This window comes from Thunnus maccoyii, chromosome 18 (genome assembly GCF_910596095.1).
Source record: "Thunnus maccoyii chromosome 18, fThuMac1.1, whole genome shotgun sequence".
Lineage (NCBI taxonomy): Eukaryota > Metazoa > Chordata > Actinopteri > Scombriformes > Scombridae > Thunnus > Thunnus maccoyii.
In genome coordinates, this window is record NC_056550.1 from 13542947 (window position 1) to 13684999 (window position 142053).

Below are 142053 nucleotides of genomic sequence, written 5' to 3' on the forward strand. Positions count from 1 at the left end.
TCAGCATTCTGCTTTCTGCTCTGCTCACAAATAGCTCAACAACAGATTTGACACAGCGGATGTATATCACCTGACATGTTTGAGGGCCGCTGTCCAGCATATGACACAGTAATTGATACAAAGCTCACTGAAAGCATGTTGAGATTTGTCCCACAAGATAATTCATGGGTGTCATGAGAGGACATGGATGTGTTCTCCTCTAAAATGTTAACATGGACAACCAATTTTATGAGTGTCACTCCAATTTTAGTGTTCAGGCTAAAGTTACATCTATTCTGCAACCCTTACACTAATCCTAACCCCGATTGTCAAATTTCACCAAAACCATCTTTCAAAGTCACCCAGTATAAATCAGATTTGATCAGTTAATTAGTTAATTAAAACAAACTTGCCAGTGTTTCTTGAAGACTGACAGGATGTTGACAATTTTAGAGAAACACATTATATATGCAGTATGAGCATGCAAATATTTTACTGTTTAGTGCTATACTTGGCTTCCCACGTATAGACATTTAAAGAGGTTTGCAAGGGAAGTGGCACAAAAACTGAAGTGATTCATCTCTTTTCTGAGAATTAGATAAACATATGTCTTGTGAGGGGATGTGAGACGGATCGAGTGGTTTTTGCTTGCTGTAGACAGCTGACACAGCTGACACAGCTGAAACAGCTCTGTTAAGCTGAGAAGCGGTGGCTGTAAGTTTCCTGAACACCTCTGTGGACAAAAGAACACACTCTAAAGCCATTTCAAGTCATTTCAAATTGTTGGATAAGCATCAAAACAGTATGCTATAAAAAAAAAAAAAAACATACATGAATAAGAAAATTAGAATCATCAGGCCACTTTTAAGGACCTTAAATTCAAGGCTCACGGTAGGTCACTGCACTAAAATAGACCATCCTTAATCAGTTTCCTTTGTGTTCCACCTCAAATGTGGAATGAAGTGTATCACAACATCAGGAGATCTGCCTGCCAACAGCAGCCAGAAACCTCACCAGGCCGTACTGCAAAAATGAGAAAATGTCCAATGACTGCTGATTCAGAGGCCCAGTGGCTCTGTGTACCAGATGTATCGAACATGGTTGGCTGTAAGAAGCGACGATATAATGATTTAACTCTGTAGGATTAAAAAGTTATCTGAGGAATGCTGAGTAAAACATTAAACCCAAAAAAATCTGAAACATGGCTTCAGTTATCCAGCTAACTAAACTGTTATGTTGTGAGACAGGCCAGACTGCTATTAACATTTATAATCAATAATTTTGTGTTATTGTTTCCATTTTGCATTGCTATTAACGCAAAAACAGTCCAATCCAAGCCAATAAAAGTTTATAGTGTGTTTCTTTTCCCCATCATATGCACCATATCAGTAATATTACGGTGCTGCTGCTCACCCACCATAATAACACAAATGATGAATCTGTGGTCTGACATGGTGACAGATCTCTGTAGCAGAATCCAAGACATTTGTAGCATTCATGTTAATGTTCAACTGAGACGCTTTGACCCAGATTCACTACAGCTTTATAGGAAGGAGAACATATGCTGCATCAACGCCATCAAAATATCCGGAAACCGCACTATTAACTAACCTTTCACACATATCATAATGTTATATAAATGAACAAATGAATTTGATCATTGAGCCACATATGTGCACATCATGATTTGAACCAAGCCATAACACTGACACAAGACCTTTTATTATTATTTATCTATTTTAAGATCCTTTGAAAGGTTGTGTAGACTTTGTATAAGGAGGCTTGCCATTCAGAACAGCTGCTGTAACTGCTACAAGATGTGGATATCAGCAGCAGCAGCAGCAGCAGCAGCAGCAGCAGCAGCAGCAGCTGCAAGTCAGGCATGTAAGTAAGAGGAAAGAAATATTCAGTGAACACTAAACTCCACTTGGTTTTCAGGGGAAAGAAGTGCCTGCTTTGTTGGCTTAAAGCATCAGAATTGTGCCATTTGCACCAGCAGTTGATGATGAAAATATCTGTTTCCAAGAATCTGAATTTCTATTCATGTTCAATTTTGCCCAAACAATTTCTCTAAATGGAAACTATGTGGGTGTTATTATGTTGATGTCATTATCAAAAATGATTAAACAAAGTATAAGAAATACATGCTGTACATACAAATTCACCATAAATATAAAGATGAAAGTCTGATTTGACATTTGTCTCTGACCTATACCATTTTATGTTAGGCCATAACCACATCCTGTTACTAGAGCAAACATGTTACATTATGGCTTTAACCAAGAAATGTTTACTGATGTAAGCGAGATACACATACCACAGGCACTTGTAGGGAAAAAATCTTATCAAACAGATCAAGTTTGAAACCAGACACTTTTGGATTCAAAACCCTTTTCACTCAACCTCTGCCCACACTTCTAAAGGCACATAATGAATGTCACAGTTTCCGCTCTTCACCTCTGTTACGGAAAACAGCTTCCAACCAAATCTATAACAGCTCAAAAAACATAAGAAGTGAAGCAGCAGCCACATTTTAAGAACTGTTTCATAACTTTAACCCGTGGTAACATGTCTTTTGATGTGGCTTAAAGTAAACGAATCATATTCTTGGGTCTTATATTCACAGCACCTATGTTTGAGCAAAACTGTGTCAGATCATATCTTTCACTGTCTTCACAGTATTCATAAACCTCACATTCTGACGTTATCATTTGGTGTTTCCTGTCACAAGTTATGACAGGTATAGAAACTGCTGTGGCTGCACAATCAAGAGTTTTCCACACTGGTGCAAAACAGCAAAAACAGGTGGATAAAATGGAACAATTGCTGAGTTAAAAAAAACAGAACGTGTCTGACAGTATACTGTGATGTTGCGGTGTAGACGTTCTTGGCCTCTTGGTAGTAAATGTGCTTTAGTTATCTTCTTGTAAAAAGGGGTCTTCAATTTCCGCTCTGTGCGCTCAACGCTCACCTCAGAGTGCCATTTCCTATCTTCGCTAACTTTGACTTCTACACATACACGACTGTATGCTTGCGCCACTGTATCCCACCAACACTTAACCCATATACTCGCACGATATACCTGCCTTAAATGCTTTGGCTTGATGGTTGCTATTCGGTGTAGGAAACAAAAGTCACAGCTTGTGACCACAGATGTACCGCAGAAGTAAACATGTCTCCTGCATGCTGCTACTAGATGAGGTTTTCTTTCTGCAAACAATGTGACATTTTAATGTTGACTCATACGGCGTCTCTCAGTCCTGCGTTTGGATGCAACTTGTCTTGACTGTTTCTTGATTTACAGTGTTTGAAGATGAAGTGAATACATGCACAGGGCTTGACTTGCCACTGGTAATAAATTACTGTTCTGTTTTTCAAATGGCTGTTTCTTCTTGTGTGGTTCAACAGTAACTGTGACTTGTTGAAAAAAAAAAACAATTGTAAAGGATTTTGTGTACAATTTACTGAATTTCCCAGTGTAATAATAAAAATAATACTGTGTCAGATGTTATAGACTTGGCCCCGGAAAACCACAGTCGGTTGATTGATCTGATGTGGGATGTGGCTAAAGCCACATGAATATTTAAACCACAGTTTAATGAAAAATAATCATGAAAACAGTAGACTTTTATGTGTGTAGCTTGTTTGTTGCTTTGATATTATTACTTCTGCAGTAAGTGTAAGCACAAGACCCAAGTATGTTACTGACTCATGTCATCAACTGTTCACTTTCTCAGTTATCTACATAATCCAAATGCTGCCAAACTCACAAGTCTGAAGTCTGGGCTCAGAGAAAGATCTGAGTGACTTCCTTCTCAAAATTAGAAAGTAGAAAGTGATTGTTTATATGCTCACTCCCAAATCATGTTATCAACACACTGGTTTTGAATATTTAGATGTCAAGATCACTTGACACAGATTAATTGTTCTCCTTAGTCTGCCACCATCACTTTCAGGAAATATTACAAAAGAAAATAATCTAATTTCTGATTAACTTGGTATTTCCTTTCATTCATTTTAACTTGAATTAAATATTGTATGTTATAAAATCTAAAATCTTTTTAAACTTTATTTATTTAGTGGAGTTTCTCTGAGAGCAATGCTCTCTTTTTCAGGAACGTGCTAAACACATTCATACAGTTACACATTCACACCTGGAAGCTGTCCAGTATAACCACAGTCTGATCTGCTGGCCACTGGGCAGCTCCAGCTGGGGTTAAGAGCCTTGCTCAAGGGCACCTCAGTGATGGTAATGATGGAGGGACAAGTGCTGCTTCTCCGCCTTTCCCCACCCAGATTTATCCTGCTGGTCTGAGGGATTAAACCCTCCAGTCACAAGCTGACTTCTCTAAACTTTGGGCCACCACTGCCGACTGATAGCTCGGTCCATCAGTGAGCATCTTGGTATTCTGAAAATAATGTCACCAGTTAAGATATTTCACCACCCTCAAGAAAATGTTTAAGTACATTTTTTAGACATTGCTATAAATCCCACAAATTTATTGCTGACAAATTCATAATGTAATATACAAATACACATACATGCCTCATGTAGAGGGAAATTACGGTGGTATTACAAGTTACAAGACATAATATCTTGTATGACATTTGAATGAACCTCACCTTCATTAACACATTAAATCATCTTAAATCATGATAGAAACTTTGCACCAAACAATAAGAAGTTACTGGAATCAAAGAACATATTTACAATAGAAATACTTCGTATCAAAAGGTGCCCATGTTAGGGTATCGTTCACATTTTTTCTGCTACTTAAAGACGAGACAAACTGTTACATCTGCGCTTCTGTACCACCTTCAAATGGAGTTACGTCATGTATTTTTATACATTTTGCTGAGCCATTTGTGTATAATCATCAATGGCAGCTCAGGCGTTCTCCAAACTCCACAAAGCACTTGCATCACCTGTGCTTCACTGGTGCAGAGTTGCAGGTTGTTTGCATGCAGGCTGACATCTTCAGCGCCTGAGTGTTCCACGCATATCCTCATAAACATCATTGGTGGGGACGCGCCTTGGTTTCTTGGACTTGCTCTGGTAACAACAAATATTGTCATCAACGTGTTAGATGTGGAGCTGTTATACTGTACAATAAGTAATATGAATATTATCAATTGTATGTTTTTTGCAACAAAAAAACACATGTGAACTGTAACAAAACAGGGGAACAGAAAATCCAGATTCATCATTTTATCAGAACTATGAAATGCTGTGCTGTCATCTACCACTGTAAAACGAAAATGAGACTGACAATAAAACCTCAGCTTTAAAACACAAAGAACAAATCCTAATTTTATAAATTCTTTTTTTTTTTACTGTGTTTTCGTCAAATGAGTGCTGCTGAGCATAACAGGAACATGGAAACAACCCCAGAGATTCCATCAGGACTTGTGAGTCATTGCAAAACACAATCAAATTTTAAAAAAAAACAACACATGCAGACATGTACAAACACATATACACATACACACACTAAAAAATATGAGTACCTTGTGGATGAGCCATACAAAGAGGGACAAGACGATGCAGAGCAGCACAGCGGCAGTGATCACAACGGACCCCACGATCAGATTCTTATCCGCTTCTTCACACGTCTGCTTGTTGCTGTCTATTAACCAATGCACAGTGTTTACATCGGAGACTCAAGCTGTAAAGATTGAATTTGTTTTTCTATATTTCCTCTGCACCTTACTTGTTTTGGGGGAATGTTTCTTTTGTACATTGCTTTATAATTCCCTGATACAATCACGCTCAATCACCGAATGTGAAACCCTTTTATTTATCTTTTAATATTTATATATAATTTAAATTAAGCTATGGCAATGGAGTAAAAAACATAATCCATCCACTTCACCCATGCTTTCCATACACATTTGCAATGAAAAGATGAACACAATAAGGTAGCATAAGGTTCATCTTATTATATTTTTTTTTTGCACAATTTTAATTTTATTAGACCATTTTAGGGTTTTTAATAAAATAAGGCACATCCTTACATATGTGATAACTGCACTTTATTTAATACTACACTGTCTTAACTTTCTATCTGTTCTTATTGTGAATGGAAAGAATGACAATAAATTCTACTCTGAAGCTTGAATGACTTTATACATGTCAAGTTTAAATTTATGGCGTGGTTGTACTATGCTGTCATGACGTTCTTGTCTATGCTTGTTGATACATCTCTCTCTTTTTTTTCCAGTGGAATTCAGATGAAGTTGAATTATAAGAACTAAAAATATATAAATTGATGAGACTCACCTGTCACCACCAGGAGCACAGACCCTAAGCCTTTCGTGATTTCGGTTTTAGTGGACCCCGCGTCAAACATTTTGTACACACACCAGTATGGCCCTGTGTCATTCGAGGTCAGGTTCATGATGAGAATGCTCACGTTGGGCATTGCTCCGTTCACTTGAAGTCTGTCACTGAATTGTTTGTTAATGGTTTGTTTGTCATTGACTCTGACCAAAACTTCGAACTCCTCATTGAGACCCTTCTTCAAAGTCAGGCTATCATGGCCTGATTTAGGACATTTGCACTGGATAGTGACCTGTTCTTCAACATTTTTCCATATCACTCCACTGCTCTCTAGACAAACAGACACAAAAATTTCAGCTAACATTTGATAAAGCTTTAGGAACTCATCCTGCCTTAAATGAATTATTAAAACATATACTATAGCATTAGACATTGAATCAGTCTTACCTGTCGCTCCCAGTGCTGTAAAGATGAGACAAAAGCTGGTTATACACCTTAACCAGAGAGACGACATGCTGACAGTGGCTGTCATTCACTAGAATAGACTTCAATAGCAAATGTGTGTCTATGTTTTCACCCACATCGCCCAATCTGATCCTGAACAGGAACACGTGACCCACTTGAGAGAATGTGGGTCGGAAGGTGAGAGCAACAGACAAACGTTGCAAAAGTGAGACGAGAGGCTTCTTAAAAACGATGAAGATGAACATTAGACTATTTTTTCGTCTCTAAAGCAGTAGATGAGATATTACGTAAGTGTTTGATTTACTTTGCAGTCTATCTATAAAAGTTCATTGTTAGTAAGGCCGCTGCTTTAAAGTGACAGTACACTCTAGTGGCAGAAAAATAAACATTTTTCATGATAACAAGGGTGCAAGAAAAAAATAGTTAGATCCAGTCCTGAGGTTAAAAAAAAGAGGAACTTTCATTTTGGCTAGTTGTCACAAAAAAACTAAAAAGTGCAGACAGGCTGTGTATCGATAAACATAACCGTACGATACTCCAAGTAGAAATCTACAGACAGCAATGAGACAACACCAGCCAATGCTATGTTTCACATCTAGAAGAGGAGAAACCACTTCAATGCTTCTATATATCTTTAATTATGACATAAAACAATACTCAACAATACTAAAACAAAATTTCAAAGGGTCAGTTAAATTTGACAGAGAGAACAAAAAGTAGCACAGTCATCTCATTTCAGCTCACTTGAGATTTGATAAAGCTATATGAACCTATCATTCTGCACATAACCACAAGCACATTTTTTTGATTTGCATGTAAATAAACTTACCTGGATCACTTTGGGCTGTGCAGGAGAGACAAAAGACGGTTATAAGCTTTAAACAGATAGCAGACATGCTGACAGTGACTGTCCTCCAAGAATCACTTGACATCTAACGTCTGTGAGGGAAATTGCTGTATGTATATCTGAATGCTTAATAACACTAATAGAAACTAAGTTTGTACGTGTGAAAAGAATGTTCCTGTGTGAAAGAGGAACAATCTATTCATGCTGAACCATATCCTGCCATGTGTGCACGGGTATAACGAGGCATAGAGTATCACAACAACTCCTAGAAGCTGGTGTGAAAGAGATAAAGGCATATTCACCCGACTCTCCGGGGCTTGCTCCTCTGCAGCAGCTTGTATGTCTGTATCGAGTACGAGTGTGCCATGCTCTGAGTATTAAAGAAAGTGTGACAATACTGGGTTGAGAAATTATTTCTTTCCTTATTGAAGTCAAGTGCAAGAGGTGAATTTTTACAACACTCCTTTATGGGACGTGTAATAAAATAGTGATGCTTTCATATCAGGATTCTTGGCCACAGTCCGACCAACACGATACGGCCCGCCAGTGAAGAGAATCTCAGGCGCTACACTTCAGTGCTAAAATTCAAGTCCCTTCTCAAAACACACTTGTACAGACAGGTATTTTCATCTTCACAATCTGCAGCGTGCAGTTAACTTTATATCTATCGTGCAAGAATGTTTTGTTTTTGCTTGTTTTGTTTTTTTTTGTCTCCCTGTGTTCACCATGTTCATTTTAATGTTTTTAATATATTTGTTATGCTATGTTTCATTTATTATAATCACTCTTTGCTCTGTGAAGCACTTTGTAAGTATTGAAAAGTGCTATACTACATGAATACAATTATTATTATTGTGTGTGAGAGAATGAAACAGCTTACAAGTGAAATCCAACAATAGTAACACATGATGTAAAATATCTAATCGCCATGACAAAAAACTGATCAACAGAAGAAAAAAAAAAATTCTCAGAGGTCACACAGTTCATGCTGAAAGAGAACATGAACAGTAGACAACATCAGGCAAAGACTTGATTGCCGGGTGATATGTTTTTGAGAATTTTTTTCAGTACAGACTTCTAGCGTCAATTCACATACTGTACACACCAAAAGTAGGTCAAAAGTTTAATAGCAGGCAGCAGGCAGAGGGTGGAGTGCCACTGTTTTGCAGCCACAGTGTCCTCTAGTGGCGGGAGAGCAAACATGTCTGAGAAAAGACAACAAATTAGATCAGATTCTATCTATCCTGTGCTATGAAGACGTAAACACAAAATGTGAGATATAACAGGATTTGTGGATGTAATCATATAGAGATAGTACTGAGAAAAATATCAGCCTGTAAGAGGATATAAACCAAATCACTGGCTCAGTACATCCCCAGATAAGGCATGAAGCACCACTCAGGTATGAAAACAAATGTAAAGGGCCAGTTCACCCAAATTAACTAAAATTCAACATATCTTTGAGGAGTGTAGCTACACGTTATACCAACACCAAGAATGAAGACTCTGAAATCTTTTCATAAATAGCTCAGCTCAGGTTGAGAAAACCTGTAAAAGCCTATTTGCAATTTTTTCATGAAACCGTCTGAGCAGGTTTTAAGTTGAACCGTTACGGGCAAAGTAAATAAATAAAGTCAATCCTCTCCTCTTTCTAAATCAAAAGACTGAGCCCATATTAGGCAAAGTTTATGGCATACAGTGTCAATGTGGTCCCACTCTGAATAAGTCCTTGGAAAACCATTTCCTCAACTCTCCCTGTGGTTGTGAGAGCAGAGCACACAATGAAAACTATTAAATCACATGGTGTATATATACAGTATATGGTTTTATATAAATATAGAAGTGTATATCAAAACAAAATATCCTGCCATATATTCTTTTTGCACAGTAAACTCACAGTCCACCTACTGCTGACAAGGCTTATATAAGATAATGACCAAAGTAGGTTGAGGCTGAAATGACCTCAACAAGCTCCATTAACTTGTCAAGTTGTCCTGAGAGAATTGTAAAGTCAACATCAATAACATCAATACAGGCTTTCACATCCTTTGGAGATAAGTTAAAAAAAAAGACCCCCATCCCCTTCTGTCTCTGCCTCCCACTGGGACAGAATGGAAATGTTGCTATCCATCCCACCAGCTCCATCACTTCCCTTCCTCCAGTCTCATCCAGTTAAAGAGGTACACAGCAGATGCTGCATTTGGGGCTTTTTTTACACTCCCTTTGTCGCTACGGAAACAGCCCTGTCCATTTGCCAATCAGTGTTTCCTGTTTAAGGCTCCTGGTGGGTGGGTGGTGTTATATTTGTGATACAGCAAGATAATCACAAAGCTCTGGTCCAAGAGAGGACGGGATTACAACAGCAATAGAGCAGACAATAGAAATATTTTGTCGCTTGACGATTTAACCCTGCTGTTGTCTGAGCAACGTCTTTAATAATGTATTTCCTTGTCTAATTCTCCTTTAGGCCGCCCAGGGTAGCTGCTGAGTCAGTGCTGTATTATTGAATGGGAGTATTGATTGTTTTCCATGACACTCAGAAATGACTCACCTCATTTCCTCCGATTCGTTTCCAGGCTCACATATCAACTTCCTCTTTAGAGATCTCCCAGGACGCACATGGCCTCATCTGGAGTGCACATGGTATAATAATGTCTCTGTCAATAGATTGAAGTTGCAAATGAGCGAGGACGGTTAAACATTAATCACAGACATCAGTTAAATAACTTGGCATATGGCCGTGGGGGAGGAAAATGGTAATCTCCCCGTCTTTTAAGATTAGTAGGATGATCGGGGGGGATAGACAAGAGTCAGTTTCCAATGCAGTTTTACTGATTAGCTGTTGAGGACAAAGACCAAACTGCAGTGTACAGCCTAATAATGTTTTGGAGCAATACCGCATATTTCCAAAGGTCATATGTGCATCAGAAAAAGATTGAGGAAAGAACTTGGAATCCAGGCTGACTCCTGACTCTGTCTTAAGGTATAATGAAAGGCTCTGGACTTTCCCTGTGGGTACAGCACTTACTGAAAACAAGCCTTCATTGACTGCACTCCAACATCCTGGCACTTCTCCAGGGCAGGAAGTTCTTTTCCTGATCTTGAGTGACCTCTGCATGCCTTTCACGGCAGATGAGGGCTGAAACACACCGCCGTGCCACAGTACTCTTCACAGGCTGCTGCTGCTGCTGCTGCTGCTGCTGCTGTAAGATTTGACTCTGAGGGGACTCAAGTTGTAGCTCGGGAGGCAGAGAGAGAAAAGCAACCGAAACTACTCTTAACTTTTAGTTAGGTTTTCGTTATGAGTTATACCTACTGGCTGTATACAAATGGAGTATGCACAGTATACTGGAAAGATACTGTTTGTTTACAGACAGCATGAAGATTTGCAGAACAATTATTAACTCAGATAACCTGTCAAATTACTCACATTATTTATGGTGTTGTAACCACTGGAAGAATGATTCAATGGAGATAAGCTTTATCGCGGCTTAGCTTTATAGATATCATCCCACAAAGTGATCATCTGCTTTCAAGGCCCCTTCAGCCAGTAAGAGGCTTACAAAGAGTTATCAAGTCAACAATACACCACCACCATTCACATCAAAGTCCATCCAAGTGACTGAAGTTTACAACACACAAGTCTGACAGTGTTCAAGTGGTCTGTGAGTTCTCTCTTGTCGCATTTCACACCCACAGAGACTGTGAGGAAGCCAGTTTGAGAGAGCAGAAGTTCATCTTTCGTTGAGAGATCCGTCTTGTTTGAATATAGTTGTTGAACAGGTCTGGAAATGATTTAATGGTTGATTCCTGGCTCTGAATTGTAGCGTCTATTTCTACGATCACTGGAACGTCCATCTTAACTAGAACGACTTATGTGCTGGCTGTTAATATCACTCCTGACCGCTCAGACAGTTTTGCTATTTCATGTTCTATGCTGTTAAATAGTCATATCTTGATTATATAGAGTCATTGCTCTCTAAGTGTAACAGTCAAATTTATGCAACAGGGTGGGTAACATACATTAAATGCATCAATTGAAGGTTTTGTGTTTCAAAATGAGTGCAGGACAAACCTCAAATACAACAGTAATATGTTGTATTTGAAGAAAAAAACTAATTTATTAGTCACAACATTGGATAAATTGAAACCTCAAAATTTGGTCGGTTACATATTTGTCAAAAAGGATTTTAGACAATCTAACTACTTACAGCCATGATTCTCTACAGTATGTGTAGTTTTATTCAAGCAATATCTCCAAGATTAATACTCCAAACACCTTAACTGTCAAATCTGTAGAAACCTCTGCTCACCAAATATGTTCAATTATAAAAAGAGCCAACGCTGGATAAGTCTGAAATGTCAAACAAAAATCAAAACAAGAGCTGCTAAAGAAACACTGGTGTACTGTGTCCTCTTTGTATATTCCTAATGATGCTTAAGAAGTTAAAATGACTCAGACTAAGACAAGCATTTCCAAATAAAGCAATCCTCAAGGAGTACTATCAAAGGTAATGTTTCATAAGTAACATTACATCTCGCATGAATCACATCACATTTCGAATATGACTTTTTAAGCGTTATAGCAAAACGCAACAACCATCTTAAATCAGAAACGCTGCAGAGAGAGCCAAATATCTGCCGAATGATGTCATTTGAAGATAGTGCAGTTTCTCTTTTGACAGAATTGGCGGCAGCTTTGGTGATTACTTTGGCTGGGCACACTTCCAGTCGCAGAGCCTGTCTCTGCTCTCAACGGCCGCAGTGTTCAGGCTCCATTTCACTGTACATAAATAACAGTCAGCTCTATGTGTTGAGCCATTTACGCACATGGAAACCGAGGAGAATCAACAGTGCTGTTGATTTTATGTCTCTCTACTGCGATATTGAAAGCTTGATCCGATATTTCTGTACGATTACTACACAAAAAACAAAAAGTCAGCCACAGAAATTCATATCAATCTTTATTGTATTTAGAAATTCACGCATCAAATCTTTATTATTTTTTCCTTTACCATTTACAACAGGGAAGAATGAGAGACAAGCTAAACGTCATGCCTTTCCCAGCAGGCGCGATGCACTACAGGATGGGCTGAAATGCGAGGGGGGCGGGGGGAGGGGGAGAGAGAGATACATAAAGTGCTTTTGTCAACAGTTTTCTTCTTTTAATAGAAAAAAGGATCAAAACAAAAGGTTTGAGGGTGGAAGGAGAGGGCGAGGGGAGGGGCGAGGGGGGGGGGTCCATGGACGTGACGGCATGAGTGCATGTGAAGTACATAGGTGAAGGAGGGAAGAAGGTGACAGGTGGATGAGGAGGAAGAGAGGGTATTTATTTTTTTTAAAAAATAAAAAAGCGTTCGAATGAAAAAAAAAAAAAAAGAAAAAAAACAATAAGTGGTCTCAACCCAGGATAAGGCTGGACTTGCCACCGGGTGGGTTTCTTCGGTTGCCCGAGGCAGCGTTGGCACCTCCCGACGGGGTGGAGGACTGTGATGTCTCCTTCTGCTCTGGCTCGTCATGCTCCTCCTCCTGATTGTCAGGATACTCTGCAGATGCAACAAAGAGACAACGTGTTGATCCAAAGCATAAAACAGGGGCTGATGTTTAAGTGAATGCAAAAAAAAAAGAGAAATCTAAAAAAAAACATTGACATTTTACAGTAAAAGACATGTTTTTTGGTAAAACTATGCTTGGAAGTGAAAACATATAAGTGAATTATCATAGAAGGCAATAAAATGTGCTCAACAGTACTTAATGTTATCCAGTTCTGTGCTAAAAATCGCAGTGCTAAAGCATTAGCCTCTCATTGTCCATTAGTGCCTGAATTGCTGCAGAACGTGCAAACTGAAGAGGACTTCAACTTTAATGTTACAAATACAGGACAAATGTTTTTCCGCTGATTTTAAATTATTTGCAGAACGGACACTCAGCTCCTAAATATTCTCTGCTTGACATCAGAGGGAGTGGAGGGTCTGCTGTGACAACTGCAGTAAGTATAGGTTTATAAAGACTTGCGTCACAGATTTCAGGGGCTGCACAGAGCAGCCAGACGGTCGCATATTTCAGCTCTGTGTATCTGAGCAAAACAAAACACTCCCGTCTATACGGACTCAATCCTGGCTGCCCAACGCTCTGTGAAAACTGACTGATGTCCTTCATATTTTTTTTTTTTATGCACAAAAACATTAATACACATATATAAACACAATTCAAAGTGCACACACATTCCAACCATTTTCAAAAGCGGGACAAATAAGAGCGCTTTGATTTCTAAATATTCGTTGAGATGTGCAGTCAAACCCTCCATTATCCGAGGAGCCAGCCACTCTCTTACAAACCTGCACCTGGAGGTTAATAAAAAGCTTTTCATACTAAGTGAAGCCTGCCATTAAAGAACAGCTGCTTACTACAGACCATCATGCCACCATGACAGGAGAAAAACCACATCAAAGAGATCATGTGATGTTGACTTACAAAGGGGAACACATGTGTACTGCGCTGTAAAAAGAAAAAGTTATGGTATGCCGGCAGCATATGGGACAAGATCGGTCACCGCACTCTGATTTCGTAGAAGCAGGAAGACTGGAATTACCTGATCTGTTATAGCGTACCATGGAGCTATTCACTGTGCTCACTGTATAATCTAAGTCATGCACTGCTGTTTAAACAGAGGAGGAGTGTGACAGAAACTTGAAAGCCTCTTTATAAACAGCTGAAGAGTTCAGGACACTTACCATCATTTCCTGGTTCTTCGCCATTCTGGCCATTCTCCCCCTACAACGAAAACATGAGACGAGAATAATCAAATATCACTGAACCAAAGTGACTTTTTCACCCAAATATAAAACTTTTTTTCCCTGTATTCCTATGACCTGAACGAGAAGAGTTTAGATAATATGTGTTTCTGGTGGGTAGGTCATGTCTATTTTACCAAATTGACCATTACGTTCTTTGATAGATCACTAATTTCCTGTTTCAGTGTTTCTTTACACTGTGTCTAAATTGTTCAATTAGAAAATTCGAGCCATGTCAAGCAGTGAGGACTGGCTCATTCCCAGAATAAAAATTAAACCTCTGCAGGGATTACATGTCAGCAGAGAATTTCTATCAAACAACATGCTGGGTCCGTTTCAAATAGCTGGATAAAGTCCATCCATCCCCCAGTGAAATTTCCACTGAACTGTTTAGAATTATACATAATCTATGGCTGTGTGCCTTTCAGCCCCGAACTAGTCTGTGGCTCTGTTTTGGAAACAGCCTCTGTCAGATTAAATGAGAGGTACCTCTCGTCTCTGGTTCCAGACCATGGCTGCCCCAGAGTTGTGGATGGTGGTCAGTTCCGGTTGAGGGTTCTTAGGGAAGAGAAGAGGCTGCTGGCACCTCCTTAGTGGGGCAGATGGTTCTCCGCACAGGGTCCCTGCGGCTGTCCCAGCTGGGAAGATAAGAGACAGACAGACAGAGTGACAAACTTGTTAGAAAAGCTTTAAAGAATAGCAGTCATTAGAGCTGCAACGTTTAGTCGATTAATCCATTAGTTGGCAACTATTAAATTAATCGCCAACTATTTTGATAATCGATTAATCATTTTGAGTCATTTAAAAAAAAAGAAAGAAAATTATTTGGTTCCAGCTTGTAAAATGTGGAGTTTTCTGGTTTCTTTAGTCCTCTCATAATAAACTGAATATCTTAATGTTGCGGACTGTTGGTCTGAACAAAACTACATATTTTAGTTTGTGTCTTGGGCTTTGGGAAATGGTGATCAACATTTATCACCATTTTCTGACATTTTATAGACCAAACAACTAATTGATTAATCATGAAAATAATCAATAGATTAATCAATAATGAAAATAATCATTAGTTGCAGCCCTAGTAGTCATATCTATATTATTTTTTTCCTTTTAGGCCAAAAGACTATAATGACGCTAGACAGGAAACAGAAGAGCCGAATGACAAAACATGAGTCAGGCTTCAAAGCAGCAGAGTCATACCACATGGACACTAATCCAATTAGCCACAAAGCCACCACCAGATCCGAATGTTTCTAACCCATGCTCACCACAAGATTCATCTTCTCAGATTTGACAAAACACCAGCTTTATGAGGGAATTTGACTGCAATAACATGAAGCAAAATCACTGAAAACCAACAGGAAACATCACCAAATCCGATTGGGCGACTGCAACAGACCCAGAAACGCGATGGAACGGTTCCAGGCAGACAACCTGGATGCCAAAACTCACATAACCCTGTAGCGCTTGCATTCTCCTTTAGCAGAAAGGGCATTAAACGGAGTGTTTGGCCCACTGTGGGGATGCAGTCTGTGCTAACGAAAGCCACATAAGGTAACAGCTCTAGCCAAGAGTGCCGGGGAGGGGACAGACTGTCTTTGTCATGAGGGAATAATGGCTGCTAAAGAAACACAGGAGTGGCCACTGTTGTTAATGGAGTGAAGTGAATCAGCACTGTTGAGAGCCTCTATCACTCAACAAACGTTCCTTCATTACTGGCTCCACATTCCCGGGTCTGATCAATTCTCTGGACAGTGAGCAACAAATAGCAAATGGAAGAGGATTAAACTAGATGGATGGGCCGGACTGCGATGCATTATGTTATCATCACTACAAAACATAACCTTCTACTTAATCTCATAGATCTCCTGGGTCCATGATATAAATGTATATCACTGACCTAACCCATCAACAAGCTTGGGAGACAGGAACAGCAATCATGCTGCTGCTGGTAGTCTTGGCTTCCTCTCTGATTACAGAGGGGTTCCTCATGTGGCTAGAAGCTGAACAAACCAACAGCTCTGGTGTCTGAAAACCCTTAAAATCCTGACAAAAAAACCTGCCAAAGTCCCAGGCTGAATAACAATATGCTTATGTTTCAACATAAATGTACTATTAGCACGCTTCAATAGAAATAACACTGAAACAACACACTCAGCGCTCTCATTAGAAGGTCTTAGATATCCTAACCAACTATTAGAAAAATTTGCTTGACACATTAAAGTACTACCCTCTGAAGAACACATTTTTTCCAGTCAGTTCACCCAAATTTACAAAAAAGCATTTTCTCCCTTAGCCATGGTAATTTTGGGTTTAGCTGTCCAGGGTTTGAGATATCTATTCCTGAGGTTTCTGCTGCCACCCGAATACTATTTACGTGAGTATTAATTTCACTGATAATGAAAAACATGCAATAACAACATGTTTTTTCCAGAAATAAATGTCCTGGGTTACTCTGGATCATCCACAGACCTTTGCGTGAAAAGTTTTCATCGGAACTACTTTAAAAAGAGGAAACTGTTGTGTGGATTATTCAAAGTAAACAGGACATTAGTCGGGAGATATTTGAATGTCCACACACAAACACACAACATAAGCTGACTTGTGCAGTCTATGGGGAGACTTGTCCTATTTTTGTCAGACCAGTGCAGGCCTACAATGATCATGAAAACCAGCCGTTAGGGCTTCTTGGTGGCTGAGTGGTCTCAGATGTGAACTACTTTAAGGTATCCTGTGAAGTTTCTGACCTCTAGTAGGGCTACGGAGCAGTTATTTATTAGTGGGTCTCCGTTTTGTTTGTGTCGTGCTTGCACACACACACGTGATGCATTACATAGCGCTGCCAATGGTTTCACACTATTCCAATAATCTACAGGTGGCGTAATGCGCCAGCACAGGCAGGGAGGAAGACTGCAAGCTAGTAAATATGGATGTAAACAATGCAAGATTTAAAAAAATGTTGTAAATGTTTTATGAGGAAGGATAAAGGAAGGAAAACATGTTTGTTAGACCTCAAGGATACACACAAGAAAAACTCAAAAGGCCACTGTTAAATGCCACGTCTCTACTTCAATCCATGGTAGGACCTTAAGTGCATGTTCCCACCTCTCTCTGTGTTTCCTGTGCCTCTAATTTTGGAAAAAAAAAATGCACAAAGCAGTGTTCCAAACTCTGTTAGTTTATACAAAGTTGCAAGAGACCGTCTTATTATAACAAGTCTCTACTACACTATAATATATTATATTGTAAGACAGTATTCGCAACCAAGCGGACATTGTTCCAGACACTCAAGACGTATAAAAGGCATATCTGACCCATTTAAAAAGGATCTACGAAGGGCAGCATGCCAAAGCAAACAAATCTGTTCATCTACACTATGAGTTCATAACAAGGCCAGACAACAGATCACACAATGCTTATTTCACCTGTTATAGTAATAAAGCCTTGCTCATCGAGGCAGTAACAAATATCCTCATCCCACTTGTATCCGTTAGAGTGGGACAACTAAAAGAAGGCTCCCATGAACTTGACCTAGACCCCAGTGGAACAATGCGAGCAGGAAAAGGCTTTGCAGTCAGCAGCTGCCGGCTGTAGATGTCAGGGGCCGAAAGTAAAGAGTTCAGACTGAAGTTTTCATTTTGTACATACCAAGAAAATTTGATACACCATGCAAATGGTTTTCTACTAAGTGGCTAGTGTGAAAACATGTGATTGCTGGCTTGTGAGTTACTTTACAGCCTTGAGCTGAAATGGAATTCTACTGCAGCAGAAGTTGAATTTTTCCTCTTTACGCACTTTATCAAATCTTTGAGCCTTAACCAAACACTGACAAGCTGGGTAAAAGAAAAACTCCATTTCCTTTATTACAGGCAGTAAAGCATACTGCATACCGAGGAGTGAATTATGTTTGGCTAAAGCCTTACCTGAATTATTCTAAACAATCATGTGAGACTACATTCATTTTTCATTTAAGCCTCTGTGGCTGTATCTACAGGTCTCTTATCCCCTGCTGCTCTCCTCCTGTGCTCAAATACAACTTCCCTCATGTCTATACAAGGCCACACGTTTAACCAATTGACACATTTTTAACTGACCTATTTCTTTCCATTGAGGGCTGATCCTCGTTCCCATTTAACAAAGCCTAGCTTCAAATTACCCTTATCCCAGTACTCCAGGGCCTTTTGGCTACTGCACTGATGGGATGTGCTTTCTGACAACCTAAATGGAAAAAATAATAAAAAACACTCCCGTTTGTATCTTTTCTTCGCTCAAGAATTCTTCGAAGAATTAATATCATGGTGCTTTTTGCTTACTTAAGGCTTCTGGTAGTTCAGTCTACTTTTGCAAGATTGAACTTGCCAACACGTAAGACCTTATACTGTATGCCCATCCCTAGTGCAAAACTCAAACCACTGTCAACGCTTCCTTGTAAATCAAAAGCCAGATCAAAGCTATAGTTTTGATCCCTTTGGTTCTGAGGATGAGATAGATTGAATTACTGGGTGGATTGTTCCTCCGATGAGCATGGGGGTCGTCAGGTTCTGCAAAGATGCTAGAGGCCATCTTGTTCTTGCGCTGGGGCGTTGTATTGTCATCTGTGCCGAAGGTGAAGCTGGTTTCTCCGCCTGGCGGTCGTAGTACCCTGAGGAGCAACAAATGAAGGATTATAATGTAAATTGATTGACATCCTGTCCACCATGGTCCCATCCCCCCTCTCTTTAGGTCAAACTAAAATACAAGGCCTCCATGTCACACACCACCAATCAGTTGCACAGTGCAAAATAGAAAAAAAAAAAAAAAAAAATCAATAGCCAAATAAACATGAGGACGCCTCAAGCTACTTACAGCCTATACCCCACCCAACCCCTTTCATACACATGCCATACACATAAAAACACACAAGCTACCAGCAAGGTCTCTGCTCTTTAAGCCCCGGCTGTCAGCCTGACAGACAGACAGTCACAATCTCTGCCCTGCAGCTGACTCCAGTCGCATATAATCACTGTTAGCTGGCTAGCTGTTACCTCTCCTCAGCACAGATTCCTTTGCAATGACACATGCGGGGTTGGTGTTGGTTCCTGGTAGCATTGTTATTCCATTATTAAATTAGCAAATTGAATACAACGCCACTTTTTAGGTCAATGTTACACAACAGAGGTGAAAAGTCTGAGCGCCGCAGCTAATATAGGTCACCTAATAAATAGACTGTTCCAGAACAATATAGAGAGCCTGCATGCAAACTAAATGCATGGTAAACAAACCCCACTTTTCCACCAACATTCCTTCCACCACAAGCCGAACAAAAGGAAAACAATAATGAGTAGGGAAACGCTTTTTTCCTTGCTGTGCTGAAGGACAGTCGGGGTGGAGGACAGAAACTGATGTGTTTGCGGAGCCCCTGCTGGACCCCTCCCTCTTTATTCCAGCAAACTGTCCTCTCGTCAGAGTCCCAGAAGCCACCAGCTGACACACTGAGCAGCTGTCCGAGGGCCAGGCCAGGCAGATGGAAGCCAAAAAACAACTCGGCTCTCGAGGCGGAACTAAAAAGAAAGCAACTAGAGGAGAAAAATCCACACAGCGTGGACTAGACTGGCGTGTTTTTTCCTCAATCAATTGTTGTATACACACTCGTGTCCGTCTAACTTGGCTGTGACAGTAATGCCTAAACCAGACTTCACCTCCCGGCCAGAGAGGATGAGCTCATGCTTTCCACATGGATTGCGACGGGGGAAAGGCTTTTAGCTGCCTGGCAGCAGACCCCACCCTAGAATGAAACTGCAAATAATATCAATATAAAATGACATTATCGGTTAGAAGCTGGAGGGGGGTGGGGGGTGGGGGGGGCAGCTTCAGGCAGGTGGAGCCTGGGCAGATATAGCTGAGCTCCAGAGCTAAAGATGGCATGTCTGATAAGGCAGGGCAGGAGGCTTTTGATGGCCTACTAAGATTTTTAGCCTAATTCTGCTCAAGTTGTTGCTGGATTGCTGCTGTACGGATCCCTTTGCTCGACCAGCAGCAGAAATGACTAGCAGCTCGTAAAAGGGGCTTTAAGGAGCAAGAGCAAAGAGCTAAGGAAAGATTTACAGGCTTAGCTAGCTCAGAGCCCCCACCCAAGCCCCCGCATCATCCGAAAACAGCTTGCGACTTCAAAATGCATGATGACTGACCGAGATTTGACACGCTCACTCAGCAAAGACTGATACATAGCACTAGTTTCACTCTAAATCTGGTTTATATGACCTTAAATCCTCCGCTAGTATTGAGGCAGCAATAATTTTTAAGGGATTTTCTTTGCATTGTTTTCACTGCAAAAAGGGGGAGGAATGCATCCAGACGAGACGCATTACTTACTGGAAACCTATGACTGCGTGCTTGAAGGATGAGTAGTCCTCTATATGATGTTATCCCATTAAAACAAGAAAAAAAAGAGCAGATATTGAAGGTTAGGCGTAGAAAATGGAGTAGACATCTATCTAAACCACAAAATGGACATTATCTGAGTTTCCCTAAACTTTCATTAGCCCCGAACCAACAATGAACCAAATGGCTGATAATGACATATGCAGACACAAGTCTAGTCTGGGAGTCTTCCTGCAATCAATCGCATATCTGGACTCTAGATCATGATCTGTTCCTCTTGGTCCTCTATTGAGAAAAAATGCTACACATTCCATATTTAATAGATAAGGTCTGACATTAGAGAGCAGCACATTTAGAAATCATCGCAGGAGAGGAGCTGTGACCTGGACTACGAAAAGTTATTTTGTAGTCGGCCAAAGCCAGTTGATAGCTAACGTTTGATAGCTTTATCCATTTCTCAAAAAAAAAACAAGCAAAAAAATGGAAGAAGATCCGTCCAGGCACTTATTTTCTCTCTTTAACTCGCATGCCTAATCATTCAACAAAGCCCAGACCGGCTAACCTAACTTAATATAGCTAAAGGCTATATGGTGCATCACCCAATAAGATTAAGTTAATTAGCAAGACTATGTGACAGTAGCTAAATCCAGAAAAATCCCTCGCTCGCCACCAGCGGGCTAACAGCAGATAGCAGAAAAGAGGCGTTTGCTAGCTGAGAGGCTTGCCCGCATCCCACTTCTTTTGTTCCTCCGTGAAAGGCTTTCAGCTCCTTTTACCTGGAACTGCTTTTAGCGCCAGGTTCCACTCCTTGGAAGGTTGTTGTCGTCGTCATCTTTATGGAGGATTTCGGTGTCTTTGCGGTAAGAAATAGTCAATGAAAAACTAGTTAAAAAAGACAATCTACTCCTTCCCCGCAGAGATGCGACGGGACGTTGACTCCACCCGACACTGACAAACTTAACGAACACCAGATCCGCTGGTTCTGCGGTGCCAGCCCACGAGACCCATCCCACCAGCGTTCGGCCCGCTCTGATTGGACAGAACATCATAGAACTGCTCTCTCATTGGACAGAACCTCAGAGATCGTCTCTTGTTGTTGGTGGCAGCAGCTCTCTGCTTCATGTCAGTGATCAGACAGAACAGTCCACATCCCCGAGGACTATTTTCTGCAAATCCATGAGCACTGATAAAACTGTGGTGCAAGGGGTGAACAAAAACGTGGATAAACTTTGACCTCCAGCCAGTGAAGATCTTGAGACTAACTCTCCAGACATGTTTTAAGATGTATATAAATGTATATAAAATACTCTACTTTGAATAATAATGTGTGTCTCATATGGTTCAGTTACCTTGTCCCCCTCCATTAAAAATATGTTTCCCGTCTTGTTCCTACAGTTAAATTGGCCTACAAGCCTGATTTGTGACAGTTTGGAAGCCAATCATAGTTCAATATTCAACTTATACATGTGTGATGTGGAAACTTGAAGCCTCCAGTAAACATACACTAAGAATGGACTTTACAGTGAAGTAGGAGACGTGTCCAGCAATTCAGTCTCTGAAATGCAATATATTTACATATTCATAGTTTTGGGGATTTTTAATGAAGAAGGAGTAGATACCATTTTAAGGATTTTAAAGTTTGTGGAAAAACCACATCAGACACACTTCACAAGCAGACTAATGGTTTAACACATGTCTGGAGGGGATCTTTTTATATGGCATCCACACCTTCTCCCTCATCATTCTGCAGTGAAGCTTAAAAATCCAACTGTAGGAACAAGAAGAAAAACATATTTTTGAGCAGAGGGGGACTTTAAGTCTTAACAAATAAATAGGCAGCAAAATGACTATTTTGCTTGTGCCCTTGTCATACTTTTACATATCTGTTATTTCTGCCAAAGAAAAAGGCAAAAGTCACACTGGAGAGCGAGACAAAAATCAGTGAAAGTTTGGAAAAAGACAATAGCTTTATTTTAACAGGCACCTTAATAGACAATACAGATGTTTATTTGAATGAAACATCTCTTCAGGCTTCCCAAAATTTGAAGCTTTGCCTAGTTAAATGGTTAATCAAAACATTTCTCTACACATTCACTACTATATAAAAATGTATAAAATCAAATATTTTTTTTTCAGAAGATCCAAAACCAGAAGACAATTGCAATTCCCAAACTGGTTATACTGTTCACTAATAGCCTGTCCCAAAATAGTACACTCGCTGGACACAGAACAAGCCCAGGCCAACAACATTTGATCAATAAAGTCAGTTTTATTAACTCTATCACCAGTCCTGTTTTTCCGCAACCTTATACAAGCCCCTCAAATTGGGAAGGGAAGTCCTTAACATTTACTACAATATAGCATGAATAAACAAAACCTGAACATAGAGCGATCTGGATGTGGTTTATGTACAAAAACAGAAAAGTAACAAGAGAAAGAATGAAAATACTATACAGCAGTTATGTGCAGCAGAGAAATGACAATTTCTTCTGCATGGAATTCTGTTGAGACAATAGGACGAGTCGCAAAGAAGCAGCCGCTGTGTATCACAGGCTGGGAAGGTTGGTTGTGTTGAGGAGGAAAGTGGTGATACATGTGGATGATTAAATCAGGCCTCCCGTCTGTTGTTGAAACACATCAATTGTATCTTCGTCTTCCATTTCCAACTGGAAAGAGGGAAAAAAAAAAGATTAAAAGATGCGCCACATGACTTTCAATAAGCCAGAAGTTCTGCAGAATCTTTTTGTTATATTTTATAGCCAGTTGATCTGCATTTTGTCTATTTATGTATACTTATATTTAAGATAATTTTTGGCTTTATCAAACAAAAAGTGTGACAGAAAAACAGAAATAAACAACAAATATAGATATATTAAACATAGAGAGAGCACATGTACCTTAAAACTGTCAGTATGCTTTATACAAAGTCAAATTTGACATTTGCATAGGCAAAATGACAACGTTGACATTGTATTTGGCTGTGATAAGCACAGTTGTATCCCCTCTAGCTATGAATCGCAGCAAGTACTACATATTGACATCTATCTAAAGTGTAAGTTCGAGGTCTTGCCAACTAAAATTCTGTTTGGTGTGTTATGACAGGCATCTATATACTATACGCTTCCTCTGCAACAAGACGTGGGGCCGGTTTCAAAAAGATATTTCAGATTGGTCTGTATTGTTGGGCCTGTCTTCATTTGCTCTTAGATTAGTCTTATGCAAGTTACACAGTCTCACAAAAATAAGGACTGAAAAGTTGGCCTCCTTACCCTCATGCTAACTCAAGACTTAAGAGCCATGTTTCCATGTGACACCTGCTGAACAGTGGCACCAATTTATAAAAAAAAAAAAAAAAAAGAAAAAAAAAAGAAAAGAGGAAAACGTGGCACATAATTTTTGTGGTTTGCTAACAATGCTGTGGAGCAATGAGAAGGGAAAGAGGTTGTTTTTTTTGGAGAGAAATACACAGCAGTGAGGTCACCATCAGTCACGTTCTTTTGTTCAAGGAAGTTATCCAGAGCCTGACTGACAAGTCCTGCCACATGAAGAAGCCACAGCATCTCAGCTCTGCCAAAAGGTGTGTGGCATTGAGATTTGGTGATACTGGGAAGTTTTTTGTATTGTTTTACAGCATTTTCCCTGTGAAATGTCCGTGTATAATTTTGGTGTCAAGTTTGAAAAAAAAGTATACCTAGAATTCTTGAAAAACTAGTCCTACTGTATTTAAGACAGTCAAGAACTAGATAACTCTGTGAAATGCCTATCAGAAGTCTGACTATTAGATCTAAGCTATAGTCAAAGTCCTTCTTTGTGAAACCAGCCTCAGATGTGGGCCGTGTTTCAGCCTTCTGACATTCCTACCACACACATGCTCATTGTGGGACGATCTTCTGTATATTTAACTTTTTGACTGTATAATCTGTGAGTGTCTGTGTTTACTACAATTGCATTTATCAAGACTTGGTGAAGCATTGGATAGACTGTGCGTGCACCACAATTACTTCATTTACAACATGTATTTAACATGGTCTAGGAGAAAAAAAAAAAGGGAATATCAGAAATCTCAAGTACTAAAATAATCTTCCCCATCAAAGGACATAAATATAGAATGCATGAAATGTGCATACCCTGCTTGATAAGGATGCTACAACTGCATCAGCACAAGTGATGGGACATGTGGAAGCGTATGAGGTATGTGAAGAAACAGGGTGCCGTGTGAAAGTATTTTTTTTTTTTAAGCGCACTGCTCTTTTCAGTAACTTCGCAGCTAAACCCGTCGTTTCAAGACTTCAGACTTACCTGTGATGGTGTGTCTGTCTCATTTATCGGCTGTCCATCAAATCTGAACCTTATTTGCCTCATCGACAGTCCCTGGAGAGAGGAAACGCAGAAAAAACCTTTGTAGTAAATCTGAAGCCTGAACCTACTCATTTGTCTACACAAAGACCTCCATTATCCCTATCTCTTGCAATAAATCATTACACAAGCTGTTCTGACAAGGAGACTTTTACCAATACTTTGAACATTTAAAACAGCCTAACAGGGGAACTTAAGAACGTCGCATACAAAGAAATCAAGAGAGTAAGAACGGTGTGAAGAGGAGGCTTGCGGCTATAGTGAAAACTGCCACATCATGTGAGAACTTTTCACATGATGTCAGTAGCTGTGACCGCTACATAATGTTTGAAACCGAGAATCCACAACATTAGCGTATTTTCCTAATGTTAAATTTGATGCAAATTTACTTTCTTTCAGTGATGGACTGTATAATGATTTCACCATCAGAAACACAGATTCACTGTGAGGCAAATGTATAACACGACTAGAAAGTTTAAACACATACCAGAACAATAAAATAACGATAATATTTTGGATAATAAAGATTATAAATGAACAAAACAAATTAGACAAGGCACAAATAAGACCACTAGTTGCAAAAATGCTTTTTTTTTAATGAGTTAATACTGTAGTGGAGATTTGCTGTATTCTATAGTTATCTGCTGTCAGATACAGCAAAGCAAAGCAATGTTTATTATATGAATACTACTCTAAAAGCCAAGGAAAGAAGACTATTTTAAAGCATGCACTGTCTTGTTTAAGGTACGTCTGCTGAAGTTTAAGGGTCACAGAAAAATAATGAGCTATACTGTCTCTTGCAGTGAAAGACGAATAAAAGGAAATGGAAAACATCTGGTTCTCGCTGCAGTTTTGAAAACGTGAATAGACAATATTGTCATTTGGTTTCCATTGTTCCAGAGAGCTGAGCCCTTATTTGACTTTCAGATAAAGAAGAACGTCAGATTGAAATTACAATGAAAGACGTGAGATCACATCTGGCAATGAAAGCAACTTTTAGATACAGATATTTCAAAATGTAAAAGTTATCAAACCTCAGGATTGTATTTGAAGTCATGCAATCAAGATTACGGTACAATTTTAAGAATCGAACTGGCAGTCATCCCAGTCTTAACTCATTAGAATAAGTCAACATTCCTGCATCCAATTATATCAAGCAGCCTGGCGATTGATAACTTCAGGGGTGATTTAGCTCCGCTGACATAAAAGATTAACTATCTTTCGTCATTAACATGTGAAATCAAAGACAGATGAGTAGATAAGGTGGTTTTGGAGATGAGAAAGAGGTAAATGTGTTCAGCTGTTGAGGGAAGATGTGCTCTAACTGTGTAGCCGTAACTGCGAGCAGGAAGGGAAGAACCCTGGAGCACAGCTGGATCACAGCCAATAAACAATACGTTTTCATGAAAAAAAAATGACCGTTATAAATGGCTCTTTAATGAGCATCATCTGACTCTTATCTATTTTGTAACCTTTATTTATTCAGGGAAGGTTCAGTGAGAGGAAGCCTCTGTTTTGCAGGAACGCCCTGATCACTTTTACACAGTTACACACATTTACACCTGGAAACTGACCAGTACAACCACAGTCTGACCTGCCGGCCACTGAGCAGCTCCACTGGAGCAGATGGGGTTAAGGGCCTTGCTCAAGGGCACCTCAGAGGTGGTAATGAAGAAGGGCAAATGCTGCTTTTACACTTACTTATCCTGCCAGTTTGGGGATTGACTGATGACCTTCTAGTGACAAGCTCGCTTCTCTAACTGCAATGACTTTGACCATTTTGATTTCTTAATGCAATGCATGTACTGGATACAACTACAGTAGAAGTTATGCAAGTCAACCCTGGTTTCACCAATCGTTCTGAAACATGATCTCACCGTTAAGTAAATATCTCCAATCAACTAAAGTCTTCATGTCACATAAAAATAAACACTTATTGACCACATAATTTATGTGACAAGTGGGGCTTTTAAATTGGCCAGACAATAACTACTTGTTTGCTTGTGGTTAACGTTGCATTATTTAGAATGAAATGACTGGTCACTAACTGCATGAGTGTGAAAAAACTATAATATGTACTTTCATCGTAGCCTTTTTTTGTCTTCAAATGAGAATAAACATGTATACTTCAAAGTTGTTGCTCTGAACCATCAAGTAATTCCAATAATTATTTCCATATGATGTGCAGCATAACTTAGCAACATAGCTCTTGTAAGCCTCTCTCCACACTGTGTATGCAGTTGGAAAGTGACTACTCCAGTAAATGTGGTTCTTTGATCAATATTAAGGCCTAAAAGGTCTCTGCATTGCCAAAAACATTCCACTCTAATAGGATTTTTTTATTTTTTTATTTTTAAATGGCAGACATTTTAACATGTCTTGGCAGGAAAAGCTAAGCTGTAATTAATAGATGAAGTCCATTTGCTCTTGATTCAGCCCTTTCTGGGTATGTGTAATCAATAACTTTAATAATGGCTACATTTCATTCAGGTGTGCCAGTTCCACTTTCACAAAAGCAGTCTGTGAGCATTGCTTACACGCAGATTGCAAATGGTGCCAGAGCCCTGTTTCACATAAGATTATAACTCGCAAATTGCAGAAAAATGCGCAACGAGCAATGCGAGAGTCTGACTGTCCTCTCATGCATGGGTCACAAGTATGACGTTTTCTTCTGATTTGTTAGAGGTATCCAAATAAACACAAGAGAGAATTAGCTCATGCTGCAGATTTGGTGAAACAAGCCTGTGGCTGACTGGCATGGCTTACTTGGACCCTTAAACGAAGTGCGCCATTATTAATGTTATTAGTTGTGCGCTGCATGCGGTGACCACTTACGAGAGCAACAGGAGCTTTCTTAAGAATTTACAAGAGGAACTGACGGCATGAGTTTATAGATATTGATCCTTTATATTGACCTAAAATCCAATAACAGAGTGGATGTATTACATGCAGGAGGTTTGACTAATAGGCCTTTTTGACATGTCACAGTAGAAAAAGCACAAGTTGAAATAATAAAAAATTAATGACAGCTGAATTCCATTTTTTGTCTTTAGTTTCAGGGTGCTGGTATTATGGTCGCTGGCTCACTGTCACACTGTTATGACTTATTGGCACAGTTGAATAAAATGGAGCCGCCATCGTTAATGTTATTAATAGCATGTGTACTTTTCCTACTATGACAAGTCAAAATAACTGCTGTGAAAAAGGCCTGTAGCGGAGGTGATACATCTTTTCATCCAGTCCAAAAATCTAATCTCAATACTTGGGTGCTATTTTAAGGAAAATTCAAGGACACTCAGAGTTTTTTCAGTCTAGAATACGACCTTGCTCCTACTATTTGAGATTCAGTGGTAGTTGATACACTCACCTTCAAAAAATACTGATCAACAGCTTCATATCAAAGACAGAGTAAAGTGGAAGATGTTTTAGTCTTGTGATAGCTTTTTTTTTTCATTGTTCATGTTTTTCTTAGGGGCTGAATCTAAGCTAGATATCACAACAAGCACACAACTGAGGGGGAACATCAAAACTAGCAGGAGTACACACAAGAGAGCAGTCAATGGCTCTTACACATGCTACAGAAAAATGCATGATATTGTTATTTGTTACACTTGTGTTTGACAGGTAAAAAAAAAAAAAAAGGTCTATTCAACTGTAGTTACACTCCACAAGTGCACTTCAATAGCTCTGCAGCCCCCCCCGAGTTCAGGAAATGAACTTGTATCATCATCTTGTTCACAGTCAGTGACGGTTGCTTTGTGCTGATATTGCGTCTTTCCCACCTGTCTCTCGCAGTAGGCCTTCATGAGTTTGATGAGCGGCGTGTGTCTTTTGATCTTGAACTGCACTACAGATCCATCCTGACCTGCTACCTTCAGGTTTATGTGTTCATTGTTTTCTGTCTTCACTGCTTCCTGAGGGATAGAGGCAGAAAGAACAAAAAAATGTTAGAACTTAGCTGAATAATCAGTTAGTTGATCAACAGCTCCTGAAATTTTAAAACAGTCATTATGGGCTATTGTTACTCATGATGGGAAACTCATTATTGTTGACATTTTATAGAATAAATGACTAATTGATTAATTAAAAAGAGGAAGCCACAGTGAACTGGTTACACAAGAGCAACAGATAACAGATGCTTACTTCTGTTTGGGTGAAGTAGAAGGTCAGTAAAGCAGTATGGTTATGAATATTGTGAAACAATAGAGTTTCTGTCCATGTAATACTTGTGGTTGTATTAGAAGCTGTTGAGGAAAATGCTGCAAATAAATAAATAAATAAGCAGGAGCAGCTTCATGGGAAATATTATTTGTGCATTTTGTACTGAAGTAATGAATTAACTGGGTGAGGCAAAAACAGACCCATGAGGTTTAGCTATTTGTATAGTTTCTAAAATGAATTTGCAGAAAATGTATTTTAGTAAATCTAAAATCTTTCCGGATGCACATTTCTCCTTTTGTTACTATTCACAAATTCTAATCAGTACAAGTTGGCAACACCCTGATAACAACACAGATGACCAAGATAAAAGGAAAATACTCTGATTTGCTCACAAGTTTTCCTCTGCTGAGTGCACAGATGAACACATACACACATATATTGGTGAATTGACATGTGAAGCCTGTGCGAAGTGAGATTAGTAGGTTAGCCATCTATCTTTGGACTTAGCTCAGGTTTTCCAGTATCAGGAAGCTGGCTCACTTTTAAAAGACCAGTGTGTAGGATTTAGTGGCATCCAGCAGGATACCCCCTCTCCTCTCCCTCCCCTTTTCAGCGTCTAGGAGAACCTACAGTAGCCGTGAAACTTGCGAAAAACGCAAAAGGCCCTCTCTAGAGTAGCCAGTATTTGGTTTGTCTGTTCTGGCCTACTGTAGAAACATGGTGGTGCAACATGGTGGGCTCCATGGAAGAGGACCCACTCCCTATTTAGATATAAAGGGCTCATTCTAAGGTGACGAAAACACAACAATCCTTCAATTCAGGTGATTATACACTAATTAAAACATACTTATGAATATTATATTCAATTTACACACTGCACCTTTAACTGAAATCACCATAGCAACTTATGCTGAACAGTTAACCTGCTCCAGAGCATAACCTGTCAACATCCCCACCAATCAGATCACTGGAAAAAAAGGAGTCATCATTCTTATAGGATCCCAATATGGACAAAAGTTCTGAATTTACAAGGACAAGTAAGAAAGAGCAATATATATTTATAGGTCAATAGAAACATTTTATTGTTGTTTCTATTTCCACTCTGGTTTTAAAACAGAGCTTCTAACAAACAGAGAGATCGTTTACGACACTAAACACATAATGATGATTTTAGCTGCATTTTAATTGTGCAAAGTTTATTTTATCCCCGTAGTGACAGCTGACAGTGTGGATGATTTTACACTCTGGTTCAATCACTGCAGCTCATAATAACGTGAGACAACTGTGTGATGATAACTGGAGATAATCTAATCTATGAGATAGATCTCATCAGTCATTAACTACTTGTCAACTCTTTGCTTCGGTAGCAGAAACAGTCTGACATTACGTTTTGACATATTGAGAATGATTTCTACATCATCCAACTAAACAGCAAATAATCACTCTATAGTTTAGTCATATATAATAATTCCTACATGTATTTTAAGCCGTAGTCTACTTTTCATATTTGGAAATTGTTGCTTCTGTTTCTACATCTTATTCTGTTCGTTTACATTTCACTTTGACTATCATGGCTTTTTGCAGTCACTAAAACAGAAGTTTTCTGCAGGTACTTGGTATCACCGTTTCATATCATATCATATTCAGTACTTCATTCATGGTTCTGATGATGTCGCTCGTAATTAACATCCCCGCCTCTTTCACATGAACGCGCTCGTAGCTGGATAGGAAAAGTTGACTGAGCTAGTTGATAACTAGCCTTGTGAGACTGGTCATCCAGGACGGTCAATGTTAGGCTTAGTGAAGCCAGCTCACCCACAGAGAGCCAGACTAAGTTGAACCTGCTTAGCGTTACAGGCCCCAGCTGTGTGTGATCGAGCAAAAAGCGATCTGCGCGCCTGCGGAGGCGCGTTCACAAACCTTCCGGTCTATCAAAGTAGGTATAACGTTAGCTGGGAGTTGAATTGTAGCTTGCAACTTAGAAAATATAAAACAGAAATTTTGGAAATGTACGTTTTTTTCTATGAGCCCCAATGCCACAGATCCGGTGGAATAACCAGGTATTTTTAAACAGTGTAGTAACGCTCACCTTTGGTTTTTCATCTGCCATGGTCACTCTTTTGGCGCTTCTCTACACTGCCACACAAAGAATACGAGTACGCGCACGTACTCGTTCCCGTTTAAATGATTCGTATGAACGTGCGCGGCCACGTGCCCGTGCGCGTCCACTGCGCCGCGGCTTTGAATGGCTACAGGTAGTCACGTGGATGAAAACAGCAATCTGCGCATGAGCGAGAGTCTAAATGCGCGTTACAGAGGCACTCAGCAGCGCGTGCACGCGCATAACGATGTTGTGCTCTTTGTTGTCAGATTTATTGATGAACTGTATGTAATCAAACAAAATGCGCCCGATCACCGTGCTCACCTCTCATAAACGTTACCTGCTTCAGTCATACAGTACATACACTGGATGTACAGTAACTGCACTTTTTATTTCTCTTTTTTTAAACAATTTTAATCCCAGCAGCCATGTTGTTTTTCTGTCTGTTGATGGAGATGCTCTAAAACTACACAAAATTAATACTTTTACACATAAAAAGTGCCTGTATTTGCATAAATCAAATGGATCAAACGGTTATTAATAGATTCTAGGTAAAAAAAAAAGATGTTTTTGTGTGCCTGGATAACAGAAGAACAATTCATATATTTTGTGAATTAATCATTTCCGTCTTGCATGTGAAGGGGACCTGGTTACGTATTATGTATTATGTATGTATTATACATATGTATTATGCATTTTTGGTTATTTATATCAAACCACAGGATGAACCAGGCACAGTAGATGAAACAGGCAGGAGGAAGGGCAGCCCTTCATGACGTCACGACCCATGCGTCGTGTGGGCTTCTGTCTGAATGAGGCGCGTAAGCATCACGCCTGTAGTTTATGGAGTAAAGTGTTTATAGCTAACTAATTTGTCTTCTTATATTTCACTGTTGGTGATATTGTTTCCTAATGGAGGAGGTAGACGTCGAGCCAGCAGTTACCGTAAGTATCACCGCTGTAGTGTCTTTAGTTTCTGTCTTTTCACACACTGAACAGCGTCGCTAACAAGCTAAATGCCGCAACAACCGTTTTCAAATAACTAATATAAGTTGAATAATGATATTAACACTCCTGTAAGGTGTGTCAGAAACGTATGGATAATAACAAGAGTGTATATGTCTTAAAACATGTCACAATAGATACAATGCAAGAAGATAGTTACAAAATACTATAACTCAATTGTTGTCTGATTAATTTAGTAGTTTACTTAAATCATGTGCAGGGTGCATATTAAATGTAAATTAATAAGAAGTTGGAGATTTGGCTTGACAGTATAAAATCCCGTGAATGTGAAAGTTACCAAAAAATAACCTATCTATCCTATTACACAAAAATATTATACTGAACTGATCTCTCTAGAATTTGCGATAAAGTTACTTTGGAAAAAAACCCCCCAAGAGGAATCCTGTGTTCAAACCCACAAAATACCCACTTAGAGTCAGCATTAATTTTAGTCTTTCTTAACCTGTTTTACTGGACAAATTCAGTATAATTATCCTCTTTTTTTGCAGTATATTCCTGCAGCCAGTGATGGGAAGCATTTGGGATTTGCGTGGGGTCCACGTGATATCCTTGTATACGAGACCCTTTACAAGCCATCAGGTATGTGTAGATATTAATACAAGCCCTCTTCTACGTTTTCACTCTCTCTCACCTAATTTTACACTCTTCTCTCCCTATGTCTTGTGTTTTCAGGTGCTTCACAATCAAGTTGTCCAGTCATCCATGGGGTCAGGAAAGACGAGGACATAGATTCCCCCATTTTACGCAAACTCTTCAATGAGTCACATCACATCTTTGTTGGCCTGCAGACCATTAAAGATGACCTCCCCAGCAAGAACAAGAAACCCCAGTAAGGCCACCTAACAGATGAGTCCTCTCCTTCTGTGCATGCCACCATATATTGCTTCAGTGACACAAACCTTTGTTAGAAAAGGCAGATGAAACACTAAAGTGATAAATGATTACATATCATGATTTTGCCAAACTTGTCTCTGTCTTGCTTCTTAGATTTGTCAGCATCAGCAAAAACTACAGATCTGTGATTCGAGCCTGTATGGAGGAGGTTCGGCAAGTTGCAGGTCAGAATTTTGAAGTAGTGTAGTGGTGGTATTTTAATTTTCTGCTTAACCGGGAAAATGAAATTTACCTTTCTTTTTCCTGCAGTTTCTTCAAAAGATGCTGATGTGGCCAGCCAGTTTGGAAATCAGGTTTGTATTACTATGTGTATCTGTGCCATAACATGTAGAGAGATTATATCTTATTTGAAGAGTAGACTAATGCACATACAGGAGTCCATATGTGTATTAGTGTCTGAGCAGGGCTAGGCAATAATTCTCTGTGGAAGTATAATTTATGAGAATGATAACTTTTAATTTAAAAACTGACACTGAGACAGTGAGTGAAGGGGCACTCAATGCTGAGGTACTAATGAAGAGGAATAAGTATTTATTTTTTGATTTAACCTCAGCCTTTGTTTTTATTGTGACAGGTGTCCATTCTGTTGGCCATAGAACTGATCTGGAATCTGTGTGAAGTGCTGTTCATTGAGGCTGCTCCTGGTTAGACTTTTCACTTTGTACTTGCAGATAATCTCCTTCTTTCTCTCTGGAATACAAGATTTTGAAAGCACCCAAACAAACAAGTCAGTGATGTGTGTGTGTGTGTGTGTGTGTGTTTGTGTGTGTGTGTGTGTGTGTGTGTGTGTGTGTGTGTGTGTGTGTGTGTGTGTGTTTGTGTCCTCAGCGGGTTCCCTGTTGCTCCACCTCCTGGACTGGGTAAGGTTACATAAGGCTGTGGACGAGAAGACCACAGAAGTGCTGCAGAGTGAGAGCCCTGCTGAGCACCACGCCTACTGGGATGTGGTAGGTGCAGCACATGTACACATCTGTTTTTCAAATGTGTTCACACAGTTCTGCCTTTTAATCTATAGTGCAAGGAGTGGTGATATCTTTCCCAAAACCACCAGACAGGCTGATCCACATCTCACTCTTCATTAGTATTTTGTCTAACAGAAAGAGTGTCGTGCAAAACCTCAGTTATCACATGTTTTTGCTGTGCAGGTCCTGGGTTATGTGCTGCAGGGCAGGTTGGAAGAAGCCAGACAGATGCTGGTGAAGCAGGCCACCCTACAGCCTGCCTCCAGGAACATGTACAAGCTGATGGACACTCTGCTCAGCAAGATGCCCTTCTACGATGTAAGATCATTTCAGTAGTTTATCTGATTGTGTAGCTTTATACTGCTTTGGCAAGATGATGTTTGCAATTTACTTTATAGTCTTGATAGCCAGAATTATTTCACACATGGTTTGATCTCAGTTGTAAATGGAATTCCGTTTATTCGTAAAGTATGAAAGATACACTCAAAATTTTAATTGGCTGACTTATTAAAAGCCAGTCGTGCACACTGCACACCTGCTTGCATACACTTGTTGTAATTAAATGCCCGACTGCACTTAGTTTCAACACAAGAAGCTGCTCTTAAATTCTTGAAATACAAGCCTAAAGAAGATCTCCACAATTGATAACGTGTGTAAGCGAGCAGTCAGTCCTTTGGTTAGAGCAAACATAAAAAAAAAAATCGGAAACATTTTGTAACTGTATCACACTTTTCATGTGCTGCTACTGGCAAAACTCCATGTAATCTTCTGTATTTTGCTCATGCTGTGGATGAATAGAGGCTGGGCCATACAACCTTTCTGACACACCACTTCCTCCCTGACTCATTCTTCCCTTTGCTGATATTATACAAACTGTGAAGGACAAACATACTATTTATATTAATCCAGTATAATACAAGGGTTGTTTTTGCATATTTATAATAAATATGGGCTCATAAACCAACCTATGGTGTCTTTCACTTCTGAACCTTCTGTGATAATCCTTCAGCCTGGTGGCACCCAGACGCTGACAGAGTTTGATGTGAAGTGGAGACACTGGCATGAGGAAGTGAACCGCTGCCTTCAGGACAATTCTTTTGCCAGCAATCAACACCTGGAGCTCATCTGCAAGGTCAGTGACTCTGTTTCCTCAGTAGTCCTAGCTGGTGCCCATCAACGGTATATGTAAAATATATCTATTGTACACTGTATATGCTATGGTTGGAGTGTACTGTGCTGCTGTGCAAACGGAGGCCACCAACACTCTTTAAATCTTTTCCCATCTGCTTTTTTTAAATTTAATTTTAGATCCTAGTAGGTGATGAAGACACTTTGCTGGAGCACAGGGAACTGCTGGGCACCTGGTACCACTTCCTGGTCACTAGACTGCTCTTCTGCCACCCTACAGTCAAACCCGTAGAGCTTCATTACTATGCACAGGTACACTGCTTCTGCACCACTCAACATTCATATCGACCTCGACTACATTCCTGTTGTTTAATGTCCATATGTTTGCATGTACTTGCTCTGCAGTCGTGCATGACCATGTTCGTGGACTCGAGGGGCGTCCCAGAGCCGCTGGACAGCATCTTATTGGCTGCTTTTGAGTTTGACATTCACCAGGTCATCAAGGACTGCAGGTAGGGTTACATCCATCTGTTCATGTGTGTGTGTGTATATGTACAATACACAGAAGCCACATACCTGCTTATGAATTTGAACAATATTTACTAATTTCTCCATCATGTGTCCCTGCAGCATTGCTCTCAACAACTGGTGGTTTGTGGCCCATTTGACAGATCTCTTGGATCACTGCAAACTCCTCCAGTCTCACAATCTACAGTAAGGACTCATTTTGGCTGCGTTTGTACTTGTCTACACTTTTAATCTGGAGATAACAAGATTGCACATGTTGTTCATCTAATATTTACCATATCATTCTGGTTTGTGTGTGTGTGTGTGTGTGTTCAGCTTTGGCACCAACTTGAGAGAGTTTCTGCTGTTAGAATACGCTTCTGGTCTCTTCACTCATCACAGGTATGGTTATCTAAGGTGCAATATGACAATTATACTTATGGTATGAAAATTCTGTTAAGCTGCATAATTACTTTGTTCATTTATAGGATTAGAACAACAGCATCATGATATTGTAACTGGCCTCATCTTATAGGATATTTTTGCGTGTGTTTTGTATTAAGTCTGTGGCAGTTGGCTGTGGACTACTTTGACCACTGCCCAGAGTTGGGCCGCGTCTACCTGGAGCTGCAGATCGAGCGTGTTCCTTTAGATACAGAGCGCAAAGCCCTCAAGGTGCTCAGGATCTGCGAGCAAAGGCAAATGTCAGAACAAGGTAGCACTTCTCTTTCTCAGCCCCTCTCTCATTTTTCTGTCCACTCGTCTTGCACGAACACAGACACAAAGGTGGATTAATCTGTTTTTCCAATGCAGCAGAAACCTGAACCTGTTTAATTTCTTGTCTTTATCCAGTGCGGAGTATCTGTAAGATCATGGCTATGCGGGCTCTGAGGAACAACAGACTAGGCTCTGCTCTCTCCTGGAGCATCAGGGCCAAAGATGCCGCCTTTGCCACCCTCATTTCAGAGAAGTAAGTTTCCTAACAGGGCACATACCCTTCAAGGTGTCTCTCCAACTGTCTGTGCTGAAACCTTTTACTAGAATAATCCTCAAAGAACCCAGGCATTGAAGAAGGCATTGATTATTGTTATTATTATTTATGCAGGGCTTTTTTGGTAACTTTTTCCCTCATAAATGTATTTTTTAACTTTCTGCCATATCAATGAGTGCTTTGTCTTTATCGCCTCAACAATCTTTCCAGCATGGAAGAGCAACCGATTTTGCAGGCATTTTTTGAAAACAAGGGCACACTCTTGTATCCTCCTCAAACTTAGAATCAAGATGAATCTGATATTCCTTGATTTGATCACATCTAAAGACAACAAAAAGCTTCTCCTTGTTCCCCTGCTTGTATTCTGGGGAGGCATTTTACATAACAGCGGGGGAAAAAGCAGCTTGAAGGATTACATGTGGTTGATTCAAAACAAATCAAACATTGTAGTCTATTTGAGATCTTGGATGAAGTACCATTTAACAAGCTTCTTGTAAAAGCACTGTTGTTGTCAGGCTGCCACTTTCCAAGTGGTTTTAAAAGCGTGTGTGTGTGTGTGTGTGTGTGTGTCAGGTTCTTACAGGATTACTGCGCCAGAGGGACCTTCTCTGATCTGGACCTGATAGACAACTTGGGCTCGGCCATGCTGCTCAGCGACAGGCTCACGTTCCTCGGTATAAACAAGGAACACACACAGACATATACCGTAGCATAAGTAGCACTGCTCAACTTGTGACTCAGCCAGTGCAGAGCTCTCACAAGTTCAATCCACACATCAGGTGAGGGCACATTCAGTCAGGGCCCTGGACAGCTTCCCTTATAGTCTCTCTCAGGCTGTCACATGAGACTGAGACACTGAGACGTGTACACACAGAGATCTAAATAAAGCTGTGTACTGCTTAATGCAACAGCATGTGACAGCGTGCTTTGATGCAATCAGTAAATCAGCGAAAAGACATAAACCATTTATAAAAAGCTTCTAAAGTTTAGATACTAGTAGAAAGAAATTGCTTTACTTTTAAATAGATCTCTCTATTTTTTTTATGCAGAAAGTATGAATTTAAGTGTTTGCAAGATGTTTCATTGCTGAAAAATACACATACATAGAGTCTCCACATAATCTGAGCACTGACTGTTCATCCTGCCTGCTGTGTAATATGCTGTTTGATGAGTATCAGTGATGTCTGAAGCACTGTGGGAGGTAGCAAAAACAAAAAACATCTGATTAGTTGTGAATAAAAATAAGAACTATTTCACTTTTCTGTATGTGATTACATCTACATCAGCATTAGATCACTAGTAATCACAAAGTATAAACATGGGCGACTATATATAGTCAGTCGGCAGCAGTCTAGTGTTGCAGTCTGAAAACTCTCTTTCCATTCCTAGGGAAGTACCGTGAGTTCCACAAGTTGTACGGAGAGAAGTGTTTCAGGGAGGCGGCTAAGCTGCTGCTCTCCCTCATGACGGCCAAGATCGCCCCCCGAAGCTTCTGGATGACTCTGCTGACTGACGCCCTTCCCCTGCTGGAGCAGAAAGAGGTGAGTCACAAGAAACAGGGCAAATATATAACTTAGTTATATCAGGTAAGTTACATTAAAATATCAAACTGATATTAATGTTTAGTTGTTTGTATGATAAAACTGGCATATTCAACCATGAACTAATGACAGGCTGCAGCTAATAATTATTTTAATCATTGATTAATCAGCCGATTCTTTTCTCAATTAATCAATTGGTCTATAAAACATCAGAAAACAGTGAAAAATGTCCATTACAATACCTTTTTTTTTTTTAAATTGAAGTTTTCAATTGTCTTGTTTTGTCCAACCAACAATCCAAAACCGAGATAATCAGTTTACAGTCATAGAAAGAAAACCAGCAAATATTGACATTCAAGAAGATGGAACCAGATAATATTTGATAAATGATTAATTGATAATATCGAAATAGTTGCAGATAATTTTTCTGTTAAAATCAAATAATCATTGAATAGTTGCAGCTTTATACTAAATTATAGTTCAGCCCTGACCGACAAAATTGATTTTTTTTTTTGACAGGCATTTATTGTTTATGGAGTAAACATGAGTTTTAATAGTGTAGTAGTTTAAATAAAACAGCTTATGGTTCTAGTCTGATATATATACATGAAAATCTGTCCTCTGCAGCAGATGATTTACAGCTAATTCACCCATTGATCTGTTTCCTTCATTCCTATGAGGGAATTGTCTTGCAGTGAACTTTGTAACGTTGGACGGACGCTCTCTTTACTGCAGTGCATGTCTGTGAATGAATAATAAACATGTCCAATCATGATCACGCATTTTCAATTACTGGTCTCGAGACTAACTCATTGAGTCTGTCATGCTTTTCCTTTGCGTTGTTTTTGTCAAAACTAATTTTAAAAACTAAGTATACTTTAGTTTGCACGGTGTCATTCATGTTGTCCTAAATAAAAATAAACTACAGTATGCAGTATTGAAAAGGTGCAAATTTAATTTTTCCATGAAGTTTGCAGTCCACATTATTATGTTAGATAAGGGGACATGGAAAGCATGAAGAGGAACTGCAATGCTCCTAAAAAGAAAAAAAAAACATTTTCACCATCCAATCAGTGTCTGCTATGCAGGTGGTCCGTTTTCACTAAAAGGTGGCTCTGTTTGTTGACTTTTTAGGTGATCTTCTCCGCAGAGCAAACCCATGAGCTAATGTTCTGTTTAGAGGAGCTCACCTCCTCACTGAACTCCACAGCTCCTGGCACAGACAGGCCCATGCAGGTACGCATCTCCTCACACAGCCTTAAAGCTGCTCAGATGATAGTACTGTCGTCTTTTATGAAAGATACACAGGCTCAAATACCGGTCCTATAAAGTGTACCTCTTATTCTACAGCCGCAATATTAAAGATCTCTTATTAGACTGTATTTGTCATTTCAGGAGGAAGATATAGAGGTGACCAAAGTGGAGCTCTTGAGACTCGCTCTGGCCAGGAATCTGGCTATGGCTATAGTCAAAGAGGGCACAGTGGAAACATGAATGCTGAAAGCTCTTTTGCATTTTTGTACTGTATATAAAACTCAAGTGATCAAAATGTGTGCTTTGATAATAAAACACTTTTCATGATGTAAACTTGACTTTTAGTAATCCTGTATATGAAGAATTTAATTGACATCCATTGAAAGAAATATTTATTTCTTCATGCAGCAAACAAATGGCACATCATACAGTATGTACAGACCTAACACTCTCCCAAAATCTGCACGTCACATGTTCACATAACTTGTCATACAACAAACGATAGGTACATTACATACTATGTACATTTAACACACACTTCTGTACATCCCCTATGACGATGAGTTGAGGACTACTGGAGAAGGGACCAAAAGGAGGATCGGGTGAACTGATTTATGCAAAGTTATTCACTGCACAGTTCCACTCCACATATCCCACTGCTGCACACTGGAAAGAAATCTGCCTGATGACTGATTTCTCTTTCAAGCTACCAAATTTAAATCCAGATTTTTCAAGTCACATTTTCTAGGTTCAGTGATGCACTGAAATACTAAAAAAGAAAATAAATATGACAAATGTATTCCCAATACTTACAGTGGTAGAAGAATAAACCTCTTTAAATACAGAACGAAAAAATATGGGTACCTAACGACTATAACTAAAAACATAACTGAAATGCTGATGATCTGGAAAAATCACTTTTCATTACGTTCAAAAGAAAAAAAAACTAATCACATGAAATAAAACCAGTGTTGGACTCAGTAGACTCAAGTAATAATGACATATCAATAATAAGAAATTACTGTTTACCTTTACCGAAAGTGCTGTTTGTTGCCTTACCAGCACAATATTCAACATTGTTGGTCCACTAATCTAAAACAGGGCCACATTAGCTAGTATAATTTACTTAACCATGACAAAAATCCTGCTGGCTAAAATAGTCACGCAGTATATTCATGAAACAGTCAACTATCTTCCTGCAGCAATGAATACGTGACAGTACTCTTTATTTAACAGATAAAGTTTCCACTTCAACTCCATCTTAAGAAATCTTTCCAAATCCAAATATTTCTAAATCTCTGGAAATAATTCAAGTATGTTGTCCTGGGTAAAAAGCTCAACCAGAGGAATAAATAAAAGAAGTTCATCTCTTTTAAAATATTTTGTTATGTTGCAACGCATCATGCCAGTTTGAGACCAGTCTTTAGTTTGTTAGCTGTCTGCGGAAAAGTATACAAGCACTGTATAAATAAAGTTTTTAGTGTCTGCTGTTAGCATCTCACTGCCAGTAACAACAATGACCAAAACAAAAGGAACCATAAGGAATGTGAAGCTGAAAGATCAAGTTATTGTTACTTTAACAATGCAGCTGAATTTCTCCACCTTCCCTGCAAACTCTCTCTGGGATGTATGTGACCCCACACACACACACACACCCCTTCATGGAGCACGAACCAGTCTGTCCCTGCTGAGTGGTGACAGGCCTGCACGCTGCTATAGGTGACCCCACATCTCTGGTGGGGGGAACTGGTCAACCTCTCCGACCTCGTTGCACGGACGAACTCCTAACGTGAAAGCCAGTTTGTAGCGCAGGCGCACCTTCTCCTGCAAAGACGCACGCACACAAATCATTCAGCTTTTCTCTACCAGATTGAAAGTTCTTACTGAAACTTGCTCATAAATATTATGGTGTGTGTGTTGTTTAAAATCTTTAAATGTTTGGATGTCACCTGCCTTTAATGGATTGGCCAGCAACATGATCTGGGTAATGGAGGCTGGAGGTAGGACAGGATTAAATGGTGCCAGTTCTGTTCCTGATGGAGTCTGCAGCTTCACCTTCATGGACTGGTGGAAGAATAACGGAGAAGTCACTGTTACTATTTTTATGTCTTTATTAACAAACTCACAGAAGACAGATGGAGACATGCACCATAGTAAATAGTTGAAGCTTGGGCAATGACAACATAGCTAATAGAAGACACATGAATGAACAGAGGAAAGTCTACCTTGGGCACAGCAGCTTGCAGTACCACATTGTGAACAGGCAGTGGCGCTGTGTTGAGCATGGACACCACCATTACCAACACGTCAGGCCTGCCGGGGGGACAGTCAGATGCAAAGTTGAGCAGCACTCTAACACCGTCCTTATCGTAGGCCGTCACAGGCAACACTTTACCTGAGGACAGAAAGAGCGCAGCCAATCAGGAACAGGCAGATATAAGAGAACTATCCAACGAGCTGCTGAGTTTCATCTTAAGTCTCCCTCCCTCTCTTTCTCATCTCCTTACTTGGTCTGATGGCCTCCAGAGGGACGTGCACATTGCTCAGGGAGATGTCTGTTGCTCTGGCCGGGCTGCCCTGGAGGGGAGGATGGCAGGGGGACAGAGAGCGGAACAGCGGGCTGCCTGGGGCCGAGCCGAGGCTCTGGGTCTTGGCGTGGGATAGAGCAGGGGAGCTGGGCATTGTACCCTGGAGAAGAGAGGCTGAGGAGGGAGAGCCCTGCCCAGGCATGAGGGGAGGTGCCGCTACAGGCATCCCAAAGCTGCTTCCCCTCGTCATTTGGCTGGACAAACTGAAAATCACATTTAAGAGACTTTTAAGTACTGCAGACTGGTCAAATAAGAGCACCAACATTGATAGAAAATAATCACCAAAGAACATTTTGCACACAAAATAAACCTCAAGACCTTTTAAAATGTCTACAGACAGAACAATTGGTGGAAAGCACTGATTTTCTGTTAAATAGTGAAGATAAAAAATACTGTAGTTAACTTTGTACCTCTTGTGATCTGAAAAGCCCATCATGGCAAGGTCTTGCAGGTTCTGGAGACTGTGTATGGTGACGGCTGGTTCAGCTGGGGGGAGCACTGGACCTGAAAGAGGTACACTCCCAAACATATCCACGCTTGATGCTGGGGCCTGCAGAGGAGATGAGGAGACAAAAAAAAAAAAAATCACCCTCTCTCATTAGACTTTGACTAACAATCTGCTGTTTGGCACAAAAGAATTTCAGATGTACCTGCAAGGAACTCCACTGACTGGATACTTCACTCAACTTGGGTTTTGATTGGCTGCTCAGAGAGGTAGGGGGGTCATTCAGTCCTGAAAGAATGTAGAACCACAGGCATTTGTATTGTCACAAAGGAGAAAATATTCTATGTTTAACACAGTTTTGGGTGCTGCAGTGAGGATATACTACCTAGAGACAGCAGCTCATCATCAAGGAGAGAGAGCGCAGTGGAGGCCTTGTCGAGGGGGGGGTGACTCGGGCTGCTGCCCTGACTGCCGTGGGATCCACCCAGGCGTTTAGGTGGAGGAGGCAGGACAGGGATGGGGGAAGCCGTGAGATTGGTAGAGATGGGATTTGAGCACAGCGAGGGAAGGGCGGCAGGTTGAGGAGGGCTCGGAGTGTCGAGGCCGGCGAGGTCGATCAGTGTGTCTGTGGTGTCTGTCGAGTGCGTATGACAAAGAGGAAGATGAACTGCAGAAGGTGAATTAGGCAGGAGCATAAAAGCAATCAGGTTTTTATATAAAAGTGCAAAAACATGTGCGTATAGAAAGTCTCTCACCGCTCTCAGCTGTGGATTGAGGCTCTTCACTGTCACCGTTGATCGTCTGCCCTTCAACAATCTTCTTATAGGAGTTGATAACCTTGGAGAGGTCATCGTTGGCCTGAAGGATGTCACCTGAGGAGTCACAGATTATACACAGTGTCAATCAAAATGTGAACACAGAGCTTCTCCAGATAAGAGAAAAAAAAAAAAACAGCCACCAAACCTAAACTGGTGTCATTGTCCTCGGCCTCAGTGGCCATTTTGAAAGCAGCACGCCTCAGCTTGTCACACCGCTCGTAGAGTTCCTGAAGAGAAAAACAAAGGAGGCGCTGTGCAGTTTAAATACTGCAGGGACACAAGCTGATGTGTACTGGTGTTGTCTGATTTTCAGTAGTTTTCAGTAGTAAACATTACATTATCCAAACAATATTCCATAAGCATTAAAATTTTGCACAATAAAATGACTAAAAAATGATAAAGTTGTACATAAGACAACTGATTGCTCTCATTTGTGTGTGTGTGTGTGTGTGTGTGTGTGTGTGTGCGCACAGACACGCACCTTAATGATCTCCTTGTCTGAGTCAGAGGAGCTGTCTTTATTGTAGTGGGAGAGCATCTCAGTCAGCAACTTGACATTGATGTTCACCTCCTCCAGTGTGTTTATACGCTTCGTGACCTTCTGCACTCGTGCCTCATCCTGGCAAAAACAACAGGACACAACACGCTTTATACACACACAGTAATATCCATGTCATGTATGAAAAATATTGTAGCGATATCACCACGGCACACTTAGCCAGAACAATTTTTAACCCAGTTCAACAGTTTTCATGATTAAAGTTAATTTCAGCTGTTCCCATAGTAACAAGCATGTCTGACATCTCTCACCTCTTTCACCATGTTTTTGATTAATCTGTTGGCTTCCTGGAGGTCTTCTGGATTTTTGCTCCGTAGAAGCTCAGCAAGCAGCTACACACACATAAAAACACACTTAAACATCTGTTTACTTTTGTAAAAGTGGAAATGCATCTTTTACTAATATCTAGAGAGACCGTGTTTCATTTAGAGCAAATGATTCTGATAAAATTATGAAGGAAATTCAGAAATCACAACATTGCAGAGCAGATTTTGTATTCCTTTCCATCCCTCACCTTGCCCATGTCCTCATTGTCAAACACTGGGTGTTTGGGTCGTGTCGGAGGAGAGGGGATCAGAGTCCTGTCCAGCGGTAACTCTGGGTCACGTGTCACGAGCCCTGGTGAGGAAAGTGAGAACAGGATTAATAAGATGTCTTCTCACATGCATTGTGTAAAATCATGCAATATGAATGATGGAGTGAAAAGTAAGAGAAATTGATGTAATCTGTCCACATCTCAACACACCCTGTCTTCTAAGTGTCTGGTAGGCTTCACTGATCTTGGCTTCGTTGGGAAAAGCAACAGTCCAGCTGTACAGCATTTCTACAATCTTCATCTTCACCTTCTCAGGCGCACTGTCGCCCAGGTACTGGAAACAAGAGGTGATCAAAAGGAGGATTGATAGTAGAACATAAAATCAGCTTTATGAGCATAAAGTCTAAACCCTTTTAGAGGCAGCTCACCTTTGGAGACACAACTTTGATCAGCTCGTTCAAAAATCTGTATTTTCCGACTTCGTTATGAAACCTTCTCCCGCAGTTCTTCATACATGCCTCCAATACCTGTGCAAAAATCAATCAATCAATCAATCAATCAATCAATCAATCCAGTAATGCCAAGGCAGTTGAGAAAACAAAAAATGTACTTGTTGACATCTATGTAGGCGGAGCCTTTCTTACAGTCAGAGCCTGAAGCGCTTCCCATTCTTGTGGTGAGTGGATTTTGTGGACGAGCAATGTTACAGCTATCTGAGGACTACAAGAAGAAAATCCCATATGAGAAACTTTTTTTTTTCTGGGATGATGATATTTTCCAATAAATAAATTAATAAATAAATAAAAAAGTTTTGCAAATATTGCACAGACATACCCCTCCAGTTCCTTGTTGATCTGATCACAGAAGCCTATGATGTACTCCCAGTCCTCCTGTCTGTTTGTTGGATGGGTGGCTTTATCTGTCACACAGAGACATTTGCACTAATTTAACCGGCGTGTTTGAAGAGCAATATGCTGTCCTAGTACATTTGAATGCACATATCGTACTACTGTGAACACAGCTTCCTGTGACTCTAGTGGTCAACATGACAAAGCAGTAATTTTTATCATTCTTCCGCTTTTGTAATTACTGATATAGCGTTTATTTTGTTGGCAGCACTGCCCAATTATCATATCATTCATATAGCAGGTTGTAATGAGTGGCAGCTTCATATCTGTGCACAGTCCCAGCAAACACTGAGCTGTCACTGTTAAAAGTGACCCAGACAGTGTTTAACTTTATTAACAACACAGTAATATCACAATACAAACAACAGTACATACAAAAATAAATAAATATAACTTTAAAAAGTGAATAAGCAATATTGAAAATCAGCTTAAATCATCCGGCAATGTTGTCCACAATGTTTTTCAAGAGATGAGATGTCTTCAAAGCTTTTTTTACGTTTAAATACTCTGCAGACAGAATCATAGAAAGTCTGAAGTTCAACATAAAACAACAAACTGAAGAAATCTGGCTTTGTGAATATAATGTTTGAGACACAGCATTTTTTTTAATCAAGTTATCAACTTCATTGTTGTTCTTAGACTCTACATTCAAAAATAGGACCATACTTCCTGTACAGACCTTATGAGTCTCCCAGATAATCAGGAAGTTTGAGTCCAGAAGTTACTTGAAAGAATGCCGACATAAATTAAATGAGAAAAGGACTCAGCCTCCTTTTTGCAGAAGGAAAATAAAGGGGAAACATTTAAAAGTCTAAAATTGTGACTGAATTCATTGCAGGGATAAGAATTTCTTTAACTTTATTGGGGACAAAAATCTGTTAAATTAAGTCCAAACATTCCTGCTAACGTTAGGAAACATCACTTTCGAACGATGAAAGGAGTTGAGACACTGACTTTGAACAGAAGTAAAAACACTTGTGATATTACATCCTTTCCACCAAGCCACAGACTAGGAAACAGCCCTGAGAAAGGTTCATTTAACAACGACGCTTTAACGAGAGAGAGCAATTTCGTTGATACACTTTTAAGATTGCTGGGACCGAGAAATGTCTAATCCTCCCTATTAAAGACCCACACAGTGTTTATGAAAGCTCTCCACCCACCCTACTAATGATGCAGACACTGCTAGCACCCCAACACTCTCTACTAGCTGTGAAACAGCAGATATCAGCGCGCTGACAGCTTCCCCACGGCCGGGTTTAACGCCCCTACAGTCTGAAGCGATGTATTTAGCTAATTAACCACATTATTTCATTCATAAAATCGGATTTATCACTCACTGAGCCATGATTCAAGCGACTCCCCTTCCTGGTACGCCATAGCACTAAAAACATCGCGTGATGTCATCAGTGTATGCGCGAGACTACAAATGTATTCCTTGGATTTATTTTCTAAATATCACACAATGTATACCATTTAAAACAAATGTATTTCACCACGGTATTGAAATTAAAACCTGCCGAATGATAGGCTGCTTTTATTTTTTTAAGGCATCTGCAGGAGATACTAACCTGTACCTCCCGGGGTCCTAACTGACGCTCACATTTCCAAGATGTCTGCCTCCCTCTCAGGATTATTAAAACCTTGGACACCGAGGTAATTATCACATTTATAGACGCAAGCAATTATCAGTTGGTGTCAGCACTCTGTTTGATATATTTGTACCGCAGGCGGATATTTGTCTTTATTAGAAAACGAAAATAGAAACGTAACTGACGCGGCTGCGCAGCGAACAATGTCATGACTGATATTTCTGAACCATCAGTAACAAGGGACACTCTTCTGGTTTAGTGTCCCCAATGTGATTTTTCAAAAAAATGGATGGAGTAGACTTTTTACTATGTTGTGAGTTTGATTGTAGCTCATTACTAGTTAAACTTTCTACTTTCCATCAGCGAGTTCTTCTCTATTGGAAATTAATATATAAATATAACTTTACACCACATAACACACCAGTGTGGAATAAGTATGTATATAGAGGAGCAGGAAGGGATTTGGGCTGCTGCTCATTTATGGATGATAATGGACATTCGTTACAGCATGAGGAGTTCTGTGAGAAATTCCAACTCCAATGTACTGTTAAATAGGGCTGGACAATATATCAATATTATATCGTCTTAGATTTTTGATATATAGTGATATGGCATAAGTGTTGTCTTTTCCTGGTTTTAAAAGCTGCATTACAGTAAAAGTGTCATTTTCTAAACTAAGCAGACTGTTCTAGTTGTATCCACATTATTGATGATTATCAAAAATCTCATTGTGTAAATATTTTGTGAAACACCAATAGTCATCCCTATAATATTGTCTCAATATTGATATTGAGGTATTCGGTCAGGTTAAGAGATTATTTTGGGAAAGAGGAAGTAAAATCTAAGTAAGCAACGATGTCTATATTTCTTGACTGAATACTGTATCCTCTCAATATTCCTCTTCTTCATACTGGTAATCTTACCAGTATGTTGTGAAGCATTTTTAAAGAACTCTGTTGGTTCAACAGTTCTATAATGAATAAAATAAATGAGAAAAAGAGAAAATTGCCAATCACGTTTCCACAGCTCAGGGTGATGTTCTCAAAAGTCTTGTTTTGTCCGACCAAAGATACTCAGATACACTTGCCATTAAATGGAAAAAAGCAGGAAATCTTCACGTTTGTGACACTGTTTACCATTATTACTTAGCATGTGACTTAAAGAATTAATTAGAGCTGCAATGATGAGTTGATCTACAGAAAATTAATCAGCAACTTCTGATAATTGTTTAATTGTTTGTCATTATTAAGTAAAAAACCCAAACAATCTCTTGTTTAAGGTTCTCAAATGTGAAAATCAACTGCTTTTCTTTGTCATAGTGTTTTAGTAAATTGATTTTTTTTCTGTTTTTAAATTGCTGGTTGGACAAAACAAGACATTAGAGGACATCACTTAATACTCTAGTAAATTGTAACAGGCATTTTCTAAACTGTCTTCTGATGTGATATAGGCCAAACAATTCATTGAGAAAATAATGGGCAGATTAATTAATTATGAAAAGAATCATTAGTTGCAGCTACAATCAAAGATCAGAAGTGTTGGCTATTAATTTTCTGTTGATACTAATCATTTCAGCACTCATCCACACAAAACTATCAAAAACGTTTAGTGTGCTATTGATAATATCACTAAATATATTTTAAAAAACACATTCAAATCAAGTCAGACAAGTGCCGGATTTGAAACGGCCCTCCACTCCTCACAAGCATACACACAGAAACTTTGTTCTCTGGTGTGTTTGCAGGGTGTTCCTGGTGAGATGGAGCAGATACAACCCGTACTATCTGGAGCCAGAGGTCAGCAAGGAGGCCTACAGCAAACCAGAGACGGAGCTCAGCGCTGAGGAGAAGGAGCAGCGGGAGCTCAAAGCGCTCCGACCCATCAAGGCAGCGACTAGCGGCGTCACCAGCTCTGTGTTCAGCGATCCAGTCCTCAGGTAGAACAAACTTAACATCAGTCAGTCGCGGCGTCTTGTTTAAGTCAAAGCTGTGCGTGTCTGATGATCATTTTTGTCTTTTCTTCTCAGTAAATTCGTCAACATGATGATGAAACATGGAGACAAGGTTTTGGCCAGAGAGATCATGATAGAGGTGAGGAAGCACATCGCTTGAAGAACTCATTCATTCTTGACCTAATTATAAAATACTAAATACTGCTATTTCTCTTTTCCCCAGACGTTGGAGAACATAAAGAGGAAACAGGTGGAGAAATACCACAAAGCTCCACAAGGGAAGAAAGAGGAGATCGAGTGTAACCCCTTCACCATCTTCCACCAGGCTCTGGAGAACTGTAAGCCTGTTGTCGGACTGGCCAGCATACAGAAAGGCGGAAAGTTCTACCAGGTCAGTGACGAGGCAGAAAAACGCTCTTTTGTTGAATTTATGCCAACAAAGCATAAACATAAAGTAATCTAATCACATTCTGATTGGTCTTCAACCTCCACCTTAGGTGCCCATTCCTCTTACGGACAACCGGCGTCGCTTCCTCGCTATGAAGTGGATGATCACAGAGTGCAGGGACAACAAACACCGGCGCATGCACATGTATGAAAAACTTTCCCAGGAACTGCTGGCGGCCTCGATCAAGGAGGGCAACGTCATCAAGAAGAAGCACGAGCTGCACAAGATGGCGGAATCCAACAGAGCCTACGCCCACTACCGCTGGTGGTAGAGCTGCTGCGGGTGTCGTGAGCGTAAAGAGCGAAAGAAACACTTCAGGACTCTTAACTGAGGACTGACCGACTGGAGTCACGGAGGAGTCAGTGACACATTGTAAATAATGAATGCCGTGTTACCACATAAGGTCACTTTTTGTATCGTGTACAATAAACAGTGATGCTGCCACACAATAAACACATAAAACTGAATTAAGGAAAAAAAACTTCCAAGATTTATTAGAACAAATACATCTGCATTAAATGTACAACCCAACCATAAAAAAGTGGTATTGAGTAATGTAAAAATGTTGCAACGGTGTAATAAAACAAACATCGTTTAGTGTCTAAAGCACTCAAACTTCCTAATTTAACTCTTTAGGATCCATTTAATACATCTCTAAACCTATTTTACCCTCATTTTTGTTTACGCTTGGTCTGAATGTGATGACAGATACCAGAGCTTAAACGTAAAATCTTCTACCGCTGCTCTAGAAAAGAGGATTGTGGGACAAAGTGTCTTCGTTAAATTATTTTCCTTTTTTTTTTTTTAAACATTCTTAACTGGACTGATCAGTGGTTGATTTGTCATTTGTCTTATTTACATATTACACATGCAGGAGATGTAATAATTTAAACAGCGTAACATTTAGAGCTGAAATCATTGAGCCATTAGTCAGTTGACAGAAAATAAATCTGCAACTATTTTTGAGAATCCATTAGTCTTAAGTGATATTAAACTTAATATCTCTGAGTTTCGAACTGTTAGTCAGACAAAATAAGCTATTTGAAGTCCTATATTTCCTATATCCGAGTCACCTTGGATACAGGAAATTGCAATGGACGTTAACCAAGAAATGATTTGGCAGATTAGTTAAAAAATAATAGTTAGTTGCAGCTCTAATAACATACTGTATGTCCTATACTTGTGTGTCTGATTCCCAGGCACAGCTTTGGTTGGAGACCTTAAAGCCGTCACTGATTACAATCAACAAAAAGGTATCAACAGACTCCAACATTAAACTGAGTTCAGTTACGTAGTGTTACTCGCGCTGATGAGACCTGAATTTAAGTCTACTTGACAAGGAATGAATGAAAAATACTCAGCTTCATATTCATAACTGACCTGCGTTTACGTGAAAGGAGGAAAAATCCCTCCTCTAGCACCTTGAACGCCGAGCAACAGCTTCGGCTTTGTCGAGTCACTTTTATTACACGCGGCTGTTCTTGTTGTATTGGCACGACTTGTTTTACAAACTTGTGAATCCAGATGTTACTGAAAATAACTCGACGTCTGAATTCGTTTGAATTTGTCAGTAGAAACAGTTTAAATATGAACTGTAACCGATCTTTTGGTCTTTTATTTAAAGGCTGAACGCTGTATTCCGTAACAAAAAAAAAAAAAAGAAAAAAAAAAAGGAGAAAATATATGTATAAAAGAAAAATCCCTGAATTTAAACCACAAAACCGGCCTCACGTAACAAGTGGTTAAGAAACAGTAACACAGGATTCCTACTGGACAGATTAGGCAGAAAATTCCTCTGAACTGCAATTCAAACCTTTTGTAAAATCTTTAAATTCTACTTTAAAATATTTTACTAAATAATTCAAATACAGATTCTCAGTTAATTAAAATATTGGTCACAACAATAAAAAAAAAGGTAAAGCAAATACCAAATCATCCTGCGTCTGACTGGAATGTCAAACTCCTTTTGGATTTGGTAAAAAAATAAGTTGGACTTTTGAAATGTTTTTCTCAAAACAGGAATGCCAGCAAGATAAAAAAAAAAACAAAAAAAAAACATAAAAAATAACTACAGCTTCTCTAGCTGTCATCAAAATTAAAAGTTCCTTCTAAACAAAGTGTACCAGGATGTGGCTAAACCTCGTTAACTGAACTTCAACTTCTTATGAACTATTGCACATTCCACATCCACGGCACCATGTCTTTTAGTAATATTTTCAAACCGAGGGAACAATCCAGCAAAAATGAAAAGTCTTTATGAACCGCCGGAGCCTTTCAAACCCCTCCGCTGATTACCTGGAGGATGTTGCTGTCCTGTCATGAGATTGCTGGTTTTTAATAATCAGTGGTGACTGAGGAGAGGTGTCCAGCCAGCTGCTCGGCACCCGCCGTCCTAGTCAGCGATCTCGCTGTAGTAGTACTTGTGTGCGGTGCTGCTGAGCAACCAGCCTCCGGCCCTGAACTCCAGGATCTCCAGCAGCAGCAGACGGGCCATGGAGGAGAGGCCCTCCTGGAGCAGGAAGCCGTCCCGCAGCAGGAAGAACAGCTCGTCCATCCGCTGGCTGTTCACTTTTTCCAGCTGCTCTCCGATGCGATGCAGCTGCAGCACCAGGCAGTCCACCTGCAGAGGGAGAAGCAGAAGACGTCAGCTCGTTACAGTAAAAATCAACCCCTCCAAAAAAAAACTAACTATGTGAAATCTGGCATCTTTTAATGTATTCTAGGCTTGAAATTTGACCATTTTTGACATGATGTGGCATTTAAAAAGATGTAAAATTATGTATTTTACCAAATCAAGTAAATTTAACGAGAATAAATAACCACAGGCTCTTCCTCACCTCCTCCTCGTTCATGAGAGCATCAGGCTGAGCCAGCCTCATCAGACAGTCATACACAGGATGGACCAGAGCCACCATTGGCATATTGTTCACCTGAGTGTCAAGACATGGGGAAAGCAAATTTTTTTGTTCCTTTCACATCTTTGCATCCCTTTCACACAAGTGGAAAATGAGCACAGCACATAAAAAACGACAATGGCTATTATCAAGGATGAAACCTGAGCTCCAGGCTCATTTTCCCACCACTGACAGCAACAAGAGAGGCACATACACAGTGTTCATGTCTGTGAGAAGTTTCAGGAAATTTAAATCTGCTACTTAATTATCAATATGATAACATGATTGTGTTACTGTATACATGTTTTTCTTCAGACTGTCTCTGGCTCTTACTTTGAGGTAGTCGTAGATGTTACAGATGAAAGTGACGTAGCAGACCCACTCCTGCAGCGAACGCCCCCTTGTCTCCTCACGGTCCTTGAACTCCTGTTGGAGCCGGTTCAGCAAGTTCCTCCTGAACACGTTCCCGTTGCTCTGCTTGGCCTCAGCCTGAATGAGGTGAACATAGAAATGAGGTCAGAAAGAGGGTAGAGTGTGGACAAAAAGTCAGGAAACATAAGAGGTGCTGGTAAGCTGGCTTTAAGAGCCTCCTGTTGCTCGAGTGTAAACCAGCGATTAGGCTTTGATAAGGGAGGGAAGGTTAAAGAGTCTCAATGATGTTTAAGCATCACTTTAGTTTCTTTAATCCGTCTGTCTCAATTATGCTCAGTGTCTTAATCAGGGCAATACCCTAAACAAACACCTACAGTACCAGTCAAAAGTTTGTACACACCGACTCATTCAAGGGTTTTTCTTATTTATTTTTTTACTATTTTCTACATTGTAAAACAACACTGAAGACATCAGAACTCTAAAATAACACATAAGGAATCATGTAGTATATTTTTTTTAACTTTTAATTGTTATAGTGTTTTATAATTCAAGTTCAAATAAATACAAACAACATACAGAACAGGATATGTTTCATATTTTAAGATTCCTCAAAGTACTGTCATACTGTCAGGTGGAATCTAAAATATGAAACATATTTTGGTTTGTTTGACACTTGTTTGTTTGCTACATAATTCCATTTATGTTAAATGGCTTCAGTATTGTTGTACAATGTAGAAACTAGTAAAAAATGAAGAAAAAAAGTCCTTTGACTATTACTGTATGTACAACATCTACTGATATACTGTGATGGACAAGCAGCAGTAAGGACCTGCACGATGGTGTAGCAGATGCGTCCAGCTTCTTTGCTGAACACCTGGTCTTTCAAAGACTGATCCACGATGATGTTGGATACCTTATCCAGGTTCACTGAACTTGGATCTGAAAGACAGAAAAATGCATTTAACAAAAGATGATTTAAGATCACTCTCATGGTGGATGCACAGTGATCATATCTTATTTAAATTTCAAAGTTTTGTAGATTATTTGAAAGGTTTTGCAACACTGACGTTATGCTGAAATCCCTCATAGTAAAAGGGCAACAACCTGACCTTTCAAGGCTGTTTTCAGCAGCATCTGTGTATCCTGGTCAAACGACTGGATCTTGTAATCCTCAGTGGAGTTTTCCATTATAGGTGGAAGCACCCAAAACACACCTGAGAGCTGTCACACTGTGAGGTACAGACAACACTTTATAACATTATTTTACAGGTGTATTTTTTTTCCCCAAAATGCAAGCTTTTTAAACACATTATGATTCCACTTCAACTCTGGGCACAAACTACATTACAGACAGACACCACGGGAGAATTTGTGAGACAACAATAACCACAAAATCCTGTACTGTCATCAAACTGGCTCATTCACAGAGGGATAGGAGGGATTACACGGGCCAACTCGGGTCAAAAAGGGTCACACAATACCTCAAATCGACACATTTAATTCACAACGCAAGAACAAAGTGTGGATTGAATCGGTATGATATCAACTTCTAGGCTGAGATGTATCGTTAGGTCACATGTGCATCACAAGTTACAGGTTACATCTACTCAACATAACGTTAGCTAAACGTAAACTTGACTAACGTTATTTTGGTTTATTGCAGGGTTTAAAAAAATTTATGTAAAATGTAGCGTTAACATTGCTTTGTCGTGTTGTTGTCGACACACGTAAAAAACTAAACCTGACCGTTAATATTGAACTAACCTACCGTTAGCTAGCTTGATGCTCAGTTGCAGTAACCTGGCGTTAACGTTAAGAGCAATTAACGTCAAGTTTTATAACTACACCAAACGTTCCGCCCGCCCGAAAGAAGAGAAAAGCGGCTTAACGTTACATATCGAGTAAGTAGAAAAAATATGATTTAACCAATTACTTACATTTCGTGAACAATGTGCGAAAGTTTACCTATTTCAGATCAGTTTTCGCATCTAAGCTGATCCCAGATGAGTAGATGTAATCAGACGTTACTGGACACAACCTTTCAAAGATGAAGTGTCATGGCAAGATAAATCCCCCCTCCCCTAAAGGACCAGTGTGTAAGATTTAGGAGGGTGAATTGGTAGAAATATTGGCAGAAACTGAATATAATGTTCACAAGTATGTTTTAATTAGTGTATAATTACCTGAAAATAAGAATTGTTGTGTTTTCGTTAGCTTAGAATGAGCCCTTTATATCTACATAGGGAGCGGGTCCTCTTCCACAGAGCCCGCCATGTTGCACCCCCAAGTTTCTACAGTAGCCCATAACAAACAAACTAAAGACTGGCTCTAAAGAGGGTCTTATTTTTCACGAGTTTCGCGGCCACCATAGGTTCTCCTACACAGTGCTTTATACACAACAATGTTCTGTAATCAAAGAACTTCCATTAAAATTGAATATATTGATGATTTTTTCCCACATTTTTTCCATTGGATTTTGAAACAAATTTTCCCTTATATGGGATTACATATAGAGTGGTGTCACTGTAGTATTACTTAGAGACAAATTGAAGAAGGAGAGGTTGTTCCTAATACCCTGAAATTCCTCTGGGAATTGGTAGCAAATTGCTTTGGGCAGACAGGCAAATATACTTTCAAATTATTGTTTTGCCAAAAAAGCATTATTGTTATTGTATTGTAACAAATTTCGGATGTATATATGTATATTAATTTTTGCACAGTACTACTCTTCCTGCGTCAAGGCAGAGTGAGGCAGGGACTCATCTCGCCTCGACATTTATCCTTTGAGTCTGACCCGGAAGTATTATCAGTAATTCATGGCGTGTGCTCGGAACATGAAGTTCTCGTCCTGTTAATGCTGGCTTGTGTACATGTCGGAGTTCAGTACCGTAGCTGTAGCTGTATTTATGAAAGACCTTTACAGCAAGGTAAGTGTCACCTGTTGTAGCTCTGAACGTCGGTGCAAAGTAAACAGCTGCTGTTGTTGTTGTTAGCTTAGCTCAGCTTGTGCCAAGGTCCCCCGGCTTGTCCTCTACATGTTGCAGTATCTGGTCTTCATAAAATCTCATGCCTGTTTGTATTAGTATTATATTATAAAACAGCTCTGACTATTTGTTTTTGTCTAGATATTGATACAATAATAATGTGGAAATATTTTGGGTTTATTACAGCATAAAAATGCGGCCCAGATGCACCACAAAGTCCTGCAGCAACAGACTCTTAAAAACATGAATGTATGAATGAAGTTGTTATTACTGTGTCATGCAGACAACTACTGAGCTTACAAGTCCATAATTGATTATGGACCAGATACAGAACTGTGCTTTTACATGTTCAAATAAAAAGTCAAAACATCAAGAAAACTAATTAGATTTTTTTTCACACCTTCATGTTTACAGCAAAATTCACAAACTTCTGACGAAACACGCACTATATAACAATAGTTTAAAAACAAATAACTAGTTAACTTAAGCCACTTCTTGAAGTACTAGTACTTTACTAGTGTATCTTTGTTCCTTTTTATTTATTTATTTATTGCTACTGTATATTTCTGCTTCACTACATTTCTGAGGCAAATATTCAACCTTTTTTTTTAATCCACTGCTTTCCCAAGGCAACTATTTACTTTGAAGATTAAGATTTGATATAACACTCTGCAATGGGGCAATCTGCATGGTCAATACATTTTGTTGCTAATACTTCTTACTTCTGTTAAGTAAAACATTTTAAATGCAGGATTTGTATTTGTAATGGAGTGCCTTTACATTGTTGGATTGCTACTTTTACTGAAGTAAAGGATCTGACTACTTCTTCCCCCACTGCTGTATTATACCAGAGAAATTAGAACAAATACTAATTAAATAATCCATCTTCACTTAAACTTAAACACGTCAAAATTGAACAACCAGTCCACTCTTGATCATCTGTACACCAGAATATTTTAAGGATTTGTCAAGCTATTTTATAGAAAACTGACACTCTCAAATCATCGCAGTATGATACAAAAGAAAAACTCACACAAACACTTTCTACTTCTCCTAAAACCCACAGCTCATACATTTTGTTTCCTCCTGAATATTTTTGTTGATAAGCGATATGTAACATATGATTCAGGATGATACTTTTGTTTAATATGCATAGGCATATATGTCCTTAAAGTTATTTTCTCTTCAAATGTAAATATAAAGCTCAGCATACATTACAGCACAAATTATTAATAGTTTCTGTCTGCAGTATTGAGAGGAACCTGACGCTTTGGAGACATGGTGGGTTACGACCCCGGAGCTCAGGGATCAGCGCTCTCCTCACAGGAAGCAGCCCTTGCTGGGTCAGCTGCTGGGATGGTCACCCGAGCCCTCGTCAGCCCCTTTGATGTCATTAAAATCAGATTTCAGGTAATGATTAGCCATTGTGCTTATTGTGTGCAAATGTCTGATCTCTTAAATTGTTTACTTGTGGCAGCTGTGCTTCCAACTGCCAAAACGTAGATGTACCAGAAAAATGTTGATATAAACAAGCAGTCACGGTCTACTTTACTACTAGTTTTCTTTGCAGGAGTTGTTACTTGCATCACAACTGTAATAATCAAGACATATGTACCGCTGTGTGTCTCAACCTTGTATGTTCATCAGTATTTCTTTCTCCTCCCGCAGCTGCAGATTGAGTGCGTGTCTTCACAGAGGCGGGAGGGAAGATACTGGGGGTTATTTCAGGCAGCTCGTCGCATCCATGCAGAGGAGGGGCTCTTTGCTTTCTGGAAGGGACACATCCCTGCACAGCTCCTCTCCGTGTGTTTCGGGGCTGTCCAGGTGAAGTCTGTGTCTATCTTAGTCTATCTTAGTGAAGCATTTGACTTGTGTTCGCCTAACTGTGAATGTGTGCTTTGCAGTTTGCCAGTTTTGAGTGTCTGACTGAGGTGGTCCACAAGATGACGCCATATGAGAGCCAGACGGCAGGAGTACACTTTGTGTGTGGCGGGGTGGCTGCCTGCTCTGCTACAGTGGTCTGCCAGCCTCTGGACACACTGCGCACGCGCTTTGCAGCTCAGGGAGAACCTAAGGTGGGACACACCAGCTAACAAAACTGTCACAAAGTCATCTTTGGTTGTAGTGAAGAGTCTCTTACATCAACTCATAGTCATATTTTTTCTAGTATTTAAAAAATAAAATAAAATCTCAAAGTTGGAAACTCAGGAGTGAGTAAATAAAAAGTTTTGTGCACAGTTTTTTTTAATTGATTAACCTCCCCATAGACTGAGACATTCAGGTTTTTATAAGACTGTTATGTGCATGTATATTCAGCCTTTATTGACAGCAGATAGTAGAGACAGAAAGGGAACATGGAGGGACAGATGGGATGGTATACAACAAATCTTCCTGGCCAGAATCAAGTCAGAGACTCACTAAACTCCCAGAGGATGAAGTTTTACCACCCATATAAGGAAATATGCTAAAACATCCAATCAAATCTTTTGTCTTAAAAAAGCCTCAAAGGTGATATTTTTTGGTCTGGTCCAATGTTCTTTTTTTTTGTTGTTGTATTGATCAAGTATTTTTTTGTTCTGATACTTATCCTTCTTCACTTCAGGTGTACAGGAACCTTCGAAATGCTGTGTTTACAATGTGCCGCTCAGAGGGAGTCTTGACGTTTTACCGTGGCCTGTCTCCTACACTGGTGGCAGTGTTTCCTTATGCTGGACTGCAGTTCTTTTTCTACAATGTCTTTAAAAAGATGTTGGATCCACCTTCCAAAACCGGAAACTCAGGAGGTCAGTGAGTGGAGATCAAAGTCGTCGTCCCACCTGTATTATTTATTACACCACATGACATTTACACACACACACACACACACACACACACACACACACACACACACACACACACACACACACACAGCAGTTTGCCTGAGTCTTGTGACTTTTTATGTCCTCTGTCCAAGGAAACCTGAGAAGCCTGGTATGTGGCAGTGGAGCTGGAATGATAAGCAAAACAATCACGTACCCCTTTGACCTCTTCAAGAAGAGACTGCAGGTTGGGGGCTTTGAGGAAGCCAGAGCTCGCTTTGGACAGGTAAGTTTTCCTGTGCGTGTTTTACATTGTTGGAACTCATATTTTGCGTCTGATGTTTATCTCCCGTTTCTCATGTACAGGTGCGGAGTTACAGAGGCCTGGTGGACTGCGCTGTTCAAATAGCCAAAGAGGAGGGTGTCCGAGGCTTCTTTAAAGGCCTCTCTCCCAGCCTCGTGAAGGCTGCACTGTCAACAGGCTTCACTTTCTTTTGGTATGAATTCTTCCTTAATGCCATGCGTAACCTCAAGGAGAGACAGAGAGAGAATAGTTTCACCAAAGATGCAGAGGACAGTTAACGAGGGAACAGCGGCACAATCACGCACACAGGAAGTGAAGTCATGCCTTGTTCTTTGCTTGCACTTGGACATTTATCAACCGGGTCGATTTACACATAAGGATGGAAAAACAAAACCTAACTTTATTTGTTGTTGTGGTGTCATTATACCTCAGTTGTACAAACACTTATTTTTCAACAAATGTATTTAATATTTTATCCTGTGTTTTTAAGGTTTATATATTCTTGCTTTTAAAAGAAATATGGCATAATAACATTTTGTGGTCAAACTGAACTTTGCACATTTTAAGCTCCAACTTTTGTTAAGGAAACAAGGCGTAACTTTGTCGTTGTTGACTCACATTTTTGACATTTAGTCATTAATCTGGAGTAGAGAATTGAGTAAAATTTGCTTTGGGATTATGTGGTGGTATTGTTTATAGATAAAAAACATGAGCCACATGAGTGTAATATTTATTGTATTATGTTTTGTGATGGGGAAAGAAGCATTCTGTAGAGTGTAGGCCAAACACACTGTTCATTAAGAGTATAGAGTTAGTTTGTGACACTTAGTTAAACTCTTAAAAGTCATGTGTTGTTTGCCAACATCTCTGTCAAGCACTGAAACCTTCAGGTCATCATTTTTTAAAATAAAATGTTCAAAATTTTTGTAAAACTTGAGTCCTGTGTGGTCCATTGACAAGAGGTTACATGAATGTGTGTGAATCGGAAAGAGCAGCCAATGGATTTATGCTGTCAAATGTAAACCAGTGTGTTTTTAAAGCAGAAACAAGTGTTTCGGCATTCAGAACATTATCGACTGTGATAACTAAAACTGAACTATAGTGTCCTCCACAGGTGCAGACTTGAGTCATAAGTTGGACGGTTGAACACACGTCTGATTTAAAATGGTGTATAGGTATTGTTATAGTGTTTAATTAGGTTAGTAATGCTTTATGACTCATTTAGGACTTGAAACCTAAAGTTTAGGATGTGACTTGAGTTGAAACGTGTCCATCTTGACCTGGGACTGCACTCACAAAAGTTTCCAGAACAATTGTTTGTTCCTACTTCATGGAACCAACTGTAGTGTAAAAATACCAGTTTTATAGTATGAATAAAAAAAAACCAATTGACCACGGAAATGAATAGTCATTAGGGCTGCAACTGATGGTTATTTTCATTATTGACGATTATAAAATGCTTTATAAAAGTCTTATTATCTTTGAGCTCAGACATGAGCAGTTAGAAATCAAAGTGCATTAATGGAATTATACCTGAAGAAGGTCTTTGACCAGAACGTATATATATTAACGAATCTTTACTGAGCGAGTGAAGACAGTGTGCAGATGTCCCTTCTTCCTTGAAGTACGTGTCTACTCCACGTACCTGTCACAAAGATGATTCAGGTGTGCAAGAGATTTTTTGATGAAAAATCAAAGTGCAAAAATGTACAATGTTCAAAAAGTTATTTTAAATATACTATAAATGAAAGCACAGAGCATTAATTGAGGTCAGAAAAATAACAGGGTTTCATCGTTAGCATTTATAGATACATCTAGTCTGCTGATATTTGAAGTCATGTTATGAGTGAAGTCGTAGGAAATATTTCATATGTCCCACAAGTGCTTCATCATCTCTAAATTTTAATAAATCCTTTTGCTTCTGAATTGTCTTAGATAATAAGTTTACTTGCTTTAAGTGGTTCTGTTTAATTCCATTTAAACAAATGGTCTTTTAGCAAAGACTCCTCACACAATTACAGCTACAACAGTATTTTATTTCATTTAATCTACTGAATACAAAACCCACTAACAGCATGACTGAAAATGAATACAGCTGAAATGATTATAGGAGCAAAACGACATATAAACCAGTTTGTAAAAACTCATTTAAAACACAACATCAAGTATGAGGCAGATAAAACAGAGAACAGCTCCTGCAGTCAAAATCATGCAATTACATAAGTCATTTGAAGACATTATGGCTGACAGAACTCACTATAATAAACAAACACTTACAGAAGATAGCGAGAATCCTGTCTTTTAAAATACATAACAGCAAGTTCATAGCGGCCTCGTCACTGGATATGATATTCTTTTAGAAGTACTGACATTTCACTGGTTATTCAATGTTCATACAGTATTTACAAGAATACACAATCACCTTACACCTTACTGTGAAAACCATAATACTCAACTGATACAGTGGCCAACATGAATCTGTCAAAAAGTCCCAACCACATAAATAGATACCATAAACCACAAGCTCCAGTTAACAAAGCCAGAGAGATCCCGATGCTAAAGGTAAAGCAAAAACTCAAGTTCTGTACATTTAAAGTTTATGTGCAGTGATTGAATCTCATCATATCTTATCAACACACCCTGAGCTCGGATAAAAAGCAAGGTGATGCTCTGAGGGGTGAAACATTTTCAGGAATGTACGCTACACTCAGTCTGGCTAATTGGACTCCGTAGTTCTTACTGTCTGATGCGTGGTGCTGGCTGGCTGTTATCTGAGGAAAAGGTGATAATGAAGAGTCTCCAGTTGCTTTTATTAGACTCTCAATGGGATGAGCTATTACCTTTACACCTGCAGGACTTTTTGCTTTGGAGATCAGGCTGCCTGCCTGTACCTGTAAAGGCAGTCTGAGAGCTGTTGGCTTTGCTGTAACACTGGCGAGTCTGCTGAGAGAGAGGGGTGGGAGGAAGGGAGGGAGGGAGGGGGAGGCTGGGATCACCAGGACAGTGAAAAGTCTCATTCACTTCAGCTGGCTGAGGGGGCAATGTGGGATGTGCTGGGCAGGCATCCTCCACTGATCCACAGGTCGAGGGCGTTCACCAGTGGGACAGCCCTGCTTTCATTCTGGCTGTGGACTGGAGTTCCAGGAGAAGAAGCTGGGCAGTTTGAAGAGTGAATCCCTGCGGCCCGGATCCGGCAGGGTCAAGGTTTCCGGAGCTGACTTCTTCCTGGGACGCTCCTTCGGCACTGCCAGGAACTCTGGGGCCTCGGTGGAGAGGGGAGTGGACGGGGCGCTGTTGGGCCCACTGCGGGTACTGGATGGCAGGGGCGTCGCTGTGATGGCGATGGCTGGGGGGAAGGTGCCGATCTTCAGGTTGGTGGCTTCCTGTGTGGCACGCTCGTACTCTCTCACTTCCTCCATGGTCATGTCTGTTGGGATGGATGCATTGCAGGATTAGAAAGAGAGATAGGACTCTCCTGATTTGTGAGGATGAAGGTAAGTTCATAATTGAATTCTACAGAAGATGTTGGCTTATGGTTATGTGGGTTCTATGTCAAGACAACAAGAGAAAGGAATATAGCTATACGATATACAAAATAGCAAACTGTGAACATGCAGCAATGTCTATTAAGTTTAATAAGATGCCCTATAAGTATTAAATCACCTGAACTTACTGTTTGGTTTGGCTTATATAAGAAGCTTCCAAACATACTATGATATTTACTAATTAAAAAAACATTAAAGAATGTCTCCAGTGTCTTTTATTGGCCTGTAAAAATAGCCTCTTTTGAAATATTTGTGCTAAATATATCTAAATCTATCTGTTTAATATTGCAGTGATGGTTAGCTTTGCCCACTACACACTCAGTCTCTGATGTTACATTGATTATTCTGACATCTCTATCAGAAGCTACATAAGTCCTGGGATTCTTCAAAAAGAAAGCTGCATAGCACCAAGTCAGGAATATACTGATCAGAGAGGGTTCATGCCAAGTGGTTCAAATCCAACACCTATCAGAAGGGAGAGCATCGTTTTATATGTGCACTTGTGAGTACGTGCATGGTTACATCTGTGCATCTGTTATTACAGCAGTTTGTGCAAAGCAGATAATGAAACATTTATGACAGGTTGCTTGGAGCACAGTGCTTAGAGAGTAAGTTAAATAATAACGCCTCAGAAAAAATGTGAACTCTTCGGAGCCTCCATAGTCCTGAAGAACAAGATAATAACTTGTGTGGACAAGATTAAAAAATATCCTCTTTTGGGACTTTGGGGGCTCCGTAGAAATTAATCATTAAATAGTGGAGATGAAAAGAGAGCCTACAGCAGAAAACAGTGAAGTTTCTATAAACATGGAAACCACATCTATAGTATGTGGCTTTAATACCACCAGAGGATAGAAGCTGAAATCAGACAGCTTCATTCATTTCACTAAGTGTCATGAAATACAAAAAACACTTCTTTGTACAGTTTGAGCGCTGAGTTTTTGTCATTTGGCGTTTTAGGATAAAGTGCTAAACAAGAGGGTTCTCTGTCCATACAGAGACCTTTTTTTCATTTTTATGTATGTTTCAATGTTCCAAGCCAAAAGCAATAGTATACAATATTCACAGTATGTACAGGAATGTGAAAGTGATGAAAAAGATGGGTAAACCAGCTGTTATCTGTTCCTGAGATAATAGAAATACATCAAATATGAATTTTTTTTCAGTGTTTGCAACCTAAAAATTAGCCACACTAGCCCTTTAAAAGACATCCTTATCAGCTGTATCAGTTTGATAATACTTGCTATGAGCTATACTTTGGATTTGAGTCACACAGATTGTACTACATCAAGTAAACTATGTTCCACATGAGGGTAAACAGACTTTAGTTTTTCCACAACATCAAACAGCAATCTTGAGGCGAATCGACAGCTATAAAACTAACCCAAAGACACTTACCTATCCACTCATCCACCCAGGCAAAGGCCTGCTTGTGTCCTAACAGCAGGACATCTCGAATCACCTGAACAGAATTGGAAAAAAAAAGAAAAGAGAAAAGAGGCGAGATCACAGAGGAAGAAAGTCAGAGAGGGGTGCAGGCAGGGAGGGAGTTCAAGGAGAGAAGATGTGAATCAGATTGAGTTCATTCTGAAGGCCGCTGAGAGTTTCAAAACATTTTAAGTGCAAAAGGTTTCCGTTCACCCCCTGAGGAATGTGATTAATATGAGTCACTCCTGGCGTTACCAGGTGAGTAATGACCATGCCTGCCTGTGTGTGTGTGTGTGTGTGTGCCTCAGGCAAGAAGAAGAGGACAGGGACAGTTCACCCGAGGGACAGATGCTGTAGAGGGCTAGGCAAAATGGATTTGGGAAATACAAGATAAGAAGTTTAAACTGTGCAGCCAAGGTAAAGTGAGATGGTGCAGGGCAATCTGCAGGAAGTGAACAGGGTAGATATTGTAGAGGGTGATAATGGAACATCTGATTTGGCCGACTGGTTGTGTATCATATGATTTCAGAGCAGAAAATGAAACGCTTCGGGCGCTGACAGCAATCTATACGGGTCAAAAAGTTTGGCTGTGTAAGAGTTTATTTCTGTAGAACTTGTCTCAACAAAAAAAAATTCATCCAAGAACTTTTTTCGTCCTGACCTTGTGTACGAACTGCTCCACGCGTGTTTGCAGGCCCCAGACTTCAAACTTGACTGTCACTAGTTTGTAGGAGCACATGATGGGGTCTTGGGTGTTGATCCATCCTTCCTGTAGGAGGCCTCGGTTAGTCTTCTTTGACTTGAAATGCCGCAAGTCCTACAAGACCATGAGACAGCAGGTTCAGAAAATAAGATGTTTTTTCATCTGGAAAATCTCATCACATTATTGAGCATGTGGGAAAGGAAAGCCAAAAAATGTCTTAAAGAATTGGTTAAGACCTTATTAAAATGCTTTTTTCCCCCATACTTTACCTCTCTTCTCTCTCTCTCTCTCTCTCTCTCTCTCTCTCTCTCTCTCTCTCTCTCTCTCTCTCACACACACACACACACACACACACACTAATTTCTCCCTCCCTGCCTGAGACAGGATCACCTACCACCTTCATTATCAGCTACATGCAGAGTACAGCCAAGCTGCACAACAGGAGGTCCCTAATCACAGACTTTACATACATTAATCACTTCTCCCTATAGACTAATTATACAGTAGTGCTCATTTGTCTTTAGGGTTATATGTCTGACTGTGACAGAGTGTGTGCAGGGGTGATACACAACTCTCTCCATCCCTGCGGGGAAATATTTACAGTGGAGGTGGAGGAGGCCTGTTGCATTTGTCTGCACATAAAAACTGCTATAAAGTTTCTTGGCAGACAAAAAGGAAAAAGATGAAACAATCTAATGAGAGCTACCTCTGTTTTGAAATATTGTGTCAATTTATATTTCACCTTAAACTTTTCCAGATTTGATGAAGCGTTTCCTGAACAATTTCCTGAACAATTTCCTCAACAATTAAATGACAATGAAACCGCAAAATACAGCTATGGGCGTAGAAAGAAATATATGCACTGAAGTTTTGAAACTAAAATTAAGTGAGTGACATCGCTACAGATGCCTGGGGCTGTCAAATTAAAATTTAATGGACTGGTTTGACATCTTGGGAAATATACTTAAATGATTTCCTGCTAAGAGATGAGAAGATTGTACACTTTTGTACAGTTAATATGATGTTACAGTCCGAAGCTGGTTAGCTTAGCTTAGCACAGACTAAGACTGGAAACAAGGGGGAAACAGCTAGCTTTGCTCGCTCTTCAAAGGTAACGAAGTCTGCCTACTAGCAACTCCAAAGTTCACCAATGAACACATTATATGTTCACACATTGTGGTTTTATGGGGGATGATGTGCCAGACTATTTCTTGGCTGGGTGCACTAACTTCCTGGAGCAACCAGCGGAGACCCAGCAATGACAAGACTCCAGGAGGTTACTGCACACAGCCAAGAAATAGTCTGGCACATAACCCCATGGATGTATTAAGCGAGCTGGATATGGTGCAGCCACTCAGCCTTGCTGCCAATTTCCCCGAGTACCCACTCGTATTGCAGCAAATAAATTCCCTTGCAGCCCAAAAAGCTATTTCCCCATAGACCCCCATTATAAATGAGACGTCTGCAACACTGTTGACAGAACACCTCAGAGTGCAACAAGGTTAATTATTACTCTGTATTATTAATTTTTAATCCACAAAGGTTTTGTATCATAAAACTTTCTAGAAAAGTGATTTTAAAGTTTTAAAGTTTTTTGGCTAATGCATCAGGCGAGCAATTTTCATTTGACTGAATGGGCGCCTATCTGTCTATGGTATCTAGTTCCTATAATACATCTATGCGTAATCCCCTTTAAAATTACAACATATTGTTTCAAACAAACCAGATTAAAAGTTTTAATAAGTGAGTTTTACAGGTGCTGGTAGACAGGTTCATTTGAGAGCCAGGCTAGCTGTCCACCCTGTTTCCGATCTTTGTGCTAACCTAAGCTAAGTGGCTGCTGGATGTAGCTTCATATTGAACGGACAGATATGAGAGTAGTATCGATCTTCTTATCTAACTCTCAGCATGAAAGCAAATAAGCTGATTTCACATAATGTCATACTATTCCATCCATAGATAACATCCATATATAATGAACCAGGAAAGAGTATGAAACGAGTAGCTATGTTATCATTCTCTTTTATTTAAATTCCGAAAAATATGTGATGACGTCTGTGTGCAGGCAAAAACACACACTTGCTATTAGTGCATTGATCATGTGACCACACTGGTAACTGTGGTTCATTCATTCACGACACCGGCCTCTGTGGTGCATTGTCAGGTGTGATTGCAGTGTATGTAAAACCCATCTGTCTTTTCAAATCAAATGATATTTACATACAGCCATCTGACATCCACGTTTAGCCCTGGATGGCATCTCTGTGCTATTCTTAGTTCTGAGTGGACAAAAGCAGAAGACCATAAAGCCCAGTGGGAGGTGTTTATATGTGTGTGTGAGTAAGTGGGAGTGTCAATAATAAAACACCACCGCAGTGCTGTCATGACCCCTCTTGATTATTAATAGCTCAGCTCTTTATGACCATCACGCCCTGATAGACGGGCGCGCACATGCATACAAATGTCAAATCACCACAGCAAGTGTCCATCATCTCCCCCCCACACATAAAAATGATTTTCCCTCCCTTCCATCATGGCCAGCTGGTGGTCAAAAGTGAGCTGGTGCTGCCAGAGAGAAATAACACACTATTGTGTTTACTCTGCTCACAGAGTACATGCCATCTCTTCTCTTTATTTCTCATTTCTCCCCTTGTTCTTCTTTGCATCTACATCCTCTCGCCTCTATTCTCTCCTTTTACAATCTCATCTGTCTTTCCTTCTTTCTTTATCTCTGCCATGTGTGCATGTGCATGCATGTGCATTTATTCGTTCACACAGTGTATCCTAATATCAGTAGCTTGACCCTCCTCACCTCTGACTCCTTGTAGTGGCGCTCAGGGATCTCATCATAGGCGATGTCCACGAAACACACCTCTGTTTCTTCATCTTTAGGCTCGCTGCCAAAGATCTGAGGAACAAACAGAGTTCAATATGTGAGGACAGCTAAATCAATAATGCACTTTAAGGGGTGACAAATGTTGTGGGATATATGTGGTGCACCTTCACACACACTGGAAGTGTTAAAAATGGTCTGAAAGGTGATTCAGTTTGGAAGAAAAAAAAATTCACAGGAAAGCAAAGGTTCAACGAGGTTAAGGGCACTGACTCCTACTGATCTTAAATGTACACAGCACAGATGACATGATGAGCACCCTCTTTACTTCTGGTTTTAATCTCAAACAATACACTTAACAAACTGTGAGGATAAATGTGACTCACACACTTAGTGACACACTGTGTGGTCAGTGATTTCTTCCTGTGTGACTCACACTAACGACAAAGCAATGTTGGATATGGTTATATGTTCTTTTCAGAACGCTTTCACAGCTCCTGCATCACAGAGAGTTGATGATACTTCCTACATACTTTAGACTGTATTTGTACAGTCATAGCGGAAGGAAGAAAGGACAGCGAGAGAGATGGAAAGGTTTTTAAAACAAATAGGAGAAGAGGAGAGAGATAGAAAAGAGAAATAATAGCAGCGACTGCACAAATGGTGAAGGTGACGGGGGGAAGTGTAAACTCTTCTGCGCTCGCTTCTACAACACCCTCACTTGTTACGCTCAGTTTCAGATGTGAAATTATGACCATCTGTGAAACCATCGCAATGAATTTGCAGCACCCGTGACCCACCACTGAGTGGAGCTGCGACCTCTTTGTTTTCTGCAGTATTGCATAACCTTCAGACTGTTAAGGAGAGGCGGAGAGCAAGCAAAGTGCTTTCAACAATGATGAGAGACTCAACAAAACCAAAAGTTTGTCATGATGCTGTAAGAGAAAATCAACATTTACTTTTGTCTTATGTAATAGTTTCCTTCAAATCTTGTTTCATATTATTATCATTAGAAATATCCATGTGTTTCTGCTATACTTAATTGAATTGGCAATAATGGTTTAAAACTACCAATCCAATAACTTTCATTAAAATGAACTAAACTGGAGAAATGGTTCTGTGATCTTTGTGACTTTAAGCTGTTAATGGAAGTGTCACAGAACCGAGGCAGGTGGTGAAGAGTTTATGATTTCTACTTTCAACTGTAGCTCATCGACACAACTTTCTATAATGATCTCCTTTTCAAGAAACATTAATATTTCAATGGAAAAACATCATCAAAAGATATACAGTAGGCTTGTGGTCTTGAGTGAGATATCAATAAATGCAAATTAGTTTGAGCAAAATTAATTATTTCACTGAAAGACTTGATCACGCAACACAGTGTAATGACTGCTAATCCTCTTCACTTAATAAAAAACACTGACAGAATTATGGGCAAAATTTTACAATTAGATGAAGGCACAGTGATGCAATAACCCTTTGACAATGAGAATTCACCAGCGCTGATTTAGAGGCTTTGAAGAAAGAAGAAGGTTGTGAAGAAAAAAAAAGACGAAGCAGTAAAACAGACAGGTGTGTGAAGGTACAAGAGAGAAGATGGTGTGAAACACCTGAAAAAAGAAAACCCGAAATCTGTTGAAAAGCCATGCTGAGATCCCCTCTTTCTTTGTCAGATCTACCCACACAATACCCTCCCGACCACACGCCACTCCCAGCTCTACTCACATTATCATTGCTCCCTTTGTTGTCTTCGTATTTGGTCTCTATGTGGATGGAAAACTTGGGCAGGAAGGAGCACTGGAGGGGACAAAAAAAAAAGACAAGAGATTCAGAAATTCATATGCACAGTGGTGACTTTGTCCCGGGATAATTACACACATCACATAGTTAGATTGCTGTCACCTGATCCACAGGATTAGATGAGAGACTAATTGTGTGTCTCTACGTCTGTGTTTTATCACCCAAACCAGATGAGCAATAATGATTATTCTCTCACTGTGTAGATTTACAATGGCATTGCTCATGAGCAGCACCACACACACACGCACACACACACACACACACACACTTTATTGCCTTTGGCCATGTTGACATCGGCTCTTAAACACAGCAGCTTGATTAGATTAAAGCTTAACACTTCCCATTATTATACAACCAAAGAGTGGAATACTGGTTACATAAGCTGTTGATATACAAGCCAGTGTGTGTGTGTGTGTGTGTGTGTGTGTGTGTGTGTGTGTGTGTGTGTGTTATGTGTGTGTGACACAGCAGGACAGACGCAACACCACAGATCAATTTTGCCCTGCAGCACAGGAAAGAATAAACTATAGGGCTTGATGCTGGGAGCTCATGGTGAATGCATAGGTGTGTGAGTTTGTGTGTGTGTGTGTGTGTGTGTGTGTGTGTGTGTAAGAAAAAGACAGAGAGAGAGAGAGAGAGAGAGAGAGAGAGTATATGCCTTTTCTCACTGTAATTACTGTGCACAGTGCAGTAAAGCTTTGCTGCCTAGTTGAGCTTACTGGCCTTGAGAGTCTTAGAAGGAGACAGTGAGAAAAGTGTAATGTACATGTGAGAAACACATAAACCTTCATCCTAGAGGAGATAACGTCATTCACAGAAGACTGATTAAGCTTTATTGGACATCATCATTGACTCCTCGTTATTCATTTCCTCATCATAGTCCTTATTGTCCAGGAATCTTCACCAGTATCACAATGTGCGGCGTTTTCATGGGCTAATGCACCAACACAATTCAGGCATTGTGTGTGATGTGTTTATGCATTGGTTGCTTCCCCACGATTTGTTTTTATGGTCTTACTTTGTCAGTTCCTTTAATCTGTTATCATTTACGTCTGCTTTTTAAACAAAAAATCTAGGTCATGATCATTTGCACTAACATTCATTATCCTCATCTTTTGCCTCGCCACCACCCACCTCAGGCTAATCATAACAAAACCTTCCCAAGCTGAATCAGTCCCATGAGGCAGCGTGATGACACAAGCACCATCAACACCGACTATTAATACTTGTTTAACTTACAAGCCTCCCTCTGTCTTGTTGGAGGGTTAGGGAGCTCTTACTGAAATGAGAATACACTGGAGGAGCTGTTTTGTAAACCCGCGGTGTATTTTTCCAAGAAAGAGAACACATATTCTCCTTTTCAGCAACATTTATACTCTTACAGTTCTTGAGTTAGGAAAAATGACTTCCACATGAGCTGCCATGACCTTCCTCACACATCCAGATGTCCAAAGTAGCTCAGGGGAGACGATCAGCCTGCCGCTGTTTATCTGTGTTTCATTGATGTTTCCTTGCTGCCTTTGACATAAGGTGGGCAGGCCAGTCTCCCAAATGTCCCAGAGAAAATCATTAGTGCTTTTTCTCAGCAACAGTCGATTAACCAGTTGTACCAGTGAGAGCTGTGGGGTCTCTTAATGTTTTCTAAGGTAAATTTCCTTAATTACTTGATTTTGACTAGTGGACTGGTGCAGCAGAGATGCATTTTTCGTATTAAATCAACCTCTATTGTCATGAGCTCTGGGATGGTGATTGAAGCAATTACTTTTCAGATATAACATGTATGTTTCCTTCACAGGGTGCCTAAGCTTATCCTTATAGGAAGGGTGAGGAGTTCAGATATCTGGAGGGAGCTTAGAGTAGGACCTGTGCTCCTTCGTCGATCAGGATTCTGATTAAGATTCATCCTGGGCACCTCCCTGTGGAGGTATTCCAGGCATATCCAACTGGGAGGTGACCCCGGGGCAGACCCACAACATAATGGTGGGATTACATATTATTCCTGGCCTGGGAATACCTCATAATTACCCAGGAAGACACAGAGGAAGCAGCCAAGGAGAAGGACATCTGGGTTACATTGCTTAGTCTGCTGCCAGACAGCTCGGACTTGGACGATGAGTAGAAAATGAATGAAGGGATAGTTGATGCCAATTACTGTCTGCTATTGACTGTTGAGGTAATATGCCCAGTTTTCCTCTCCATTTTTACTTGCATGCACAGTGTTTGTTTTGATGCTGTAAGTTCAGTGTTATTCTCATTTTTCATAATCATGTATAACATAAAATAATCACAAAGACAAAAGGAGAGAAAACAAACAAACATAGCTGTAAAAAAATTAAATATAAAACATGCTGGTTGGATTTCATCAAGGTTCCAGATCACACTGGGTTTTTCCACTGATGTGAAATTACTTGTGTCTCAAAGATGGGATGTTTGTATTTAAATGTCACTGCATAAAAAATGCCAAAATCTGAGACAAGATGTTGTTTCTATTTGCATTAAGCTTCAGGGGCTGTGAGCAAAATCTGATGAATGAAGGTCAGAATAATATCACAAACACGTGCAGAAGTCTGTCTCCTGCTCTCTCACTTACACACACACACACACACACACAAACACACACATTAGGTGGAAATCACAGTATAACTCATGATACGATACTTTCAGAATATGTTATCCCTGACAATAATGGTTGGTACTATAATGGTTTTGCGTTACATGATAAATATGTTGAAAATATGTCTCATCTTCATTTCAAGCGACCATGAATTCATGTTAGAGGAAACTGGATTGTATCAGAAAAAAAACCCATACACATTTTCCATCCCGTGCCAGCATAATCTCTCACCTAACCCTTTAGCTTCCAACCCACTGATTTACATGTCAGCTGTTGGATCAAGTGCGCTGTATGTGTGATTTTGTGTGTGCATGCATGGCTGCAGACACATTAAAATTACTCACCGTGTACTCTGACCACATTCCCAGCAGAGGCCATCAGTGGAATGGACAGAAATGGGAAGTGTGTGAAGACAGGTAGAAGAGAACAAAGACATGAAACGGTATGAGACAGATCAGAGGAGAATAGAGGAGAAAAAAATAATTTAGTTCAGAGTGGAAAAAGGAACATTAAGCCTCAGCAATATCACTTCAGTTCCATTTGAAAAAACATAAGAAGAGTCAATTTTGTTATGACATGAGGTCCTGTTTTTTTTTTTTTTTTTTTTTAATCTGTGACACTGATTTTTTTGTATGTGCATGATCCTACTGAAGGCATATTTAGTCACATGTTTGTCACATGGACATACTATTCGTACAGATGAGTTGCACGTCCCTGTGCAGCTGCTCCTATGTTGTTTAGCTTACTGCAGTGCTCACAGTTATTGAAAGTTCAACATTACTATGTGGCAATGTGATATCTGCAGACTGCTGATGGTTTATGTCCTCACAGTATTTTTTGTAGCATTTAAAGCATCTGAACCTGCTGAATGCTTGTTTAACTTTCAAAAGTTGTGACAGACTATAATGCTGAAACACTTTACAGGAATACCACAACACAACAGCTTCAAAATAACTGTCTGGCACGTTCACAAATACTAACACTATCTTTGTGTCAGGTTAGTCTGAAGGATATTGCAACCTGGTGTAAACAGATGATAAAAACAACACAGTGTCAGGTGTGCTGAATGTGCCACAATAACATATGACATCATAATATGCCTTTGAAAAACAAGTGCAGTTGTATTTTATGTAACACATCATACAAACTTTTGATACAGAGATTGGTGTATTACAATAAAAATGCAAATAAGATGATGCTATTTTCTTGTGTTCATGTCATACTTCCACTGATTCCTTATAATTTTGGTGAATATAAATATATCATACTGGATGGTTTATAAACTTAATGTTTAGCCTTACACACCTTAATTACAACCTGTCTGCCATCTCTCCATCACACATCCCTCCCTCCCCTCTACTCATTGTGGATTGTGTTGGACAGAATATTGCTTCTCTATCCTTTTGCCCTCCCAGTCATCCCATATAATGGCTGCCAGCAGGTGAACCGGATCATGTTTGTGGAAGGCCGCGGAAAACCGGTGTGTGTGTGTGTGTGTGTATGTGTTGTACAAATCAGCAGAGGGTAACGTTATAAAAGAGGGAGACTAATTTTTGTTAGATAATATAATGAACAGTAGGTAATAATGTGTGTATTGCATGAATGTGCACACTTTTTGAATGTACATTATAGATTCAAGTGCAGGGATGTGTAATTAAGGCATTACCTGTGATAGTGTACGGGTAATAGTTCCAAGCCTTCTCTGTGACATAGAAAATTTTAGGGACCACTGCTCTGGCCCAACTGGGCAGCTTGCTGAAACACATAAAAAGAAGTGAAGGGATTAGTGAACTGAAGGAGAAGATGAGACAAATAGCTTATGTGCTGTTCAGTCAGAGAGTGCTCCTCTTTTAAAGTTTCTCCAATCTTTTCCTTGGCACTATCATCCAGAAAGCATCCAGCTGTGTGGAGCCATAATGGAGGCCATACAAGGCAGCCATGATGGCCCCCTGGGAAAGTTGATTATACTGATTACACCCTGCAACCTGCAGTAGAATTTCTCCAGAGCTTGCACCATGATAGATGTAGAGAGGGACACAGAGGGTGGAAAAGTACAGAGGACTAGCTATTACTCAGCACAAATGTACTCTAAATGCTGATAGTTGAAGCCGAGCAGCCAGGCACCTCATTGGGCATACAATCAAAATGCAAAAGATCACTGGGGGAAGGGGAACAACAGCTTGGTTAGCTGGAGGGGAAATTGCCAAGCCGCAGATTTTGGAAATACAAAAACTCACAGGTGAATAGAGCAGATTTCTTTTTAAAACTTGGACACTTTTAACAATAGGACACCAAATCTTGATTGGAGACTTTCTCATTATTGAGTCCCATCAGAAACAGTTCACTGCAGCCAAAATCACAGTTGGTCCAGATTTCTGCCTGACTGAATATCAGCCAATCAAGCAAGGCCAATAGCACCACAATTGCACACACAGCTATCATTAAATTTCTGCCAAATTAAATTTTCAGGATAATTCTCGGTTAAACCATCCGTGGATTAATTTAACTCCCACGTTATCACCCTCTTCCCCTCTTATTCCATATGGAGATTACACTGGTTTGTCACTAAGAGTCTGTAGGGGCTACTAGGACATGAGACGGACGGTTCCTTCTGGTCTCCCTCCAGTGGGCTGTCAAACAGCCAGGGGAGTGTCCAGACACAGCAGACTGGTCACATGTCCCTACACTGCCTTATCTACAAGTCCGACACCCACCCACCCACACACACCCACACACACACTTATTACACACACATGCACAGACTGCAGCTATAACATGGTAACAGGTGGCTTGTGGGCGGAGAGAGGCAGGCGCGGTGTCCGACAGTGACTGCTCAAATTATCCATCACTTGCACTGACTTTATTTTTCTCTGCCCACACAAACAGCAACACTCAGACAAGCACATACACACACACAAAACGGCACTAAACCTTCCTCTGTCAATGACACTTCACATTTCCCAAAGGCCCACTTACTTGTCACTTCTGACCACAAAACCTCACCCTCTCTGCATCTCACTCTGCTATTCTCCATGCTGCTGTCTTTTCATCTCTGTCTCATTGTCTTACTTTTGAGTATTTTGAGTGCCACAGTGGTCTCTAACAGTACTTTATTTTGCTCAATGCGGACTTATCACACCAACAGAAGACATGGAAGTGAAATTGTACAAAAAATACTGTAAAGCAACTGTCCAGGACACAGTTAAAATCATTAAAGAACTGGATAAGTGAGCACCCAAGTGCCCATTATTATAAGGATAAGTTATTTTGCTCTATACCTCTATAACACAATCAGTCTTCCTACTATGCAACACTACAATCTCCTGTCGCTGAAATGAGCTACTATGAAAGACAATGCCTGCCTCCACCGATGTTAACTGTTGAAACCTTCATCCATTTAGGTCCTGCCTAAACATCAATACAGTACATCACACCTGGATCTAGTTGTTCATATCTGCAAGTGCTTGAGCAAGATGTGGAATCCATACCAGCTCAACTGCACTGCTCTGCAGCTGACCCTGTGGTCCGATCTCTTTATGGAAATCAATAGTTTTAAATTACATTACTTTGAGAGGAGTTGGCTATATTGATGGATTTGTCCCACTGCCAAGTGTTTGGTGTGGATTTATTGGAATTATTGGAGTGTGTGATGATAGGCCTGCAGTATATGACTGACCAGGAGCGAACTGAATCATTGCTGTTGAAGGAAGCCATGCACAGATTAATGCACCAAGAACAGCTAAGATAAGAAAACCCAACAAATTCTAGCTGAGAAAGAGAGAACCAATCAAACATACTATAAAGTCTGTCAGTGATGTCTATATACGTACACTCAGTATTAACCTCTTTTCACAATCCCTGTTGCCGTTGTGTCAAATCCTTGAATTTCTTCTCCAACTCAACCGTTCTGTTTGTGTACAAGTCATCCTTTGCGATCGTTAGAGATTCAATGAGGGAAATCAATGAGGTGAACCCAGGCTTTCACCTGGATTCACCTCATCAGAGTACTCAATGAAAAGCGTCTAATATTTTGTACAAATGTACATAACATGTTTTTTTCTCACTGTAATTTTTTTTCTGTGCAGCAGTGTGTCACGAGGGTCACATTCACAGCAAATTCACAAAAGAGGGTGAGGAGACCACACTTGACTTGTTTTTGCATGCAGTAGCTAATTCAATTGTAATCTACATAACAGAAAATCAAATACTCAATTTCACGCTTATCAAATTCACCAAAACACAGGTCCCGCTGGAAACGAGCTTGGAAAGAGTCGAAAAGAAACACTTTGCTACATTTTTTCCCTTTCTTATTCCTGAAACACAACAGCTTGCAAAACCTATGATGTCATAAGTTATATGTGACTATTTTTACACAGCTACAGATGCATGACATGAACGCATCATTAGACATCGAACCAACAGCTAATCTATGTCTTATCACCAAGGACTGCTGCAAGAATGAGAGTGCCAGTGACAGCTATGCAATGTAAAAAAAACAGTCACAACATCTTGTCCTTGTCAAATATCTCCTGACAGCTTTATCAGCAGCAGCCTAATGAATTGTGATAGAATGCAGAGGTTTATTAGCGAGAGATTAAATATTAGTAGAACTTAAAGTCAAGATATGTGATGTGTGTGTGGAGCTGGACAATCAAACACATTTTTCTCCTTTGGGGATCAATGGACTGTTAAAGAAGTTAGTTATATACCTTGTAAATCATTTATTTAATTTAAGTGAACATATGTTACATGGCATGACACTCACTTGTTTAGATAGATTCGCTTCTCAGTTAACTGGCCTGCTCCATGCTCGGGGTCCTCATACGGCTCATTCTGGACCACCTCCACCCCCTCCCCACGTTCACTCTGTTCATGACTGTGTTTACTGATCATATACAGCTGGCCGATCCGGTACTGAAAGACAGACAGGAGACAAACAAACAAACAGAAATATTTGATATCCGATCGATTGTTTTATTAAGTTTAGTGAGACAATTACAGCATGGGTGAAGGAGGTCATCCTGACATATGAACGTTGTTATAGCAGCAAATTGTCCCTGTAGGTACGCATCTTGGGTACAGTTCTGATGGAGCTGCTCTGAATGGAAACAATATGTTCTTGCTTGGAGTCCAACAGTTGACTCAACAGTATAATTTTATAACAGCTGTAAAGATAAACACAGAAGGGAAAATACCAGGATTACTGTTCTTGCCGTATGTTCAGGACACCTGGGGACAGTCACCATAGTGAAAGAAAGCTGGGGGATTAGGAGCTCTGCAGCATAGTGACAAAGGCTTCATATTAGATCAGGAGCAAGCAGCACAACAATAGTAATAGCAGCAGTAGCCAGTTAGGTGACCCTATCCCACGGCCCCTTGTGACACATCAGTCAACACCTAAAATCTTTCACTCATCACTGACTGGCCCACTTGGCTCAATGACAATGTCATTTTTGGTCGCCTTCACAGGCTGGAATGAGGTGTCAAACGTCAACTATTTTCCATACATTTGGAAAACGACAAGTGTTGGAGCAAGGGTGCTCCAGGATGGAGATTTCCGACTGCTTGTATGCCTATTTCCGACCTGGAGAAATAGATACTGCCCTGATGGTGACTTATGCCACTCTGCTGGAATGCCAAGGGGTCATGTAGGACTCAACTGCAACACACACACGTACACACACACAAAGCTCCAACCAAGGATAGCTGTGTTAAGCTAATGGAAAAAAGACAAGGACTGCCTGGGATGTTGACTTGTGACTCTACATCCAGCCACAAAAAGCAAGGAATGGAGAGAAGAGAAATCTGATAGTGTAGTGGAAAAAAAAAAAGCAGAGCCAGCGTATACCAGTAAACAAGCGAAGGGTGTAACTTCTTATATCACAATGCCAAATTTTTCCATCTGCTGACCACAAGAGAAAAATAAAGGGCTAAGACAGAGTATTCCCAGCTGGAATTTTGATGGCAGAGCTTTTCTGACTGAACAGCTGTTGGAGTGTGGCATCATTTTTCCGTTGCAATGACACAGTAACGGGCCAGGCATTCACTCTCACCTCGCTCATTTGTGTCAATTTCAGATGCAGCAGGCAGTTGTCTCAGATAAAAAATCTCTACACAGTGGAGCATTTAGCAGCTAAAGAGCCACATATTTCCCTCAGGAGTGAATAAAGAACCTTAAAGGAGAGTGAATATGGTGGTCACAAACACAACTCCAAATGAATGCAAATGTTGCTCTGTATCTACTGGATGTGTAAATATGCCAACATGTTCACCATATCAACTTCATAAGGTGAAAATATGTCAGTTTGTTGTTTGCAGCTTGTTGTGTTGCCCCCATAATTAATGCAGGTGGGTCATGTTGGGTTGAATATCAGGTAGCAGCATTTGACAGTGATGTTTGGCAGTGTTTTCCAAATCATCTGTTACACTGTAATACAATTTAATATGTATGAGGATATGTTTAAGGGTTGTCTTTGAAATCACATGCCAAACACATATTGTATAAATAGCATCAACAGAGAGGAATAGCAGTTACGAGGTCCAACTAACCATCTGTGGTGTACCAAGGACATGGAAGTATGGTGGTTTCACAGAAAACTAATAAGACCCATCTTTCACACAGTGTTTGCAAAAATGAGAAACGTTATTTCAAAGTTTTTTCTACCCCTTGTATAACTACTGCATTACAATATTGTTTGTTGAATATATCAGGCATCTGGATTTGATACTGCAAGTGTCATTAGGGTGGGAAAGATGGAGGGTGGGGAGAGTTCATGACATTCAGACAGGTATGTCTGGTATCAATAATTACATTTCTAGAGATTCCTGTTTGGGGAGACAGCACAAAAACAAAGATGAGAGACAGTTGACAGGACACATTAAATCTCCCTTGTGGATAAAAAGCATTAAATGGTAAAGGGACTGCACTTGTATGGCACCTTTTTACCTTAACAGACAAAGCACTTTACAATTTTTACTTCTCATTCACGCATTCACAAACACACAAACACTCACACACTGATGGCAGTGGAGCAGCCATGCAGGGCGTTGGCCTGACTATCGGGAGCAACTTGGGGTTCAGTGTCTTGCTCAAGGACACTTCGACACATTGACAGGAGGAGCTGGGGATCAAACTGCCAACCCTGTGGCTGGTGGACAACCCCCTCTAGGTTTCAAGGCAGAGTATCCACTCTGATCACACTGGTGGCTAGCAACAGCGTGTTAACATTAAGGACCATCTTTTCCTTTTCTCCCTCGGCTCATTCAGGCTTCTCATATATTGTGAAAACACACCAGCCATTGTGCTGTTTTTCCTGCCTCAACATTATATTCAGCCCCTGTCTGCTGTCTACACCTGAGAGCTGCGGATGATGAATGAGAGACTGTTTTCATCGTTGTCTTTGGAAATCTCGCTCTAATGACTAGCGGGGAGAAGTGGCCCTTGCTCAGGTTAGAGTGGCCATGAATAATTCTTGACATCTCTCTCTTTTTCTGTCTCTCTAAAGACAGTAGAGCCATTGGACACGATCAATGGCTGAAAGGCAGAAAGAAGAAGAGATGCTATCTTGTGAGCTCAGGTGCAGTTTTTTCAGTAACAGTTTAGATTAAAGCCTGCAAATTACAGTATAAATATTCTAAAAACATGGGGTACTGATGAAATACCTCTTGGGTACCTACAAAGAAGATACAAGGAAAGAAGTAAAATAAAGGGGTAAAAAAATTCATTTACAGGGGCCCCAGAATTTAATTACACTGTAAGTATTTTTGTTACGAGGTGGTACATGTTAAATAATTACAGTGTACTGACTGGGGACCAACAGGTTTAGCCTATATGTCCTTCCACAATAGCTATGTCATCTATGTCAACCACAGTTCATGTGTGGCACTTTCACTTAGTACAAAACTACACACAAACTTTAATACCAAATATGATATATTGACTTAAAAAAGCCACAGACTTCCTCAGTAGTCTGTTGCTTAAAGACGTTGTATTCTGGGTGTGTGGATGCTAGCTATGTTGCCTCTTGTGGCTGTGTCAGTGTGAAATCACTCTCTATTACTATATAGTACACTATATTTACCCTCCACCACTTTCTCTGAGTGTCAGAATTGTGTGTGTGAATTTATCCACTATGTCGTGCCCTCAAAAATTCAAAATGGAGCAAAAAAAAGAAACACTTTTCTGCTAACAATCCCACAATGCAATGTGGAACATTTTACAATGTGAAAATTACTGTTGTGCGTCGCCACAGCTAAATAGCAAAAATGCAAAATGATGATGATGAAGAAGTGATTTTGGACACAGCCAGCGAGTACCATCCTTGTGAGCCTAGACTGGTGAATCTGTCATGCACGCTTTTCAAAACAATTTGGTGAAAACATTTAGAAAAGTGACATTTCTAACTACCTTGACATTTACCTTTTTACTCACTCACTTTTCTTCATTTCGTTCTGGCTTATTTCTCTTTACTCTCACTCCACCTCCACTTTCCTCTCTAATTTCAAACCTTGTCCTTTGTGAACTCCTCTTCTCACTCTCCACCATCATTTTTCTATCAGCTCATTGTGTTCTTATTTGCCAAGTACACTTCAGTAACTTTCAGCACTCAGCCATCTTCCTCTGCCTTATCCTCTGTACACAACTCAGTGTTCCATCACTGGATAACTTGAAATTGACTCAAAGTCATCATACATGAAGCAACTCTAAATGCCACAAGACCAAATGAGCAGTTACTCCTATTACAGAAGTTTTAAAGCTTAAGACCAATTTCAAAAGAATGAGACTGGTGGGGTGAGCTGAAATCTTGATTTTGGTCGGTCTAAATTGGGAAGGAAATGGAAAATTTACCAAGGGGATGATAACAAATTAACAATTTGACAATTAAACAGCGTGACAGTGTGAGAAGGTGATGGTAGCAATGGTTATATTCAAATGTAGCTCTCCACAGGACTTCACAAAACACATCCTGATCTTCAGGAAATGAGAGTGATTTTCCCAGTAAACACCAAAGAAAACAACTAACATGCATTCACGAAACATGCCATTTGCAACTATTAATAAGCATCTGAGTCACCATGACGTCATCATGGCTTCACATGCAATTAGGAAATGTAAAATTCTATTTAAAGTTGAAGGCACTGAGCCTATACTGTGATCAAACACTCTGTGTCTTGTTCTGCCTCTCCAGCTCTCTGTTCTGTCACAACAGCAGGCGGTGAGGATCTGTGGTCATTGTGCTACAGCCAAGAAGTGTGTCAGTGTGAATGTAAGATAAGAATTCTTTACACGCACACACACATTTGCATACCTAAGACAATACTGGGCATAATGCTAACATGTAATTAAAATTCAACCTCAGACAGACTAATTACTGCTTTGAACTCTCTGTGCTCTTGGATAAATGACTGTACTCCTTTCGAGGTAAATAGCCTCTGTGTTCTGATGTCCATTTTGGGGCTGTGTGTGTGTGTGTGTGTGTGTATGTGTGTGAATGAGACAGAGGGAAAGATCTATATTTGTGTGCATATGACAAATAGATTGTATTCAGTCTAACACACTAATCACTCAAAGGGGTTCAATAAAGTCTCCTATTATTACAATTATTGGCGAAGTTCATTCTACAATCACTGTGACATCATTTAATTCTTTAAATTGATTTACAATATGCATTATTAGTACCTGGATTTTAACATACAATATGTATAAAACACAAAAGCTCCAGTTAAAAGCATTTCTGTGTCATATCTTTATGTAATCCAACCATATTGTTTTATCTCATCGCCCCATATGGTCGAAGAATTACATTAACATCAGAGGGCGCACACAGATATAAACACCCTGCCTCTAAACAGATGCACAGACTGCCAAAACAGTAGCCAAATGAACATTTCCAAAATGTAAATGGAGACATTTTAATTTACACTGGCACAGGTTGATCATAATTTATCAAACCATCTGCTAGCAAACACAATCCAAAACCACAAACACATAATTGGAATGAGCAAAATGGCAGCAGCAAATGAACCTCTGGGCCCTGTGTCTGAGCATACAACTGATGAGGCATGAAAAAAGGACTCAGGAGTTTTGAGAAATACGAGGGGGAAAAAAGATCCTAAAGTAAGCCATTTCAACGCCTTACTGCCTGACCTCATAAATCAGCTCGATTTGAAACCAGACAACAGAGATGTGAAGGGAAGCATACAGAGCTGATTAAAGCACAGAACTTCAGTGCAGCTTCAGTTCTGCATCAACTGATGTTTCAGCTGAGCCATGGTGCAACACCGTAGGACACACTTGTGGGCCTAGTTTCATATATGAAACTGAAAAAATTAATATGTCCATATTTAGGACATGAGTAGGCCTTCATGAGGAAGCTGAGGAAGTGACACCTTACCCACCACCTCACACTGAAAGAAAGGACCATCAGATGACCAGTGCAACATGTATTTCTGGTTTTCCATATAACTGGAGGTTATTAAAGCAAGTAGCCAACTACAGTACATTAGGAGTGACAACCACTGATCTGTGGTCTGATGCATAGCTGGTGGGTCACTTCACATAATTTCAAATGAAATGTTTGGAGATTTTCAGTAAGGCACAGTTCCTCTGTCAACAATAACCTTTCAACTATGTATTTTTTTAAAATTTCGAATTAACACACACGCACGTTCTTATGAGGACCTTGACATTAAGTCCTTAAGCCATGTCTCTAACCCTAATGACTACATTTAAGCTGAGTACATTGTCCCAACCTAAAAGTATTTTTTTCACAAGGATAAAGTAGAAGAACACACATACACATTGTGCTGTTTCAGCAGAAACTGGAGCATGTGGGCATGCTGTTGAGAGCAAGCACATGTGACTGACTGCATTTGCTCCGTTCATGCTGATTCAGCAAAATGTGAAGGTAAGTGTTAAGTCCCCGCAGTAGTTTGATAAATTCACATGCCATAGCAGTGGTGGTCACATACAGTATGCACTGTGGGAGAATGCTAATGATGGCAGCTGGCACGGGGAAGCAATGTGTTGTGGTTGCACAACACTAGTGTCTGCCACACAAGCAGCCTTTTCCTTTTCATGGTCTAACTCAAGTACTCAGTCATTCAGTACAGAAGTCAAGAGCAATGGAGACTGATAAGGTCTGAGAACGAGATTACCTAGTGTCAGTGCCTTTTCTTCAGGAAGAACAGGACGTTCAGATTCTACCCAAGAGGCTCAGAGTACACCTTTTGCATTTTCAGACGTGCTTGGTTGCTCATGTAAGTCAACCAAGACTGAAAGGTATTTTCAAAGCTCTCTGTAGAGTCAACAATCTGTTCATTATGCAGCCGTTGTTTTGCTATACAACTTGAGAAAAATGCTATATAAAGTCAATTTAAACTGCAAAGAAGCTCTGAAGTCTGAAAAAAAATTCAGTATCCATGGAGCAGACCACATATTGCACAGTCAAAACTGTAGTTTAATACATTTTTTGTGCTTCTAAAAAGGGACAAACATCACTGAGTGGAAATCACTTGCTCTATACTTGTGGTGACAAATAAAATGTAGTGTCCAACCACTGTTATGAATGGACTGAAGTGTATCTTACACCAGCTTTAATACAAACAGAATGGTCTTCTTAAAGCCACTTGCCCAGAGTAAAAGAGCGTGTTACATAAACATAACTTATTAATAATGATCGCTGCAGGTGGGAAAGAGCATTCTCCTGTCTTTCTCCTCTCTCTACCTCTTTCTCACTGTTTCTCTCCTCCCGTCCTCTCATCCTGCATCTCTGCAGTGTCTGAGGTCACTGAACCATAGATTACATAACGTCAAGATCACTCACTACAGATCTTTCCACCATGCATCATCTTTACTCCCTGCCTTGCAGCACGCTGGGTGGTCTACTGTGTTTATGTGCTTGCATGTAGCGGGAAAGAAAAAGGGCGAGGAGAGAACGACGTGAAAGAGCGGAGGACGGATTGAAGTAGAGTGTAAAATAGAGGTAGAGATGATGAGGGAAAAAGGGCAGTGCTGCAGAAGAAAGATGTTCAGGAGACTGACAGACTGTTGGGTCATTACATAAGAGGACTGGATCAAGGACAGCTGCCTTTCTCTTGCCCTCCTCACTACTCCTGCTCTCCCTCCCCTTTATACTCTACTTCATACATTTCTACTACCATCATTCATTTAGCTTGCATTGCTAACTCTTTCCCTCTTCCCAGTTTTTCCTCATTGCATCTCCTCTCTGTCTTTCCATTTCTTGTCTCCATGAGCCAGGTTGGAGAGCATCATTATATAGCTATGCCTTTGATACTACAGTATAATGACTGAAACAACCCTTTTACGAGAACACAACTCCCTATTTCAAACCTCATAATAGTATCTTTGACAATATGTCAGAACTTGAGAAACTGTTAGACTTTTTTTTTCTTAAACTCGCATGTTGACTAACTTGCAGGAAAATCAAATGAAGTCAAGTAGTGTTGGGCTGAAGTCATTTGATATTAAACTGCTGACACCCTGTAAAGGCTGGTTCGCTTATTTACTGAGTGATGAAAAGTGCACAGAGTGTTCTAGTGATAAGTAGAGGCTGGAAGATGGTATTGATTTTTGTGTGATGTGAGAATAGGGTGAGATTCCCACATCCAAGCAAGTCTAAAGCTACTGAGGTAGAATGGAAAGAGAGAATAGTGAAAGAGACAAGCAAAGACAGAGAACTTGAATGCATGAATACTGCATATACTGAAAGACTTTAGTTCTCACACACACACACACACACTTGGAACTGTTGATGTTCAAGTGTCTGCAATATGATGAACGTTTTGTAAGTCACCTCACGTATTGAATGGGACAATTTAATTGAGAACAAATGTAAACATAGAATTTACTTTGCCATCCAGACTCTGTTTAATACAACTCTCTGCAAAGCTTAATTTAAAGTCAGTAAAAAGCAGGAGCAGGAGAAGATCAATCAACTCCCCTGTGGAGAACAAAGAAGACGCAGAGCCCACAGGTCAGGTGGATGCTAAGGTGTGACATGAAGAAGCAGCAATGCTGATTTTTGAGCTTAATATCTATCACATTTTTAACCTAATTTTTGTCCTCACAGAACTAAGCCTTGAGCAAGAGCCAGGAGATTTTTTTCATAGGCCTCGCTCAGTTGGTTGATAAACAAGTCTGTGTTACATACGGCTTTTGTCCCCCCCGTTTCACTCAACTTGAATTTCAGGTTGCTCGGGGAAAACCGTCTCATTTATTATGCATAGTGAGAGCACAGTGTACTTCTTACAGCTCTGCTCAGATAGAGACAGATGGGAAAAAGAGAGCAAGAAAAGCAGAGAAATGAAGAAAGAATCAAAGAGAGAAAGGAATGACCACAAGCGTTATCTTGGTTTGTTCTTGCAAACTATCATATCCTCCATCTACTTTCTTTCTCATATTCACTGATGAGAAAGGCATGGTGAAGGATCAACATTAATTAAGAAGCAATTGCAGAAAGAGAAGATCAAGGAAGTTGGCAAGAGGATGAACAAAGAAAATCTTCAGAAGTTATGCCATAAAGCTGTCACACAGGGATAGTCTCACACAAAAGAGGGGAAGTTTGATTAAGCTTATGTGCCAGGAAACTCTGTACCAGCTGTGGCAGGTGCAATGAGGGCAGGGAGGCTTAGGTGAGCATAGGGTAGTAGGACAGTGCTGGAGAAGAAAACAAAAGATGGTTGTGAAGCTAATAAATTAACAGATATAAGGATTTTCTGTTCTTGAGAAAAACAGGGTCAGGGATGAGCTGAGAAAGTGTGGGATAAAAGAAACTCACCAGCCGGAGCTGTGAAGTGTGGTAAGAATCAAAACCGCAATCATCAGTGTAGCAGAAGTGAAGATATATAAACAAACATCCTCACTGTATTACTGCATTACACCATGCAGTTATGCTTAGACAAAGAAGGTACTGTACTGTAATGATACCAACCAGGGATTTATATTGGGTAACAATAACTGTACCAAGGTACATTATTTTCTCTCATAAACATCCCTCAAGAAAATAAAACACCTCATTGTTTTGTACAAAACAATGAGGAAATACACATACTCGCTATCTTTTCAATCAAACAGCTGTGTCCCCAAAAACTTCCGCATCATTTTACTACCTATCCTTTGTTTGGGTCTTTCAGTTGAACTTTTCTTTATTATGAAAATATTAATTGATTGATATATTTAAAATAAAAACAAGTCTTAATTAAGCAGGACTATCTTTCTCAGTCTCATCACTTATTCATTTTCTTCAAAAGTAAATTTTGTCACAAATGTGGATATTTTAAATACAGAAATTTGGTGCCAGTCCATCAGGTAGATGTTGACATATGTCACTGGATAAGTAAGAACTTAGGATAAGATATACACACAGCTGCAATCAACTTAAATACAATATGTAGTTTTAACCTGCTGGTGGTGCTAGGGGTAAAGTCAGGGGATCAACTATCATTGGGATTCCTTCTCTGGGCATCATAAGGTTTTCTGTACCAAATTTCATGACAATCTATTAGGGCTGGGTGATATGGACAAAATCAAATATAACAATATTTTTGACCAAATAACTCAATATTGATATTGCGACAATATTGTAGGGATGACTATTGTTACTTTCACAAAATATTTACACAATGAGATTTTTATAAATAATCATCAGTAATGTGGATGTAATGACTACATGGTTACAGGCAAATAATAGAGGAACTAGAACAGTCTGGTAAGTTCAGAAAATCACATGACTTTACAGTAATGCAGTCTTTGATACCAGGGAAAGACAACACTTATGCCATATCACGATATTACGATATCCAAAATCTAAGATGATATCTAGTCTTATATCACAATATCAATATAATATCCATATATTGTCCAGCCCTACAATCTGTCTAGTGGCTATTGAAATATTTCAGTCTGGACCAAAGTGGTGGATCGATATCGCCATTCCTACATCTATGTTACAAAAAATCATCATATCATCAGACACCAGGTCATTTTAAAAGGAATTCATTTACACAAAGAGATTTCATTTAATGCTTTAATTTATGATAGTATTCATACAGATGAAAAAGCTGACATGAATGTATTTCAGTTACATTATTGAATGTTTACATGGATAAATACAATCAACCTCCATAGCGTTTGGATCGTAGCTAGCCAAAGTCCTGACATCAAGTCTGGGCTAGCTGCTGTTCCACCAGCCTCTGTGACTCAAAGCAATTGATAAATGAAGGATTCTATCTAAGATATACGAGTATAACTACAGCACAAGCTATTAGACTCTGAACCCTTGATGATTTATTTGTAAGCATTCGAAAAATACACATTTACAGAGCCCTCCAGGGGTCATGTGGGAGAAAAAAAAGATGTGGAAAACTACTCTGACATGAAGCTCATAGCATATGCTTAGGCAGAAAAATCAGGTCATTGGAGCCCCCAGTTTCCCTGAGTATCAACAATACAACCATTCAAATAACAGATTGGTCAATGTAAACATCTATCTCCAACCATTACTAATGTTGTTGCCAGGTCCTTTCACAGTCTGGTTGCCAGACTGCGATGCAAACTGAGATTACACCACCCACCACCCAAGCCTTTCCACATACTCTGTTATACAATTTAAGTTCTTGCTGCCGCTAACAGGCAATATATTTCTACTAACTGCTGTTCACTGGCCAGTGGCCTTCAGGCATCAGCTGAAACACATCACACACCACCCCAGCCATCAACCAATAGTGACTTGAGCCTGAACTGTCCACCATCATTTTTCAGAGCATCATATTCAGACCATCATGGTTGGTATGCTCTAACAGCTGTGATGTTGGTCCAGCTGCAAGGACATCTTCCACAGGAATCAACACTCTTCCTGTTAAAAATGAATATAAGAACAAGTATTTATTGCAGTGGCAAATATATAACAAGGTGACAACTAATAATACCATAAAACATCTTATTACCTTGACAGCAAGTGAGGTGTGCTACAGACTTTTTCTTATAATAGATGAATCCAGTGCTCATGAGGACAAAACCAAGTATCAGCAAAAATGTTCCCACAATTATTTTAATGTGTTCTGATGCAGGAAGAGAGGGGTCTAAAATAATAAAAAAGAGAAAAAGATGCTTTCATTTACATTTTCTGACCTTACATACAGTTGCATCAGTTATAGTTATGTATATTCTTACCCCAGACCTGAAGCATTGGTTCAGACAGACTGAGATGTTCGACCATGCAGGTAATTTTTTCTCCTGGATTCGGGGTGTACTTCAGGTAGGAATGAATCTGGTAGTACCAATCCCCATCTGACATCGCTTCAGAAAAACTGACGGCTGAGGTCACTTCCTGCCCGTTCCGCAACCACGTCAATTGGATTTGTCTCGGATAAAACTTATAGGCACTGCAGACAAGCATTGGAGGGTGTTTCACTGAATTAAGCTTGACGGTGGGGATAGTTGTAAGATTTCCTGAAAAAAAAAAACAATTTGATGTTTTATACTTTCATTAAAAAAAAATGGAACAAAAAAATTATATGGCAACATATCTTGTAAGTTGCTCTCTTGTGAAATAAATAAACCGATGCCAATTACAATTCTTTAAATGATAAATTTGCAGGCAATAAATTGATTGCTTTGTGTTACACATATCACTATTTTGACTTAACAGCATCATCACCTGATGACTGCTGGTGTGGTGCTAAACAAATTGATTTTTTAAAGAAAGAAGACTGATTGTATATTTAAGAGAAGCAGACTCTGCTCATTGTTCTACACTGTTTCATATCAAATGCTTGACACTGTATAAAAATTGACACCACTTCTTCCAATGACATTAAAATATTCTATAGTGTGTTTATGATTTATCACATTTAGAAAATATATTTGACCTCTCTGAGTTTTTCTTCTTTTGTTAAAGTTAACACGATGTTTCACATAATTATCTTGTTATAAAATGTCATTCCAATCTGAAATATATATGTGCACAACAAACTGCTTTCTTTGTACTTTTGATGTAGAATAATGAAGTGAGGAAATACTTACCATTTGTTTGTTTGACAAAGTTTATGTTGTCTGTGCAGAGCAGCTCCTTCTCAAATACTCTTCTTATTGCATTTGCGGGATCTGCATTCCAAGTTTTTGCCACTGAAATTGCAAATTCTGTGTACCCTTTCCAATTTCCTCTTGTGCTGTTGTACTCTATCAATACTTTTTTGTTGAAACGATTCACAAGGTTATACTCTATCTCTTCCAAGCCTGGACCTTTGAAACTACAACATGCAGAATATTGCAAAAAAAAATCATCTGAAAAAACTGTAATAAAAGAAGAAAAAAAGAAAATGCCAATTAATGAGTACAATAACAACTAAAACTTGACACTTCACTGATTCTTTCAAAAAGAAAATTGATGTCACTTACCCAGACTGAGAAGAGAGAAAAGCACGCAAAAAAGCAATTTATGAATGTGCATTTTTTAACATGAATAATAACCAACAAAAGCGTCTTCACCACACAGCATTAATTAGTGTACTGGTGCAAGGAAATTAATGCTGGTGCACTGAACGAAGACTGGGACCGCCCTTTTGCTGTGTCAAAAGTTAACTCCCAGCTGTAACAGGACTGCAGTTGTGGGTGATGTTTAAAAGTCAGGTTTAATTGATTTATGAAGGAAATCAATAATGCAAACACAAACACACCACATGCAAAATAAATACAGTTTGATCCACTGACAGTCAGATGTTTTTATTGTAAACGTTCTGGCATAAAACCATATCAATTACACAATTGACCAATATGATAAAACCTGGTCAAGTTTTAAGAATTGCAGGTAAAGCTGAATTATTATGGTTAGTATTAATCTGAAATCTACATATTTCTTCTTCTATTTCATATCAAGCAGCGTAACAGAATATACAAACAAACCCTTAACCCTTAAGTATGCCATAATATGAAAAATGTGATAACATAGATGTTTAAAGTTTTAGTGATTGCATGTCTTATCTTAGTCTAATGTACTGTAAGTCATATGTAGTATGTAAAAAAGAAAAAAAAGTAAATGTAATAAAAAGTAATGTTTCCATTGCTTAATTTGAGAATGTAAATTGCAGGTGTGCAAGTCAGTTTGGTTCAGACTGTTTTCCTTTGACAAAAAAAAAAGTCCCTGTAGCAACTCCAAGAAGTGCAAAACTCAAGGAAAATCCAAAGTAGACAACAGGACCAATGCTGGTCTCTCTTGCTTCAACCTCTGTGGAGGAGAGGAGAAAACATGAATTAAATCTTTTACAAGAGGTTTTCACAGTCAATCTCTACTAAATACTCTCAATCTTAAAATTTAAAAAAAAAAAAGTATTTTGAAAATTAACATTGGGCTTTTTGTTCTCACCCCAAAACTTGGTCTGAGGTTCCTCCAGTGCCTCGTGTTCCACAGTGCAGCCGTAGATGTCTCCTTCATCTGGGACAAAGTCCAAGGTGGACAAAACATGAAACGTCCCATCAGGATTGGGTATGCATTTGATAAAAGGATCTTCCACTGTTAATTCTATATCATTCTTGGTCCATTTTATGTTGATGGCCGGAGGGAAGAAATGGTTGATGAAGCAGATGAGAGTATTGTCTTCGTCCTTTATCACTTCATCTCTGGAGTAGATGATGATTTCTGGTGCCTCTGAGGGTTTAATTAACACATTATCTTTTACATACAGTACTTTTTTAAAGAGCAGTTGATTGTCAAAACTAAATAAAATGTGATCTTCCTTTTGAGTTGTCAATGTTACATACCTCTGTTCTTTGATATAGCCGATGTGTCAGATGTCCATGTTTTTAAACATGCTTTACAATCGTTTCTGTAGTATACTGCATATTCGTAAGCATGGGAAACATGGAAAGCAAGAGGGATTCTGCTGTCCCAAACGAGATCTCCTTTCTTGAAGTCTGCATAGTAGACTTCGTCACCATCCAGTGTCAAACAGACTTGAGTATCACTTGAGTCAAAGCATCCATAACTGTGACAAAGTTTATGACTTCCTAAGAAAAGTAACAATCCATACATCAATCCAGTTACAACTGTCTATATTACTATTATATACATTACTAATTTAGTCATGCTAAGATTTACAAACAAAATTTCCCCTCATTCTTAAAGGGTGTTTTCAAGTTACGGTGTTTCAGATTTATAATCCAGCTCACTCTTACACCAACCAAAACAAAACAACAGTCTTCCAGTATTACAATCTTTTGATAAAACGGTGAAAAGATTTAAGTTAAAGTTTGATATTAGCTTAACAACTGCAATGGAACAAAAAAAAAATTAACACAAACAAAACTATACTTACTTTGTGCACAGGTGCAAATTATTCCTGTGATAATAAGTATTATTTTAAAGTACATGGTAGCTGCAGTATGTGTTTGTTAGTGTGCTGCCGTGGTTCTCTGTGATTTGATTCTAGTTCTAGTTCAGTCAGAGCTTCCTCATACATCCTACCAACCTACATACCTGTATCTGTTTGTAATTGGGCAGAAATATAAAAATAAGCTTTTACTGTAAAAATGTTGACAATACATTTAATTAATGCAATGAAAACATTCAAAGACACCACAACTACTAGTACTCAAAATGGTTAAAAATAGGGTAAAGTTACTTTTGGGTTGATTTCCAGCTTTATGTTTCCTTTTTCCTCCTTCTTAAATATATTTTCGCATTCTCATACTTTCAAACCACAGTTCATTTATTCAACAGGCTAAATAAACACAGCAGTTTCCATCTTGAAAACTGTGTCTGTTTGTTTTGATATATTGGTAAATAAAGAAATCATACAGAACTTAATTTCATTGCTTTAATTAACATATCATGAGAACATTGTGTTTCTAACTTAACCTATTTAACAAAAAATATATCTGCTTGATTAAAGCTGTACAGATGAATCAGGATTCAGTTAGAATGAGCTGCATAATAAGAAGGAAATTATTATGATGAAAAATTATTATTAATACTGCTGTTGTTGTTAAGTACATTTCTATTATATCTCTATCTACCTCTGGTGAGACACTGATTATTTTAAGATTTTTATTTTTTTCTTTGTGTACATCAAGGCAGTTTTTTTGTTCCTCGAGATGGTGTGAATAATTGTGTTTATCATGTAACTGTTATCATGTAGCCTAAGTTAAACTTTATGAACGTGACTTTACATATTTCACTCACCGGGGTTGTAAAACAAGAAACATACAATTTAACACAACACAACAATATACTCAGTTACAACATATGCGGATGTGCGAATATATATATTACATATAATGTACATATTTCCTTTAACAGCTGCAGCACAATTCATCATTTAAGTTGCCATTTGCAAAGTGAGAAGCCAGGGTCTAAGAATTGAAAATGAGACCTTGCAGTTGATCAGGGCTTAAAGGGCCAACAATAGTGTTCAATCAAAGTTAAGTAAATTAAAGTTGTGCAAGTTATTCAGTTTAATTCATATCTGAAAAGAATGTACTGGACAAAGGTTTATGTTAGTGTGAAACAATATCTTGTAAATAAAGATTTAAAGATTTCATTCAATGCAAAAACTTGCTTTATTTTGTTCATACAGTGAAAAAGTTGACACACAGCAATGAATATAGGCAGCTTAAGTTTAATATGTATACAACTGATCTGACCAACCACCATTATGCTTTAATGGAAAAGTTTGACATTTTGAGAAATACGCTTTTATTAAACCTTTATTTATTAGGAAGTTTCACTGAGAGCCCAACTTTCTTTTGTTGTATGACCTAACCACATTCACACCTGAAAGTTGCCCAGTACAACCACAGTCTGACCTGCTGGCCACTGAGCAGATCTACTGGAGCAGTGGGCTTTTCTCAAGAGCACTTCAGTGGTGATAATGAGGGGAGGGGCAAGCACTGCTTTCACATGTTTCCTGCTTATCCTGCCGGTCCAGGAATGGAACCAGTGACCTTACAGTCTTACAGCCTGCTCCTCAAACCTTGTGCTAAGTTAAGTTAGATGGCTGCTGGCAGTACCTTGATTTTTCCTGTAAGTTGTATTAATCTTTTCATCCAACTCTCTGCAAGAAAGCAAATAAGCGTATTTCCCCAAAATATTTAAGTTTAGGATGGCCTAATAACAGGACATTGGCCAGATCAAACATTACCAAGCAAAACTACAATGAAATGAAGTTCATGTAGATACACACAGAAACATCAAGTCATTAGCACCAACCAGATCTGATCTCTCAATGACACATTCATTTTAAAAGAGCCTTTGATTTTAACTACTACTTCCTTACATGTTATTGCTAATGCTGTTGCTAGCTGTTTTCAGTGGTTAGTGGACACCATTACAATGCAAGCAGAAATAAAACCACCACCCCAGCCTTTACACATGCAATACTATATATGTTATTCAATTTAAGGTATTGCAGCTGCTATCATATCTGTGTACTATCTATTATAGTAGTAAGGCATCTAGTCAAATTATGACTAGAATGACTGAACTAAAACTTGAGATACAGAGAATTGTGACGGTCCATTATCATTTTTTAGAGCGTCATATTCAGATCGTCATGGATACCAACAATTCTGGTGTATGTTCAGACTGCTGAGATGCTCCAGCTTCGGGGAGGTCTGCCACATCAATCAATATTTGCCCTATCAAAATGAGGATAAGAACAATTATTTATCACCATGGCAAATGTACAAAATGATAGCAAAGGCCATCAATATTGCAGTCAATTGACTTTAAAACTATTATTTTTCTCTCAATGTCTTCACCTTGGCAGAAAGTGATGTATGCAGCAAACTTTTTCTTGTAGTAGATGAATCCAGAGGTAATAAAGGCAAAACCAAGCATCAGACCGCACACTCCCAGAATTATTTGAATTTGTTGTGATACAGGAAGGGAGGGGTCTAAAATAAGAGAGAAAAAGATGTTTTTATTTGAACATCTTACATTTTCTTACCTTAAGTACAATTTGCATCATAGTGGCACACTTACCCCAGACCTGAAGCATTGGTTCAGAGAGGCTGAAGTGTTCGACCATGCAGGTAATTTTTTCTCCTCGTGTCGGGGTATACTCCAGGTAGGAATGAATCTGGTAGTAAAAATCTCCATCAGGCATCACTTCAGAAAAACTAACAGCTGAGGTCACTTCCTGCCCGTCCCGCAACCACGTCAATCGGATTTGTTTTGGATAAAAGTCATAGGCACTGCACACAAGCATTGAATGGTGTTTATCACTAGGCTGCTTCACCGAATTCAGCTTGATCTTTGGTCCGCTTATAACAGCACTATCTGAAAGAAAAAAAATATTCTTCACCTTAAGATTTTAATTATATCAAGCCCTGTCGATATTTTGGATATTTATTCTTTCAGCAACAGCCAGTCAATGTAACAGAACAACAGAGCCTTGTCTGGCAATTTAGGGGTGTGGATTATGCTAATCACCACATCTCATGAACACGCACCTACGCATGAACAGGTGGCATTCAATAGGCTGAAACAAGTGATTTACAATAAGTTCAGGCAGTTAAGCGAGTTTGTTGAATCCAACTTAAAATCCAACTTGTTGTTGCATGAGGCCCATTGTTACAGCATGTGTCACAGATAATTATGCTGTGAAATAATACATATTTCACAATAATCTGTAATGTTATACAATAGTATTCATGGGCAAAATATCATGGTAGTATCAAGGTATTGTGAGTTATACTTAAAATTCCCAATTGTAATATACATATCCACAACACATCAAAATCCATTTAGCACATAAGAGTTAAAGTAATCTGAAGAAAAAATGCTCTTACCTATGTGATGGACAAAGTCTACATTGTTTGTACACAGTATGTTCTTTTCCAAGGCTCTCTGTATTGCATCATGGGGATCACTGTTCTTGTGTTTTGCCTCTTCAATTGAATCAGCTGTGAATCCTGTCCAGTTGCCTGTTGTGCTGTTATACTGCATCATTAATTTCTTGTTAAAGTAATTTGTAAGAATAAACTCTATATCTTTTATGTCCGGACCCTTGAATTTACAACATCCTCTGTACTGTAAATAATCTTCATCTGGGAAAACTGTAACATAGGAGAGAAACGTATTATGTCATATTAACTACTATAATAATCACTACAACCTGACATTTCACTGATGCATTTAAGTAGAAGAGTGATGCAACTTACCTGGACAGAAAAGAGAGAAACCCACACAAAAAAGAAAATTATGAATGTACATGTTCTAACATGAGAAGGAAACTACACCAACATAGTTTCTCTGATGCGGAGCATTTATGTGTTCACAGATACACGGAAGTAGTTAATGGTACACTGGTATGTCAACAAAGTCAGAGGATACACCCACCATATGCTGAGTTAAAACTCCCCCTGTATGTTCATTATTTTCATTGGCTGTGTTAGCTGCTACCTTCCTCATATCTATAAAGTCATGTAAATGTTGTTAGGCAAGGCAAAAAAGACAAGGAGAAGAGTCAGTAAGGCTTGTTGAACCATTTTATATGAGTAAGGCACCATAAAGATAACAATGAACACGTACCAATTAAAACTCCTTGAATTGCATGTCTATTCAGTTCAGTGAAAATAAAGTCCATTACAGTGGATAGTTGGGATGACTTTATTGTGATTTTTTTTTTCATAAAACCCAGGGGTGCGAGACATTGTCCCTGGACACACCTTCCATTCACTTTCGACTGGTGCTGTATTCTGGCAGTTCATTAAGTCTATCCCACATTAATCCCCCTGAAATATTGCTGTAAAAGATAACTCTTTTTCGTCCTGTCTTTCCCTGTTTGTCATTATTCATAATATGCAGTCAGTTTACAATCTAATGATGGTCTAACTGATGATGGTCATAAATTATTTCCTCATGAGCTCTTCATGACCCCAGAGAACATATATATACATGTAAGAAGAGTTTAAGTGCTAGAGTGCTGGAATTGGAAAAATCGAAAGAATTTGATTTCCCCTCATCAGTCCATGTAGTGCTGATGATGCAGGATGTCAGTCGCCAAAACTGTCCAATCAATGTATAAATTAATGTTTACATTATATTGTAAAGGGTCAGTGTGAACACAAACTGGCCCACAACTAAAAGACAACAATGTATTCTTTTTTCCGTTGGTCTGGACCAAATAAACCAAACTACAGGTGTGAAAGCGCCCTGAGATACTCCAACACACTGGACTTGTTGGACATGTAAGAAACAACCAAAGTCACGTTATACTTTTCCATGCCTGCTTGTTGGTGTTACGGATTAGATTTTTTCTAAAACATACTCATTAATGCAAATCTCTCTAGCTATAGTCTATAATTAATAGCAGTCAAACTGTGGCATAAAATCAAGGCAATTAAATGATCACTGTGAATGTAATCAAAAAGTAATTAAGAATTAGCTTTTAATGATTTGATCAAGATAAGTTAATACTGTATATTCTGTAGACTCAAGAATATAAGAATAGGGGTCTTGTAGGACTTTATAGGATATGCTAGTTGATGTGGATGAGAAATTGTTGATCTTCATTATAAGGTGGTTATTCAAAAAAAGGTTGGGTTTTTTCCCCTTTAATTGATAGTGGACAGCTGAGAAGTGACAGGACACAATAGAACCGAGAAAGGAGAATGACATGCAACAAAGGACCTGGCTGGAAACAAACCAGGGACATTTTGATCATGGAATGCTTTAAGCACTAGCCCACTAGGATACTCTGATAATGTTTTCCTTTAACAAAAAAGAATGTTCCTGCAGCAAACCCAAGAAGTCCAAGACTCAGGCCAAGTCCACAGAAGACAGCTGGACCAATAGTCGTCTCATTTATCTCAACCTCTGTGAAGGACAAGAGAAAACAGGCTCTTACTGTCAACCTCAATTGATATCAGAATTGATTGACTCCTATATTTATATATCAGACCAGTAAAGAAAATATTAAGATACTAACAAGAAACTTCTTTGTTCTCACCCCAAAACTTGGTCTGAGGTTCCTCCAGTGCCTTGTGTTCCACAGTGCAGCCGTAGATGTCTCCTTCATCTGGGACAAAGTCCAAGGTGGAAAAAACATGAAACGTCCCATCAGGATTTGGTATGCTTTTGATAAAAAGGTCTTTGACTGTTACTTCTATATCATTCTTGGTCCACTTTATGTTGATGGTGGGAGGGAAGAAATGGTTGATGAAGCAGATGAGAGTATTCTCCTCATCCTTTATCACTTCATCTTTTGGGTAAATGATGGCCTCTGGTGCTTCTGAGGGTTAAATTAATACATAATCCAGTTAATGTATCTTTGTAAAAAGTACAGTAGATAGTGAACCTAAAATCAACATGTTGAATATCACTTACGTTTAGTCTTTGTTGTAGCTGACTTGTCTTGTTTCCATTTGTACATGTCACGTCTGCATATAGATTGGTAATATACTGCATATTTGTAGGCGTACGGAACATGGAAAGTTGTTGGGATTTTGCTCTCCCAATGCAATACCCCTCTCTTAAAGTCTGCATGGTAGACTTCCTCACCGTCCAGTGTCAGACACAGTTGAGTATTACTTGAGTCAAAGCATCCATGGGCGTGACAAAGTTCATGAATTCCTGGGAAAATGTAACAATCCATATATAAATCCACCAACAACAGTTTATACTGTTATATACTTTACTACAGGGGAATTTGTAAATTAGTCATTTTGGTTAAAAGTTTCTTTTATTTTCATTTCTTGTGCCACCTAGCTTAACATCAACTAAAACCAACAGGTCCAGGTATCATCGGATAATACCCAATTCATTTGTAATTCAAAAACCAAAAAATGGTAAATTTGTTATTTGTTTCAAAACAAAAAACAAAAAAACGTTTTTGGTATCAGAATCAAATAACGAAAAACCAATCAAACCCGGCCCGTTTTTGGTTTTTGCCGATTCGTTTTATCGTTATTCCTTTTTGGATTGAATATCAAACAGGTCTGCGGACATCAAGCCAATTCATTTTTGCGTTTGAAACCAAAAACGGAAGTCACGTGATTTTCTCTTTTTTTCATTTTAAACCAAAAACGAAAAACGAAATCACGTGATCTATTGCTTTTTTGTTTCCCAACGAAAATCCAGAAAACCAAATTCAAAAGACCGTGCAATTTTGGTTTAGAAATCAAGTATTTTATATTTATAGCTTTGTCAGTTTTGTACAATGGCGGAAGCGGCTACAGTAGCCTACCCATGATCCTCAGCGACCGTTACTATGGTGAAGACGCCAGCGACAGCCGCGTGCGTTTTTGGTGATTCTGACACCAAAAACGTTTTTTTGTTTTGAAACAAATAACAGATTTACCATTTTTTGGTTTTTGAATTACAAATGAATTATGAATTATCCGATGATACCTGGACCCTGGTCCTCAACGGTAGCCTTTGAATATAATGATCTTTCAATGCAAAAGGAACAGTAATAGGGAAATAGCCTTACTTACGTTGTGCATAGATGCCAACAGCTCCCATGAAAACAAGTACAGTTTTGAAGTACATATCTTTCAGTCCGTACTTGCTTGCCGTATCTCTCTTGTTGTCTGTGGTTATCGACTTTAAACAAAGACGAGACTTCTTGAGGTTGGCTGTGTTAGATGCTACCTTCCTCATACCAATAAAATTGTGTAAATGTTGATAGGCAAAAAAAAAAAAGGCAACAAGGAAAAAGGGAAGTTGGGGGAGGAGAGTCTAGTAAGGCCTGTTGAACCACTTTAACTGATGACAATGAACACATCCCAATTAAAACTTCTTGATTTTTATATATATTCAGCTCAATGATAATAAATCCCATTACGGTGGATAGTTGGGATCACTTAACTCACTTAACAAATCAAGATTACAGTTGCCACAACTACCACTGTACAATGCAGAAGTTCCCCAACTGTGTAACAAAAAGTTATTGTATGATAAAACGTGAAACTGTGTTTGTTTTCTTCCTTATGCTCTGACCTCTATTCGTATCCTCATATTTTCACAATCTCCTTGCACGTTAGGTTGATAAGTTAGAGCAGTTTCTTCTTTTAGAACTGGGGAAATCCCAGTCAAGATCAGATTTCATATATTTACATGTTTGTATATTTCCCTGTTTGTCTGTTTTTATTTTTTTATACTCTTAAAAATATATCAATAATCCAAAATTGTACTTAATTGTATCATTACACATACTTATTCAATCCATTACAATTTAGAAAACATATGTTTGATCTTTGTATTCTAATTTTTTCAATTTTTACAGAATTAATCAGATGACGATGTGTTATTACTATGTAGTGTTCTTGTAGTTAGTTTTATTAACAACACACAATTTTTATTCAAAGATTTACACATTTAAACTTGTATGTGTATTAAAAGTGATCTTAAAAAAAAATTCAACTATTTTTTTCCCAAATATAAGAGAATAATCACGACAGGTAATTTTGATTATTTTAGCCGAGGTCATGCAGCCCTCTTTCAAATTGGACCATATAGGACTAATTGAAACACCAACATATGGCTAATTGGGCCTCAGAATGTGCAACATGATGCATGGTAATGTCAGAAGAAGGGTACTCATGGAGAATGAAACACAAGACTAGACACACACACACACACACACACACACACACACACATATATACATACAACTGCAGGATGTTAAAATGCAAACAATAATTACAAGTGAATCTTCATCAGCGTCACTCAGTATTTAAGTATGTAATCAGGTAGAAATTGGTCGCTTGATGAATTAAAGCTCTGATTGGAGAGGAGGGTAGAGAACAACACACTGAGCCTTTATTTGTATGGATCTGGATTAAGCGGTTGCTGGATTTGCATTAATTAGCTGAGGCAGTGTGTGCGTGTGTCTTTATATAATGGTGATACAGCGCACATTATTGCACTTGCATTGGAATCTGTACCATGGTACTTTTTTGAGGCTTAGTAAAATATTCTCTTTTAAAGATAAATTGTAATTCACATTGTGACCAAATGTGGAATTATGATGTTTTTATTTCCCACATCAGCACATAAGTGGGTGAATGAATAAATGTCTTGTCAAGTACCACAGAAGTACAATACACTAAAAGTGCCAAGCACTCAATGCAAGTTTGCACAATGAACTGAATTTGATGTTATAGGACATTTCATCTGATAATTATTTTTCAGTAGTAAATACTTTGATGAATATCCTCATTCAGGCTGATAACATTCAGAAAAAAACATCTGGCCCGTTGTCCACTTGATGGCAATGTTGTCCTTGTGTGATGATATGTTTCTAAAAGATATTTGACACTGAGTTTCAGTCTCTCAGAGGGAGAAAGCATGTTTTTAGGAGTGGATTTCTGATGGCGTCTACTGTTTGTGTCAGTGTATCATTTCTATGTGTTCAAATACAGAAAAGGCAAAAACACACTGACAGACACACACACACACACACACACACGTACATAAACACACAAATACACAGACCATCTGGATGAGGTGAACTTTCTGGCTACACTGCCACATTTTCAACAGTTGTTGACCAGATTTTCATGTCTTTCAAAACACATTAAAAATCATTAAAAGTACATGAATATTTTAATCAAAATACTTAAATGTGAGTTGACAATTAATATCACTAACTGTGTGTCCTTTAGCAAACCCTCTTCCTCTATTGTTTCTCAGGAAACTGCTGGCTGTGTGGGTCAGCTGGGTTCAAATCTACACACACACACACACACATGCACACACAAACCTTGACACACACATGCACACAGCACACATACAGAAAGCCACTTCATCATCAAAGAGATTTCTAATTAGTTGTGAGCTGCTGATGTTCCTATAGCAACCAGGGACACTTGTACCTGTTATTCTAGTATGCACACTGTGTATCTGCGCATACACCCACATACTGTAGATAGGATTGGACATATGTGTGTGTCATGGTCAATATGTTAAACCCCTGAGATGCTGTATCTAGTCAGGCTTCACAGTTTATCAAGAAAAGGGTCATTTTGCTGTGAAGCAGCCCTTTGACACACTGTGGCTTTGATACAGAATCTATAGAGCGACTTGTGAGAAGGTTAATGATACATACAGAGACTGCTATAGGTTACACATGTTAATTGGGTCTCGGTGGTGACCACTTTGGGAGGTGATTGGGTTTATGCCAGTGGAGTATGGAGTGAACGTCTTCTAGTTAACCTTTGAATGTGAACCCTTTCAAAGGATCAGTTGACAATTACGTGGCTCATTGAGTAAATATCTTGCTTTGATTTGCCAAAGAAAACATTTTGATTGGAGGCACACACCTTTGTACCACATCTCAGGATAAGAGTGCTACAATAATTAAGTGTCCGTATGATTTCACATAAATCAACATGTGGTTTTTTGTGAGTATACAAACTTTGATATTTCTAAGACATGTAAACTACGCAGATTTGTTTCCTGATGTAATGTAAGGTTGAAAGCAAGGTTGAAAATGGCAAACTTGTGATCAAAACGTGATCAGTTGCATAAACATACAAACGGATGAAGACTGATCAATGTCTCTCTCTATTATCATATAATATTTATATACAATCGATCACCAAACAGTGTGCACAATGCATCCTGACATATTGTGATCACATTACAGAGCGGCGTGCCCAGCTGCTCCCCTTCCCATGCTGCATCTCTCCTGCCACCTGTCCCATAACTCTACTGACTCACTCACTATGTGTCAGTGCAGCTTCTATTCTCAGTAGCCATTGTCTCTTCTTGTTTAGACAGGACGTTGACAGTAAGTAAGGTTTAGGGTGACAGGAAGAGAGGAGGTGGGGTAAAGGGAGAAATGGAAGGACAGGTGATTAAGAGTTTCCTGGTCTGATGTTGTAAATGCTGTTCTCATTATAAACTGGTGGGAGTGCAGCCTGCTCTGTAGCACACACAAACACATGCGTGCATTTTCACGCCGGTGTTGTATCCACCAAACATCACGTCCAAACTGGACTCACAAAGGTCATTACAAGTCTGACATGCTTAAATTCAATCCATCAGTGCTCCAACAAATGAAAAAGAATAGAGACAGTATGTGTGATGATTTGATCTCCTTTGTCCATCATCACAAACTCAGATATCTTTGATACTAGAAAGCTTAATTTCCAATGTTAAAGTCCTTCACTGACAAGTTGAAGCACCCAAATGTACACTGGGTTGGTTTCTCTTTTAATAAGCCTTGGAGCAGCTTTGGCATCCCAAACATTTCTGATAAGATGAAAACACTGATGATGTTTTAGCCTCGGTGGACCCTTACATAACAAACTCTCAGGTGCTCCTAACCGAGATGGTGGAACTACACGTCACTGTATGTCTTTATTCCCAGATATGGCATATACAACAAATAAAAGTACGGAGCTTAAAAAGAATCTTGTATAATGAGCGTTGCAAATTTTTCATTAAGTGAAGAGAATATTAAAGGAGACATTTAAAATTGTCTTGGAAATGTATTCTGAAAAAAAAAAAGAAGAAATGTCAAGATTAGCACCTATAACTGCTACAAATGATATTAAAGAGTGTGTTAGTATTGTCAGAACATCAGATTACAGATTTACAGATTCTTGGGGCTATAGTGTCCATAAAATGGCACCAAAATGTTGCTTTGAAATAATATTCACACATTCATCTATAATAAAAATTTTGAGTAGCCTATAAAGACAGCAAATATCCAGTATCCTACTGGGACTGCATTTATAAGAGTCCAGAAACAGACAAAGGTGGATAACATAGCTCTAACAGCTGGTCTGTGTGCTGCATTTTTCTGTGTATAATGGGGTAATGCGTCAGTAACACAGGACTTGGTATCTATGCTTTATCAGGGAAATATTAATGAAAGGTATGTCCTAAGTTAGACTGGTAGCTGGGCACATCTTTTTTAAGGGACAAATACACAGTCAAATACAAATCTACTATGTGAATCTTGATCAATTTCAAATGGATCATAATTGGGTCCAAATATAAGCAAAGCAAGCAGACTTGATTTGGGGTAAAATATCTTCACTTTGCCTTTTACTGAATTCTGCAGTCAAACCATTGCTGCAAATAAATAATATATAAACAAGGCTGCTGTTTCCTGGAATTAAAACATTGTACTCAGGTTCGTGACACTGTAATGTATCTGTGTGCGCCTGTGGTGTGTATGTGTGTGGGCAAGGGACCATTTAAAATCGTGTCAGTGCTTTCTCTAACCCCCACAGGACCGTGCAGAGTTTCAAACACATAGCCAGAGGCAACAGCAACAGGGCACAACAGATGTTAAGCTTTGATATGACACAGGCTGCAGGCAGAGTTACAGACATGATGAGAGATTTAAGTTAATTTCCAAGTTAATGAGTCACATATTTATACGTAGATTAGTGGATGAGAAAAGACTGTCTTTTATTGGCTACATATACTCAATATTTCTGTGGTTTTCAAGTGTGCACCAACACCCACAGATTATTGTCAAACTGTTGGATGACAAGGTATTCACACCTTGATGCTACTCTCAAAAAGGAGTAATGATTTCCTTGATCGCAAATGATGCCTTAGATAAAAGGCACGCCCCCATCTCCCTGATCAAAGTGCAGCTTAAGTACTTTCCGCCGACAATCACAAGCTCTCTCCCCTCTCATCAACTCTCATTTGTACCATGTTTTCTTTCTCTTACTGTCTTGCTTTATATCCAGATGTTATTGTTAAGTCCTCCAAACAGTTTCTGCTATGGTGATGTTTCTTAAGTTAGGGTTTCCTGTAATAAAGCTCAACACCTGTAAGTCACCAGCACTAGAGTTGCTTTGTCATGCAACTATTGTCTTATCACAATACCAGCTAAAGGGATAATTCACTAATTAAGGGAATGCATACAGTATTTTGTAGCATTCCATGTTTATCGACAGTGCTTGTGGAGGTCTATCTCTCAGTCCAGCATCATCTTGTCTTATCATCCCCTTTTTGTCTGTATTTAAATATAAATAAATATTGCATAATAACAGAATACCTTGGTACGTCCCTCCTTTGGCTCTGTCTGGATAATAATAATAAAAAAAATAATTGGCTCCCTGCACTCTGAATTTCATTTGAGAGCCAGTTGCGTCTTTTCTTTGCCATATGTCCCTATTAATCACCGTGTTTGACCGTTATTCTTCTCCGCTTACCTCGCTCTTTGTGTTTTCCCTTTATCAACCGTGTCCCTAAAAATTCATAAACATGCACTGTGTGTTCTGGGTTTCAGTCAATATTTAAGTCTACTTCAGGCCTAACTAGGCCCAATCAGGTTTAAATGCTTTGCTTCTGCCATGGTGACACATGGATGGGCTGTCTCTTCCCCCGTGTTGAAAGCCAAGCCTGCTCCTTAAAGAAGGTGGCTTTGTGGGTAATGTGTGTGTGTGTGACGTAGTGTGTAAGCGCCGGTAGTCGGAAATATCAGCCACAGAGAATAGGTGTACGCCAATAGAGGAGAAATAAGTTACCACTGTTAGTGAAGCAGGAGTCAAAGGCATCACAGAGAGGCTATGTATTAGGCCTGCTGCAACGCTGGAATAAAGTGCCCCATTCTCCACCACAGAGTTGGTCTGGACTCTTTGTAAAGCTTGTTACCAGCTACGAGCCAGGCTAAGCTAAGTGACGTAGCGTCATACCAGTGGCCAACTACCCAACTACGGTTCGGGGCCTGAGACTGGAGAGGTAACACCCATCAGGACTCTTAGTTTCTCACCTGTCCATTAGTCACCCCTGTTCCCACAACCTCCAGTCACCTGACCAACTGCTCCTGTAGAACTGCTCTTAATTTAGTCCTTAGCTCTCAACTATAAATAGGAAACTGTGGACCCTCCATGTTTGCTAGGTTATTAATGTTGCTACGTAGCCATTGCAGCCCTGCCATTTCTGCCCACATGTCTATTTCAGTATGTAACCTTGTCACACCCTCTTGACCTTTTGGTATTTAAGGCATATCTACTACCCTACAAAGGAAAAACTGCACTAACTATGCTAACAATGAAACTGAGAAAAATGGCTTCACAGTTATTTGACTGTCCAGCCATCTGTTATAGGTAGTAAAGTGGTAAGGAAAGTAATTTTCATGGCTAAAAACCATGAACAATTATTTGACCTATGACCCCAAAAAGGCAGATACTGCACTCTCTGCACTCTGTCTTTGTATCACCTTGAACAGATATATAGGTAGTGCAAAGGCAAAGTGCAGTAATTACAATCTTAGTATCCTTTTCTTGAGGAAATCTAAATCTAATAGTAGTAAGTGCAGCCTAAGCTCTGATAAATGAAGGCAGAGCGCAGTAACTACACTTACTGCTGTTTGCTTGGTTTTGGTTGAATTTTGGAGTTGCAATTTTTACATTGTGTTTTCTCTAAGATAGAGAAAGACTAAAGTCAGACAACTTGTCACCAGATAAAACAGGTATTTCAAAGTTCAATTTAATCATTTTTCAGTATAGTGCATGTTATGTATGTGGAAACAGAATACATTATTTCCATATTTAGAAAAGGCAATAGGCACTAATTTTTATGTGCTACGATGGTCAGTATACTTTTTCAACAGGATAAGTGGTACGTCAGCATAGTGATACCTGTGTGAATGAATTTGCACTTTAACAGTAAAGACACTTAAACTTTATCCTGTGGTTCAGCTCATCATTTATTGCTGTTAAGTGAAGAACCATAACACTACATTACACTAAAATCCACAAGAAACTGTGCTATTGCCTGTTAAATCTGTGGTGTTGTATTTACTTGTGTACTTGAAAAACCTTGAAGTCTTAATAGTCAAAAGTCTGCAGGTTACAATGTGTAGAAGAGAGGAAGGAAGAGAGAGGAGAGAAACAGATTCACAAAAAGAGTCGGACGGCCCACAAATAAAATACAGAATATGCAGACATCATGACCATGACATGTTAAGTGCATCCCTGCTCTCACTCTGCTGTATAACATCTCTGTGGTGACTCACTTGCCAGGGTCAAAAAACAGTCATGTAGCCCATTAAAATGATTGTTTAGGAGACTGGGGACAAACCATATTGCATTAATTGCCTGCTGCTGCCATTGTTCCCCAAAAGATTAGCCCTGTGACCACAGTTTAATTCACTAATGAATGTAATGCCAGTGTTGCAGGACGCCAAAATCACGCATTATAAAGAAAACCTCAACAGCCAGTCTCAGAACGAGACGTTCTCAGCTGGAGAAGTGCAGGAAAAATTTGCTTTAATAGAGTAGCCATATCTGAGATAAAGTGTGTCAGCGCAACCTAGAAAATACAACCAGGGTTTCAATTATCTGCACAGCGGGGACTCATTCAGTGCCGTCCTATGAGCCAACAGCAGGCTGGCAGCTGAATAACCATAGAAGTCAGGAAAATGGAAGCAATTCAAGTTATGCTATGCAGATAAATATTCAAATAGGCTGCAGGTAGAGAACTGGCTGATCGCTATCAGGAGCAACCAAAGTCCAAGCGAATCCACAAAGAAGTGGAAGTTGTCATGCTTTGTCTTGCAAATCCACACAGCAAAATCGAGTTAAAAATGTACTCGACCTCAGTACTCATGTTGGGCAAATGACATATAGCTTATTCTCAAAAATGATCTGAATCTTATAATATTTGAGTCAAATGCGTTGAATGAAGTATGACAGGTCTGGACTGATGGGTCTCTTGGTTTGACAGTGTCCCTGTAATGTTCTTAAACATCATGGAGAGCTAGTTTCAGAAGTGGTCTGCAGCTCTTCAGTGTCTTTAATGAAGATTCAGGGTCAACTTGACTAGTAGCCTAAAACAGTAGCACTGACTGAAAGTGGAATTGAGCTCCACAGTAATGACCGAGCTAAATCAGACTAAACTGCCATTATTAAACAATAATGGTAAACAGACTTTTTAGGTTTTTTATACAGAACACAGATGCTTCTCCTCTTCTCTCAACCCACGCTCTAAAGCTCATTACTTGAGAGCTCATCACATAAGCGGTGAAAATAATTCAACTGCTGCACAGGTGCAGAAAAGACGCTCTCTGTTCTCCAACCAGTGAATGGTTAATTAATTGCGATAATTAATTGAGAAAACTGCATGGTAATTGATGAGGCAGTGACAGCTCTGGCCCTTAGTCTGAAAACAAATTTCATAGCTGTTTTATTTGGTACTGAAGTGATTATCAAGTAATTGTCTGGTACAGTAATAACGTGTCTCCATAGAAAAGAGTTGATTTCAGCATACTGGCTTTGAAGCATATTAGAGAACATTGACAGAAAAAAAACAATCAATACAAAGAGATTCAGGTGCTTTCACACCTGTATTTAGGTTCATTTCATCTGGACCAAGGGGGAAGAAAAACATTGTTTTTAGTTCATTGTTTTTATTGGTTTGTGTTCACACTGGCACACATTCAGGTGATGAGTGGTGTAAATGTTACCATGGTTACAAAAAGATTTCCATAGCTACTGTATATGTGCAGTTTTTACATGTCACTTTTGAGGCCTCTTCCTCCAATCTGCATACAGATTTAACAGTGGTAAAGCTTTTTTCATGCTAAAAGCACATACTGTCATTTAATCCTGTAGTTGATCTGATTTGCTTTCTCACCACAAATGAACCCCACCAGAGTCTTAGAAGTGTAACAAGACCTTCCTTTTCAGGCTTGAATAACACTTTCATACCAGCTCAAATACACAGAACTAAAAAAAGCAAAAGCCTCAGAGTTTGTTTGAACTGCACCAAACAGGTTAGGTGTGACGGCACCCTTAACTGTAGGAATGACGGACTGTTTTGTTCTGTTTTTCTTACAGACCGTAGGTCAGGGTCAGCCAAAGTGCTGTGACCAATTCTACAAACACAGATTGTACTCTGAAGATAGTGCAAGCAATAGATGTTTGTTGTACAGTAAATCAAAATACTAGTCACAGTGTGGTGATGCTGTATCCTCGAACTACTTCAATATGTGTATACTGTAGAATTATCGATCTGCAAAACACTGGTCAAAACTAAATCTTGGTGACTTAGGCAGACTCAGATAGTTACCGAAAGTGATCCATCACCTTTTCAACACACATGCATTTTCTCTTTCTCTCTCTCTCTCTCTCTCTCTCTCTCTCTCTTTGGCTGATCCTTTGACGTCTGGCAGATCATCTGAGTGAGCATGTTTCTCTCCATCTGGTTGCGTGTGAGCCAGGTCACCGTCTGGCTGAGATATGAGCTCCTCAAGGGAACAACGAAGGAACAGGCTTCTCGTTAGTCAGAGCACCGAGCCTCCACTCTGGGGACGTAAACAAGATCTTGGGTCTGGGCCTAGATGTGCCGTGGTGCATCTCAGTATGCAGGGACAAAAACAAACATATGGAAACCCCCAGAGACTGATCTTACACTGACTAACTGATGTCACCTGAATCAAAACAGGTGTCATTGCTGCAGGAGAACATGGGTTAGCTTCAACAGGAGGTTGTTAGATGCTTCGTATTATCAGCACAAACACTACGACTTCATGCAACAATACAGAGATTAAGACTGAAAGCCTTGAAGTCCATATCTATCTATTTTTAGGATTTACACATTTTTCATCTTTTTTTTTTAAATTCATTGTCAGTTCCAAACTATCAGACACTTCCTACACATGTAGAAATTGATTTGACAGTAAATTCTGTGAAATGACACTTTCTGATGGACTCTTTTCTGGCAGACTTTTGTTTTCTTCCTGTGGCTACACGATTATTGACAGTAGAGTGATCACAAAGGATGTCAGCACTTGGTGAAAGGTGAAAGGGTTTGTGTGTAGCCTGTGTGTACATTGTGACAGATACATCCTTCGGCCTCTGTCATCATATTGAAGGGACTGAAATGTTTTCTGATTAATGGCAGATTCCTGAGAGACACTTTGACCAAACCAAATTAAAGTCTTCATATAACAGTGATGGATAATGTAGTTCTGGGGACATATCTTCCCTGAATTTTGACGCTGTATTAGTCAAAGCTGTCAATGAATTGTCTGCTAGGCAGTATATCTCCAGAAAGCTTATCCATTTACACACACATATGAAGCAGTAATCTAAAGGAATTGTAAAAATTGCAAAGTCAAATTTCTCTATCAAGCCATGTTATTTGCCTAATTAGTAAATAGCATTCATATTTAAAATGAATTTGTTATTCCAGGAGGACAATATTTGCATTTTATTTGCATGATAGAAAAGAGTGCTACAGCTATTTATAGTGAAATGTTTTCTGTAACAGTCAGTTGAATTGCACTCATCCCATGACGACATCATCATAACAGTGTCTCCAATCTGTTTTCTCAGCAGCACTTCGGCTTCATCTGCATTTAAAGATGCGAGTCTCCTGAAGAAGGCTGCTGTAGACAGTTGGTGATAAAAATTCTTTAGCTGTCTAGTCATGTCTTTGTGCAACAAATCTGTCCACTTCATTAACACACTCATATCTGAAGAGGAGCCTGTTGCCCTCATGCTGCAGTGCCATTCAAGGAGATTCTGATTCGTGACTCTTATGCTGTGTTGTGTAAGTGTTGCATATAATATGACAGGGACACTAGAGCACTGAGCGAATCATTACTCATCATGAATCCAAGGGAAATATACGGAATCTGTGAGGTGAAGATATGTTTTATCAAATTTTTACAGGCACTCATAACAGCACAATTTGTAATTTGAGTCCAGACGGCAGCAACACTGAAAGATACCAACTACTTTTACATGTCATTGGTTGCTGCTGCATTTAATTGGGCAATAAATGGTTTTCCTTCTACTTTATCTACAGCTGCATTTTCTACCTGCGGCCAAAATCTGTTACAGAAGGGGAGAGATCCATTCACAATCATTGTAGTCAATTAATCTGTTGATTATTTATTCATTAATCAATTAGTCGTTTGGTCTACAAAATATCAGAAAATGGTGAAAAATGTAAATCACTGTTTCCAACAGCCCAAGATGCAACCTAAACCTAGTCATAGAGGACTAAAGAAAACAAGAGTGGAACAAGAGATTTTTCTCAAAAAATTACTCAAAATAATTAATTGTCAAAATTGATGGCTATTCGTTTTCTCTTGATTGATTCATCGACTAATTGTTGCAGCTCTAAATTATTGTTTTGTAATTTCCAATTTCCAGTGTTAAGAGTTGATATGTACTTCAACCCTTCTGACATCATATCTGTCTCTCTATCTCTTATACACACACATGCACACACAATCCTAGTGATGACAGGTATGAATTGTGTGTCTGTGTGTGCAGATGTGTACTTGCAAACTGCAAAAATTAATAGATTACAAATATTCATTTGTCAAGTTAATGACAGATCAATGGATCAGATTGTGCCCCATTATTATCATAACACCAACAGATGTAATAGCCTTTAGCTGGCCACAGATAACAACAGTGTCTTCCATCATCACTGGAGCGAAGCAAAGCACAAGAGCCAATCAGGCTTAAGACAAGATGTGATAAAGTAGAATCCTGGTAATTATAAACATGAAACTGACAGAAACTACTCGGGGGTCTAAAGCAGGACGATCAAGCAGGATAAAGATCAACAGAATTCAGGAGAGGCTGTCCAAGACTGCTTTCTGATTGGTTTGGATGAAACGTGTGACTCCGATGTCATTCTGCACCCAATCTCAGAACAATACGACGGGCTTTGTCTGTCTGCAACAAAGGATTGTGTCTTCACAAATAGCACGGTTGGCTATACTACAATTTAAAGGTATCGACTCAATGAACCACTATGGTAACACACTTATTTATAAGTGCACTGGCTCCCTGAAGGTGGCAGCTCATGTCACATCATAAACTGGGTTAAATGGTGTGTAAAACTTTAATGACACTGTTAAGCTGAATAAAATACTTCAGGTGGAACATCTGTGGTTTAGCTTCAGGTTACACTGGAATGAATCACATGAAGAGTATTTGTCTTTACAGCAGCTGGACAAGTAAATGCAGACAGTCACTAACCCCATGAAAAACTAACATCAAAAATAGCTAAATCAAATAGTCATAACTGTGCTGAGTACAAGAAATAATGCTTGATATTTGCATCCTGAAATGTCAAGACAGTAGCAGCACCATTACTTGATCGTGAATCTGTTTCTGTGTCACTGTGACCTGAAGGGAACTTCACTCAGCAGATGCTGCTCTCCCTCATCCTCTGTTTGCCTTATCGATCTCCAAACACACACACTGTATGTGTCTTTACAAATAAAACACAATCAGACATGAGCATAAAATCTGTTTTAGTTATTTAGCTCTAGGCCAAAGTGACATTAAATGCATGCAGCTGTTGCGCAAGCATCAATTTCAGCATTAATACAACAAATAAGACATATCCCCCATGTTGTAATAGGTGACCATGAAATAATCAAAATGCAGGGTGGTGTTTGAAAGAAAAGAAACAGATCGAGAGCTTTAAACAGAAGTAGAAAGCAATTTGCATGTACACATATCGCTACTGAACAATCACAAAGCATACAATCATAATCCAAACACGCAAAAATCATCTAGACACAGTTGTTCTTCACTTCCTATAATAAACTGCTGCTGTACACAGGTTCTCTTGAATCTACAGCAGCACGATCGAGGAGAGACATCAGCAGCTCCACCCCGCGGTCGCTGCCTGACCGCACCTCGGTTGTAAACCCTCCGACGCAAAAAGACAAGCGCATCATTGGCAACTTTAATAACCAGCTCCGCAGCAAAAACTACAGATCACATCCAACAAAAAACGTGCTGACCTGCAACTCTGTAGCTTGCAGGTAGACATATATTTGCAAGAAAGCCAAACCAAGACGAGAAACAAGAAAACTTCACCTACCTCCTCCACTGTGAGAGGCATGCAGATGCGGTACTCCTTCATCAACATTGCACAACGGTGAAGGCAACACACAGGAAGATGCGGTCTGTCAGAGTTCAGTCTTGATAAAGATCCTGCAAGTCAGTCATTTAGTTGAAAGCATTTATGTAACGAGATCCACAAATTCACTAAATCCTTTCCCACTCCTGCATCAGCAACACCTCCTGCAACGGTACCGCTATGTGAGTCCTTACACACACCAGGTCCGAACAACAAGAGGGTCTTCCAGCCCTGCTGCAAAGTCAACAAATGCAAGTTTTATATATCTGCTTCAACAGCATCAGTTTGCCCTCTGGATAACGTTTGCAGGGTAGAAAGTTTCAAGAATTCGCAGCAAACTCCAAAAACAGGACGGCTCCAACAACAACCGCAGCTTCAAGCAGCTTCTCTCGCAGCCGCTTCTGTCGCGTCCCGGACAAGGATTGAGCTCTCCGCAGTCCCCTGGTTCTTCAGACACAAACAATCTCCGTTTTACCGTGTTCACTTGGGAGCAGTTCCCCAAATCTGTCCGCGTATCTCCTGCTCCTTTGAGTTTTCTGCTGACAGCTTAGTCCAGGGATGCGCAGCCGTCTGAAACAGCTGCGTCAAGTGAGCGAGAGAGAGCGCAGCGTGGAACAGGAAATACGACGGATTGACCTTCACTTTTAAAACCGATGCAAAACATTGATCTACTGTATTATAGCAATATCCAATAGAAAACAGTTATGATAGTTCATTTGTAAACACATCTTATCATTATTATCCCACGGCGGTGCACCCCTAAAACAAACATCTATTCTATTCCAATGTGATTGATTCGATTCAGTATCGGTGTTTGCATCAACTATTCAATAAAATTTTATTTTCATATACATAGGAAGTCGTGTGGGTTATTCTGGCTTGTTGAACACAAGCTTGCTCTCTGCACACGCAGCGCAGAGCTCCAGGATCTCAATGATCTCCATTCACAGAAGCAGGATGATAATCTACAGTCTATGTCAAAGCAGAAAAGTGAAGTTTTAACCATTTAGATGCAACATTGCACCAGCTGTCACACAAAACCTAGTCGAAGTTAAGCTAACATCAGAAGTGCAGCATTGCATAACTAAGTTTCATAAGAATGCATCTACAGGATGTGGTGGTAACTTCCTCTCTTGTTTGTATTATTGACAAAACAGAACCTCTTTCTCTGGCTTATTGGAGACATATACAGTACCATCAATAAATATAGAAGGTCTATAATAATATTTATAAGATTCAGTATTATGAGGGTTTCCCCCAATTACACCCCCCTCTCTGAACCTGCTAACCTTGGTTGCAGAGCTGACCTTGGTCCTGAAATTTAGTCAGGATTCAAAGTTTGCTGCTTGAGTGAAAGTTTGTCATAGTCTTCAAGCTGTGTGTTTAAAGCTGTGTGTGTAAATGTTCAACTCTTTCTCCCCCATGTCTTTAAAAGTATTCTGGTGCCACATTATAATCAGCCATCATTTATAAAGAGTTAATAAAAACAACATTTGGGTTGACAGTTGAGTCATTACTAGTCATTAATAAAATTTTTAATAAAAGGTCTTCTCACTTTATAATATGCGAACAAGTCTGCTGGCAGAAATTTTTGAAAATATATATATATTATATATTATCTATATTATATTATATAATATATATTCTATATATAACTCTCTTTCTGATAAGGCATCAACAACAGTCATTTGAAATGATAAATATTAACAACTCATTAACAAAGGTTTTTTGACTGTATTTATAAAACATCAGGTCCAGATGCTCTGCAACTCTTTCTCAAAAGGTCAGAGGTCAGAATTTACATTGGAGAAGCTAAAAAGACAAATCAAGTGTCCTGCTGAAGGAGGATAAACGCAACCTGTCACAACCTGGTGACCCAAAGTTTGTTCTTATTGATGGCTCACAAATGATCTATAAAGCATTAGTAAATGATTTGTTTTAACAATTAATAAAGCCATTAGTTGCTACTTATAAACCAATGATAAAAACTGCTTAATCAGAAAATTATACCCATATTGCATATGGAAAGTAGTGGTATTACTATGCCTTATTACCCAACTGTCAATCATTATTCAGTCTTTTAGCAAAGTCTTTTTTCTTCTGGAAGTTCTGTCCATAGTTGCAGACAGCTTCAGAGGACAAGCTAACTACACCTAGAAAGCTGTCGTGGAAAATCAGAGCTAACGAAGAACCCGCAGCTGGTCACTGAGCAAGATGTTCAAACAGATTTACTATTAGGCTAATATGCAATTTAAGGCATTACAAAATCTCCATCTGTTCGACATCACAATTGGCAGACAGATCACCAGAGATCTTAATATCGGTGAGCAGAGTTGTAGACAGGACAAGCACTTGTATCATATTAATAATCACAACTCACACATAGGCTGTAATAGGTGATTTTCAGATCTTTCAATCTATTTTAAAAAAAATCTTTTTAAACTTTTTGCTGTAGGTCAAACTATACTGGGACTGGTGGAATCTTTCAACTTGAACAATCACAAGCAACAATGTTTGATCAGTGAGATCACTGATCACTGACCAAGGTTTTATTGTGAACTCTTCAGAGTTTGTGAAATGTTCCAGAAACGGGACTGGAGAACTGGCTTTTAATTGGTGTGTATGGAACTCATTTTGATGTTGGGGTGTAGAGTCAAACCTTCTGTGCTGAAACAGTCTCTCTCTTTGTCCCTGAAAAATATGAATCAGATTTTTTTATGTGAAAAAATTATGAAACAATAAAAGAATGAAGCACTAAATCAAAAGAAAACACAAGATTAAGTTAAGATAAGATAAGACAAGACTTTATTGATCCCTAGAGGGGAAATTTACATTTTAGTGCAGGAAACAAGGAAACAGATAAGAACTAAGAGTAATAAATGCAAACAAAATCAGAAGTCAAGTAAATGGAATTCAATCTATAATCATGATAAACATTACAATACTTATATGTATTATATATATATGACCTGATTTGTGAATTGTAAAAATAAAAGTGTTGTGCAAAATATGTGCATAAGTAATGGTTCTGGTAGGTGTAGTTATAGTTATATAATTAAGTTAATTAATCAAATTAATATTAGTAAAATAAGCGTAGTGGTGAACCGCCAGCGTCGTGGCTGGTGGGATTCACAGATGGTGAAATTGTGGCATTAAGGAAAGAAACAGAAGTTCCCGTGTCTCAACTCAAGAGGGTGCAATGCCCTCGCATACTGTATAATGTTTATCTGAGACACATGACAGTGCAGAGGCAACAGTGCATACTCACATTTACATGCACAGTACATTAACATCCAAAGTCTGTAATTATCATCATTCAAACTGTAACTTTCACACAATTAGTGAAAGCACACACACACACACACACACACACACACACACACACACACACACACAGTAGCTAAGTGATTCAAGGGGATTTTACAGTAGGGACAATTTTAAGTTTCAAGTAAAGTTGCAAGTCATGTCTTAATTTCTAAACTGGATCTCCTTTGGTGTTTGTTTTCAAACTATAACATATACACATAATGACCTCTATGGGCAGGGCTGGAGATTCAAAGCAATCTAAATGATATAAAACAATCTGCATGAATCTTTGTAATATGAATATTTTGTGTGTGTGCTTCTACTGTATTTGTGCTCTGATTTAACCAGTTTGTGTAAGAGTTCAGGTGTGAATTGTGTCCTGTAAGGTTCAAAACACACACACACACACACACACACAATCCCGCCCCAGCTTTATTAACTGTTATCTCTTCAACATATTGTTCTCCATCTGAATTCATTATGTACCCACATACAAGAAAACAGTCACACAAACAAGCAATTTCTTAGGATCAGTTACCACAAAGCAAAAATCAACTCTAATTGGATTTAGAAAGAAAATAATGTGACGTTAAGTTAAGCTATTTGTATTATCAAACTGATGATGCCTGCTACAGACACATGCAAATCTGCTCTCACAGACACACAAACGCACACACACACATGCACCAAACTCTGTTTATTCCAGCCTGTATCAGAGTGTCAGCAGAGAGGAGAAGCTGTTGCTAAGAGACCTGGCTTCCTCGCCTCTCGCTGCTCAACATCATTAGCTGGCCTTTACTGTCACTTTCCTAACCTCTCAGCGCAGTCAGTCCACCGTTACTGTGGAGAGAGGAGCTCGTTTCTCAGCTTGTTCAATAGTGAGGGTTGTGCTGGAGCCAAAATTAATAAGGGGTTTATTGGAGCCATCGGTCTGAGAGAGAAAACACTGGCATTAGATGGGGCTTCACAGGGCGGCTTAATGATTGCATTACATCCAGGTGAATTGACTGGGAGGGGGTCTGGGTTGGACGGGGGTGGATGTCTTTTACGCTTCATTTGTGTTACCAGTGAATTCCTTGCCACTCTAGCAAGGCTCGATATAATCCACGCAAAGTTCAACATGGAGCTGCGGCTTTTTTAAAACTATTCAGTGTGAACACCAAGGATTGGTTTGGTTTACTTAAAACTGTGACTCCTTTTGATCCCCCTGTTTCTCGGTGGAAAAATAGTCTGTGGGTTGTTCTGCTTTTCATCTTATTCTGCTCTTGCTCAGAACATAACAGAAGACTTTGAAAATACCCTACCAGCTGAAAAAAGTAACATTTAATGGCTGACTTTATCTACAGACAAGCATGCGGCATTGTTAATCAGCTCACATTACTTTCAGATTTTTCAGTATATTAAGTAAGTAAGACATAGTCTTGAAAATAATAGTTTGAAGCTAATCTGGAGATAAGAAATCTTTAATGCTGAATCATTCCATATTACACAATAATGCGTACAGTGACATGCACTACCTTTTTTCTCATTTCACCAAAAAAAGATTGTTTTGGGGTTTTTTTTCTTTCCTCATCACAGGTGATGACACTATCAGTTTTTAGAAAGACCACAACACTGTCATGTTGCTATTGCCCCTGAAAAATCCAATACTTTGTCAGTGCTGTTAGGAAGATTCAGATGAATTACATCTACAGTAAGAAACAACCTCCATATAGCTGATTCTAGTCAGCATATATTAACTACACTATTAATACCATTTGTATAGTCTTCTGAACTTTAAACCTATAGGCAGTTAAAATACAGTCAACGCCATAAGTTCGCTTGTATGTTGATCAAATACAACATACAACATATTTGTTTCCATGAAGCAGGCGTTACCGTAAGCACATGAAGCGAATGGAGGCCAGTTCTTTAGTGTGAGGAGACAAGCGATGAAGTGGCTGGAGAGTACGAGGTGATTATGTCATGTAATTTGGAGAAAGTAGAGGGTGCTGTTCTCAGCTGTGCATGTTTTCACCACATGGATTCACACATAGAGGTGACTGTCACTCGCCAGCATATGATACACGAACAGACACACGTCAACACACGTACCGCACACTGTATCTAGACAGATAATTGTGCACACGTAAACGTGTGAGCTACCACAAACTTTAGTACGCACTCTCTCTAAGGTGTGCTGTCAAATGCACACCAGTAAGGTGGCAATTGAGAGTTGAGAAAGATGACATTAAAGGTGACACTGACAGCAGTTTGAAGACAGAACACCTCTGAGGGATTTTATGATGTGAGGTGACGAGTTTGTCTGCACAGAACAGAAATTGCTGTTTGTCTCTGTTGCTGCGCTGCTTGTCAAAACAGCACTTTGTGCAGTAGCACCTGTTCCTTGTTCCCTGAGGCCTGATGTTGTCAGAAGTCTAAAGGGATGTTGACCCTAATTGGACTTTGCAAGTATACACATTCTAATTAATGCAGAGATTAAGGGATGTCTACTCAAAAGTACATCAAGCATCTTCTGACGGTTTTTCCCCTGTAGAGAAATTTTAAATAGGGTGGCTGTGCTGATTTACTATAAATACAGGTAGGATCACTGCAGGAGGGAGCAGTAAAGCACGTGGACACAATCAGAAGAAACAACCATGGACAACATAAAAAAACAACAACAACAACAAGGACCATAAGGATACAGCATCAAGTGGCTCCTCTCATCACTTTCACATATAGATCATGTACACATTGCTCCTAAAATGCTCTTCTTCTGTCACCACATCTGCACTCAACCTCATCAATCATGCAAAGATGCAACCTTTTGAGAGCAGTGATTGACGCTACGATGTCAAGACTGTTTCCATGGATACACTGAGATTTAATCCACTTCTCAGCTTTCCCTAAATGCAAACATGTGGGGAGTGGCGGTGCATCAGGACCAGCATTATCATGAAAAAATAAAAACAAAAAAAAATAAACGTACCAATCCTCTAAACGAGGTAGCCATAATGTGTCTTTTTATCCAGGTAATTTCAGATTTACCATTTCCCAATCTAGTGAGTCAGACAGCCATCTAGGTGTCATGCACATTTCATTTAGAGCAGAAGATTGTCTCTTGCATAATGTATAATGAAATCTGAACTTATTGCCAGTGGAGAGATATTGCTGTGAGAGATGTGGCATCTTTTTTTCATCTTGGGGCTCAGCTTGCATTTCTCCTCGAAGATTAAATGACAACCGCTCAATATCACAGCTATTAGGGTGTGCTGTGTGAAGGGAGGAGAGTGCTTTGAGATGTGTGTGTGTGTGTGCATATATGTTTGTTTGCTGTGTCTGCACATGCTTGTGTGCCCAGACTGTGTGTGCTTGAATTGCAGCTTTCTTTTTTCTTTTTTTTTTTTTTTTTTTACAGACGTAATGTTTTTGCTTCGTCACAGTGGCCACAGTGCATTTTAGGCCTGCTGATCATCCCCTGCTCACAGCCAAGCTACTGCCTCTATGTCACTATGGAGACACTGGTTGCTATACGTCAGCCAATCAATGCAGAGTAAGAGAAAAAGTTATCAGTTTGAAGATTTTCTGTGCTGTTTGGTGAACACTCAGGAAGTTAATCTGTCTGTGTGATTATCAGTTCTGCCTCTGCCTGTTCCTCTCCACTGAAGTAATATGATTTATTGAAACAGAACAGCAGAATGGAAATGGCAAAATTCAACACAATGCTGTCATTATCATGAAAAACTTTTCACATCCACTTGAAGCGTAAAAGTTGTTTTGTCGATGAATGAATCAACACGCCACATTCTGTTGAATAAATAATAACTGACTCGACACAGTTTCAGTTAGAAGTTCAAATTCACCTGATGGTTGGATGAAAACTTATCTTGTCTTTTTCTCTCTGTCTCTGCCCTATTTATAAATCCTTTAGTTGCTTTCATGTTTTCTGTCCATTGAACACGGATCGCATGAGGTCGACACAAGTGATCAAACTGCCATAAAAAAGATGAAGGCATGCTGGCATGAGATGAAGAGGATGAGGTGCTCTAGTTGTGCTCTATTGCTCTAGGCTGAGTTAAATTTTAATTTACCTGAAAAATGAATAAACCTTTTACTTTTGATTTCAGTTGTAAACATCAAACATTTTGCAGTGACTTTGTGGTTCAACCTTGACCTACAAGACTTACCGTACAGGACTTGTAGCCACACTTACTTGCAGATAGGACCAGAAGGAGAAGGTCTGGGTTAGGAGGTTACACATTGCACCTGTTGTTTAGTTTTTACATTGGTTGCCTGTCAGTGTCCATATTGATTTTCTAAGTCTTTTCTAAGCACTTCATGGTCTTGCACCAACCTATTTGTCTGACATGCTTGCCATGCTGCAACTTTTAGTTTTTATGCTCCGAGCTGTTGAACACTCTGTCTGAGGATGTGAGAGCAGTTCAAAGTGTTGATGTACAGTACATGAACTTAAAACACACCTCTTAAGTCTGGCTTTTGATTTTGAACATTTCATGGATATTGTTTATTTCATTTAATCGTTTATTTTATTCTATTCATGTTTTAAAATGTTTTATTCCCTCTTATGGATTTTATTTTCCATTGTCCTTTATGTAGTTTTTATTTTATTTGATCTAGTTTATTTGTTTTATTGTTGCATTTTCATCATCATCTCATTCTTATTTCTCTTGCACATTAGTTTCAAATTTTTTACTGTTTACATTTGCACTGTCTCATCAGCTTGTCAGTCATCTGTAAAGCACTTTGAATTGTCCTAACCTGTATGAAAGCTGCTATACAAATACAGTTTGATTGATTGATTGATCAACCGACTGATTAATATTATTCGGTGCTTTAGATAATATGCTTAAATTGGGGTTTCTTATAGTTATAGTGATGTTGCCATGTCCCATGATAGTGAATTGTATCTTTACCAAACAGGAATATTGGCCCTAACTACAAAAATAAGACCCATGTTATAAAAAAAGATTTTTTTTCCATTAAGAGGATTGGGGTTGCTTTTTAAATGACAGACAAATAAAGGACAATGGCAGATCAGCAGGAAGCAGCTGAAAAGAAAATGAAAGAAAAGAGGGCCAACTAGGGAAAAATGATGAAAAGGGAGGAGTGGGAAGAGTAAGGGTGTGACAGAGAAAAAGATGGGAAAGGTAAGCTAATGATCCTTCAGATGGTGGTTAATGAGTTCATCCGAGGGGCTTTAGGGTGCTGTCTAGACCGTGATGAAAGTTAAACACACACACACACATACACACGCCTCTTCTCTTGCCCTCTTCCTCCTCCTCCTCCTCCTCCTTCTCACCTGTGGAGTGGGAAGACACACCATGAATTGATGAGTTCCTATTAGTGATGTTAACAGCTCCCCTCTGGCTGTTCAGGCTCGGGCACAGACAACTACTGCTGCTTATTAACAGAATTCAGATAAGCTTGGACTTTAAAACATGGGTTTTGGTGATGTCAGTTCACTGATACGATAAGAATAAATATGACTTGAGTCGTACACTTTGTCCCCTCTCTTCAATCTACCTTCTCTATCTTTGCTCTGTGATTGTAACTACAATATACAATCCAATAACTACTTATCCATAGATATTGCACATGTACGCACTAATATTGGCAGAACTGATTTCAGGTTCAGGAATGAACTACAAACTGCCCTCAATCTCCTTGGAGATTTTAAAGTGTGATTATCTGATGTTGTTTATGATTCTTGTACTTATTTTTACTAATTCTCTTGTTGTGGTTGTCTGGCCATATTTGCTGGTTGTGTGATTACTGATGTTCTCACATCTCTCTTGAAAAAAGAGATCTCAATATCAATAAGACTACCTGATTAGATAAAATTTTTTTTTCAAAAGTAGCAGACCAACGCACCTCAATTGTTCTGTATTTTACCTGAATCTTGGATTAATTTTCACTTTGTAACTGATTTACAAAGAAATCCTGCAAGAGAGATAATATTATATTCGTAAGTCGTACAAATAAGTGATTTTTAAATGAGGAAATGTTTTTCTTTTAATGACACACACCATTGATTTTCCCCGTTGCTTTCTAAATTGCCTCTGAAATTACATTTAGAGATGAGGTGGCGTGCGGGCGGTGATGTTGACGGTGGGGCGTGCTGCAGCCGTCTCCTCATTGTAAACAATTTGTTGTCTTTGATAGCCAGACTCACTCATCTGCATCAGCCCCCAAATGCAGCAGATTAATAATACAGGTGCATACACACAAATGATCATACATGTATGTCACCTTCGGAAAACACATATTTGAGAGTTGAGGAAGTTAATACATTTGACTGACACACACGTATACACGCAGCTACCCAAACACAAGCAAATCTGACTGTCACTGTCTGTGACGTGTGTCTGTTTCTTCATGGACGTGCTCATCATTTGTCTATTTCCATCCATGGGCTGAGTAATAGCACAGAATAGTTTTTTTTTTCACATGTCTCTATGCATCACCATTTAACTGACAATGATAAAGATATTTCCTTAGCAGAACAGAAAAGGTCTCATTTGTCACAGAGTGTCAGTTTGACCTCTCTCGGAGCAGAACATAACGCTTCGGCTCTGTAAAAAGTGATGAGAGTGGTTGGTTTTTAGACACAGCAAAGAAATTCAGCAGATGTGTACATGAGCGCATGCTTATATATCTGCCTGTGTCTCTGTCAGGCTCGGTTTGTCATTTTGGGTGCGTTCTGTCACTCCATGTAAACAGTGTGAGGATTAGTATGCTGCACAACGCTGGCTTCAGGTGTGAAATGGACAGCAGTTTAACATCTCAGAGAAATAACAGATAAAACCAATCAAAATCATTTTGAATCTATTACACATGGCTGGAAATTACTTTAAGGTCTAGTTCCCAAATATGAGTAGGTCATACATGATATACAAAGAAAAAAAAATAAATGTGTGAATGATTCAGACATTATTAAAATAACCCCTGGCATGTGAAAGTAGATTGCAGTAGTAAACCTTCACCTAGCTGATGTGTTTAAGAACCAAATTTATTATTGCATCTTGTGTAAATGTCATAACTCTGCAAATAGAGAGGCCACAATTTAAAGTAACTTACTTTCCTTTGATAGCCGACATTTTAAAACACAAAAATGTCATGGCGGTGAATAGTCTCTTTTCAAGGTTAGAGAGTTGAGCTTAGTGCGTAGACAGAAAGCAGAACCTAATAGCAAAAAAAAAAAAAAAAAAAAGTGCTTTGAAGAGGGAGACAGACAGATGGAATTATGTACATGTAAAATGAGGAGCTGGGCACATACAGGACTCATAGCTGTGACGCACAAACGTGATGCATATTGAGACAAAGTAAAAATAAGAGCAGTGCCAAAACAGGATTGATCATAGGTGGGTGGACAACCTAGCAAGATACAGCAACATGATGGAAAAAGTGAGACAGCATTAAACCCATTCACATTTTATTTATGTCAGGCATTATACCGTATATGCTTTGACAGCTTTTGTCAACGCTGAAGCAGCTATGTATGTTATGGAGGAAATGTCCCGTAGCCATGGTTGCTATCACAGTGCTGGAGGAGGCTGATGGACACGAGGGGAGCGTGTCAAGCTGAATCAGTACAGAGAGCGGCTGTGTCAGTAACACACAGCTCTGATCAGTTGAAGGCACGGAGAAACTGCTCCACTGTGTTTGATCCTGAATACAGTTAAGTTTTGTGGAAGACCTGAGGTGAGCGTCTGTTTGTGTGTGTGTGTGTAGGGGGGGATCTATCTCTCCTACTCTCTCCTTCTGTTCACTGAAAAGGAATATTTATTATTCTTCTTCTGCACACCAAACCAACAACTCTAACATCTACTTTAGGGACACAGAAGCCAGAAGTCACCCAGCCATCACTAAAGCCATTGTGACCTTTTCTCCACCGAACCACAACGGTGTGATCTCTCCTTCCTTCTTTCTCTCTCATTCCTGCTTTCACTCTACCTCTCTCACAGTCACCATGGTGACTACGAAGCTCATACCAAAGAGGAAGCATATACTGTATAATGAGAAAAATTGAAATTAAGATTGAGAAAACTTTGGCTGTACTTGTGTGCTTTCCTCCCACATTGCCCATGAGTGAGTCACGAGCCTGCATGATGGAGATGAGAGCTTTTACCGAGCATGTGAGAAAAATGGTTCTGTCAAGCGTCAATTAGCCCATGAGCTGTACTGTACTTTTTTCCTTTGTTTGTAGCCTTACCTGAACGAGTGGTGTGAATGTGGCGTGGTTGTTTTCTTTTTTTGGGGGTTATATTGTTTCATTCTTACCACGGTGACAAAACCCCCAGAAAACAAATTACACAGTGACCCAAGAGCGGTGGCCCCTTTGACTTTCGTAAATGACTTGGCTGAGAAAAAACTTGAAATTTTCATATTGCACATTGCATGAGACCTCAGATTTCTGTCGACAAACTGCAGCACTGGCCTTTGATCAAAGTTCACAGGTTTGCTGTTTGAGTAGAGGGAAGAATTACTTTGTGAAACAGGACAGTTTTGTTTTTTCGCTGATGTTTTAACACACTTTAAATTCCTGTTTGCTGAGTCATATCAGAGTCGTTTCTAAACTTATATTTTTTATTTTATCAGTCATCTTGTCATCACACCTTATGGAAGAAAAAAGAAAGAAAGTAAGAAAGAGGGAAAGAAAGAAATGAATGAATGAATGAAATGACAACAGGTAAAGACGGTGACACTATTGCTGTTTGCTGTTCTTTCAGACACTTTTCCAAAATATGTTGTCGTCTCCATGATTACCCGCTGCTGGCTTTGTCAGTGTGACTATTATTCATCTCCTCTCTTCCTGTCTCTGCTCTTCTCTTACATAATAGAAAAAAAAAAACATAATGGCGGTGCTCAAATCTATTTTTCAACAAGGGCCGGACTGAATAACGCCTCCATGCCCATCATTCTTAACAATTGTTTCCTGTGTGTGTGTGTGTGTGTGTGTGTGTGTGTGTGTGTTTTGGGCAATTATTGCCTGACCTTTTCTTCCACATCTCCTCCCTATTGATTATGAAAACAGACTTGGATTAATAATTCACAAAAAAACAGTGGGAGTTTTGACTACTCTTGTTGCCCATGGCAGCAAGACCAGTGCATGTGTTTGCGTGTGTGTGTGTGTGTGTTTCCATTTCCTTATGAGTATTTGTGCGTTATAGGGAGCATTAGTGTGTACCTGCAGGCGTTTTTGTATTTGACATATATATTTTACACCAACTCAAACCCTCCAGAGAGAGGAAATGAACAGTACAATATGGGTCATTGTGAACATTGTCATTTCCACTTGTTTGAAGTGTCACCATAAACACATTCTGGCCACATCTCAGTGTAGATCTGTATCCACATTCTGTAATCAGGTGACACTGAGTAAGTTCCCACGCTAATCATTTGACTAAACCTGGTTAAGGCAGCACTTCAGGTACTGACAATGTCATACAAACATCTTTATTTGATTATCAAGTTTCAAGTGTCTGTTATTACCACACGGCTAGGCTGGTGGGATTCAAGGGTGAATCTTCACTCAGTCTTTGGGGGGGCCGAGTGGGGAGTGAGTGAGCAAATAACAGTGTGTGTGTGTGTGTGAGAGGATAATGCATCAGGTTGTGTATGGAAGCAAAGCAAATAGTTGCCATAATAATTGGAAATATATCACTGAATACCAAATTTTGACATTTAATCACTGCTGAATACTTGATGTTGAAATTTAAATACCACAGAATTTATTTCACTGACATATTTGACTTTCACTTGATTTTCACTTTGTGAAATTCTCAATAGTCACTTTCAAGTTGTGCAATTCCAAAAACATTATTTCCAGTATTTATTTATTTTATGGTTCTCAAATTCAGAAAGATAATTCACATGCCATCCATCCCTTATGTTCAGATCTGAATTTTGGTATCTGAATTTCACTAAGCATATTTGAGCAACCAGTTTTAGAGTTTTTGACTTGATTTGAATTTTTCTATCTTATTTGAGCTAATTGAGCAACTTCAATATAGCTTTTGAATATTAAGGAGGACTTTGAGAACCCAAAACTATATACTGGAAATAAACTTTTTGAAAGTGAACAACTTGAAAGTGACTATTTAGAATTTCAACAAGTGAAATTCAGACCACAAAAATTCAGAAAGGTGGTTTTCAAAGTCAAACATTTCAGTGCAATATATTCAGTGGTATTTAACGACATGAAAGTATTCAGTACTGATAACATTTCAAAATGTGGTATTCAATTGCTGATATAATTCAAATTATTATTGCAATTATTTGCTTGGTAACTCACCTCTGTCTCTGCTACACTGTCACTGCCATCCCTTTCCTCCTTGCTGTGCCCTGTGACTACATACTGATTCTCCTAAATGAATTACAGCAGCAGATGCATAATAGTGAGATAAGGACAGAGAAATGTGTGCACATTGGATATGAATATGTGACTCACATGATTAAAAACACAATTATCTTTACCACAGCCATGTGTAGGCACACTAAATGAAATGTTAATTCATGATGAGATTTTACACCTGTTTTCACTCACTTGTTCATCTACTGATTGCTAAATAAATTGCAGGTTTGCACATATTATGTTTGACAGTTATTCATCATCTATTTCAGTTTTGTAATTAGGATGAGTAAGACAAATACAGAGAATGAAAACAATCAGTGTAAAGTTAGTTAACATTAAGTGCAGAATTGCCTTTAATAGCCTATAACTGCAAAGACATTTTCCCCTCTTTGCCAATGCTATAATGAAATCATCCTAAACAATGCTGACAGTTTGTGGATCTCACTTGTCTTTAGGCTGTTTCATAAACCTTACCTTACCTTACCTTATATCTTCCTTTTCTTCCTTTTCTCTAGCGAATTACTCATAGTTGCTGAGATGTTCTGACTGAAAGGCAAACAGTGATAGAGGATCAAATCATTTATGTTCTGACAAACAATAACCATACACATAAAACTAACATTATTGTGCCTGCCTGTTAGGGATATAAACAGTTTGGCCCTTTAACTTACTAACTAACACATACATAGCGTACATACACGTAAACACTGCAACACTGATAGGAGAAGCAATATTAGTGGGTTAAGAGACCTCAGGATGACAGCTAGTGATATGGAGGTTTCTTGCTAACCAAGTTCTACAAACTTTTTTGTCTCACTCTGATAAACTCTGAAATAATGAACTTCAACACAATACGTGACATGCTGCCAACAATATTGTTGTGTGAGTGTTGTTTGAGTAATACAGTGTCTTGGTGCTTACCTCAAACCCGCATCTTATCAGTCCGCTTTCTGTCTGTCTTGTTTTACTGGTAGATGTGCAGACACAGTATCTTCTTTTGTTTCTTTTGTGGTACGCCACTAGGCACTAGTACAATGCCTCCAGTGAGTGTAATTAAACACAGAAAAGTAACTGGCAGTGCAGTTTCATGAGCTTGAACCTGTATTGTTAGATGACAATTTTTGGGGGAGGGTCAAATTTCCCTCTTTCGTACATTGGAAGGGACATGTCATGCACGGTGAGATTAATCTCAGTACAGATGGAATGGCTGCAACAATACACCAGTGCAAACATAAAGGACATAAGTACAAAAAGAGAAAACATACAGTCCACAGCTCCACTTACTATACAATTAAACTAACTTTGTGGTTTATCAATTGTACAGCTTTGGGAAAGAAGCTCTAGTTAAGGTGTTCTGTCCTGCCTCCTATTGACTTGTACCCTCTGCCAAAGGGGTGACGATAAAAAAGATGGTGAGGTGGGTGGAGAGGGTCATCCGTAATCTTTATTGCTTGTGAGATGGTGCGTTGTGGGTATATGGAGTCCAGTGTGGGGACTTTGCAGCCTATGATCTTTGATGCACTGGTGATAATTTTGCCCATTGTCTTTATTGTGTGCTTAGATGTGTTTCCGTACCAGAAAGTAATTGAAAGGACGCTCTGGATTATGACTGTGTTGTGATTGTGGCTGCATTCCCTTTACATGTGCAGGTTTCAGCGCCCTTATATTGTGCAAGCTGGCTCTCTGGCATGGCTCATTTGGACACCTAAATGCAACAGAGCCATCGTTAATGTTATTATTTACATCTGTGCTTTTCCCGCTTCTCTCTTAAAACAATTTTGAGGTACCCAAATTGACATTGAAATGGGTTTTTAGTGCAGTAATCATTCCTCCTCCTGTTAATACTGGCCATTAAAAGATTCTTCCTAATGCACTTACAATGTAAATGATGTGGGACAAAATCCACAGCCCTCATTCCATGCAAAAATCTATTTACATGTTTATCTGAAGCTAATCTGAAGCTTCAGTCATCCAAATTAGTCATCAGTGGATATCTTTCAACATTACAGTCTTTTTAGTGCCAAAGTCCCTCTTTTTGTTACTATACTTCCACTGCAGCTCAACAGGGAAACACTGTCCGAGGAAACACAAAGAGGGAATTTGATGCTAAAAAGACTCTAGATGTGGCAGATATCCACTTGATATGACTAAATCAGAATGCTGAAGCCTCATATAAGCTTCAGATAAACTTTTAAATGCATTTTTACTAAAAAAGAGGACTGTGAATTTTGTCCCTGATGACTTGCGTTATAAGTGCATCATGAAGGGATCTTTTAATTGCCAGTATGAACAGGAGGAATGATTACAGCAAGAAAAACCTCTTTCAATGTTCATATAGGCACCTGAATATTGTTTTAAGACAGGCTTTTTTTTTGGAACCTATCCTTTAAACCTTTTTGCCTTTAGATGTGGTTGGACGCATACTTTGACCTTCATCTTTGTCTGACCACAGTTCCTTTATATTCCCTGAAAGCTCAGTTTTCCCCAGTCAAAGTAAAACATGAGGCTGGCATTCTCAGATTTACATAATGACAGGATTAGTCTGAATGGAGGGCCAGACTGAAGGCCAGAGAAAAAGATGCGTTTTCAGATATAGATACTTCTTTACAGGGGCATGTAATCACCTTTGACAACTTATCGTTGGTGATTTCAAAATACAAATGAAACTCAGATGATGAATTTACAAAGTGAACATCCCACAGTGTGACAGACAGTGTCTTCTTTACATCAACTTCTACAGCCCTATAGATTCTAAATGTTTCATCAAGTGATATAAACCTTGTGATCAAAATATTTACTCGAGCTGGTAATACCCAGTAACCACAGTCTCTGAGTTCGATTTCGATTCCAACCAGACACTAAAGCTGTTAATTTAATGGCTTAATCCCCTTTAAACCAGACAGGAGGAGCTAATTAATGAAATGTGCTGCTGCACGATTTGGATGGAATAAAAAGCTGTACGTACACGGACCTTAAATCCACATTGCTGGAGACTAATGTCCAAGCTTACATGACATATTTAATATTAGATTTATCTCCTTATCTTCCCTCTCTTCAGGAAATTCATTTGTTGAAATACAAACCTCCCTTGCCCTTCCTTGGTAATCTCACCACTTGTCCTCCTCTTTTCTTTCCAGTATCAAAGCAGTAAACATATGTGATTTAGTCAAGCACTCTCAACCCAGAGGACATTTCATCTCCACATCCATGCTCTGCCAGCTCCTCTGCCTCCAGGCCAGGGTGCAGTATGCAGCGTACAGTACAGATGAAGCACTGGTAGCGCCTTGCACTGTTGCACTGAGTTGGATTGCCTTATTACAGGTCTATCTCCTCTCAACAGTCACTACCGATCCAAGTCATTAGACAGCAGAGTGCCTGCTTGAGAGAGCACTGGAGCAGAAAGATAGAGAGAGGGGACGGAGGGGGGAGGGAAGAGGGGAGAAGGAGAGAAAAAGCAGATAAAAAGAAGGCGGAGATGGACCAATGGCTCACTGTCACTGTGGAAAGGGAGAGGAATCAGAGGAGGGAAAGGAGAGAGAGAAGGAGGAGAAATGAGGATTGAAGCAGACTCAGGAGAGGGAAACAAAGAAATAGAGTGACAATGGAGAAAAGGGAGCATAATCTGCTGCCAGGCAAGAGAGAAAGACAAAGAGATGAAGATGAAGAAAATAGAGAAAAAGATAAGAAAACAAAGATGTGAGACAGAGAAAGAAAAAGGGGGGGAAATCTGGGTGAAGAGAAGGGAAATGGGAAAGAGAGAAGTGGGGATGCGAAGTAAAGAGAGAGGAGTGACATGATGACCGGAAGGACAGAGCATCAGAGAGGCAGGTAGGACTGACAGAAAGACAAATACAGAAATACTGTACCTAAGCAGAGCAGAGAGAGAGAGAGAGAGTTAAGGTGAAAGTAGCGCCTCAGGCTAACTTGAGTGTCAGTGTCACTGTCTCCCTACGGTGAACAGCTTAGTTCAGTAGAGTAGATCGCTTGTCTAAGCAAACTCTGTTGTCTCTATCTCTCTCACTTTGTGTGTGTGTGTGTGTGTTTGTGTCTAGACTGGATTCAGTGTTACCTTTTTGATCGAAAAATTCTAGTAAGAACAGGACAAAGTATCAATATTATCAGCAAAATGACAGCATATCAATCAAAATATCAGCATATGAATCATATCAGCGAAACCAACTTAACACCAGCGGTGGAGGAAATATTCAGATCCTTTACTCAAATAAAAGTAGCCATACTGTAGTATTACAGTATCTAGAACTAATATAAAAGTCCTGCATTGAAAATGTCACTTGAGTAATAGTATGCAAGTATTATTAGAAAAAGGTACTTAAGTATCAAAAGCAAAGGTACTCATAATGCAAAAAAGGCATCTGTGAGTATTATACTGCTTTAACATTTTAGTTGATTTTATATACTACTGGGTAGTTTAATCTATAACAGTTTATCATATTTTATAAATTCATCATACTGTATGTTTTGTGTGTCAGTCTTTAATGTGTGAAATAACTGCAGTGAAATAAATGTAGTGGAGTAAAAAGTACAATATTTCCCTCTGAATTGCAGTTAAATGGAAGTATGAAGCAGGGGTGATTCTAGGATCAGACCTTTAGGGGGTCTCAGCCCCTAATGAGAACATGATACACATACAGTGTCTTGCAACCCGCCTGCTGAATCACTCATCACTCTAAGTATGATATTTTATTTTACAACAATAATACTTTTAATGAATTCCTAGTAAGTAAGTATGAACTAGTGGTAAATGAAAAATGGAATATGCTGTTTGCAAAAGTATTCAACTCCTTTCACTTTGGCAAACCTCAATTCAATTACGTATCCAATGTTACCTTTAGAATCACTGTAATTAGTTGGGTGGTCTATTGTAGTGTTATACATAATAATAATGGTTTAGAATGAACAATCACAGATTTCCACATAATACACATGTTTTAGAGAGAACCCTCAGTCAGTTAATGAAACCTGAGACAAACACTAAAAAATAATGACCAGAACTTTCCAAAGTAAGTAAAAGATCAAGTTGTAGCTGTTATGGATATTCCATAACTGACCAGGACAACAGAATGTCAAGCTGTACTCCTCTGTTCTCTCAAACAGAAGATAACACATGTTGTTTAATAAACCAGGAGCCTCACAGGCGAACCAAGGCCAGAATGCAGGTCATCATCAGACGCAACAAGACAAACCAAAGATACAGATTTAGGTCATAGGTTTATGATTCGGAACTGACGAACTAGTTTCTATGATTGGCTTAAAGGCTGGTTTTGGACTGTGAGGGGCAGACGAGTTTGGGGACACCGTACGAACAGGAGGTGTCCCTTGAGTCGCTCTCCCTTGCAAGGTTCTTCATTAAAGTTTTCCCAGAATCATCATACGAAGTTTGGTTTGGTCTTCTCTTCTTCAAACTGACAACTGCCAGTGCATCAGCTCCGAAAATCCACAACAATTTGGCGTCACGAACAGGATCACTCCAGGAGGATGGATTCCACATCACCATGCATCGTATGTGCTAGTAACCTCTCCATGGTGATGGCCCTCTACTGTACGCAAAGTGCATGGGTTGAAGACTTCACTTTGTGATTGATTTGTTTTATTGTTATGATGTAATCAAATGTTTGTATGACTCCCCTTTAAGTTGCTAGGATTTCATCTAGTAAGAGGCAGGAAGTGTCTTGTCTTAGGTTGTTTGCGCATGTGACTGGTGACCTCTGTCAATGACCTCCTTTAACGCTTTGGTGTTCTAGGAGATCTTCTTTGAGGATTTGCCTCACTACTGCCCCTGGTGGTTGGAAGACAGAACTCATGGGTCACATGACAGTTGTTTTAAAGGGGTACATAAGAGGGGTTTTTTTATCTAATTTACTGATTGTTTGCTTTTATTGTTATTGCATTATGTGTTTAAATGATTATGTGTTTTGATGATTTTACTTTTGATTTTGTTCAATGCAATTGTTGATTCTTGTATTACTTTTGTGTGAGAATTGTTATCTGTTGTGCGGATGTTGTTTCTACTCTGTTTGTGCCCTTACAGTCCACCAGTCCAGTCATAAATTGGTAATTTGTATTGATCTTTTGATCAATAAGAGGGGATTGTTATGGATATTCCATAACTGACCAGGACAACAGAATGTCAAGCTGTACTCCTCTGTTCTCTCAAACAGAAGATAACACATGTTGTTTAATAAACCAGGAGCCTCACAGGCGAACCAAGGCCAGAATGCAGGTCATCATCAGACGCAACAAGACAAACCAAAGATACAGATTTAGGTCATAGGTTTATGATTCGGAACTGACGAACTAGTTTCTATGATTGGCTTAAAGGCTGGTTTTGGACTGTGAGGGGCAGACGAGTTTGGGGACACCGTACGAACAGGAGGTGTCCCTTGAGTCGCTCTCCCTTGCAAGGTTCTTCATTAAAGTTTTCCCAGAATCATCATACGAAGTTTGGTTTGGTCTTCTCTTCTTCAAACTGACAACTGCCAGTGCATCAGCTCCGAAAATCCACAACAGTAGCGAAGCAGATATGATGAGAAATGTACAGAACATCGTTTCAATCTCTGAACCACCTGGGCACAATCCAACATATCATGCAATGAAAAAACCATATTGTCAAATCAGGCCGTCCCTCCAATCTGTGAACCTGGGCAAGAAGCAACCTGGTACGAGATAACAATCCGAGACCAAGAACTACTTTGAAAAAGTTCAGTGGCTGCAATAAGAGAAAGTGTGCATGAGTCACATTCTCTGAATGCTGTACAATTATGGCCTATATGGCATGATGGCAAGAAAGAGGCCATTACTTTTTCTAAAAAATAAGAGGAAAACTCATTAAAGAGCCACATGGCAAATGGTCCATGGTACCATAGTCAGAAAAAATTACATTAAAGTTTTGGACTTCATACGAACCCTCACTTTATTGTGTGGACTCAACACAGGGCATCACCCATGTACCCCAATCCCAAAAGTGAAGAACAGGTTTATAGTCTGTTGCTTCAGTCTTGGAGTGGCAGTGATCCAGTTCAATCCATGTTATGAAGAGTCAGTCCTGAGACTTGGAAAATGCTAACTACAAGTGAAGTCCATGCAACTTGATACAGCTTGAACTGAAAGTGTGTTTTTTGTTTGTTTGTTTGCTGGTTTGTTTTTGTTTTTTCTTGGCTAAACAGTTAATGTTTTGCCACTATAACAATCTTGACTTCACCATCTGTCCACTTTCTCTCCTGGTTCTTCCTGCTCTCATGCTCTCTCTTTGTCCTCTCTATCCACCTCCCTCCCTCTTTGTGCTGTCAACCAAAAGGCAAACGTAACAACCAAATAGAGGATTTATAATATAATAAGAGGTAGGAAGATAACATTATTCTAAATTAATTTTAGATTGCTGTGGGCAATGCAGTCAGGTAATGTCATTTTGACCTTATTCTCTCACCTGAATCTGGCTGTTTTGCTGAGAAAAAAATTGTTTGTCCATCTATGAAAAAACAGACATTTCTTTAGGGTCTAATATGAAATTACTGCCTTGGAGAAATCATGCTGCATCTGAAACAGAACAAAACAGAGAAAGATGTTCAAGGTTCCAGTGCTTCAATTCACTGTCCATAAATGTTCTGTAAATATACCAATTCCATCAGAATGCGAAATATTATGACTACTTTAACTAAAATAAAGTGCATCAGTTAGCTTGTTAGCTGGCAAGTGTGCAAGCAGACTAGCTCAGAGTGCTAACATTATATTCTGCACCATGAAATCCTAAATTCACTACCTAGCTACGCTCAGCTTTAAACTAGGACTTGTATGAAGTGCAGAACCGTACAAATTTTCAATTTACGTTCGTTTAAGCCCTCAGACAAGTTCGCAAAATCTAACGTTAGAGGGCTAAACATATTTCAGAAAATAATAATAATAATTGATAATAATAATTCAGATTTTTTTAGGAGTGCTGAGATGAAATTAAGGTGTGCTTGAGCACCCCTAAAAACAGATTAAAATTGCCAATAGTATTAGTGACACAAAATGGAAATTTATGCTCAAGTAAAGAAGTACCTCAAATTTTTTCTTGAGTAAATGTATTTAGTGACATTCCACCTCAGCTTTGCATTATCAGTGACAGCTGGAGAAAACATGAAGATACTGTCGAACTGTCTAAAAACCAGAAGCGGCAAAGTCATGGAAAACAGCAGCATTCAAGCAATTTAGTTGTTAGAAGTGTATTTAGAGAAGCTCTTTTATTGTTGCCTTGATATATACTCAAATTAAAGGTGTTTGTGTTTCATTTTTGGTAAAATATTGCACTTTGAGCACTTTCTCTAAAAGTGTTCATTTCATTTTGTCTTCTTCCCCGTTCACCAGACTTGCAAGAAATCTATCCCTGTGATTTTAAACCTTTTCGCCAGCTCATACACTCTCTGAGGGACATGGATGAATGGAAAATGCTTGTACTGTACTGCTGTGTGTAGAGAATAGTAACAGCTTTGGCAGCACTCAGTCAGAGGTCAGGAAACAAAATGACAGCTTACATTCATAGCTGTGACTCAAAGGACCAGATGACTCCTACAAGCGTCAAGTTTCCTGATGAACAAAGTGACACAAAGGTGAGACAAACTAGTGGCATTTCTGAGACCACACCTAACCATGGTCACATGTCCAGATATATTTATTTTAAGATTTTCATTCAAAATCAGTTTACATTTGTTTCTTCTTCTTTTACCAGTAGTATTCAGTACTCATTTCAATGCACATTTTACAAATAGAAGGTGACAAATAGGAGACGAACCAAAGTGAGATTACATAACTCACATCTACATGTTAATGAAAACAGGGTACTCTTATGTTTACACATAATTATTAGACATGGAATATAATTAGAATCCACCTTTTTCATAATGTGCAAATCTCACATTGTTTGTTACCCTGCAAAGATTATTATGTGATGTTGAATGCAATTTATTGTCTTCTACTGTCATCATATACTGTATATTCTAATGCAATCTGCCCTTAGTGTTATAAAATAGTGCTTTTCTATTCATACAAAATAAATAAATAAATAAAAACATACATCTATGTTGTATTCAAAGAAATTCACATGGTGGGAATGTAAGATTTGAAACGCATGATATTTTCAGTTAATTGTGGAAAATTATAAACTGTTAGGCTTCAGCTTCTGCAAATAAGAGATTAGATGAGTGTGAGGGTGTTGCACACGTAGGCTGCTGCGTGGTCATGTTTTCGCCACAAACCAATTATACATGAAAGCAGTATTACAAGCATTTCCATGACCTTTTCCACAAGCAAAACAATTACAAATCTAACAGCATAGAGTTTATTTTTAATGGATAATTTTCTTTGGTCCCTTATTTACAGAGCCACAGTTGCCTGTGCACAAAGTTTGAATGACTTTCCATGACGTAGGCTATAGCATTAAAATATGGCATCCACTGTGCAAATGTCCAAATTTTCTAATAACTATTTTGTGCTCCAGCCTCAGAAATAAGCATAATTTATAAGAACAACTTTTTTTTCAGTTTGTTTTGCAAAATATTAAACTAATTGTCTCTTACATTGGAATCAGATATGGAAACAGGTATTGGGTTTGAGCAAATAATATAAAAGAGAATGGTGAGGGAATTCCAGGGATCAGAGCATAAATACGTGCTGGGCTCTGTCTTAGTGTATGCTCTGCCCGTGCTGTTCTCATTGCTCTCAGGTAAGGGTCTCATGAATCATTTAGGGAGCTCCGTGCATCTATTACATCCACTCCTGAAAAGCCCTGACCTACAGTGTATAGGGTCTCTGGAGCATTTCCAATTGGTTTGTCTCTCAATTTGACTACATTTTCTGGTTGAGAGGTTCCCGGAGTGAAGGAGCTCTGTGAATGTGTGAGCGACGACACAAAGATAAATGCTTGGTAAAGAAAAGACTTGAAGTCCCATTTTATTTTCTGAATAAATGTGCATTCATTGACTGACGCTGATAAACTTATCAGAATATAATACAGAGGAAAGACTGTAATGTGTTGAAATCATATCCACGGTAATGGTAGCTAAAAGACTAAAAAAAAAGTACAGATGTCATACCAAAGTGGAAATTTGCCTTGTACTGTGAGCAAGAAGTTATACAAACATCAAACAGCATTACTGACCTTTTTTAATAGCCAACATTTATTTTATTTCTTTTGAAAAAAGACAATCATGGACATATACTTAATCAGAGAATTTACAAATATGAAATAATATACAAATCAGGTCTATTGTTTAGTGTTTTTCTCATAAAAATGTGTTTTTATGCATGAAACATCTCCAGGTTTATTGTATAAGCTTTATTATGCATAGACTTTTCAACTATTAATTCATTTAAACCACAGCTGGCTCCTGTCCAGCTGAACATGATGGCAGGATTCATGTCATCATTGTAAATCCTGTAAAATAGTCATAAAATGAAAAAAAAAAAAGAACATACATGTATCGTGTCAGTTTTCTAAAATACAAACCTGTACAATGACCAAGTTAATTTTGTGATTGCTGTAAGAAAAATGGAAAAACGTTCTTCTCAAAAGGACCTCAGAGCTAAATATAATCACTTCTGCTTGTGTTCCCCTGTGAAGCTGCATCATTTAGGCAACTTTAATTTCACTGCACATTCACTGACTGAATGACTCGGGGGCCAGAGTGACTCACTGAAAAATAACATGTTGGAAGTAGATTATTGTTTTGCTAATAATATACAACGTTTGTGTAACAGGAAAAAGAGCAAAATAAAAATTACTGCTGTCAGGTGAAATCTGATTTTTGTGTTTTTTTTATTGATTGTACTAGAACTGAAAAGGTTATCTATGATTTGAACATGAATATAATTAAAAAGTCACTTACCAGAAAATCTATCAGTCAGGGTTTTCATCCGACAGCAACCATATAGTGTCTACAGAACAGAAAACTGAATGTACAAGTGAATGTACTGAATGTTCAATGTACAGTTTTACAATCAAGGGCAAAATCTGTCAATCATCTGTGTCATACTTATCTTAAATATTTCAACTTTTGGCATATATGGCCCCAAAAGGAAGGCAACATAATTTAATACATCAATGCTAATAAAAAAAACATCAGTGCCACAAACATCTATATTTCTTCTAAATGTTACAAAAATTCTCTACGGATGTTTACAATATATTTTATGTGAAGATATACTTCAAACCACACAGTTATGTAGCAAACTTTCTTTTTTTTTCTAAACTTTGTATGTCTGCTGTTTTACCTATTTATTTTTTAAAAAAATGCCCACTAAAAGCAGATTACATTCACTAACATGTAAAGCATGACCCCAAGGTTCAGCAAATATTAAGGACAATATCATGGATTGGGGCTTCTGGACTTAAGTCTCCAGGGGTCTTGAACATTGACCTGAAATCAATGACTCGCGTCAACAAGGGAGTATCAGGCAAGTGGTCTCCCTCTAGACAATCAATGGCACAGACTGATTGGAGAAAGTCTGTGGAGAAAGGAAAAGACTGCAGAGACAGTAGCCCATTTCAATGATTCACTACCTCATTTTAAACAGTGTTAGAGTACAATAGGTCACTGTTTGTGTGGTCAAGTTTTAGTCTTAGTGGGAGTTTGTTTCCAGAACAGTCTAGTTCAGTACTGTTTTTTTCATACCTGGTCTTTTGTATTCCTGTCTAAATTGATCTAATCATTCTTAAGGTTTGATCATGTTTTTTTGTTTGTCATAGTGTTTTATTTTTGTCTCATCCGGTGTAAAACAGTATCTTAAAATCCTTTAACTTTCAGTAGAGTACCCGATATAGTAACCTTATCTGCAGTTTGACAGTTCATATTGTCAGATTAGCCACTAATGATCAAATAACATCATTTCTTAAAATGTCTTCAAATGTCACTTGAATGTTTTATGTGCTATTATGCAGTAATAGTTGTAATAGTAATAGTAGTCAAAGGTTTGGACACACCTTCCCCATGCACTTGAATGAGAAAGTGTGTCCAAATCTGTGACTGGTACTGTACATATGTGTCAAAGTCAAATATTCTGACCCAGGTCTTGTCGAATCCAGCTTTGCAGGGTGATTCAGAGGTGTTTGCATCTTTTTCCACATTTACTACAAATTGTTTGAAATTTTAAAAACATATCACGCATCTCTAGTTTGACTCATTCATTACTTCTAGACACCCACTGGTCACAAGATATTTTAGTATATACATCATTTTGAGGAGACTTGAATCTTGCTTGAAACTGGTAATTTATCACAGTGGACATCGAGTTGGGTTTTTTTTCAATAAAAGTTATGTCAAGCTACTTTATGGTCATGTGGTAATGTGACTAAAAGCAGAGCCACTTGTTGGTGTGTTCAGGTGCTTGCTAAAAGCTCAAACATCCTATACATAAGACATAGCTGCTAAAAAGAATTGCATTAAAGAGCCATTTTCACAAAATAACAAAACCCCAAACACAAACATGACAGTAAGCATGTGTAGGCCTAAAAAAATGGTAATGTGAGTTTGAAAGAATCTTGCTTCAAAAAAAGGTGTTAATTGGCAGTTGATTTCACTAACATGAATTGAAACCAATGAATGTTTAGAGGGTGGAATTTCAGGCTATTTGAATGCTTTGGAAAATAGCTTACAATAATCATACAGTAAGTACATGGGATTAGTCATTAAAGGGCTAATACATGTAGAATCATTTGTAGTTTCTGTCATTTCAACCAGCTCTTTAGATGCATCATTCGTGGTTAATCTAAGATTTCAGGTTCAGCGTCCATGCAGGTCTCCCAGGGGTTACGTGGCATGTGGGGCATGGAGATGAGGAGCAGGGCAACTCCGCTGAGGATGAGCAGGGTGAAGGAGGCGCAGGCGCAGGTAAAGGACCAGGAGTAGTAGTATTCAATCCAGATGGTCTCGTCACTGTCAATCATGCGCTTGACAGACTGGCGCATTACTTCGACAGAAATGATGATGCAGAGGCCTGCGTGCCAAAACAGTAAGAATGGGTTGTAACGGACTGGAAAGAAGCAGATGCTTCACTTACATTCATGGCATTTATGTTGTCATATCTGTTTAATCAAATGTTATTACAGTTCCACATTTTCACTGCAAGATTGTCAATTTTGTTTTAGCTTTGCGCCTGTAACAGTGAATACAGCGCTAGATGGGATTCACACCCATCACAGTTAATTTAACACTTGGATATTTTGAAATGTCAGCCCAGAGCTACATCAACTCTATCAGCACGTGCCAACTCTAAAAAAATGTCAGTGGCTTGGTCACTAAAATTAACTACAAAGACAATCATCATCAAAAGAAGAGGTGTGCATGATGGTGACACTGATACAACTCATTTGAATTTGAGTTGTAACATAGAGACAAGAGTACAAGACAAAGGCTGATCTGGGATTATCGGCCATAACTGACCTGCAAAGGCAAAGAACATCCCAGCAGGCCGGAGCAAGTAGTCACGCCCCTTCCCGAAGGAGAAGATGACACAGAGTGTGCCCATTATCATGAAGAACAGACTGAAGATGGCGATGGCTGCCGCTGAGATATTGTACTCTGAAGAGAGGGAAGAGACAAAGGAAAAGAGGAAAGAATTGGGAACAGCAAGATAGAGTGAGAAAGGGAAGAAAAGAGGTGGAGGGAAGAGAGACGGCAAAGCTGTAGCGATTAAAAAATTGAGAGAGTGAGTAGGAAACAGAGGGATGTAGTACTGTTTACATAGCAATTGTTTCAATACAGCACTCAGGCGGGTTATGACACAGATAATTAGCCTTTAAATTAGCCTCACTTTAAAAAACAACAGTCAGTTACCCAAACTGGCAAAAATGCCATTTGCATGACAGATAAGATGCTGCAGGCTCATAACAAGATCTTTAGAAAATCTCTCTGTCTTACCGCCCGACTCCCCTCCTAACTGTTTGTCAGATAAACATAATCTAGTCTTTCCCTCGCCATAACACTCCAACTGTGATAGAAATGATCCTTGGAGCATCCTATTCCATTTCAGCACCCCGACTGTGGAATAACACCAAGTGTAAAATAACCTTACAGTCTCTCCAGTGTAGGTCGGCCTCATTCTGTGTCTGTTTGAGGACTGTTGGTTTGTGTGACTATATATGTGTATGTAAGTGTCAACCCTGTTCACTTTTGCCTTCTGTGTTATGTTTCATCAACAGATTTGCAGGCTGCCCAAATTCACTAACTTATTTTTTTTTGCATTGATTCAATGTAGTTCTTTCTCTTGGTAAAGTGGGTGAATTACATTATTCTCAATGTGCTAAGTAAAGCTTTTAAAATCACTCTTTGTATGAAATGTATTGTACAAATCAAGTTGCCCTTGCTGTTCCTGCCTGCACACACTTATACATAGTTATAAAATAAGTGACCATTATGTGTTTTGCATTATAGATACAATATACAGTCCTGTTGTACCTATACAGTGTATGTATGATGTAACGTAATGTAATGAAGCTGTTTCCTGGAGATAGGTTCACTTTGAAAATATCAATCTAGCTAACGAAGAAAAGATGAGGAGATGACAATCAGGTTGCTTACAGATTACTCCCTTATCTGATATGAAGGACAGTGCGCACTATAACTGTGTTTGCATTCAAAGGTTTTCTCATGATGTTGAAAAAAACGTAATCTAGGTGGCTTTAACAGTTCCTACAAAACATATTTTCAATTGTAAATTAGTTGTATATGAATTTGTAGGAGACATAGTGTTGTGTTGTAGGGGGTCTTATATGTGACATAAAATGCACTTCATGTGTTGTATTTAGGTTTGTGTTTGACGGATATGTGGTATGTACTGTATATGCATGTATGACACTGTGTTTTACCTGATTTACTGTTCACCATCTTTCCTTTTACTTTACTAGAAAATGGTTTTGTTGTATTTTTTTTCTCATCAGAGACGTTCAGTTAGGTCTCTGAGAAAAAAAATGTATCTGTTGTAATATGTAGTTTCAGTGTCATTGAGGAGGCACCCACCTTTCTGGGTCTTGACTTCAAAAACTTCAGCTTCTTCCCCAGATGTAAAGTGTTTGAAGTAGGAACAGTTTTTTGCTGCAGAGTAAGACAGGGAGAGAGACATGAGGCATAAGACATGAGAGACACTTTACGCGGGTGGATGCAAGCAAACCCAGCAGCTTGAACCTGTGCTTCTTTGGTTGAAAGGCATTCTTTATTAAGCCAGAAAATTAGTGCTTGTTATACTGTATTTTGCCCAAGCATAAATAAAGCCTATGCAAAATATCAAATATCTAGGTATCCAGCTGACTGGGAAGCATACAAATTTCTGTAAAATAAAAACTAGGAATGCTAAGTACAACTTTTATAGAAATAGTCTTTCTCATGATTTTCGTAATCCTAAACAGTTCTGGAACAGGATGAAAAGTATCCTTAGCCCCAGTAAAAGCTCTGTTGCACAGATCCATGTTAATGATGAAGTTGTCCATGATGGTTTAGTTGCTATTATTTCTTAAGTTTTCAGTCATCATTCACATTCACATTCCTCTGTTTGTAGTTCTTACTCTTTTGTTTCACTTTATTTAAATCATCAAATTGGCAACCTAACTACCAGTGGCTAAATTTTCTTTCAGACATATTTTACCCATTGAAATTATGCAAGTTATTTCTGCTCTTAATGTTGGCTGTGCTCATGGTCCCAATGGCTTAGAGGCTAAGTTTATAAAATTAGCTTCTCAAGTGCTTATTTTCCCACTTGCTGACCTATTTAATCTGTCCCTATCCACTTGTAATCTTCCATCTATTTGGAAATGTGCTAAAGTGACTCCACTTCATAAAGGTGTAGACCCCCTAGATCTTAATAATTAGACCAATTTTTATTATTTGTACTACAGATAAAATATTTGAAAAGTTAATTTTTAATCAATTATCACAGTACATTAATGATCACAATATTTTATCCCCCTTTCAGTCTGGTTTTCGTTCTAATGTTTCTACCACTGTGGCCATTGTACAATTTTCTAATGATGTATTATCATCTTTAGACAAAGGTTATTTCACAGGGGCAATTTGTATTGATTCAACCAAGGCTTTCGATTTAGTTGACCATTATCTTCTTCTTCATAAACTTTATGCTATTGGTGTCTCTCAACAGGTATTATTTTGTTTTAATTCTTACCTCCATAACTGTTGTCAGTGTGTTTCTTTTCATCACAATCAATCAGATTATTTAATTGTTGAAAAGAGTGTACCACAAGCATCTATCTTGGGACCTTTACTTTTCTCTATCTTTATTAATGATCTTCCTAAAATTTGTTCTAATTGTTCTGTTCACTTATATGCAGATGACACAGTTTTATACACATCTGACTCTCATATAATAAAACTCAAAGCTCTCTGCAATCAGAATTTTCTTTTGTTCAAAACTGTTCTTTAAATAACAATCACATATTGAACAAGCAGAAGTCTTGCAGCATGTTATTTGGTACTAGTTATAATCTTAATCATTCACCTGCTGAGTTGGTGCATCTCAAGGGGCTTATCCTCTATTTAAAATCTGAAATAAATAAATAAAGCCAGACATCTCTCTCATTTCTAAATTGGTAAAGAATCAGCATGCACAACTGTTGCAGTTTCTCTTTGGCTATTTGATCAACACCGCCTCCAAATCACAGCAGTGTTCTGTGACTTGCTGTCATCCTAAAAAAAACAGTCCCTCACTTTCCTTCATGTTGGCTGTGTTTACTTCTCAGAAATCAGTCCATACCCATTTCTACACAAGAATGACACATTTCTGCACTTTG

General features: G+C 39.1%; 12 protein-coding genes across 18 annotated transcripts in view; 3 read left to right on the plus strand and 9 right to left on the minus strand.

Annotated features, from left to right (window-relative positions):
* Positions 1 to 4462: 4462 nt before the first annotated feature.
* si:rp71-81e14.2 (uncharacterized protein LOC100002239 homolog) lies at positions 4463 to 7817 on the minus strand. The gene is made up of 5 exons (XM_042393068.1): positions 7554 to 7817; positions 6707 to 6721; positions 6260 to 6589; positions 5488 to 5606; positions 4463 to 5032 (listed from the first exon to the last, which is right to left on the minus strand). The coding sequence occupies exons 1-5, from the start codon at positions 7654 to 7656 to the stop codon at positions 4958 to 4960; spliced, it is 642 nt and encodes a 213-aa protein (XP_042249002.1). The 5' UTR covers positions 7657 to 7817; the 3' UTR covers positions 4463 to 4957.
* Positions 7818 to 12518: 4701 nt separating this feature from the next.
* Positions 12519 to 21691, minus strand: LOC121884982 (jupiter microtubule associated homolog 1-like). The gene is made up of 5 exons (XM_042394133.1): positions 21499 to 21691; positions 18862 to 19004; positions 14855 to 15003; positions 14306 to 14345; positions 12519 to 13117 (listed from the first exon to the last, which is right to left on the minus strand). Exons 1-5 carry the CDS (start codon positions 21552 to 21554, stop codon positions 12972 to 12974), a joined length of 534 nt encoding a protein of 177 aa, XP_042250067.1. The 5' UTR covers positions 21555 to 21691; the 3' UTR covers positions 12519 to 12971.
* Positions 21692 to 22670: 979 nt separating this feature from the next.
* LOC121884124 (small ubiquitin-related modifier 2-like) lies at positions 22671 to 31435 on the minus strand. The gene is made up of 4 exons (XM_042392743.1): positions 31329 to 31435; positions 28861 to 28992; positions 25022 to 25093; positions 22671 to 23388 (listed from the first exon to the last, which is right to left on the minus strand). The coding sequence occupies exons 1-4, from the start codon at positions 31347 to 31349 to the stop codon at positions 23326 to 23328; spliced, it is 288 nt and encodes a 95-aa protein (XP_042248677.1). The 5' UTR covers positions 31350 to 31435; the 3' UTR covers positions 22671 to 23325.
* Positions 31436 to 32073: 638 nt separating this feature from the next.
* On the plus strand, positions 32074 to 39976 carry nup85 (nucleoporin 85). The gene is made up of 19 exons (XM_042392742.1): positions 32074 to 32285; positions 32855 to 32945; positions 33039 to 33195; positions 33354 to 33424; positions 33510 to 33553; positions 33835 to 33904; positions 34089 to 34207; positions 34406 to 34540; positions 35232 to 35354; positions 35531 to 35662; positions 35756 to 35862; positions 35981 to 36064; positions 36194 to 36259; positions 36421 to 36572; positions 36710 to 36827; positions 37422 to 37522; positions 38238 to 38389; positions 39524 to 39625; positions 39785 to 39976. The coding sequence occupies exons 1-19, from the start codon at positions 32253 to 32255 to the stop codon at positions 39881 to 39883; spliced, it is 1956 nt and encodes a 651-aa protein (XP_042248676.1). The 5' UTR covers positions 32074 to 32252; the 3' UTR covers positions 39884 to 39976.
* Positions 39977 to 40018: 42 nt separating this feature from the next.
* On the minus strand, positions 40019 to 47056 carry gga3b (golgi associated, gamma adaptin ear containing, ARF binding protein 3b). Its single transcript, XM_042392126.1, has 17 exons — positions 46837 to 47056; positions 45423 to 45507; positions 45233 to 45308; positions 45017 to 45115; positions 44799 to 44922; positions 44568 to 44671; positions 44305 to 44385; positions 43976 to 44113; positions 43640 to 43721; positions 43432 to 43548; positions 43062 to 43310; positions 42882 to 42964; positions 42642 to 42781; positions 42151 to 42434; positions 41869 to 42038; positions 41597 to 41707; positions 40019 to 41467 (listed from the first exon to the last, which is right to left on the minus strand). The coding sequence occupies exons 1-17, from the start codon at positions 46901 to 46903 to the stop codon at positions 41357 to 41359; spliced, it is 2121 nt and encodes a 706-aa protein (XP_042248060.1). The 5' UTR covers positions 46904 to 47056; the 3' UTR covers positions 40019 to 41356.
* Positions 47048 to 49954, plus strand: mrps7 (mitochondrial ribosomal protein S7). The gene is made up of 5 exons (XM_042392131.1): positions 47048 to 47152; positions 48833 to 49024; positions 49115 to 49178; positions 49263 to 49430; positions 49537 to 49954. Exons 1-5 carry the CDS (start codon positions 47109 to 47111, stop codon positions 49756 to 49758), a joined length of 690 nt encoding a protein of 229 aa, XP_042248065.1. The 5' UTR covers positions 47048 to 47108; the 3' UTR covers positions 49759 to 49954.
* mif4gdb (MIF4G domain containing b) lies at positions 49955 to 54957 on the minus strand. 4 transcript variants are annotated; one of them, XM_042392135.1, is made up of 6 exons: positions 54937 to 54957; positions 53863 to 53982; positions 53583 to 53692; positions 52715 to 52870; positions 52325 to 52417; positions 49955 to 52107 (listed from the first exon to the last, which is right to left on the minus strand). In XM_042392135.1, exons 2-6 carry the CDS (start codon positions 53939 to 53941, stop codon positions 51880 to 51882), a joined length of 666 nt encoding a protein of 221 aa, XP_042248069.1. In that variant the 5' UTR covers positions 53942 to 53982; positions 54937 to 54957; the 3' UTR covers positions 49955 to 51879. The 4 variants fall into 4 exon arrangements, with proteins under 4 accessions (XP_042248069.1, XP_042248067.1, XP_042248066.1 ...); XM_042392133.1 differs by lacking the exon at positions 54937 to 54957 and adding an exon at positions 54719 to 54822; XM_042392132.1 differs by lacking the exon at positions 54937 to 54957 and adding an exon at positions 54691 to 54803.
* Positions 54576 to 59771, plus strand: slc25a19 (solute carrier family 25 member 19). Of its 3 annotated transcripts, none has more exons than XM_042392130.1 (7): positions 54576 to 54654; positions 56987 to 57147; positions 57406 to 57561; positions 57642 to 57812; positions 58340 to 58520; positions 58691 to 58821; positions 58902 to 59771. In XM_042392130.1, exons 2-7 carry the CDS (start codon positions 57016 to 57018, stop codon positions 59115 to 59117), a joined length of 987 nt encoding a protein of 328 aa, XP_042248064.1. In that variant the 5' UTR covers positions 54576 to 54654; positions 56987 to 57015; the 3' UTR covers positions 59118 to 59771. The 3 variants fall into 3 exon arrangements, with proteins under 3 accessions (XP_042248064.1, XP_042248063.1, XP_042248061.1); XM_042392129.1 differs by lacking the exon at positions 54576 to 54654 and adding an exon at positions 55514 to 55680 and having other exon boundaries at positions 56974 to 57147; XM_042392127.1 differs by lacking the exon at positions 54576 to 54654 and adding an exon at positions 55514 to 55680.
* A 1083-nt stretch (positions 59772 to 60854) lies between these two features.
* Positions 60855 to 112192, minus strand: LOC121883420 (cytoplasmic phosphatidylinositol transfer protein 1-like). 2 transcript variants are annotated; one of them, XM_042391668.1, is made up of 10 exons: positions 111563 to 112192; positions 76531 to 76679; positions 73432 to 73520; positions 72110 to 72117; positions 69077 to 69148; positions 67328 to 67423; positions 64474 to 64629; positions 63783 to 63846; positions 62023 to 62266; positions 60855 to 61817 (listed from the first exon to the last, which is right to left on the minus strand). In XM_042391668.1, exons 1-10 carry the CDS (start codon positions 111608 to 111610, stop codon positions 61712 to 61714), a joined length of 1032 nt encoding a protein of 343 aa, XP_042247602.1. In that variant the 5' UTR covers positions 111611 to 112192; the 3' UTR covers positions 60855 to 61711. The 2 variants fall into 2 exon arrangements, with proteins under 2 accessions (XP_042247602.1, XP_042247601.1); XM_042391667.1 differs by having other exon boundaries at positions 60855 to 62266.
* Positions 93251 to 94342, minus strand: LOC121883422 (rano class II histocompatibility antigen, A beta chain-like). The gene is made up of 4 exons (XM_042391670.1): positions 94234 to 94342; positions 93764 to 94060; positions 93541 to 93675; positions 93251 to 93417 (listed from the first exon to the last, which is right to left on the minus strand). The coding sequence occupies exons 2-4, from the start codon at positions 93987 to 93989 to the stop codon at positions 93323 to 93325; spliced, it is 456 nt and encodes a 151-aa protein (XP_042247604.1). The 5' UTR covers positions 93990 to 94060; positions 94234 to 94342; the 3' UTR covers positions 93251 to 93322.
* On the minus strand, positions 94787 to 98556 carry LOC121883421 (H-2 class II histocompatibility antigen, A-Q alpha chain-like). The gene is made up of 4 exons (XM_042391669.1): positions 98221 to 98556; positions 97112 to 97357; positions 96735 to 97016; positions 94787 to 96601 (listed from the first exon to the last, which is right to left on the minus strand). The coding sequence occupies exons 1-4, from the start codon at positions 98384 to 98386 to the stop codon at positions 96465 to 96467; spliced, it is 831 nt and encodes a 276-aa protein (XP_042247603.1). The 5' UTR covers positions 98387 to 98556; the 3' UTR covers positions 94787 to 96464.
* A 25826-nt stretch (positions 112193 to 138018) lies between the features above and the next one.
* Positions 138019 to 142053, minus strand: part of LOC121884813 (voltage-dependent calcium channel gamma-1 subunit-like) — an 11678-nt gene continuing 7643 nt past the window's right edge. Inside the window, exons 2-4 of the mRNA XM_042393827.1 lie at positions 140273 to 140347; positions 138698 to 138835; positions 138019 to 138251 (exon numbers count right to left, since the gene is read on the minus strand). Of these exons, the coding sequence (XP_042249761.1) occupies positions 138019 to 138251; positions 138698 to 138835; positions 140273 to 140347 (446 nt within the window). The remainder of the gene's footprint in view (positions 138252 to 138697; positions 138836 to 140272; positions 140348 to 142053) is intronic.

What these genes read in the sequence shown, in the direction of transcription:
- LOC121884982 (XM_042394133.1), bottom strand. Translation starts at nt 21,554, where the DNA reads ATGACGACGACAACAACCTTCCAAGGAGTGGAACCTGGCGCTAAAAGC. An exon ending in GGCGCTAAAAGCAGTTCCAG is followed by an intron (nt 19,005 to 21,498) that starts GTAAAAGGAGCT and finishes GTTGCTCCTCAG; the next exon opens with GGTACTACGACCGCCAGGCG. An exon ending in CGAAGAACCAGGAAATGATG is followed by an intron (nt 13,118 to 14,305) that starts GTAAGTGTCCTG and finishes TTGCATCTGCAG; the next exon opens with AGTATCCTGACAATCAGGAG.
- si:rp71-81e14.2 (XM_042393068.1), bottom strand. Translation starts at nt 7,656, where the DNA reads ATGTCAAGTGATTCTTGGAGGACAGTCACTGTCAGCATGTCTGCTATC. An exon ending in TGTGCTCCTGGTGGTGACAG is followed by an intron (nt 5,607 to 6,259) that starts GTGAGTCTCATC and finishes ATTGGTTAATAG; the next exon opens with ACAGCAACAAGCAGACGTGT. An exon ending in TTGTATGGCTCATCCACAAG is followed by an intron (nt 5,033 to 5,487) that starts GTACTCATATTT and finishes TGTTGTTACCAG; the next exon opens with AGCAAGTCCAAGAAACCAAG.
- mif4gdb (XM_042392135.1), bottom strand. Translation starts at nt 53,941, where the DNA reads ATGGAAAACTCCACTGAGGATTACAAGATCCAGTCGTTTGACCAGGAT. An exon ending in ACATCTACGACTACCTCAAA is followed by an intron (nt 52,418 to 52,714) that starts GTAAGAGCCAGA and finishes CTTGACACTCAG; the next exon opens with GTGAACAATATGCCAATGGT. An exon ending in CTCTCATGAACGAGGAGGAG is followed by an intron (nt 52,108 to 52,324) that starts GTGAGGAAGAGC and finishes CTCCCTCTGCAG; the next exon opens with GTGGACTGCCTGGTGCTGCA.
- slc25a19 (XM_042392130.1), top strand. Translation starts at nt 57,016, where the DNA reads ATGGTGGGTTACGACCCCGGAGCTCAGGGATCAGCGCTCTCCTCACAG. An exon ending in CAGCTCAGGGAGAACCTAAG is followed by an intron (nt 57,813 to 58,339) that starts GTGGGACACACC and finishes TCTTCACTTCAG; the next exon opens with GTGTACAGGAACCTTCGAAA. An exon ending in CCAGAGCTCGCTTTGGACAG is followed by an intron (nt 58,822 to 58,901) that starts GTAAGTTTTCCT and finishes TCTCATGTACAG; the next exon opens with GTGCGGAGTTACAGAGGCCT.
- LOC121883421 (XM_042391669.1), bottom strand. Translation starts at nt 98,386, where the DNA reads ATGAGGAAGGTAGCATCTAACACAGCCAACCTCAAGAAGTCTCGTCTT. An exon ending in TGTTGGCATCTATGCACAAC is followed by an intron (nt 97,358 to 98,220) that starts GTAAGTAAGGCT and finishes ACATTTTCCCAG; the next exon opens with GAATTCATGAACTTTGTCAC. An exon ending in ACCTCAGACCAAGTTTTGGG is followed by an intron (nt 96,602 to 96,734) that starts GTGAGAACAAAG and finishes TGTCCTTCACAG; the next exon opens with AGGTTGAGATAAATGAGACG.
- gga3b (XM_042392126.1), bottom strand. Translation starts at nt 46,903, where the DNA reads ATGACATCACGCGATGTTTTTAGTGCTATGGCGTACCAGGAAGGGGAG. An exon ending in GGCTTTTCAGATCACAAGAG is followed by an intron (nt 42,435 to 42,641) that starts GTACAAAGTTAA and finishes TGTGATTTTCAG; the next exon opens with TTTGTCCAGCCAAATGACGA. An exon ending in TCTGGAGGCCATCAGACCAA is followed by an intron (nt 42,039 to 42,150) that starts GTAAGGAGATGA and finishes TTCTGTCCTCAG; the next exon opens with GTAAAGTGTTGCCTGTGACG.
- mrps7 (XM_042392131.1), top strand. Translation starts at nt 47,109, where the DNA reads ATGTCTGCCTCCCTCTCAGGATTATTAAAACCTTGGACACCGAG. An exon ending in TTCAGCGATCCAGTCCTCAG is followed by an intron (nt 49,025 to 49,114) that starts GTAGAACAAACT and finishes TTTTCTTCTCAG; the next exon opens with TAAATTCGTCAACATGATGA. An exon ending in AAGGCGGAAAGTTCTACCAG is followed by an intron (nt 49,431 to 49,536) that starts GTCAGTGACGAG and finishes CCTCCACCTTAG; the next exon opens with GTGCCCATTCCTCTTACGGA.
- LOC121884124 (XM_042392743.1), bottom strand. Translation starts at nt 31,349, where the DNA reads ATGGCAGATGAAAAACCAAAG. An exon ending in AGGCCTACTGCGAGAGACAG is followed by an intron (nt 25,094 to 28,860) that starts GTGGGAAAGACG and finishes TCCTCTCTCCAG; the next exon opens with GGACTGTCGATGAGGCAAAT. An exon ending in AGACAGACACACCATCACAG is followed by an intron (nt 23,389 to 25,021) that starts GTAAGTCTGAAG and finishes CCCTCTTTCCAG; the next exon opens with TTGGAAATGGAAGACGAAGA.
- LOC121883422 (XM_042391670.1), bottom strand. Translation starts at nt 93,989, where the DNA reads ATGCTTGTGTGCAGTGCCTATGACTTTTATCCAAAACAAATCCGATTG. An exon ending in ACCAATGCTTCAGGTCTGGG is followed by an intron (nt 93,676 to 93,763) that starts GTAAGTGTGCCA and finishes CTCTTATTTTAG; the next exon opens with ACCCCTCCCTTCCTGTATCA. An exon ending in ATACATCACTTTCTGCCAAG is followed by an intron (nt 93,418 to 93,540) that starts GTGAAGACATTG and finishes TCATTTTGATAG; the next exon opens with GGCAAATATTGATTGATGTG.
- LOC121883420 (XM_042391668.1), bottom strand. Translation starts at nt 111,610, where the DNA reads ATGTTGATGAAGGAGTACCGCATCTGCATGCCTCTCACAGTGGAGGAG. An exon ending in AAGCGAATCTATCTAAACAA is followed by an intron (nt 73,521 to 76,530) that starts GTGAGTGTCATG and finishes TATGTGTTTCAG; the next exon opens with CAAGCTGCCCAGTTGGGCCA. An exon ending in ACAAAGGGAGCAATGATAAT is followed by an intron (nt 67,424 to 69,076) that starts GTGAGTAGAGCT and finishes TTTGTTCCTCAG; the next exon opens with ATCTTTGGCAGCGAGCCTAA.
- nup85 (XM_042392742.1), top strand. Translation starts at nt 32,253, where the DNA reads ATGGAGGAGGTAGACGTCGAGCCAGCAGTTACC. An exon ending in GCCACCCTCATTTCAGAGAA is followed by an intron (nt 36,828 to 37,421) that starts GTAAGTTTCCTA and finishes TGTGTGTGTCAG; the next exon opens with GTTCTTACAGGATTACTGCG. An exon ending in CGACAGGCTCACGTTCCTCG is followed by an intron (nt 37,523 to 38,237) that starts GTATAAACAAGG and finishes TTCCATTCCTAG; the next exon opens with GGAAGTACCGTGAGTTCCAC.